Raw genomic sequence first — 144,179 nt, 5'->3', positions numbered from 1 at the left:
CAAGTAACTTGGGAACGTTTTGATAATAGAGTGTCCGATCATTCCGTTATTTGTATACAAGAGTATGAACGTATTATTTTCGTTACGGGATCGGGGAAACTGTAAGTTACCTCCTCATAATTTTGTCCCCATATCCATCGTGTACTTAAGTCGCGCTGCGTTGGTTTACACACCGTCCCTCAATGGAGGGACGGTGGTTTACATTAATACATGTGTAGTTTGAATTTTCAGCGGTCTATTATTTTCTTAGAATGTAATCTTTCGTATTCATAATTGCTATGCCTCTTCCTATATTGAAGGTTTTTTTGTTTTTCTTGTTTTTGTTGAATCTTCCATTAGCTTTTACGTGTTCCGTGTCGTTTAATACGTTGTTTAGGTTTTCTTTCATTCTTCGTTTGAGAAACTTCAGTTTTTTTCCTCTGTTGAAATTTTCTGTTTGTGTTGGTCTTTACGTCGTCTTGTGTGCGGTGATGGACAATGGGTTTATTCAACGGTAGTTCGCTTTTAATATGACGTGGTGGCCTTGGAAAAAGGCCGTCGGGTTTTGGTTTTATTCAGTTCAATTCAACTCAGTACAGCTTTATTCATCCTAAACATGGGCAATAAAAAAGTGCGAATAAAACACTATACAAAAAGTACATAGATACAGAGCGGTGACCAAAAACATACACATGAAACAGTTTACAAATCATTTAAAAGCCGCAAAGTAATGGAGGAAATGAATAAAAACTTGCGCCGGTTTAACCTGCAAGCAGGTTCCCGAGTGTAAAACGCCGACCGGAGGGTCGCTCCGAACAGAATATGATGAATATGACAGAATATTATTACTACAGTTAACAATTGATCGGGCTTTTCCTAAGTACTAGCTGATCATAAAGTGACAGACTTCTCTTGATATTCTAATTTTAAGGTAAGTGATAAAATTCTGTGAAGTTAATATGTCTTTGATTGTCAGATGAAGCCACCAGATGAGCGAGAATGAAACAACGCTTTCACTGTAATGGATAAGATTTATCTATCAAACATGAAGGAAAGCAGTTTCCTTAAAATAAATCGCTGTCGCCCTTCCTTCAGATAGCATCAGTGTTTAAATCCATTTAAATTTTTTAGAAAGTATTCAACCAAAGGTGGGTACACTTAGAGACAATTTCGATTTCTTTATCGCACACAAAGGTTGTCGGAGGGTTTCGTTCTTGCCTCCTCGGACATCGATAAGAAATATCACACACAACACCACTTAGGAAACAACAGATGACTTTATTTTTTTGCCTTTGAAAAGTAGCTTACCTTGTTCTTGGCAGCTTCCCTCACTTTTATGAAAACCTTGTTTGCTTTTCGTTTTCCGTCTGCTTTTGCTGTTTCGTCGATGCTGTCGTTTGTATTGTGGCTTTAATAGCATAATCATTTACAATCACTTTCATGAATAACATGCACGTACGTATTTACACATTATAACATTTCTCTGTAATTTTGTTCATAAAAAATTATCATATAATATCAATCGTCTTCATTTCGGAGTTCGGCCGGTCAGTAGTTATGAAAACTGAAAGAACCAGCGCAGCGCTGCAGCGTACACGTACAACGTAAATGTGTGCATTGTTATGCTAATAGATAGGAACGTGATGTGCGAGACTGTGACGTCATCCCTTTCAACATGGCGTCCCATTCAGTGAGTAACCCGCGATCGGCACACAAAACCTGCCGAACGGCAGTACTTTGGATAAATAGCGAGACATCCTTGAGCGGGTAGGTGCAAAATAGTATTAGAAGGTAAACCGGTAAGGAGAAGAACGCCGGATTCGCCGAATAACTTTGCAAGGCGCGCCGAACGTCCAGACGTTCGGCACCTGCACTCTCTTCTGCATGGTTGGATCTGTAGCTCTGGTTTTGCCGTCCGCGACCCAAATACCCAGGCAAAACCTCGAGCTACTGTACTGCAGCAAGGTAAGGCCGGGCGCGGGCTAGCTAACTGCAGTACAGTACGGCAAACCGTCCGACCCAGGTAAAACCTCGAGGTACTGAACTGCAGCTAGATCCGGGATAGTGTGCCTGTATCGCCGATGAAGTCAGTCATGGTTGTCTCGGAGACTCTGGGTCATCAAACTTGGGTGTTGCATGATGGGATACTTTAACTTCCGCCGCCGTTAAAATAAAGTTTTGCTCGTCGAAAAATGTTTTACTCTTCCCCAAAATATGTTTACTCTCGCTAGAAAGAGTTTGCTATGCATTATAGGTAATTGCGCCCTCACATGAAATATTTCTCCTCTCAGAAATAAATTTCGCTCTGAAGAAAAGTAAGTTTGACTTCATCCTTCCTTTTTCGTTCTTTCTAAGTTCAGTTTTACCAAATTCTTAAACAACACTCATATGTAGAAAATATATCTTGAATGAATTAGTTTTGTTGTCTTCAGAAGATAATTTCTTGCCATTGAGAAAAAAGTTTTATTCTCTGCATTTCAATTTGCTGCTCTGAGAAAATCTTTTTTCCATAAAGAAATTAATTTTACTCTTGGAAAAATAAAACTTTTCTTTAAGAATTTAAGTTTTCTGCTCTTAAGACATAAGGTTATGTCATTTAAGTAACTCAGTTCGCGCTTAGCAAAAATCTTCAACTCTTGCTGTGAACAATTTTTGCTTCTTTTCGAATAAAAAACGCTTTTGAGAATAAATATTTTGTTCAAAGTTAAAGTTGAAGTTAAATTTAAAAGTTAAAGTTTTTTTGTTTTAAGTTTTTAAAACAGTTTACCCCAAAATAAAGTTTCTCCGTTCAGAAATAAACATTTGCTGTGGAGAAATAAAATTTCTTACAAATATTAAATATATTGTTAAGAAATATGAGTTTATGTTCAAAAGTAATAAATTTCCATGACGTGTAGGGGAGTTTGTTATCTTGAAAAATTTTTACTTTTGTTTTACAAAATAAAAAATACTTTTGAGAAACATATTTTTTTATTGTTAAAACTAAAACTACTTTCGAGAAGTTAAAGTTAAGATAATGTTAAGATAAAGTTGCCCATACAAAATTAAAAGTTTGCGGTGGAGAAATAAAATCTCTTACAAATATTAAAGATATTGTCAAGAAAAATAAGAGTTTATATTCAAAAGTAATAGAGTTCCGTGGCGTGTAGGGGCCACCGTACAATTTACCTACTCTCTCATGATCGTCATTTTATGTGCTTTCCGGCAAGAGCAATTGACATGGCCAGATCTGGATTAACTCAAGTTCGCTTAGACTGGTAAATCCAAAAAGTCAGATGCCTTTAAAATGAATCAATTTAAGAACTTGCCTTAGGAATATCACTTTACAAAGTGCTAATAACAGGTAGTGTTGAACACCTGTGAGCGGAATAAGACAAACATCTTATGAAGAATATCTGCGGAGCTCTAACATCCAGCTGCCTTCCAGGAAACATTCTAGAAATATCTCGCCAATATGGCATTAAATAATCACTTTGGTGTTTTTAAATGTCACAAAATCAGATGTTACTACTTTCAGATTGCGAATTGTCTTAGAGTAGTCACTGACGGAGCTCAGTTTTGTACAAGTACATGTACATTTAGATAAAAATTCAGTTCGTGTAATTATTTAGAAACATCGCTAAGCTTATCAGCCAGTACATCTGCATTCTCGCTTCTACTTACTCAAAGTGAAAAACTGTTTTTCAAATTATTTGTCGTTCAGAACAGTAAATTTTCAAAAATTCCGTATGTTACACCCTAGGTTCCTAATTACACTTTAATTTTTTTAAAGTCTTGGTGGATGATGACTTTCGTGAAACCTTACGGAAGTCAACGATCATGCAGTAGGCCTAATTCTCGCTCGCTTGTTTCGTCTCCGAGTAGTTAAGGGCGATCGAGCCACTAAAATTTTTACCAACAATTTCGTTATTTTTCTCTAACAGTAAGACTTGTATCATGTGTATGTGAGAATGAGAATACGACAAAAAAGTCAAAATGTCACCAGATTAATTTGGCATCTAGAAGGGTTTGAAATACACACATATTATCCCATTCAAATGACAGAATTTATGAATCTCCCGTAAGCGTTGCCCAACCCGATATATTTACTTTCAGTCCCTTTCTTGAAATGCTGCACTTGTTTTATTTACATGTGAACCACATTGAATAATTAATGAAAGTTTTAGCTATTTTTCCGCTGAAAATGTGCATAAGAATTTAAATAATCACTTCTCAGACCTTCCGAAACAACAGTTAAAGCTGTTGCAAACTTAAAAGTAATGACCACGCCTATCCATACTTTGTAGAATTATTTAGATTTCCAATCCAACAATTTTGTTCATTTTAACATAAATTATTGTTCAGATATTGCACATTATATGCATCAAATAAAAATATGGGGTCACCAGCCTATTTACAATGCTACATCGCTTAACATCACCCCCTCCCCATATGTGAAATGGGAAAAATCACAATTTGATGAGAAATATGTCCTTTTCAAATTATTTTATCGGGATTTTTAAATACTTTGTAAATATATCGACATTCAAACATTTAAAACTTACAACTCGAAGATAATATAATGATCATTCAATCATCACAAACAACGTTCGCTTTCATACTAAAAGCTCTGACAATAAGTTGTATGAAGATAGGCTTCCATCAACAGTGAGTACGATCCTGTAGAGTGGACGCGCGCGTCGTCTAGTGCGCGTTCTATTGTTTGCAGCCATGATGACGTAGCAAGTGCGACTCGATCACCCTGGAGCGAGCGTCCTGATCTCGGCCGCAGTGATTCTACCGTTCCGAAATCTCGCTAAGCGGAAGAAGTTTGTGAGATGTTCTGTTGCTATGGGAGTCGATCGAACGAAAATAAACAGAGAATATTCTCTAGCTCCTGTCGGACTTGGCAGAAAGCGCTCCGTTTGAACAGTACATTTTTCGCAGTTGATATCGCAATTTCGATGCGAACATGCCTGAAGCAGACACAACAGTGTTGTCCTTATATTTAAAAGTAGCCGGGTAATTTAAGAAAGTAGACGGGTGTACTGCGAGGGAGCGAAGCGACCGAGCGGCAAGTGAGCGTAGCGAACGAGGGGGGGGGGGAGAGCGCGAGAGGGGGGTGTCCCCCCTCTCGCAAGGCGAAAAATGAAATTTTGGAGTGGAAATGGTGTTCTCTGGTGGCATCTGAGGTGACATTTAGCTGAGACTGAAACAGTACTTTTGTTGTGTGTCTTAGACGTGGCTCACATACAACAAAACAAACAAACATGATTTTGTTTTGTTTGTATTATTTATGACACACATATGGTTTTATTTGCAGTGAAGATTTAACATTTAATCTTAAATCACCTGCAGTCTGCTCATTTCATTGCTCATTTCCTATTCTTCATTACCACATAGTTTCTGAAACTTATGACACAAAGTGAGTGATTGACAGAAATGTTTCAACAAATTACTAATAAATGCCAACCGTGCACGATCATCGCGTCTCGCTGTCCCCAAATTTGATCAGATACGCAGTATGACGTCGGAAGGAAATTAAACAACTCTATTTTCTTTCAAACTTGCTCCACGAGTCCGTGAAAAAAATGATTCAGAGGGTCCATCGAAAGACACTATCGGGCAACCCAACATGGAGAACATGGAGAAGCGCAGTGAAATTGAACCCATGCCGGAATCCACGACGTATTGTCCTGTTGTCTTAAACAACGGGGGATCAGCGCCACGGTGAAGCCGTGAGCCGTGACGATGATGCGCCGGTCGGCAACGGTCGGCAACACACATGCCTGTGACCGTGGATTCTAGTGCGTAAAAGTAATCAATGAAAATAAAATACCCATTTAAATAAACAGTTGGTTCTAAAAAAATCAGTTCTAGCTCATTTTTTAAAAATTAATCAAGAAAATGCGTCGGTATTGCTCTGAGAATAACTTGATTTGTTGAGAAGATCATACTCGTGGTGACGTTGGCAGCCAGCGCGGCAGCGGAAAACTAGCTTGCCGGTCTCATGAACTTCGAACCGTCGATCAAAATCACATCTTTTCGGCGCCTTTCTCTCACAAATTCATCGAAATTGATGTTTTTCATACAGGAACTAAATGTATTGTTGGGCTTTCTTCGGGAAACAATATTCCATTGGCAAGGTGCCAGTGGCCGACGCCACATTTCGTTTTGACGCCATCGTTAAAAATCACCTAAGATGACCTTCATACTAGTCAAACCATTTCCACTGATCGTAATAAAGGCAACACCATAGGCGCGTCCATCAGCCAATCACACTATTTAACAAATAAAAGATCAGGCTCAAAAAGCCACAAATGGGTATTTAAAAACTGTTTTGTGTTTGTGCATGCAGTTCCATGCGGGGAAAGGGGTCGCGAAACTGCTAATCGTACGTGTGCCGTCTAACAGCTGGCAGTGCAATCCCGAATCTGATTACGTTAAAAGTAGCCGGGAAAAAATGCAAAACAGCCGGGTTATTTACCCGGCACCCGGCTTCTAAGGACAACACTGCACAATCTCAGTAAGTAAACGGTACACTGTCTTACTTTTACCGTTTGTCTTTATTTTCGGGAGACTTTTATTGCCGAAAGTTACCAGAACTTACATGTACGGAGCTTCAACCGGGCCGGACCATCTTGCACTATATATTCATGCACACGAGGCAATTTATTTTAGGCCTAGTTGGGGAAATCGAGAAGGCGTTCATGCAGTTTCAAATTGCAAGATTTTGCACTTTGATACGTGACATTAACACACATATCAGTTGTGTTCCTCCTCAGTGGTGATTTGAGTCATAGGATGTTACTTTCTTCACCACAGTAATTAAAGCAGATAATTTTTAACAAAGGGAAGCAACGTATTTCAAATGTAGCTGAGATACACCCGCTTGGTTCGTATGTCTGTTGTGATGTTCCTATTTAGTTGGGAATCCGAACCATAATCTAGGCTGTAGTCTTGCCAAAGTGGATAGGTTGTTGTCAAGGCGCAAGTGTCCAGAATCATGTTGTGTGTTTTTTTTGAGCGGTCCTATCCTTTCCACGTCAAAACATTGCATTTGTGGTCGATAGGAGAGTGCCTGCCTACTGGTACCTTTCAAACAGATGCTTTCTACATCTTTGATCAGTGATGATGATTACGTGTGACGACAAGAAACATTTCACTAATCCGGATGATTATACCATGATGGAACCCTGGACTCACACACGTAGATTATGTGCAGGAGCTGTACAGTACAAATGCCACCGACTGTCGCATATATCATTTGCACTTGTGTCAGTTCCAGGTTTTCCCGTCAGTCTTTTATTGTCTAAATGCAAGTAGGTAGTTTTAGTTTTAGTCGCATGTTCTTTTTTGATCCTTGCTAAGAATGTTGGCAACCCTGTGTGCCTTTGCGACTGAATGTATCGCCAGATTCGTCTATTGATATCGTAATTTTATTGCAACAATCAATCGCCGATCGGGCCACCGATTCCACCATTGCATTTTGTTCTCAGTCTGACTACGGTTAAACAAAATCTGGGACTAATATGAACGGTTTCATAGCACGTTCCATTATCGCACAAACAGCACGATACAAATCATATGTATGGGGGGTCACAAAGTGCCGGTCGCTCACTCTGTTTCGTCACAATCTCACCCAGCTGCCCGACGAGATGTGTCGTCTGCGCCGAGAACGGCGCGTATATGGTGGACGCAGTTGTAGTTGTTTTGATATGTTCTGTTTCTATGGGAGTCAATCGAATGAGTGTAAACAGAAGTGTGCTGACCGAAGTTAGTGTCGGATGTCGGAGAAATATCATTCAAAGGAAATTTGTTATTCCACAGTATTTTTGAAGATATCTTAATTTCGATACAAAGATGCAACGAAGTAGACAGCGTAAGTCGATGTGACACGTTTACGGATTTCATGGGTCAAATATTTGCACTTATCTTTTGGTGTAAAAGTTGTGCTTCAATCTACATGTCACTAAAGCGCACTTTCGTGTAAATCGGAACATTGCGAGATTGCGAGACCTATTTTACGAACAAAGTTTCCTATTTTGAATATATTGAACGTTTTGAAGGTATTGTCATTGTCTAGACTAACACCACAGTACGTATGCCATTTTTTGTCATTCCACTTTATCGGGTTTTTTTTCGGCTGTTCAAGCTTAACGATAACAGGTCTACATTATATACAGTAAACATTCTACATTAATGTAGAAAATCCTGTGCAGTTGTGATTTACATCACATAGCAAGTGAACCAAAAGTGAACCAACCGTGAAGCTTTACAATAATAATTCGTCTCTGTGTGTGTTCACAGTCTTTCCTGACAGCTGCTTTCACAGTTTGAGTAGATACTTTTTTCATACTTCCATATTTGTGCATACGACTGTCTTGGAAGTAAAATAAGCCAGTACAAAAAAGAGTTTGGGTTGATAACAAAATACACAATACTATGAGAGGACAAAACCAAACAATTTTCCTTCGTATTTTAATTGCAGAAGGACCCAAGGTCATGTTCCCTGTCATGACAACACCAAAGGCAGATGGTACCAATCCTAAAAAGACCAGTACTGACAACACAGATCAAGGTGCATCTGTGGACAGACCTGAGTTCAAGAAAGGAACCAAATGGTTCAATCGTTATGAAGTGGATAGCATTCTTGGTAGTGGAACTTTTGGAGTTGTAAGTATTGAAGAAAATAGTGCTCCCAGTTAATTCACGACAGTTTTATACAGATTTTTTTTAACTGCACTGTAAGATTTTTTAGCATCCCTGTATTCAAATCGTAGCGGACAAAAGTCACTTTAGTTTGGAGGAAGTTGTAAGAAGAGAAAGAATCATACTGCAGAAATTGTTGCAGCTCACTGTTTAGATGGCTTTGATTCAGCTCACTGTTTAGATGGCTAAACAGAGAGAGCTGCAACAATTTCTGTTTTAACATAATATTCTGATGATGTTCACCGTTTTTATTTGCGTTTTCTAAAATAGCTAAATTCTTGTTTATATCATGACAGAGCACATTTGTAAAGCCATAGAGACAATTAGAAATGGCAATAAAACAAGTAACATTTGCCATCCTTTGGGGTATTATTATTATTTATTTATAAATTTTTTTTGCATATTTTTTTCTTTTTGATAGGTGGTTCGTGTCTATGACCCAATTGAGAGACGCTACAGAGCCATTAAAGCAATCAAAGATGGCAGTGAGTATGGCAAACGTAATGCCAACGCTGAAGCTGAAATCCTCTACCATATCAAGGAACATGACATTAAGAGGAATTCAAATCTGAGTAAGTACAAGGTCTTTCATTAATTACATGTGATAAACATTGCCATCACACGCAGAGCTATTTTATTCCTGGATATGGAATTACTTGCAGACAGTTCAGATAACTGCTCTGCAAATTTTTCTTATCTGACTTAAATCTTTTCTTTTAATTATTCTGTTTCAGTCATGATCAACTCAACCTTTCAGTACAGGAACATGTACTGTATTGTGACCCCTCTGTACTCCTATGACCTCTGGACAATCTTGAAGGTCACTGGACTGACTGGATTGTCACTGACTCTGGTCAGGATCTTTGGTGAGCAGGTGCTCCAGGCACTTGACTTCCTGGCCAAGTTGAAGAGGCAGGTCATTCACTGTGACATCAAGCCTGATAACATTGTGTTGGTACATCCAACTTCAACTCAGGTCAAACTGATTGACTTTGGAGTTGCTCATAGGCCGTGTATTCAGGTACGCACACAAAGATGACATCTCAGATTTATTTACATTCCAATCAGAACAAAATTTTAACCTCAGTTCAACTTCAACCCAGATTTCTTATCAGCAGGTCCACAATTGCCATTGATGACAATTGTTCTGGCCGAAACCTGCTTCATTGAAAACGCTGGGTGTGGAACTTTTCATTTGTGACTCCCCATGAAATTATTGTGCTTGAAATAGTATCTTATTGTACATACCTTTAAAACAAAATTGTACTTTGAAGGGTAGTTGGCATTACCTCCAAGTTCCAAAACATCAAGTTCAAATGTTTGCTATTTAATGTCATAATGGACCAATCAACCTTATCAATATATAGAATATTACTGGTTCCTTGCTGTGACTGGTGTTTTTTACACATTTGTATCATTGACATAATTTTTAGAATTACTGCTGTACAGACAGCTTATATGTTCATTAGTATCATTTGTATGATCCATTGTACACAGAACACTGGCTTGTACTGTCAGACCCGTTGGTACAGGTCACCTGAGGTTGTCTTAGGACACAAATATGGTACACAGATTGACATGTGGAGTCTCGGTGCTGTCTTTGTGGAGTTATTTACAGGGAAATGTATCTTTCCGGCGTCATCTCAGGTATGTCTCTATAGTATTACAGTTGACATAGAGTAAATCAGTTTAGATTGAAGTATGTCTTAGTATCTCTTACCAGAAAATGATTCATAGCTTGAACCTCATGTTGAACATCAGAATATATATATCAAAGGCAGTTTTTTTTTTCACTTTCTTTTCTGTGTTTAATCAATTTCTCAACCGATTTGTCCAACGCTTCACTGTACATTTTGTATTCTGCATCTGATGGACAATTCAAATATCAGATTTGAAAGTATTCATTGAATTGTTCATGTACATGATATTTGCTTTATATTCACCAACCATATCTTTTCTATCTGATTGTTTCATAGCATGACCTGATGAAGAGGATGATCAGAGTGTTTGGTTTGCCTCCAAGAGATATGTTGGCAAATGGACAGAGTACTCACTATTTCTTTGACAAGCTGACCAATAACAAATACCAATTCAAGGATCCTGAGAGTCAAACAAAGGTCAGTGCTACATGTACAGATACTGTCTATTATAATCCCTTTTCTCAAAGTTCAAGGTGATTTTGACTGTTTGACCCATTACAAAATGATGTAAGTATAAGATAATTGCAGATTTGAAGGGAGCGATTTAGACAGTATGTCAAAAGTATGAACCAAATTATTTGTAGAATAGATTTGATGAGCATTGTTACTGTGAGGGTCGAGTTTTAATCAATGAAATAATTAAAATTTCATGAATATTCAGATCATTTGCTGATATTTACCCAGTTTGTTTATCACCATTGGAAACAATCAGATTCCACAATCATAGCATGAAAAATTGGTAATCAAGCATCAAGAGTATAACTACTATTGACCCAGTACTATATAGTTAGACTCATTGAGCAGACAAATGCATTGGTTTCAGGTGACGCCAATGGAGCGCCCTCTAGAGCAGAGTATCCGATTATTGAGAAAGAATCGTGGACCAGGAGGTACCAGACCTCAATACAAGACAAGCAAGAAGGAGATGGCCAAGTTCATTGACCTCCTGCAGCAGTAAGTTTTTACTTTTATAAACCAGCTTTATTTCAATCAATATTTTGTGTGCCTGATTTTATTTCTAATTTGTCAGTCACTGGACATGTAGGGCTTTTATAGAACTAGAAACTCAGTGATGTAGAAAATTTCAGAGCAGACACAAATATATCAATGGAAGGATGTTCTTATAACTAGTAATTGCCAATGTTCTGAATGTGTTGTCAGTTTTATTCGTATAACAATGATATAAATCACCAAGGTCAACATAGTTTTAGCCCAGCTTTCATTGATAATGTGTTCATGTTTCAGCATTTTCCCATATTGTCTGTACATTTATACATGTTTTTTTCAAAAACAATAATCCAGCAGGCAGACATTAATACAATTTATAAGGTTTATGATGGAATTTACTTGGCAAGGAGAACTATGAGAAGTTAGATTTTTGTTTTTTTTCCCTGTGTATGCATAATTATTGAATATGTTCATCGTCCAGTACATGGTCAGGTGACACTATTGAAGTTGATTTCCCAGTTATTCTGTTAGTTTTGTAATGTGGACAACACCAATAGTGACAGCTGACTATCATTGTATTAATCAATGTAAAATATTACAAATGTCCTATTCAACTGCTACAGAATGTTCCTGTTTGATCCAAGCAAGAGAATCAGGCCAAGTGAGGCACTGCGCCATCCTTTCATTGATACTAGTGTGGATATGCAAGAGTACCTTGCTTATCACAGACGAGGTGTCTGCCTTGCCAATGTTAAACCTAGTCAACAACACGGTGAGTTATGCTTTCATTTGGTTGAGACTTCTGTACACTGTTCAAGATTTCAATCATTCATGTCAAGTTGTTCCATACCTGTACAATTTTTGCCATGATTTTATCACATGTGACAAAACTGGGCATATTTGTGACTTAGAGAAATATGAATATCATGTATTTTTGTGAAATAATGAATAAGATAAGTGGTATGTTCATATACAGAAACAAACAGATTTTCAATAAGTATGTAGCTAGAACAACAATTTTTTAAAATGCAACTATACGTACTCCACATAGAGTAATCAGAACAAGCATTTTATTTAATGAAGTGAGGATTAGGAAAGCTCATTATTCAGTTGTCATACCTTTGACAAGGTAGTATTAATGTTTACACTTACAGTTCAAAATACACCCCATCCTGCCATCCTGCGTCTCAGAGGTGAAGACCCTGCTGACAAGAAAACAGATGTGAAAAACACTGCTGTTCCATCTGGGCAAGCATGCAGTGCAGCGAGTGCTGGCATTAATTCAACTGCAGCTCAGAGTGTTGAAGGTAAATATCTGTTGTCCAGCATATCAACATTTGCTCCATGTTTTTATGACTGGTATTTATATACATGTATATAACGTTGGTTGTGCTTGCCAGGTCAAGTTGAATTGTATTTCATTTAAATCTGATTCAATGCAATTGTTTATTGGGTTTTCCTTTTACTATGCTTACTTCATTTGAGTTTGACCAAAGAAATATTTTCACATTATAGGAAAAGCTGCTGGTGAAACACTCAAGCCTAAGAAGAAGAAACAAGAGGAAAAAGTTGAACTTCCTTGGGTTGCAATTCTTGGTGATCAAGATGCCTTCTTTAAAAGAGATGCTCAAGGTATACACATTTTGATCTCTTGACTGAAAGAAAAGTAAAAACATCCATTTTAATAAATCTTTCTCGAATATTTTACTTCAACTTAGTGCACCATATCATTGTTAGGTATCAAAGTTTTGTAACATTTATTACTCCAAGGTATAATTTCAGGTAATGACACTGTTTTGTACATGGACAGATGGATCGGTGATAAACAAATGTAGTGGTCTTCCTTCTTAAACTAAACTTTTTTCTCCATGGACTGATAGAGTTTGCCAATAGCCTGGCCTGAACAAATCAATATTTATAGTGTATTTATGATGTACATTGTCTACCTCATTGAAATTTAGAACTTTGCAAAAATTCTTCACTCTGATATTACAATCCATGCCTCAGTTCTCAGAACAATCTCACATACTTTCAAACTTAAAAAGTCATGGAAAAAACCAACTATTCAAAAGACTAAAAGCACTCCATACACTTGTGGTTTAACTCCCTCTGAAATCTGTCATGTTATAGGTGCAGCAGTAATTGCACAAGGGACAGTGACTGTGGACAAGAAGAGACCAGACACTCCCATTGTGAAGATAGGCAACTTGAAGAAAAAGAAAACAACCAAATATGGACGTCGTGTACACTTTTCTTCTGTAAATCAAGGTAAAGCACATTTTTTTGAACTGCTCTTGTTATTATAATATTATGTACATTCATGGTTCTAAACCAGACACTAACATTTCAAATAATATGACAATCTCTGTCTGGAGATTTGTCATCAATTTTTTTGACTAGCAATGGTTACCTATCTATTTCATTTCTTGTGCACTGTTTTGTTATAGTGTTATTATTGTTTAATTTAGGCTGATGTCCATATTTAGTGGGTTTCCTTTCTAGCATTGTAAATAATTCTATTTTTATTCCTGCCCAGATGAGCTGAATGTACAAAATGTTATTTTATTTCAGTTGTCAAAATACATTCATCTGGTACTCCACAAGTGAAGTTTGCTTCAGGTAACAGTGTAACAGGCACTGACAAAGAATCCCTACAAAGCCAAGAAAATGTTTCTCCAGGTAAGTCATTGAAATCTTCTACTCACTCTTCACACCATAACATAAGTGATACACCATCATTGTCAAAGTAGCGATAATATTAAAGGTATGCAAAACACAATTGTAGTCAAACTCTTTGTTCATTGTTTTGAATTCTAGTCTCAAGTACAAGTGCATCAGGAAGTGTAAAGTCATCCACTTCATTGTCAAGTACTTCACCTCGCTCTATACTGAAAGTTTCCAAAGTGAAGACCAATTTGGAGGAACCAAAGCAAAATGCCTTTGCTGATAACACTGAGGGTAGGTAACTGTAGGTGTGTATTCAAAGGCAGTGAAGGATTTCTGAGTAATATGTAGGGGACAAAGTATGGCAATCTGTTTATGTACATGCAAGAATGATAACTTAAAGCATCTGTTCAAAATATAGATTTGTCATTCTCAATTTTATATCTTTCTTTTTTCAGTGTTATTCATTAATTTGTCTGAGATTATCAATATTTGTTTATTTTAATTCTCTCTCTTCTTCCTACTCAAAGATCATGATACTCAAAAGAGGATTGCTTTGCATCTGGTGGTCACACCAAGTGGTGTCTCTGACCCAGCCATGCAGACTGTCACACTGAGTGGTGTCTCTGACCCAGCCATGCAGACTGTCACACCAAATGGTGTCTCTGACCCAGCCATGCAGACTGTCACACCAAATGGTGTCTCTGACCCAGCCATGCAGACTGTCACACTGAGTGGTGTCTCTGACTCAGCCATGGAGACTGTCACACCAAATGGTGCTTCTGACCCAACCATGCAGACTCTCACACTGAGTGGTGTCTCTGACTCAGCCATGCAGACTGTCACACTGAGTGGTGTCTCTGACTCAGCCATGCAGACTGTCACACTGAGTGGTGTCTCTGACTCAGCCATGGAGACTGTCACACCAAATGGTGTCTCTGACCCAGCCATGCAGACTGTCACACCAAATGGTATCTCTGACCCAGCCATGCAGACTGTCACACCAAATTGTGTCTCTGACCCAGCCATGCAGACTGTCACACCAAATGGTGTCTCTGACCCAGCCATGCAGACTGTCACGCAAAACAGTGTCTCTGACCCAACCATGCAGACTGTCCATGAACAGACAACTGCCAAGAAATTACTGATGGCTGGCAAAGGTATATGAATTTATACATGTTTATGAAATTACATTGATTTAAATATAATTTCTGTATACTTTTTCATAAAATGGAAGGGAAGGAGAGAATATTTCATACAGCTATCATATGAGGAGAGAATTTAATTTCTTTATTTAAAAAGTATACAGTGAAATCAGTGTATTGGAGATACAGTGAAACCTGTCTAAACCAAACCCTGTCTAAACTGGAAACCTGTCTATAATGAACACCTTTTCTAGTCTCTTCCACATAGAATGCCATATTTTAGGAATCTCTATAAATCAAACATCTCTGTAAACCAACCAGTTTTCTCAGCTCCTTTGGTGTTGGGTTTAGACAGGTTTTACTGTACTTCAAATAGTTAGATTCTCATCTTGCATTCATAATCATTTATGTATCCACAGCAGATATACTCTGCTAAAGTCAAGGCCATAACACCACTCACCACTTTTGATTGACTTGATGTTTCCTTATCTTCATGTAATAAATATTTCCAATTTGTTTGTAGGTAAACGTGAGAAGTCTCTCACTAAGGAGAAACCAGTTTCTCACTTAACCTGTTTTTCTGATAAGACATTGGAAAGCACCAGTGTGAAGGAAAGAGGAAGAAAGTCTTGTATCAGCTTTGATGAAAATGTTGAAGGTAAGAATATCTTGTTCACGGGTGAATAATTTTGTCACACATTTGATATTTTTCATTCATATATCTACTTTTGCATGTTCTTTGCTTTAGAAAATGAAATTTGACATAGAATAAGCTCATAGTGTTCTAGAGCTGTCACAAGGACTTGAGACACTATTTGGTGTGACAGTCTGCATGGTTGGGTCAGAGACACCACTTGGTGTGACTTGGTGTGACAAGGACTAAAAGTATGGGCTAGATTTAGACGGTTGAGATTCTTGATCTCTAGGTGGTATATGAATGATATAGCATTGAACAAAATTTCATCTACTGATTTTTGCCTGCATTCAGTTGTATTCAGTCATAATTTGTTTTGAGAAAGTGGAGGTGCCACAACTAAAGAAAAGTGACTTGTGTTGAGGAATGAATTATGCAGAGGATGATGATAGTCATTGCTAAAGGAACATTTTGAGTGTTGAATTTATGACCTGAAATGACACAGAAGCATTGAAAATTATAACGGTCCACAACGACAGTACTTAAAGGTCTATCCTGGCTATAGATGGCTTTGTGGAAACGTGTCAGAACTTTCCCTCGTTCAGTCTTTGCTTCGTCGTCATGTTGTTTTTTGTGAGCTATATTTATAACACTTGATCAGTTGAAAAATGATCAATTTTTCAAACCTAAGTTTATGACAATGACTTTCTGTCATATATTTTTGTTGGCACATGTCTTAGCTGTCATAAAAAACTGAGTGATGGCACAGCAAAATATACATGTACACTCAACAGGTAATCAGACCTACCAATTTTCCAAACCCATCCTGAAACTTTCACTCATTTTACAGGCTTTGATGTAATTCTACATAAACATTACTGTATTTTGTGAGATATATGCATTAAAAATTGAAAGTCTATCTTACATTTTTCTGAAATGCCCTGATATCCTACATAAATTCAGCAGAAAATAGAGGCAATAAACTAATAAATGGATTTTTATCAAGCTTGATAGCGTACTATTCATTCATAAGTGTTCCTGTTGTTAAAAAATAGTTTTATTTTTCTACTATTGAGATTAAAGTGTTATCTCTCAACTCTGTTGGAACATTTTGAATAGAAAACATACAATTACCATCATCCATATGTCATCATTCCAAAGCTTTTGAGCAGCAATGGATGAACACTATTGGCCTAGGCCTCACACTGGTGCAGCCTTTGATCGCATGTGACATGTTTATTTATTTCATGGGTTAAATATTTGGACTTATCTTTTGGTTTAAAATTTGTGCTTCAGCCTACATGTTACTAAAGCGCACTTCATGTAAATCGGAACATTGCCAGGTGGCGAGACCTACTTTATGAACAAAGTTTCCTATTTGAATATTTTCCTATTGAAAGTTCTCAAGGTTTTGTCATGGTCTAACAGACCATATGGCATTTTTTGTTTTGTCATTCTTTTTTGCCTTTTTTTTTCCAACTGTTCAAGCTTAACAATAACAGGTCTACAGGACAAACAGTAAACATTCTATATCAATGTAGAAAATCCTGTGCAGTATGTGATTTTCATTACAAAACAAATTTATTGGAAAGAGAACCAAACATGACGCTTTATAATAATAATTTGTCTCTGTGTGTGTTCACAGTCTTTGCTGACAGCTGCTTTCACTGTTTGAGTAGATACTTTTTCCATAGTTCCATATTTGTACATAGATTAATGAACGACTGCATGTCTTGGAAGTAAAATAATCGCAATCATACCAATACATAATCCAATGACAGTAGGTCGGAATTCGCAAGACAATAGTTGTAAACATAGACACAAAACAGCACAGAACAGACAGTAAATAGACGGTACACAAACAAAGTCATATTCATGAAAGAAAGATATATGGACCTCTGGCCAGAAGACCAAGAAGTGATGTCAGGTGTTTCGAAAATAGTAAGCGCATCCTGCCCCACATGTGGCACCCGCCATATATCAATGTATAAGTCAGATAGGTAGTGGTCACTAACTAAGGCCCAATGTCACCGATGCCATCAGTGATCATTTGTCGAAGAGAGATATTGTATTTATCTACCTGCTTGCGATACCTGCCAAAAAAGAACAAAATCTAAAATAAATAAAATAAAATAAAATCTAAAAATTTAATCTAAAATAAATCTAAAATAAGCCAGTACAAAAAAGAGTTTGGGTTGATAACAAAATACACAATACTATGAGAGGACAAAACAAACAATTTTCCTTTGTCTTTTAATTGCAGAAGGACTCAAGGTCATGTTCCCTGTCATGACAACACCAAAGGCAGATGGCACCAATCCTAAAAAGACCAGTACTGACAACACAGATCAAGGTGCATCTCTGGACAGACCTGAGTTCAAGAAAGGAACCAAATGGTTCGATCGATATGAAGTGGATAGCATTCTTGGTAGTGGAACTTTTGGAGTTGTAAGTATTGAAAAAAATCAATGCTAATTACATGTAGCTCCCAAGTTAGTTCACAACAATGTTATGCAGATTTTATTGAACTGCACTGTACGATGTTTTCACATCCCTGTATTCAAATCTTAGCAAACAAATGTCATTTTAGTTCAAATGAAGTTGTAAGAAGAGAAAGAATCATACTGCAGAAATTGTTGCAGCTCACTGTTTAGATCGTTTTGATTCAGCTCACTGTTCTAGATGGCTTTGATGCAGCTCACTGTTTAGATGGCTTTGATGCAGCTTACTGTTTAGATGGCTTTGATGCAGCTCACTGTTCTAGATGGCTTTGATTCAGCTCACTGTTTAGATGGCTTTGATACAGCTCACTGTTTAGATGGCTTTGATGCAGCTTACTGTTCAGATGGCTTTGACGTAGCTCACTGTTTAGATGGCTTTGATACAGCTCACTGTTTAGATAGCTTTGATGCAGCTCACTGTTTAGATGGCTTTGATGCAGCTCACTGTTTAGATGGCTTTGATGCAGCTCACTGTTTAGATGGCTTTGATGCAGCTCACTGTTTAGATGGCTTTGATGCAGCTCACTGTTTAGATGGCTTTGATACAGCTCACTGTATAGATAGCTTTGATACAGCTCACTGTTTAGATGGCTTTGATGCAGCTTACTGTTTAGATGGCTTTGATGCAGCTCACTGTTCTAGATGGCTTTGATTCAGCTCACTGTTTAGATGGCTTTGATTCAGCTCACTGTATAGATGGCTTTGATGCAGCTTACTGTTCAGATGGCTTTGATGCAGCTCACTGTTTAGATGGCTTTGATTCAGCTCACTGTTTAGATGGCTTTGATGCAGCTCACTGTTTAGATGGCTTTGATGCAGCTCACTGTTTAGATGGCTTTGATTCAGCTCACTGTTTAGATGGCTTTGATTCAGCTCACTGTTTAGATGGCTTTGATGCAGCTCACTGTTTAGATGGCTTTGATGCAGCTCACTGTTTAGATGGCTTTGATTCAGCTCACTGTTTGATGGCTTTGATGTAGCTCACTGTTTAGATGGCTTTGATGCAGCTCACTGTTTAGATGGCTTTGATGCAGCTCACTGTTTAGATGGCTTTGATGCAGCTCACTGTTTAGATGGCTTTGATGCAGCTCACTGTTCTAGATGGCTTTGATGCAGCTCACTGTTAAGATGGCTTTGATACAGTTCACTGTTTAGATGGCTTTGATGCAGCTCACTGTTTAGATGGCTTTGATGCAGCTCACTGTTCTAGATGGCTTTGATGCAGCTCACTGTTTAGATGGCTTTGATTCAGTTCACTGTTTAGATGGCTTTGATGTAGCTCACTGTTTAGATGGCTTTGATGCAGCTCACTGTTTAGATGGCTTTGATGCAGCTCACTGTTTTAGATGGCTTTGATTCAGCTCACTGTTTAGATGGCTTTGATTCAGCTCACTGTTTAGATGGCTTTGAGTCAGCTCACTGTTTAGATGGCTTTGAGTCAGCTCACTGTTTAGATGGCTTTGATGCAGCTCACTGTTTAGATGGCTTTGATTCAGCTCACTGTTTAGATGGCTTTGATGTTTTAAAGTATAGCATGTCAGTCCTCTAAACAGAGAGAGCTGCAATAATTTCTATTGTAAAATGATACTCCAATGATGTTTACTGCTTTTATTTGCTTTTTCTAAAATAACTTAATTCTTGTTTATGTCATGAAAGAGCACATTTGTAAAGCCATAGAGACAATTAACAATGGCAATGAAACAAGCAACATTTGCTATCCTTTGAGGTTGTATATTATTGTTTATTTATTTTGCATATTTTTTCTTTTTGATAGGTGGTTCGTGTCTATGACCCCATTGAGAGACGCTACAAAGCCATTAAGGCAATTAAATATGGCGGTGAGGAAGGCAAATGTAATGCCAATGCTGAAGCTGAAATCCTCTACTATATTAAGGAACATGACATAAAGAAGAATTCAAATCTGAGTAAGTACAAGTTCTTTTGTTAGTTTTGTACAGGAAAACAATTGGTAGAATTTGTATCTGTAGGCTCTGAAAATTCAGAAACATCTATCTTCAAAATTCATTACGCTAAAAACTGTGTTTTTTTTATAAAAATATTGCTTTGATATTCTTTTGTTGTATTGGTTGGATGAGGTGTACGTTATTTTAAAAGATCAGATAACATACAGAAGATATATTTTTCAAATGCATCAACTTGTATGATGCAGATGGTATAAGCCTGGTATCAGTAATGACTGTTATGTATTGATGACACATAGCTTTAAGCTGCTGCAAGATCATTTGATCCATCTGATAACAGATATACCATATATCATAACATGTGATAAACATTGCCATCACACGCAGAGCTATTTTATTCCTGGATATATAATTACTTGCAGACAGCTCAGATAACTGCCCTGCAATTTTTTCTTATCTGACTTAATCTTTTCTTTTTATTTATTCTGTTTCAGTCATGATCAACTCAACCTTTCAGTACAGGAACATGTACTGTATTGTGACCCCTCTGTACTCCTATGACCTCTTGACAATCTTGAAGGTCACTGGACTGACTGGATTGTCACTGACTCTGGTCAGGATCTTTGGTGAGCAGGTGCTCCAGGCACTTGACTTCCTGGCCAAGTTGAAGAGGCAGGTCATTCACTGTGACATCAAGCCTGATAACATTGTGTTGGTACATCCAACTTCAACCCAGGTCAAACTGATTGACTTTGGAATTGCTCAAAGGCCATGTATTCAGGTAAGCACACAAAGATGACATCTCAGATTTGTTTACATTACAACCAGAACAAAGTTCACCCCAGATTTCTTATCTACACATCCACAATTGCCATTGATGACAATTGGTCTGGCAAAAGTAAAAGGCTGAAAATAAAAATTGAAAACCCTGCGTGTGGAACTTTTCATTGGTGACTCCCCATGAATTTATTGTGCTTAAAATAGTATCTTATTGTACATACCTTTAAAACAAAATTGTACTTTGAAGGGTAGTCGGCATTTCCTCCAAGTTCCAAAATATCAATTTGAAATGTTTGCTTTTAAATGTCTTTAGCTGGCGTGTCACACACATGGGCTTATGGATTAGCGATGTCTGTGTGTGTCTGTCTTTGTCTGTCTGTATACACGATTTGTCAAGAAAGGCTCAATAGATTTCAACCAAATTCAGTACACAGGTTTAGATATCAAAGGGCAAGAACTGATTAGATTGTGGTGGGTGTGGCTTGCATATTAATGATGTTATCCCTGTTTTAATTTTTCTGCTACACTGTTGTCTATTGGAAGCATAATGACCATAGTGTCATATACCAAGATTAACATCACCAAATATCATAAAACTTACCATGTAAGCTATTTTCTCAATAATTAAAAAGTGTGACAAGCAACATGTCAGATGAATGCTAGTTTGCATTTTTAATGAACTTTTGTAATTAGTGAATAGTTTTTAAACTAATGCATGAGATTTGATGGAATGTTTTCTAGATATTGATCTGACAGAAATCTGACCATAGAGTGAGACATTTAGCAGTACCATGGTAATTAACAGCTAATTTGCATTTTTAATGAATTTAAGCAATTGGCACTCAGTCTGTTAATCAAGGACTCCTGCTCCAAACTCCATGACACTTGCTCGAGATATTAGTCGTGCACATATTAAGCTGTGTCAAGGGCTTCTCACAGTCCTTGATCAACAACCAGCTAATTTGCATATTAATCAAATTGAAACAATTAGCACTGTAAATCAAAGACCCCTGCTCCAAATGCTGTGAAACTTTCAGGAGATATTGTTTGCGCAAGTATTAAACTGTATCAAGAGACTTTTCACAGCTTTTAATCAAAAACCAACTAATTTGCATATTTATACAAATTTAAGCAATTTGCAATGAAAATCAAGAACAACTGCTCAAAGCTCCATGAAATTTGCTAGAGGTAAACTGTATCAAGACAGTGTATCAGTTTTTCATCAACAAATAGCATAGCTGCATGTCTATCAAATTTTTGTAATTAGTGTTATAGAAGTTGAACCACTGTACCAAAGATGATGTCCCGTGACAGAGATTTCAATCCTGCAGAAATGAGATCATATTGAGAGATATTCAGCTGTGCCATGTTAATGAGAAGCCAATTTGCATATGTAACAAATTTATACAATCAGCACTGTGAATTAAGTGGTACACAGTTCTTAACTCTGAAACTTGCTTGAGATGTTGGTTGTACATACTAGTATATATTAAACTGTTTGAGAAGACAGTTTGTTCTATCAACAAACAGCTAATTTGCATATTTAATGAACTTTTGCAATTAGTGTCACAGAAGTGAAACTACTGGTCCCAATTTGATGAAATGTGGTACAGATATTGACCTGACAGATACCTGACTGTAGAGTGGGATAATTATCTGTGCCATGTTAATTTACAGCAGATTTATTGATTATATGCAATTTATAGCACTGTCCACATTATTGTTTGTGTGCATATTAAACTGTATGAAGAGACTCTTCACAGTTTCTTACCAACAAAATGATAATTTCTATTTTGATAAACCACACACATGTGAGCATATTCAGTTCATATCTGGTTACACATTGATATCATTTACATAATTTTTAGAATCACTGCTGTACAGAGAGTTTATATGTTCATTATTGTACTGTTTGTATTCACTGTACTCAGAACACAGGCTCCTACTGTCAGACCCGTTGGTACAGGTCACCTGAGGTTGTCTTAGGACACAAGTATGGTACTCAGATTGACATGTGGAGTCTTGGTGCTGTCTTTGTGGAGTTATTCACAGGGAAATGTATCTTTCCAGCGTCATCTCAGGTATGTCTCTATAGTATTACAGTTGACATAGAGTAAATCAGTTTAGATTGAAGTATGTCTTAGTATCTCTTACCAGAAAATGATTCATAGCTTGAATCTCATGTTGAACATCAGAATATATATATCAAAGGTAGTTTTTTTTTTCACTTTCTTTTCCGTGTTTAATCAATTTCTCAACCGATTTGTCCAATGCTTCACTGTACATTTTGTATTCTGCATCTGATGGACAATTCAAATATCAGATTGGAAAGTATTCATTGAATTGTTCATGTACATGATATTTGCTTTATATTCACCAACCATATCTTTTCTATCTGATTGTTTCATAGCATGACCTGATGAAGAGGATGATCAGAGTGTTTGGTTTGCCTCCAAGAGATATGTTGGCAAATGGACAGAGTACTCACTATTTCTTTGACAAGCTGACCAATAACAAATACCAATTCAAGGATCCTGAGAGTCAAACAAAGGTCAGTGCTACATGTACAGATACTGTCTATTATAATCCCTTTTCTCAAAGTTCAAGGTGATTTTGACTGTTTGACCCATTACAAAATGATGTAAGTATAAGATAATTGCAGATTTGAAGGGAGCGATTTAGACAGTATGTCAAAAGTCTGAACTAAATTATTTGTAGAATAGATTTGATGAGCTGTTGTTATTGTGAGGGTCGAGTTTTAATCAATGAAATAATTAAAAATTCATGAATATTCAGATCATTTGCTGACATTTACGCGGTTTGTTTATCACCATTGGAAACAATCAGATTCCACAATCATAGCATGAAAAATTGGTAATCAAGCATCAAGAGTATAACTACTATTGACCCAGTACTATATAGTTAGACTCATTGAGCAGACAAATGCATTGGTTTCAGGTGATGCCAATGGAGCGCCCTCTAAAGCAGAGTATCCGATTATTGAGAAAGAATCGTGGACCAGGAGGTACCAGACCTCAATACAAGACAAGCAAGAAGGAGATGGCCAAGTTCATTGACCTCCTGCAGCAGTAAGTTTTTACTTTTATAAACCAGCTTTATTTCAATCAATATTTTGTGTGCCTGATTTTATTTCTGTCTATTATAATCCCTTTTCTCAAAGGTGACTTGTCAGTCACTTGACATCAAGGGTTTTTGTAGAACTAGAAACCCAGTGATGTAGAAATTTTCAAAGCACACACAAATATATCAATGAAAGAATGTTCTAATAATCATTGTCACTGTTCTGAATAGTGTGCTGAGTTTTATGCATATCACAATGATATAATGGACTTAGGCAGACATAGTATTAAACAAGCTTTCATTGATGATGATTTCACAATTCAACATTTTTACACATTGCTTGTACATTTTAATACGCGTTTTTAAAAAATAACAATCCAACAGGCCATCATTAACATGGTTTATAATTAAATTACAACACTAGTACAGAAATTTGCGAGAAATTTGTAAGAAATGGACACTTTCTCACTTTATTGCGAGAAGTAAGCGAGAATACATACTTTCTTGCAATCAAACTGCAAGAACTGTGCTTTCTTGCTCTGCATCTGCAAGAAATTGAATTCTCGCAATCAATCAGCCAGAACTGTTTCCTTGCTCTGCATCTGTGAGAAATTGTGAAATTTTTGTGAAATGCTTACACAGAAGAATACAATTTCTCACAGATGCAGAGCAAGAAAACTAATTTCTCGTAGATTGATTGTGAGAATTCATGTTCTCGCAGATGCTGAGCGAGAAAACACAGTTCTCGCCAGCTGATTGCGAGAAAATTAAATTCTCGCCAATTGATTGCGAGAAAGTATGTATTCTCACTTACTTCTCGCAAAAAAGCGAGAAAGTGTCCATTTCTCGCAAATTTCTCACAAATTTCTGTACTAGGTTTCTGATGAAATTTACTTGGCAAGGAGAACTGTGGGAAGTTAAATTTTTGGGTTTTTTTCTGTGTATGAATGATTATTGAATATGTTCATAGTCCATGGTCAGGTGACACTATTGAAGTTGATTTCCCAGTTATTCTGTTAGTTTTGTAATGTGGACAACACCAATAGTGACAGCTGACTATCATTGTATTAATCAAATATAATATTTTACAAATGTCCTATTCAACTGCTACAGAATGTTCCTGTTTGATCCAAGCAAGAGAATCAGGCCAAGTGAGGCACTGCGCCATCCTTTCATTGATACTAGTGTGGATATGCAAGAGTACCTTGCCTATCACAGACGAGGTGTCTGCCTTGCCAATGTTAACCCTAGTCAACAACACGGTGAGTTATGCTTTCATTTGGTTGAGACTTCTGTACACTGTTCAAGATTTCAATCATTCATGTCAAGTTGTTCCATACCTGTACAATTTTTGCCATGATTGTATCACATGTGACAAAACTGGGCATATTTGTGACTTTGAGAATATGAATATCATGTATTTTTGTGAAAAAAATGAGTTAGATAAGTGGTATGGTCATATTCAGGAAACAAACAGATTTCAAATAAGTATGTAGAACAACAATTTTTTTAAAACTAATATTCAATTAAGTACTCCCCATAGAGTAATCAGAACAAGCATTTTATTTAATGAAGTGAGGATTAGGAAAGCTCATTATTCAGTTGTCATACCTGTGACAAGGTAGTATCAATGTTTACACTTACAGTTCAAAATACACCCCATCCTGCTATCCTGTGTCTCAGAGGAGAAGCCCCTGAGTCTACCACTACAACTCAAAGTAATGCCATGGGTAAGTTGTTTTGTGTAATCATTGTCATGTCCTCCAGTTTGGGACAGAATTCTTAATTTATAAATCACTATGTTTTTTAAAACTTTTACTCGGTGTGAAATGAATACCACTTGGTACTATCGTATACTGAAGTGTGATGTTTGAAGTCTGAATTTCCATCTTAGCCTGACTTCATTAGTAAAGAATTACAATATTGACACCCATCTTCACTTCCAGGGACTCTAAACAAGCCCAGCATTACTAGCCAACCATCTGCTGACAAGAAAACAGATGTCAAAAGTACTGCTGTTCCATCTGGGCAAGCATGCAGTGCAGCGAGTGCTGGCATTAATTCAACTACAGCTCAGAGTGTTGAAGGTAAATATCTGTTGTCCAGCATATCAACATTTGCTCCATGCTTTTATGACTTGTATTTATATATAAATATAACGATGGTTGTGCTTGCCAGGTCAAGTTGAATTGTATTTCATTTAAATCTGATTCAATACAATTGTTTATTGGGTTTTCCTTGTACTATGCTTACTTCATTTTGAGTTTGACCAAAGAAATATTTTCACATTATAGGAAAAGCTGCTGGTGAAACACTCAAGCCTAAGAAGAAGAAACGAGAGGAAAAAGTTGAACTTCCTTGGGTTGCAATTCTTGGTGATCAAGATGCCTTCTTTAAAAGAGATGCTCAAGGTATACACATTTTGATCTCTTGATCTTTTGATTTGATTAAAACATGCATTTTAATAAACTTTTCTTGAATAGTTTACTTCAACTTTGTGTTTCATTTATTACTACAAGATATCATTTCTAGGTAGCAAAGTTATGTTTTGAACAACTCAAGTAATGTGCACATGGACAGCTGGATCAGTGGTAAAAAATGAAATGGTCTTTCTTGTGTATTATTTATAACACAAATGCATCATAAATATTGGTTAATTTTGGCCATGAAAATAGCAATCTCTATCAGTCTATGATAAAAATGAATGGTTTTAGGAGAAAGACCTATAAATAATGCACAACCCAGCAACATAGGCTTTCAGTATCATCGGAGTACATGTTTCTAGTCTATGATTATTTAATATCAAGTAAATTTTCTATCTCATTGAAATGTAGAACTTTGCAAAAATTCTTCACTCTGATATTACAATCCATGCCTCAGTTCTCAGAAAAATCTCACATACTTTCAAACTTAAAAAGTCATGGAAAAAACCAACTATTCAAAAGACTAAAAGCACTCCATACACTTGTGGTTTAACTCCCTCTGAAATCTGTCATGTTATAGGTGCAGCAGTAATTGCACAAGGGACAGTGACTGTGGACAAGAAGAGACCAGACACTCCCATTGTGAAGATAGGCAACTTGAAGAAAAAGAAGACAACCAAATACGGACGTCGTGTACACTTTTCTTCTGTAAATCAAGGTAAAGCACAATTTTTTGAACTGCTCTTGTTATTATAATATTATGTACATTCATGGTTCCAAACCAGACACTAACATTTCAAATAATATGACAATCTCTGTCTGGAGATTTGCCATCAATTTTGTTGACTAGCAATGGTAACCTATCTATTTCATTTCTTGTGCACTGTTTTGTTATAGTGTTATTATTGTTTAATTTAGGCTGATGTCCATATTTAGCGGGTTTCCTTTCTAGCATTGTAAATAATTCTATTTTTATTCCTGCCCAGATGAGCTGAATGTACAAAATGTTATTTTATTTCAGTTGTCAAAATACATTCATCTGGTACTCCACAAGTGAAGTTTGCTTCAGGTAACAGTGTAACAGGCACTGACAAAGAATCCCTACAAAGCCAAGAAAGTGTTTCTCCAGGTAAGTCATTGAAATCTTCTACTCACTGTTCACACCATAACATAAATGATACACCATCATTGTCAAACTTAGCAATAACATTAAAATATGAAAAACAATTGCAGTCAAACTCTGATTTTAATGTGCAGAATTCATTCTGAATCATTGTTTTGAATTCTAGCCTCAAGTACAAGTGCATCAGGAAGTGTAAAGTCATCCACTTCATTGTCAAGTACCTCACCTTGGCCTCGCTCCATACTGAAAGTTTCCAAAGTGAAGACCAATTTGGAGAAACCAAAGCAAAATGACTTTGCTGATAACACTCATGGTAGGTAACTGTATAGTTGTGTATTTAAGGGCAGTGAAGGATTCCAAAGTTCTATGTTGGGGACAAAGTATTGCAATCTGTTTTGTGTATATAAAAGAGTGATACAGGATTTTATTCAAAAATGCAGATTTGTCATTCACCATGTTTTCACCAATGTCTTTCTTTGCTAAAGTGTTATTCATTAATTTGTCTGAGATTATCAATATTTATTTATTTATTTTAATTTTCTCTCTTTTTCCTATGATCAAAGATCATGATACTCAAAAGAGGATTGCTGTGCAGCTGACTGTCACACCAAATGGTGACTCTGACCCAGCCATGCAGACTGTCACACCAAATAGTGTCTCTGACCCAGCCATGCAGACTGTCACACCAAATTGTGCCTCTGACCCAACCATGCAGACTGTCACACCAAATTGTGTCTCTGACCCAGCCATGCAGACTGTCACACCAAATGTCTCTGACCCAGCCATGCAGACTGTCACACCAAATTGTGTCTCTGACCCAGCCATGCAGACTGTCACACCAAATGTCTCTGACCCAGCCATGCAGACTGTCACACCAAATTGTGTCTCTGACCTAGCCATGCAGACTGTCACACCAAATTGTGTCTCTGACCCAACCATGCAGACTGTCACGCAAAACAGTGTCTCTGACCCAACCATGCAGACTGTCCATGAACAGACAACTGCCAAGAAATTAGTGATGGCTGGCAAAGGTATATGAATTTATACATGTTTATGAAATTACATTGATTAAAATATAATTTCTGTATACTTTTTTCATAAATGCCAGGAACGGAGAGAAAATTTCATACAGCTATCAAATGTGGAAAGAATTTAATTTCTTTGTTCAAAATATATATAGTGAAATCAACGTATCGGAGATACTGCATATAGTTAGATTCTCATCATGCTTTTCTAATCATTCATGTATCCATAGCAAATATACTCTGTCAAAGTCAAGGCCATAACACCACTCACCAATTTTGATTGGCTTGATGTTTTCTTTATCTTTATATAATAAATATTTCTGATTTGTTTGTAGGTAAACGTGAGAAGTCTCTCACTAAGGAGAAACCAGTTTCTCACTTAACCTGTTTTTCTGATAAGACACTGGCAAGCACCAGTGTGAAGAAAACAGGAAGAAAGTCTTGTGTCAGCTTTGATGAAAATGTTGAAGGTAAGAATATCTTGTTCACGGGTGAATAATTCTGTCACACATTCATACATCTACTTTTGCATGTTCTTTGCTTTACAACATGAAATTTGACATAGAATGAGCTCATAGTGTGCTAGAGCTGTCACAAGGACTAAAAATATGGTTTTACTTAATCTTGCATTGTATATGCTATTAGTGCAAGATGCGAGTTATAATGATATTCAGATTACCTTAATGAGCATTGTTTCGGTATTAATATTCTATGCTAATGACCCTTAATCAATGTGGAATATTCATGTACCTCGGATCTTGCATTGTACTAAATGTTTGTAGGTAGATGTAGGTTGAGATCACACTCAGAGCATACTTGCAAATCTCTGTTAACCAGCACTATGGAATGTTTTGACTTTGTAGGATATTGCTTGTTCTTGTGTTTGGACAGTGAACAAAATGATTTCAAAACTTTTGCAAAATGATTATCAGTTCACATATACTGGTGCAGGTTCAATCACATATTTTAATCATAAAGTTTGAGTAAACATCAATGGAGTGAAGCAACACAAAGACAAGTAATTATGAATTGTTGTTGTTGTTGTTGTAGTGGAACATTTTATTCACACAATTTTGATCTTTCAGAAATGCAAGGCCAAGGTAACAAAGCTCATGGAGATTCAGAGCCATCAGAACCAAAGGTTGCTATTCCAGATGGTTCTCTGTCTCCTGTCTTGATATACAGCCTTGAAAGTTATCAGAAAGTTGAAAAGAGATTTCTGTCTGGAGACATCTTCAAGGGTGATGAAGGTAATGTGTTGTTTGCTTTAATTTAGTATAACTTTGTATTGGAGTGACTTTGATACACATGCAGAGAAACTTGTTCACTAAATGGAAAGCTTGTCATAACACTTTCAGTTCTTTATTGCTCCAATATTATTGCTCATCTGTGTGTATAACATCTACTAATTTTTTTCTATTTTGAACTAGCAATTAGTCAATTCAACAGTGTTTTCAACTGACAAGTACATTGATGTACATGTATGATGGCGTTCATTACCTTGGATATATTAGTTTCTCAAAAATGGAAATCAAACCAAACCAATTATCCTTTTCCTTGCTATACCATCAGCATCATCCCTATGAACTGGTTATTCAATTACTTATTACTGAATGTGTATCAATTTCAGAAAACTCAACCAAAGAAAGTGATATGCTGAAGTATGCTGGCATTGTCACTGATGTAACTGTACCTATGCCAGTGAACCCAAGCCACATTGATGACCTGCCTGAATATGACACCCTGGTAAAGGATTCAACTGTATCCGTACAAATCCAGAGTAATGACAACATTGAAGCAAGCACCAAGTTTGCTACTGACATCAAAGGTAAGCGCCCTCTTTGTCAGTAAATTGGATCATTCTATTCCAGTGTATTCAACATGTGCTCTGTCTTGAAGTACATTCAAAGTACATCATGCTCAATAAGTGACAAACTTCCCTATATGGTAGCACAGATCAAACTATTATTCACCTTTTTTTGTCAGAGAAAGAAAACAAAGACATTGACTTATCTGAATGTGACAATGACAAGAAAGTCTCTGTGGAGAGACAGGAAACTGATGATAAAGATAAGAAGGAAAGCAGTGAGTTGTCCAATGATATCAAAGGTAATTATTTCATTGTTTCTTGTCACCATGTCAGTGTATTAAGTAATGCAGGGGTTATTGGGGTATATGTTTCTAGGTGAGCTAATTTTGAACTTTTTGAAACAAAAGGGTTATAATTCTTGTGTTTACTGTGATTTTAATTAGAATAGATTTTATCTTCCTCAGTTTATTTTGGTACAAGTGCATGTCTCCTGTAACTGTCACTATTATCATGTTTATAAAACACTATAAGACTGCTATATGGAATCCTATTCCTGTATATCTCCATCCACCAACCTGTGAAGCTTTGCTTTCTCAGTTTATTTGAACTGCATTGACCATTTTTAGTCACAAAAATGTAATTTTGACTCTTCAAAAATATCTCTCATAGTTACTCACCACTCATAGAATCATATCTTGTAAAGTGGTTGTCAGTGATAGTTATTCTGTGAAGGAACTGACAAGCTGAAACCATTGATATGCATGTTTCATCTTCATAGAATTGTTGGATGCCAGCAGAGATTCAGACTTGGACAGTGCCAGTGACAGAAGATGTTCATCATCAGTGTTGCTGGGTATGCCATCTGCTGGTAATGAACTCAGCTCTGCCACACTTGTCAAAGAAATCTCCAAATCTGGACTTGACAATAATGGTAATTATTCTATAATCAACTAAATTTTACAGATGATATGTTGGTTACAAAATCAGTTTATTACATGTCAAAGCCTAGATATTCTTTTTACCTGAAAAAGGAAATTCATCTGAATGAAAACACTGTGTGGAGTGCAGGTACAGCCAGTCAAAGCTGATACTGTGCTCTGTAATTTTGTATGCATGTAAACAGAGTCATACAACACTGGTTTTTACAACTTTTTACTATTTCATTTTATTATTACCCATTGTGGCTGGTTGCGTTCAAAACATCAAGATCAAAATATCAGTTTCCAAGATAAAGATGCATTTACCATTGAGACTGTGATTCCATGTTTACTTTTGCAAAACATGGATTTATCTAGTGGAAAGTGCAGTCACACAACTGAACATATGTGAACAGTACAGTCATACAATTAAAACCATGGGCGTTCAGAGTAGCTTTGGTGCATTGTGCAAACATGATGATTATCATCTTTCTAAATCTTATGACAATCCATTAACAGAATTTATATTTTAGGGAGATATTTGTTTCACAAATACTTACATTTATGTAATTCATTTGACAGGGTCTGTCAAGCTCAGTGACCAGTCTATTGATGGGAAAAGTGACACAAGTATTGATGTACCAAAACCATCATATATGCCAGTCTTTGATGCAAATCAAAAAAACAGCCTGTATATGCCTGACACCTTGTTACCCACACCTACCAGTATATCCAAACCAAGATCTATACATGGACTTGGTGAACTTGGTAAGTATCTATCAATGACTTTAAAGGGACATTATCGCTATCTTTTGACCCTTTTTTCACCAATATTATTGCAAACGAGCAGTTGCTGATGTTGTTTGACTTATTGAAAGATGTCAAAGGAAAACCTTGGGTCAGGTGTTTTAGGTGGGCTACCTAAAACCCCTAACCCAAGGTTTTTCTATACAGTGTAGGCAAGATAGGATGGAAGTTGTCTATGGTCGACCATTTTTAGACATCTTTCAATAAGTCAAACAACATCAGCAACTGCTCTTTGCAACAATATTGGCGAAAAAATGGTCAAAAGATAGCGATAATGTCCCTTTAATGCAAATTTGACTTCAAATATTTGCATATAATTGTTGAGCATCAAGTACTACAATTCACATCCTGTACCATTTCTATGGTGTGATTACTAATACTGGTCTTGTTTTCTCAACATTCTTGCCATTCAATTCATCAGAACTTTAATGTGTTGTCAGCCTAATTGTGCAAATGTAGATGACTAGTTGAGTAAATATTAATTGTTAATGTTTGTACCAAGCATGCCATGATTTTTGGAAGCTAAATCAATCTCTTTCTTGTGCTCTAACTTTTTCTCATGACAGGATCAAAGAAATCTGTTTCTGCTCTGGGCAGTATGAGTAGAGTAACCAGGGATGTGTCTCTGCCATCACATTTGATGAGGACACCGTCAACAAGTCCTAGTGCTGAGAAATATTCCTTGAACTATTACAAAAGCAACCTGTCTAAAGGTCTGTATTGTTGTATTTTAACTTTATTGTACACTCAATATAATTTGATTACTGTTACCTGTCATTAGGGCTTATGTTGAATGGTTGTCACATTGCACAAAAAATGATGTGCTGTTCCTTTTACAATGTGTTACAAAGCTGCACAAGATGGTGTAACTGTTACAAATCTTTAATATTCATTAATCATTATCACTTTCAATCATCAAGAAATACTGAGAAAGGGTAAGTTATATACTTTGCTTGAGAAAAATTTCAGTGCTCTTACAGTGTTGTATAGGAGGTGACTTGTGCACCAGGCTAGTGCTTACAAAGTTTTACAAGTATTTCAGTTTGTTTTTACTGTAAATACCATAAACTTTGTGATGATTTATAAATATTGGCTGTTCTTTCTGTGATAGGATCAATAAATGGAACAGCTTGCTCAAGTAGTGGAAGTCCTGAGATGATACCACCATATGTTCCACACTTCACAGGTTTCTCTGGCTGTTCTGTTCAACCTGACACACCAACACTTCCAGGTAAATACATGTATGGGTCTCTGCTAAATTTGAACTTTAAAATACTTTTGCAATTGAATATGTATTGGCTATTGTTGTTGATATTACTGTCATTTCAAAACTAAGATTTTCTACATGAAATGTTTCATTATAAGTCATGTTCATTGAAGTTTTACTGATTGTATATTTGTGAAAGTGAAGATTCTTCCTAGCAGTCAGTGTGTGTGTGTGACATCAATATTGAATGACCAAAAATCCTCAGTACCGGGTATACTGTGATTTGCAGCCATTTGAAACAACATGAGTGTGAACTTGCAATATGCTTGCACTATGTTTGCATTTTTTACAAGAAATTTTGACACAAAACAGTAGTATTGATAAGATTGATGTGTTTTTCAGCCCAAGGTGACATACACTTTGAGGCAAAAAATATACAAAAGGAAATTGAATGATTTACAATTCGTATTTCTTCTCATGTAATAGGTCTATGGACTGAAAGTGAGAATTCAAGTTCCAGTGGTTTAGAAATGTTACCAACATATATTCCATACTACACTAAGAAACCAAGCTGTATCCCCATTCATACCAATTTATCCTCATCTGATCATGGCAAAAGTGGTAAATATAATTTTTTGTGTGTGTACTATCTTCCAAATGTCATATGTGACTAGTGGTCGGTTAAGAGGAAATTTGACAAGCAAAATTTGTGACCTGCAGGTCTAATTTATCTTGTATCAATTATGAATACTTTCACCTGTGGACAAAGATTGGATTTGTTAGTTACATTTCAATAACTGCTTGCAATGCTTGTTCACTGCTCAGTAAATTAAATTACTCCTGGCTCAAGTAAAATAATTTAGCTTATTCATGCATTGTTTTGATGTTGTGAAAAACAACCTTGAATGAAGACAGCATGATTCTATTTAAAACCTGATATTATCCACATGGCAACAAAAAATGTCCTTTGTGATGTTAGTTACAGATAAAAATGAACAAGACAAGAAAAACCAAGATACACAACCACTCAATACCAACAAGCTAGAGTATTACATATCCCATCAGTCCAGTCAGAGCAGGGATGTTGATACCAAGAAACAAGACAATTCATCAATTGATTCCACAGGTTATTATGATACCTTCATTAAGTTACATTATATTGTGAATGGGGTCTTAATGTTGTAACTTAACACCATTTCTCTATGACATAGGTTCAGGCAGATTTCGTTACCATAGATACTCAGTGTTAGTAGCACATTAAATCTTCAACAACCTTGAATGCTAGAAATTTCTTGTGCCATAATGAATTATCATATACCATGATTATTGTTGTCATTGTGGCGTTTACCATGTTCATGCTCAAACTTTAACTTGATAGAACATTCCATCCATATAAAGTGTGTGCTAGAAATTGCAGTTGTAGACATATCACACTTGCAGACTTAGTAATTGTACATTTCTTATTATTAAAGGATCAGTTGTTGTCACAGATGTAAACAACTCCAAGAGTTCATCAGTTGTTGTCACAGATGTAAACAACTCCAAGAATTCATCTGAAAGATTCAGCATTCCATTTGTACCAAGATACCAGTCACTGTTTACTGAGAAGCCCAGTGACTCTACATGTGAGAAGAAAACATCTGGTTTTGGAGATCATGACACTGGTATGCATTCTATCATCTGTTTTCCCACACATTGATGATCTAATTAAACTCAGTTTGTTTTAGAGGCTAGCATTGGATGAGAATTCAGATTGCAGTATGCAGTATTTGTACTGAAACTATTGTTCATGGTTTGCTGTTATACAATAAATTTTATGTTTTATGTGTCTTCTGTGCTACCTTCAAATGAATTGAAAAGATTTCTATGGATGTACTCAGTGAATGCAGCTGTAAAATTGCCAAGAGTTCTAAGACTTAAGATGAGTGACAAAGAACTGACTTATTTTATCCATTTACAGGACTCTTGTCATCACCACTTATTAGTGTAATTACTGTTTTTAACTTTCTATTGTGGAATATTTGATTTAGTTGAATTTTACTTCATATGAATATCTGAATTGATGAACCGATTTGAGACACACAAAATAAGCCAAAATTTTATTCCTTATCACTGTAGGTTTGTCAGATGGTATGAAGACAGTAGACTTGGAGAGTGATGTTGAAAAGCCCACAGCCACTCCATGTCCATCTGATTTTTGGAAACAAATTCAGAAAGGACTGCAGAGGTTACATAACTTATTAGAATCATGTGGTAAGTATCCCTTTTTATTTTTTGTACACATCATATTTCAATGCCAATTTCCATCAACATAAATTTGGAACATGAAAATTGAGAAGAGAAGGACTATTTCTAGGAATCTGATGTGTTCAAGGCAGTGTTATCTAGAATATGACAATTTTGTTTACTGCAGAGGCTAACTTTTTATCAGATTCTTTCATTTCTGTCATTGTAGTTATCAGTCATTGATCAGTATGTGTGTATATATACCCTGCCTGGATTACCACACATGGATTATGAGTACTTTATAGCTTATTGCATTAGAGAATATCTGTACCAGATGTGTTCAGTTGACTGGAGACAACCACAATGGCTATCATGTCCAATTATTTATTGTATTCATCTCTGTATGTGTGGATAGTGTTCTATGAGAAAATACACTTGATACTTTCAGAAAAGCAAATTGGAGATGACGTATTCAACGCTGACAACTTTGGAAATGATAAACCCAAACATGACAACTCTGAACTTGATGTAACTGCCTCTTTGTCAAGACTGAGAAGTAATACTGAAACCTTGACAGAAAGTCTGTCTTCAAATTCATCTAATTCTTACAAAGGTAAATTTGCATGTCAGCTATGCCTTGCAACACTCTGTGTGTGTGTGTGTGTGTGTGTGTGTGTGTGTGTGTGTGTGTGTGTGACGTATACATATATATATATATACATATATATATATATATATATATATATATATATATATATATATATATATATATATATATATATATATATATATATATATATATATATATATATATATACACCTGTTGAATCCAGTATTGGATCAATCCTTAGGCTGAAAGGTTAGGTGATGAGTTAATTCAGCCATCTTACTCACTATCCACACATAACAGAATGAAGAGTTGCCCCATCTAAGAAACAGGATCGCCCACATTGAGCTGTCTGATCCATTAGCTCAGTTGGTAGAGCAACCGAAATGTGTATTCGGAGGTTGTGGGTTCGAGTACCGCATGGGTCACTTTCATTCGTCATGTATTTTATATAATATATATATATATATTTATATATATATATATATATATATATATATATATATATATATATATATATATATATAGTTATATATATAGTTATATATAGTTATATATATAGTTTTCTTGTTTTGGTCTTTCATGTACTTTTCCTCAAATTTACTTGATTCTTAATTTTCTCCTGAAATTACTATGATCATAAAAATCATTTGGTTTACTGGTATTGTTTTACATTTACAGAAAACTTACTTGATAGTATCATCCGTCCAGTCAAAAGACCTGGAAATGAATTATTGCCACCTGTGTCCTCTATTGGTGAGAGAACTCATGGCAGCACTCCCCAGACTGGTCATCATGTGTCCTCTATTGGTGAGAGAACTTATGAGCACACTCCCAGACTGTATCATGTGTCCTCTATTGGTGAGAGAACTCATGGCAGCACCCCCAGACTAGCATCGTGTGTCCTCTATTGGTGAGAGAACTTATGGCACTCCCCAGACTGGTCATCATGTGTCCTCTATTGGTGAGAGAACTCATAGCAGCACTCCCCAGACTGGTCATCGTGTGTCCTCTATTGGTGAGAGAACTTATGGCAGCACTCCCCAGACTAGTCATCATGTGTCCTCTATTGGTGAGAGAACTTATGGCAGCACTCCCCAGACTGGTCATCGTGTGTCCTCTATTGGTGAGAGAACTTATGGCAGCACTCCCCAGACTGGTCATCGTGTGTCCTCTATTGGTGAGAGAACTTATGGCACTCCCCAGACTGGTCATCGTGTGTCCTCTATTGGTGAGAGAACTTATGGCACTCCCCAGACTAGTCATCGTGTGTCCTCTATTGGTGAGAGAACTTATGGCAGCACTCCCCAGACTAGTCATCGTGTGTCCTCTATTGGTGAGAGAACTTATGGCAGCACTCCCCAGACTGGTCATCGTGTGTCCTCTATTGGTGAGAGAACTTATGGCAGCACTCCCCAGACTGGTCATCATGTGTCCTCTATTGGTGAGAGAACTTATTGCAGCACTCCCCAGACTGGTCATCGTGTGTCCTCTATTGGTGAGAGAACTTATAGCAGCACTCCCCAGACTGGTCATCGTGCTATTGGTGAGAGAACTCATGGCAGCACTCCCCAGACTGGTCATCGTGTGTCCTCTATTGGTGAGAGAACTTATGGCAGCACTCCCCAGACTGGTCATCATGTGTCCTCTATTGGTGAGAGAACTCATGGCAGCACTCCCCAGACTGGTCATCGTGTGTCCTCTATTGGTGAGAGAACTTATGGCAGCACTCCCCAGACTGGTCATCGTGTGTCCTCTATTGGTGAGAGAACTTATGGCAGCACTCTCCAGACTGTTCATCGTGTGTCCTCTATTGGTGAGAGAACTTATGGCAGCATCCCCAGACTAGTCATCGTGTGTCCTCTATTGGTGAGAGAACTTATGGCAGCACTCCCCAGACTGGTCATCGTGTGTCCTCTATTGGTGAGAGAACTCATGGCAGCACTCCCCAGACTGGTCATCATGTGTCCTCTATTGGTGAGAGAACTTATGGCAGCACTCCCCAGACTAGTCATCGTGTGTCCTCTATTGGTGAGAGAACTTATGGCAGCACTCCCCAGACTGGTCATCGTGTGTCCTCTATTGGTGAGAGAACTTATGGCACTCCCCAGACTGGTCATCGTGTGTCCTCTATTGGTGAGAGAACTCATGGCAGCACTCCCCAGACTGGTCATCATGTGTCCTCTATTGGTGAGAGAACTTATGGCAGCACTCCCCAGACTAGTCATCGTGTGTCCTCTATTGGTGAGAGAACTTATGGCAGCACTCCCCAGACTGGTCATCGTGTGTCCTCTATTGGTGAGAGAACTTATGGCAGCACTCCCCAGACTGGTCATCGTGTGTCCTCTATTGGTGAGAGAACTCATGGCAGCACTCCCCAGACTGGTCATCGTGTGTCCTCTATTGGTGAGAGAACTTATGGCAGCACTCCCCAGACTGGTCATCATGTGTCCTCTATTGGTGAGAGAACTCATGGCAGCACTCCCCAGACTGGTCATCGTGTGTCCTCTATTGGTGAGAGAACTTATGGCAGCACTCCCCAGACTGGTCATCGTGTGTCCTCTATTGGTGAGAGAACTTATAGCAGCACTCTCCAGACTGTTCATCGTGTGTCCTCTATTGTGAAGAACTTATGGCAGCAATCCCCAGACTAGTCATCGTGTGTCCTCTATTGGTGAGAGAACTTATGGCAGCACTCCCCAGACTGGTCATCGTGTGTCCTCTATTGGTGAGAGAACTCATGGCACTCCCCAGACTGGTCATCATGTGTCCTCTATTGGTGAGAGAACTTATGGCGCACTCCCCAGACTAGTCATCGTGTGTCCTCTATTGGTGAGAGAACTTATGGCAGCACTCCCCAGACTGGTCATCGTGTGTCCTCTATTGGTGAGAGAACTTATGGCACTCCCCAGACTGGTCATCGTGTGTCCTCTATTGGTGAGAGAACTTATGGCAGCACTCCCCAGACTGGTCATCGTGTGTCCTCTATTGGTGAGAGAACTTATGGCAGCACTCCCCAGACTAGTCATCGTGTGTCCTCTATTGGTGAGAGAACTTATGGCAGCACTCCCCAGACTGGTCATCGTGAAAGTAAGTAATTTGTTAAAGCTTAAAACATTTGTGAACTTAAGGAATATAAGAGCATATGATTTATTTTTCACTATTACACTTTGGTTTTCACAACTTGTTTTTTTTAAACATGGACAAGGAAAATTTTTACTGTGTGAACAGAACTGTGATTTTGTGAAAAGGAAAGTCATAAAAAGTTGCTAAACAGTTGATCAATCAATAGACTTTGAAATTTCATTTATTTTCAAAACTCATGGTTTCTACCCCATCTTTTGGTGCATGATAGGTCTACTAGATAGTGTAATCAATATTGGAAGACAGTCAGAAGTAGATTATTGGCACTACTGTCATCTGTTGGTGAGAGAAGATATAGAACTCCACTGAGAGAAACGCTATCTGATCATCATGATAGAGGTAATTATCAGTCATATAGTGTGCCAAGTTGCAGTTTTTCAAACACCTACAATCAAATATCAGTAGTTTGCAGTGGATGAATTACCGTACTTCACATAAAAGTTCTTGTCCAAAATTTGATTGTAACTCCATGTTTCACTAACTCAGAAGTAGGTTATCGTTACAAAAATTTGTCATTTATAATTCAAAGTGCAGTTTGATATAATTAGTCTCCACGGACGAAGTCCAGGGGACTGATTGTTGGGGCTCCATCCATCTGTCAACGCAGATGTCTCAGACATGTCTGAGCCAATTCCTTTTGAACTCGGTACAAGGATAGTACACTATGGTAAACATATGCACATAAATGTTTTTGGGTGAGGCATGTATAATTAGTGCTAATTTGCATAATTAGTAATTAAAAAAAAAGAGGTCTGTTTCTTAAGAGGCTATACCAAATTTGATGAAACTTTATACATGTGTTGGTCACACAAAGGTCTTAGAGCATACAAAGACATTTGTCAGTTCAGGTAATATGTCAAGAAATATCAACTCAAATTTGATGAAATGTGGTACAGATGTTGATATACCAGAGCTGTAATAATGTGCAAAGACATTTTGCAGGATCATGTATATTAATAGCTAATTTGCATATTTGATAACTTTTCATAATTAGGGCACTGTGTCAAATAATGTCAACTCAAATTTGATGAAATGTGGCACAGATGTTGACATACTACAGCTTTAACAGTGTGCAAACACAATAAGCAAGAATTAATTGTTAATTTGCATATTTGATGAATTGTAATAATTCTGATAATATGTCAAGAAATACTGACTCAAATTTGATGAAACTTGGTACAGATATTCATGTTCCAAAGCTGTAACTGTGTGTGAAATCATCTAACAGGATCATGTCATTTAACTGCAAATTTGCATATTTGATGAATTTCTGTAATTAGGGTAATATGTCTAGACATACTGCAGCAAATTTGATGAAACTTGGTACAGATGTTTTGCACACAGCGTTGTAGTAGTGAATAAAGACATTTAGCAGTATCATGTCAATTAATTGCGTATTTGCATATTTAATGAATTTTCGTAATTAGGCTGATATTATTTTTTAAGAAGACTCTTCTGTACTGAACATAGGGGCATTTTTGGTTCAAATCTGGCCTTCTGACTTTTTTATGTCAAGAGCCATTACTCTGACATGCCTGTTTCTTGTAGATTAGTTGAATTTTGACATTTCAAAAGCCAGGGTAGGACATACCTAATTCTGTCCAACTTGGTAAAATAGCATAACGCTTTATGCCATTCATACTATTACTGTTTCTTTTTTCATGCACATCATATCGACTTCTATTTTTAGTCACTTCCGTTTACTAATTCCCAACTACAAGCAGGGACTATGTGATTGTCAATGACTTGTTCAAAGTGCACTGTGATGATACTTATTTCCTGTAATGCTTAGGATTCACATGTCTTTCAAATTGCAGGAAACTATAGCAACAGAGTTGACATACTCAAACTTGACAGCCCCACCCAGGACAGTACTGCCTCTCCTGTCATGCCCAGCAGAGGGCCTACTTCCAGACGATCAGTGTTGGAGTCAGCAAGTTATACAAGTAAGAATAAGATTTCATGGATTAGGAAAACACATTTCCAGGGTAACCCTATGACCCTTATGATGTACCTATATTTATTTATAGATCACACCATTCAAATGGTAACCTTTTACTCAGTAGAAGAACTTGAAAGTCATTGCAGATGTTTTTGGAATTTTACTTTAATTCAATTTAGAAATTTCTTTCATTTGTTGTGCTCATGGGGTAGTGTTTATTTGGTCTAGTTTTGTTTCAACATACACATGTTTATCAGGCGAATCTTACAATTTTATATCGGTAATGTTTTTGTACTTTCTGTAAGTGAAGTACTATTTCCGCATGATAAAATTTGTATTTGGATTATAGATATTTCCATCTATGTTTAATTGATCTCTTTAGTACGTCATTTGTACACAAAGATCAAAGTACACCATCTAATTTATATAAACCTTGAGGGGATTTATCAGGCAACCCCTCCCTACAATGTTATTACATCTCAATTTGAGGTTATGCACCACCCTGGCGTTTACCCAACAGTAATTAAAGTTAACATAGCTGAAATAATGTCAAAATGAAATCAGTTACAGTTCAACCTTGCCAAAAATCTACACGCAGCAAGAATAGATTTGTGATGGTTAATAGGAGATGATGGAATCAACTTTTACATTTCATGAATTTCTGATGAATTTTCAGGACAAAGAAGCAGTAGGGACTTGTTTCGATACATCGACAATGAAGTGCGCTATCGCCTGTTTCAGATGGCCCGTGCCAGACTTGACAGAGAGAGAAAACAACAGGAAGCTGAAACCAACGGTACAGTCATCATTTATTGTCACTTGGACTTTGACTATGAACTATAAACTCTGTCTGATTAAAATTCAATTGTAAGCAGTTGAGAATAGTTTTCCCTACACTTTCTCTGAACTTTTTCTACTGACAATGCTTAGGATGTAAATTACATGTACTCTAATTTCAATCTTTCCTTGTGTAATCAAGTAGATTTAACTTCTCAATAACAATCCATTCTTATCCATTCCTCTGTATTGTAGCTTTGAGTGATGAAGTTAAGTCACACATTGATATGATAGATGAATACCAACGAAAAGTACAAGAGAGATCATACAAGCCACTCACTAATGAGAGATTACTTGCTGGACAGTCACAAAGGAAAACACCAACAGCACTTGAACAAGAGAACAAAGGTGAAAACACTCTCAATGACTTTTCAGTTTGCTGTACAAAATTATTCAGAATAAAAGCATAATAAAAACCATACAGCCAGCAACTATACATGGCTTATACCAGCAAATATGCATGGGTTATACCATACATGGCTTATACCAGCAACTATGCATGGCTTATACCGGCAACTTATAATGCATGGCTTATACCAGCAACTTATAATGCATGGTTTATACCAGCAACTATGCATGGCTTATACCAGCAACTTATAATGCATGGTTTATACCAGCAACTATGCATGGCTTATACCAGCAACTATACATAGCTTATACCAGCAACTTATAATGCATGGCTTATACCAGCAACTATGCATGACTTATAATTGTTGGGTTCTGTAATCAATAATGTTATCACCCAACATTAGGTTTAATGAATGGGGAATATATGTGCAGTCTCAAGATATTTGATTTTCAAAAAATTATTGGTGGTGATATCAAGATGAATTTATGAATGCAGTAATTGGAAAACATTCTGATTACCTGGTGGTCCTGTTAAAGGTAGGGGACTCAATCTCAGGGATCAAGTTTGTTCTAGTCTGTAAGTGTAAGTGTAAGAGGATTGTGGAGGTGACATTAGTCTATTGTTTTCCATTGAAATTGTAACCTAGTATGTAAATTTCCTTGCAAGACAATCTGACGCCTGACATTGGCCTTAACAAAAATTACCTTTATACATGAGTCAATAGAATTATACATTTCATTGTATTTTAATTATTGTTATTATTATCACCACTATTTAGGAATGATTGGAAATCAGGCTAACCAAGTTAAAGATGACATTGACTTTGAAACTATTCTGTTGAAACAAATCCATGACGCAGTCCTAAGGAATGAACGTTTGGCCCAAGAAAGAGGTAACTGCAAATACTTCCATGCTCAGGTCATTGTTTATCCCTGTCAGATATCATTGTTTATCCTCGTCAGATATCATTGTTTATCCTCGTCAGATATCATTGTTTATCCCTGTCAGATATCAAAAGTATTGTATTTCATATCATTGTGAACTACAGCACTTCAGTGCCAAATTTTAATCAGTGAGAATTAAATCTATTCCAAAATCATCTAGTAGCATAAAGTCTGAGTCAACCAGAAGGTGAGATGACAGCCTTAGAATCAAGATGACAGTATTAGAGTTTAGAGAACAATATTAGAAATAAGGGAACAGTATTAACATTGAGGTGACAGTATTAGAAAGGAGATGACAGTATTAAAATTAAGGTGACAGTATTAGAATTGAGATGACAGTATTAGAGTTTAGAGAACAGTATTAGAATTAAGGAACAGTATTAAATTGAGGTGACAGTGTTAGAATTGAGAGTGACAGTATTAGAATTGAGGTGACAGTATTAGAATTGAGGTGACAGTATTAGAATTGAGATGACAGTATTAGAATTGAGATGACAGTATTAGAATTAAGGTGACAGTATTAGAATTAATAACAGTATTAGAATTGAGGTGACAGTATTAGAATTGAGATGACAGTATTAGAATTGAGGTGACAGTATTAGAATTGAGGTGACAGTATTAAAATTGAGGTGACAGTATTAGAATTGAGATGACAGTATTAGAATTGAGGTGACAGTATTAGAATTGAGGTGACAGTATTAGAATTGAGATGAAAGTACTAGAGTTGGGGTGACAGTATTAGAATTGAGGTGACAGTATTAGAATTGAGATGACAGTATTAGAATTGAGATGACAGTATTAGAATTGAGGTGACAGTATTAGAATTGAGATGACAGTATTAGAATTGAGATGACAGTATTAGAGTTGAGATGACAGTATTAGAATTGAGGTGACAGTATTAGAATTGAGATGACAGTATTAGAATTGAGATGACAGTATTAGAGTTGAGATGACAGTATTAAAATCGAGGTGACGATATTAGAATTGAGATGACAGTATTAGAATTGAGATGACAGTATCAGAATTAATAACAGTATTAGAATTGAGATGACAGTATTAGAGTTGAGATGACAGTATTAGAATTGAGGTGACAGTATTAGAATTGAGATGAAAGTACTAGAGTTGAGGTGACAGTATTAGAATTGAGATGACAGTATTAGAATTGAGATGACAGTATTAGAATTGAATGACAGTGTTAGAATTGAGGTGACAATATTAGAATTTAGATGGCAGTATTAGAATTTAGATGGCAGTATTAGAATTGAGATGACAGTATTAGAATTGAGGTGACAGTATTAGAGTTGAGATGACAGTATCAGAATTAATAACAGTATTAGAATTGAGATGACAGTATTAGAGTTGAGATGACAGTATTATAATTTAGATGGCAGTATTAGAATTGAGATGACAGAATTAGAATTAAGGTGACAGTATCAGAATTAATAACAGTATTAGAATTGAGATGACAGTATTAGAGTTGAGATGACAGTATTAGAATTGAGATGACAGTATTAGAATTGAGATGACAGTATTAGAATTGAGATGACAGTATTAGAACTGAGATGGCAGTATTAGAGTTGAGATGACAGTATCAGAATTAATAACAGTATTAGAATTGAGATGACAGTATTAGAGTTGAGATGACAGTATTATAATTGAGATGAAAGTACTAGAATTGAGATGACAGTACCGTATTAGAAATGAGATGACAGTATTAGAACTGAGATGGCAGTATTAGAGTTGAGATGACAGTATTTGAATTGAGATGGCAGTATTAGAGTTGAGATGACAGTATCAGAAATAATAACAGTATCAGAATTAATAACAGTATTAGAATTGAGATGACAGTATTAGAATTGAGGTGACAGTATTAAAATTGAGGTGACAGTATTAGAATTGAGATGACAGTATTAGAATTGAGGTGACAGTATTAGAATTGAGATGACAGTATTAGAATTGAGATGACAGTATTAGAATTGAGATGACAGTATTAGAATTAAGGTGACAGTATTAGAATTAATAACAGTATTAGAATTAAGGTGACAGTATTAGAATTAATAACAGTATTAGAATTAAGGTGACAGTATTAGAATTGAGATGACAGTATTAAAATCGAGGTGAAATATTAGAATTGAGATGACAGTATTAGAATTGAGATGACAGTATCAGAATTAATAACAGTATTAGAATTGAGATGACAGTATTAGAGTTGAGATGACAGTATTAGAATTGAGATGACAGTATTAGAATTGAGATGAAAGTACTAGAGTTGAGGTGACAGTATTAGAATTGAGATGACAGTATTAGAATTGAGATGACAGTATTAGAATTGAGATGACAGTATTAGAATTGAGGTGACAGTATTAGAGTTGAGATGACAGTTTTAGAATTGAGATGACAGTATTAGAATTTAGATGACAGTATTAGAATTGAGATGACAGTATTAGAGTTGAGATGACAGTATTAGAGTTGAGATGACAGTATTAGAATTAAGATGAGATTGTTGAAGTTGAATCCAATTAGAGAAGTATTAGACGTTCATTTTACAAAGTCCAGCATTGTTGCCTTGTATCACCACATTTACTTGCATGTACACCCTACTGCTCTCCATATTAAACCTTTGACCTCTGAAATGGTATTTTTAGTGAAAGGTTTAAGTATTCAATGTCAACATGATTTTCATACTGGTCTGGGAAATTCCATTGTCCTGTCAACTAGAATAAATAAAACTGCAAAACTATACATCAATGAACATCATCTTTAACATTGATTGTGCTGTACGTGTCATATCATCTGATTTACAACTTTTGTTGGTTCTTCTATCAACTCAAAGGAATATGACATTGCTGAACTGTAAATTTCTGTATTTGCAGAAACAGAACGACGTATTCTGGCTGACAGATACCACAGAGATATAGCCATTGAGTGGTTGTCCCTTATTAGACAAAGCCTTAAGAGAAGCGACAAGAGACTGGGAGGATCTCCAGCAGGACAAGCTGGTAAACTTATTAGTTATATATGAAGTGAGCTGTTAGGTTAAAGATCAACATAGTAAGGGCCCATCGATAATAAAAGCTGACGCACAAGAAACGTAATTCCTTCGTTTTACTTGAAACCTCCTCCCTCCCCCCTCAAAACAAAAGTTCTTAATGCGAAGGTCCCTCAAAACTGCTGCCTTTGTTCTCCCTTAACTATGGTTGTACCAGTATGCATCAACAAATCGTTCATAGTCACCTGGATGTTTCGAGTAGATCTGGCGACTTGTACTTGGAACTTGAGTTTCAAACAGGGTAGTTTGTCCCCGCAGTTGTACATTTTTTCTTTGAACTCATAGCTATGCTATAAAGCGTGTTTTTTCTCTCACACGTGACGCACACTCAAAATGTCGGTTGACCGCAATGCTTACTGCACATGTCACAGCACTGCGCAGCTCTATACAAAAAAGTGCATCAATTTCAATTCAAAAATAAAATTGCGAGTGTTTCTACTGTAATTCATGTTAGAACTCTTTTTTTCACTCCACAATCCTGCAGTAAATTCAGCTCCGCATTTTTCCCACAGCGCAAGTGGTCATTGTTCAGAAAACAATAGAGGAAAATCCTTATGTGATTTTGACGCACACAAAACGAAATGAGCTTTTACCCCCTTGCCCCCCTAAACGAAAGAATTACGTTTGTCGTGCGTCAGCTTTTAATATCGACGACCCCTAAGAGAGAATCATCACTTTCATCTGAAGGGTGCTGTTAGGTAAAATGTTTTCATGGAAAGAAGAGTTCTGGATAAGTCTCAAGATATAAAGGATAGTTTCTCCGATAATATGTTGAGGAATGCATGGCATAGCTAGTTGGTTTCACATCACATCGAATTTACTCTTTCATCTTAAATTTTGTGATTTAAAATATATCTTTAATTCTGATAGGAACCCACTTCACAGCCATGGAAAGTCAAAGTACCCAATGCCAATCTGCAAGGAGTCTTGATATGCCAGCACCATCCCATGTACCCAACTTCACTGACAGACCTTGTTGTAGCTGTCTTCTGAGGGAATCATAAACTGTCTGAAAAGCAGTGTTTAAAGTTCCAGTTCCATGATAGATACAAGATAGTTTACAGACATGAATCATCTTGACCAGAAGAGAACTGGAAGTTGTTGCTTGCCGCATAAGTTGCTGGACTGCAAAGATTTTCCGAAAGCTTCATAGGCCATTGTGTACAGACTAAATGACTTTATACTGACAGATTTTAACTAGACTTATGTACCAGTGAGGTTTACATTGGTGGCATTGGGCCACTGACCTACCAGCAAGACAGTAGTTTTGCTGAAAAATGTGCAATTTTAAACGAAATTTAAGACTGAAAATGTGTAGATTTTTAAAAGCTGTTGAGTCTAAACTGGAATGTTTGCATTGTACTTTCACTTCAGCCTTTGGTTTTCCTCAACAAACTTAACCAAAATTCTCTGATGTATTTGTGCAAGTATCTCATACACTGCCATAAAGAAACCCAAGCATTTACTTTTACTGTTTGTGGAGTAATAACAGAAACACTTGTATGAAAGCAATGAAATGTACTGAACTGCTGGCTTGGATATTTGTACCAGTGTTGTATCAGTGACTGTGTTTCTACATAAACAACAAATCATGTGACATACTTAATTACAGGGTTCATAACCTCTTGGAAAGTCCTTAAAAAATCCCTGGATTTTAAATCCTTTTGAAAAGTCATTGACAAGTCTTTTAAAATGAAAGTGAGTCCCAGATATTCCTTAACAATTGTCTAGCCATTCATGATAGCTGAAAATCATAAAATGATTTTTAATGAAAGTGTATAAATGATATGAAAAATGATATATAGTGTATGAAAATGATAATTTGTACAGATCATGCCTGAAAAATCATGTTTTATACGTCAAAGTCTTTGAAAATACTGGAAAAATTTGTGAAAGTCTTGGAATTGTAAGCGACTTTAAGTTTATGGACCCTTTAATCATGATTTGAATCATCAAAGTAATACTATGTCAAAACAATTTACTGTTAGAATAAACAGAGGACAATTTCAAAATTTCTTACAAGACATTTCCATTTCATGTAGATGCTTTCAAGCATGGATACCTGATGTAATATTAAACTTCCTTTGATCCTGACATGGACAATTTTGCTGTCGGGTGTACTTCTGTATTTCATTGCTAGATATCTGTAGTTCATTGCTAGACACCTGTATTTCATTGCTAGACACCTGTATTTCATTGCTAGACATCACAATAAAACACTCCAGTAAAATCAGACTTACTGTCATGGAAAGGTTAATTTTTTAGCTAGCATATTCACGCATGTTAGCTTTTGTTGTACCTCTGTCTGTCTGTCGGTCTGTGTGTGTGTGTCTGTCAGTGCAATATCTCAAAATTAGACACTGTCATTTAAAGATCAAGTTTAGCTCATGTGTTCACACTCGTTAGCTATTGTTGTACCTCTGTCTGTCTGTCAGTCTGTGTGGCTGTTGGTGTGGATGGATGGATGGATGGATGGTGGGTGGGTGGATGGATGGATGGACGGGTGGATGGATGGATGGGTGGATGGATGGGTGGGTGGATGGATGGGTGGGTGGATAGGTGGATGGATGGATGGATGGATGGATGGAGGGTGGGTGGGTGGATGGCTGGATGGATGGGTTTGGTGGATGGATGGGTGGATGGGTGGGTGGGTGGGTGGATGGATGGGTTGATGGATGGGTGGATAAATGGATGGATGGGTGGGTGGGTGGATCAGTGAATGGATGGATGAATGGATAGATAGATAGAAACCCTGGACCCTGTGATCCTGCCGTACATAGGATAACCCATCATTCCTCATGGAGTCAGTCCTTATTAAAAATGTGTTTGTATGAAAAGAAACCACAGTTAAAAACCAAAAGTTAACCAAATAACTATTCAAAAAGTAAGAAGGTTAACTCTGTTGGTGACATGATTTGACATTCTTTATTCAAAGGAGGAAAGATAAGAAATGCATGATTTGTTGACATGATAATCATACATAGGATATTCAATTTTGTTTCCGGCAAGGGACCTAACTCCCAACTTCAGAAAACACGATTAGAACTAATTTGGGATAATTGGATGTTTAAGTAATGTCGATTTAATCTGCAAATGTAAGCTCATCTACTTTCTTTTCAAGTTATACACTTGTTTTATGAGTAATTTGCAATATTGCAACATTCAGCCACAGGGCACCTAATACTTTTGAGAAATTTGAAAAATATAAAGATTACAGTTCCAATCGTGTTAGAAATTTAAAGAACGTCTTATAAAGTATATTTCATCGCAAACCCGGAGGTAAAAGACAAGCCTAGTAAACATACAAACATCACCAACGACAAAGAAAAGTGGAGCTTGGCTAGAAATATAACTGATGGCTCTAGCAAGTAAGACGTTTTTTCAAGGTAGGATAAGTTATCCCATTTTATATAATGGTTTTCTCGTCCCAGTGGACAACAAGAGTGAACAAGGCTGAATACCAGAAATGTACACCATCATCATATTCTCATCGGTTTTGAAAAAATGTGAATAATGGATAAAAATCGTACTTGAGTTTTAGAAAAAAGCTTTTAAAATCCTGCTTCCTGTACTTCAAACGCCAACTGGTCCGTAAAACCCTCTGTTGGTCCTGCGAGTGTCCAGTATAAGTCGGTCAGTTCCTTTGAATTCGCCGCCCCTCTTAAACAGGTCGAAATCTATAAATGTTAATAGGGCCGCTCCCTGTACCTTGAATGTGGAGAGTGCGCCCTCAGCGGCAGTAAAGATTTTGACCAAATTTTGAAACAAACTGCCAAAATTTCGATACTTTTGTAGGCCAGAAGACAGTTACAAACATTCGTGAATCATAAGTCTTGTATCTTCTACTCAAAACAATTGAAACAATTCTTCTGCGGCCTTCCAGTCTCTATAGATGCGACGAAAAAAATGGCCCAAAATGCACATCTTATCAATCTTTCATGTAACCGTCAAAATTGGCGTTTTTCGGAGTGGTGAAAGGGGTTTTTGAGCAAAAGTTTGTGCAAGACACTTTTAAGGGCAATTCATTATTTTACAGAAGAAGTGAAAATTTGCCGAACGTGAAGTATCTGTGTGACTGTTGACAAGCCTCCCAAATTATTGTCAAAACGTGTCTCTGTTCGTCAAGCAGACCTTGAGAAGATTTTACCCTCCGTCTTTGATAAATTACACTGTATATCGCAATAATTAAATTAATAGAAGTTGGAGATGTTTGTGTTTGCTGGTATACGATTTAAAATTCTACGTGGTTAGCCATGTTAATGAGCTTGGTGTTATCACTTTATCGAATCGATGTCGTAAGATGTATATATGTAATTTTTCACAATATCTGTGATATCTAATTTAATATTTCAAAACTGTAAGAGAGTCGTCAAATAAATAACAATCATACAGTCAGGCTTTTCCATTAGATTTGTCTATCTGCAAACGGCACGCATAGTTCGTTCACTCAACAGCCATTTATCGTGACAACTGTCTAAAAACTATTGGAGGGTTATGTCACTCACTGATTCAGCGAGCGAAAATAACAAATTTAAACAAAATATATATTCTATTGTTTCAAACTCTCAACTCAAAAGCCCGGAGACACTCCCAGTATGCAGTAAAACAATGATTATGCAAATTTACTAGACAGGTGTTGACGTTGCTTAGCACTTTCCAAACTGTAAGGTGGTCGCCTCCATTGTCATTCATGCTTTCTGCAATTCTATTTTAGCGGTTTAGTAAATCATCGTCAGGCAATCGTTCCCATTATAATGAAAAGAAATTGAAGCATAAAAGATATGTAATGCGTTCATTATTGAAAAGGTTTAAATTTATTCAAAATTGGGATTGTTTTACCTAAACATATGCAGTTTTTTGTTTTCCATACGTCAATTGACAGTATATTGGTTGTCATGGAGATAAATCACAATCATGATGATAGACACGTCTGTAATCTGGTGTTACTCAGATTTGTCAGAGCTTTCTTCTTACATGAGTACACTATGAAATCTATATTTTCTTTCATCCCCCTTTTCTTGAGAAAGAAAAGCGATAGTGAAATCGTAAATTTACGAGGAAATTCTGTGTTTGTGTCTTCATGTAGCGTTTCTAACAACACATGTATATGTACCAAATGCAACGACATCCATTTCCAAGAGCAGATACGGGGCGTTGTTCAGCCCAAGGTTTTCTTACTACGGATTAAACGATGCATGGCGCGGTTCTTTATTCTATCATTGTTGAACTGGAACACATCTCCCATATATTGTAGGAGAAGATGACATTCTCGTCGTAAAACATATATACCATAGGGTAAAAATTAAAAAAAGGGTCATGGGTCATCCGCCTCGTCAGCACTGTTGGTAGTAACTCTCTGAATTCTTTTTCTTAGACAGACAGACAAACAGATAGATAGATAGATAGATAGATAGATAGATAGATAGATAGATAGATAGGTAGGTAGATAGATAGATAGATAGATAGATAGATAGATCTGTAAATCTTTGTTTTGGTTCTCTAGTACAAAAATTTTCAAGGTGACCCCGAATTTTTATTCTTAATTTTAAAAGAGAATTGCTTAAAGATTCATTAAGAAAAGTTTGAGCAAAAGCCTTTCACTTTCGAGGCGCACATTTCATTGAAGAACAATTTTGACAGAAAAAAAATTGTATTTATGGAGATTGGGGAGAAACATACTTATTTGATTTTCGTTGTTAAAGTTCCCTTGCTTAGGCTGTCCAAAACAAAATGATTATAACATTTTCAGATGTTTCTGTTGTTAAACATTGTCCAACTGGAAATATTGTAATTTTGATCATTTATAATTGCCTACAAATAAATCTACCAAATGCCTTTGTTCCAGAATTCACTTCTGTGTTACAAAATGACCGAATGTACTACACGAAGAACGCAAAATTCACTGGTTTGACTAAGCTGTAACACAATATAATTTTATTTCAAACCTTACAGCACATATGGTTTTTAGTAAAATAAAGAGAACCAGATATGAACTGAAAATGCTCACGGTTTCATTATATATTGCATTTTGTGCAAGTTTGAACCTTTGCTACATGCTTTGCTACATTTAAAGTGTTATGATCAACACAATGAATTTCACCACAGATCAATTCTAAAGGTCATTAAGTATTCAATATGTAATTAGCTGAAATAAAAATAATTAATTTCTTTGAGTACTGTCATTGTATCACAATATAGCATGTGTAATTACCTTTGGTCAAGTCCTTCAAGCTCTATATGCCAAACCGTGAAAGCTTGTTAGCTATTTATGCAAATTATGAATTAGCTGACATGAAATGCAAAATGACTTTCAATACTGTTATAACCTGGTATAATGATCAATGTACACAGCATGTTTCGCCAAATTTTATCAAGTAAATGCCAGTATATATCCCTAATTTGGAAGGTTCATTAAATATGCATATTGGGAATGGCTGAAAAAATGTCAAATGACTTTCAATAATCTTGTATCATAGTATCTTTAATGTACATAGCAAGTTTTGCCAACTTTGGTCAAGTCAAAACAGATAAATATCGCTAATAAATGCGGGATATCGGACCGCAGGCGGGCGAAGATTGCATTATAAGCGCGCCAACCCAAACTCACTGCATGGACATCACATTTACGAAATCGAAGTCCAAAGTCAACTACGTCATTGTTAGAATAAGAGAGGTTTTCCATCACACGGGAGCATACCACCACAAATTTTGCACAGATGGCGTTGCACTGGCATTGAAAAAGGGTGCATGGGAGCATGGGAACGCGGGCAGTTTCCCTCGCTATGGGTAGGAAATGCATTGAGCAAGACACACTTCCGGGTTCGCAAAAAAACGAGGATCCCATTTACGGGGCGCTCAAATATAACTATTTGCTGTGATACATAGCAGAGGCGTATATGTTTGTGATGCTGAGAATAACATCAGTAAATAAATGACGGGTTTTAAAAGTTGACGTTTTTTGCGATAAAACAGACTTCTGAGGTAGCTCGCTTGGGGAACAGGTCATCCTGACCCCCGTCCCCTTCGATCCCAGTAATTCACACTGGTTTTGGTCGGCCCCAGGTACCCAAGTCACTTCGACCCCGTCACACTTTTGCCTACATGTCCACGGAGACGATTCAACATGTTCCACAACAAAGCCAAGACAAAATTGAAAATATCAATAAAATGGCTTCACAAAGGCTGAAATACACGATACTCGATGAAGTATGAAGTTTATGAAATGAAATCAAAATTGACAACACAAGTGTTTGTCTCGGGTAATACCTCTACAGACTGTTTTTCCATACAGTGCAGTATTTGTCGTGACAAATTAATCTTTGCAATACATTTTTTGCGATGAGCTGGAAATTTGATTAATATCGAGTTAATGTACATAAATATTCCGTTATTTACTGGGACACGTTTATTTTCTCGATCCGCTATCTGCGGACTACGTGCTGAAGTACATTGACTGTTCATGTCAACGATCGTTTCTCCCTCTGCAGAGTTTCTGTATCCCGTTCAACAACGCTGTACCTCGATCACACGATAGTGACGCTATGTAGCTGTGCAGTATTGAAACTTATCATAAAATGGCCACCTCGTCTAACAGTAACACGTATTGTCGGGATTATCGTAATAATAATAATAATAATAATAATAATAATAATCTTTATTACCCTTAATCATAATAATATTACAATTCAATGATGAATGTACATCTGAGTTGTGCTGTGATAAAGGGTAAATGGAAACGGAAAATAGCAAATGCTAGTCTAGTCCGTTCCCAAAGCCATTTGATGTTAAAGCAAGGAAACGAAGAAGAAAAAAGAAAACTGAAGTATATCGAGGGTAGTGTACATGAAAGTAGTGGGATTGCAAAGTAACCTAATTGTAACAAAGTAACTAAGTGAATAAAAGAACAACTACATAAATAAATATATAACTAAATAGATACATGCGAGTAAGTAGAAATGCGTAAAAAAGAAAACGATAAGAGAGAAAAAAAAAAAACGTATATAAAATATATATATATTTAAATATGATATACATATAGTAAAGTTGAATATAACTCTTCATCACTTAAAAAAAAAACCCCAAAAAACAATCGTGTAAAAGTAGACTTGAAAGTGCTAAGTAACTAACTAAGTAAATAAGAACAACTACAAAAAATACATTACGAATAAGTAGAAAATATGTAAAATAAAAATAAAAAAAAAACAAACAAAAACAAAAAAAAACAAAAACAAAATGTATAGTGAAATATATATATTTATTATCTATGATATACATATTTGTAAAGTTGAATATAACTCTTCGTCATGTAAAACACTAACCGTGTATGAGGAGACTTGAAAGGGAGTGTCTGAACGAACTTCTAGTGGTTTTTGTTTTAATTTGTTTAGGTAATGTATTCCAATAGATGCAGCCTGTATATGATATCGAGAATTTACCCAAGGAAGTGTTGACACTTGGGACATAAAGGTTACCATTAATTTTATGACGAGTACTGTAGCAATGAAAAGGCAACTGACAGTATGTTGTAAGACTGTGTGGCAAGTTATTATTTATAAGATCATACATGAATGTACTGATATGTAATTTATGTAATTTGTATATATCGAGAATATTAAGTTGTTTGAAAAGAGTAGCTGAGTTTGCTGTGAAGTCACTGAAAGTTATAGCTCTGACTGCCATTTTTTGCGAAAGAAAGATACTATTGAGATGTGAGGAATATGTTGAACCCCAAACTTCAAGACCATAAGTGATGTGTGGTAGGATGAAAGTTTTGTATAGAAGAATAAGGATATTGCGTGGTAAAAACTGTCTCAATTTGAAAAGGATGCCAACCTTTTTTCTGATAGTAGAATTAATCATTTTAATGTGCTTTGACCATTTAAGATGTCTGTCCATGTGAATACCTACAAATGATGTCACTTCAACCTCATTGATAACTGTATTATTGATGTGTAGAGTACCATTCAAGAAAATGTTTGTTATGATTTCTGAAGACAATGTAATTTGTTTTGAGGTAGTTTACAGTAAGTTTGTTAGCCCTGCACCAGTCCACTACAGTATTGAGGTGAATGTCGACAGTATTTAAATTTATATTAACTTGGTTAGCAGGAAAGTATGAAATAGATTGGTATCGTCAGCAAACAATCTAAAATTGAAGTATGTGGAGGAACGGGCAATGTCATTGATAAATAGTAAGAATAGGGTAGGTCCAAGGACAGATCCTTGTGGTACTCCACAGTAACATTAAGGAATGATGAGGCATTATTATTGACAGAGACTAGTTGGGATCTATTGTGTAAGTAATTTCTGAACCAAAGTAAAGGAAGACCTCGAATACCATAGTGAGAAAGTTTAGAAAGAAGAATTTCATGATTGATTGTATCAAAGCTTTAGAGAAGTCAAGGAAAATACCGAGTGTTACTTTGCCATTATCAAGTTGTTTGATAAGATAATTGATTAGATTTACAATTGAAAGTTTTGTGCTGTATTTATGACGAAATCCATATTGATGCTCATATAAAATATTGTTTTTTTCTATGTACTGAATTAAGCGTGCATTGACAATTTTTTCTAGAATCTTACTTAACAGGGGCAATACTGATATAGGTCTATAATTTCCTGGATCATCTGTTGTGCCTTTTTTAAAGATTGGTGTGACTTTGGCTATTTTTAGAGATTGGGGAAAATTCCAGTCTGAAATGAAAGATTGAATATATATGCCAAGGGTTTTGATATTATAGCTGCCCCATCAATTATAAGTCTGGCTGGCATTTTGTCATGGCCACATGCCTTTTTTGGATTCAGGGTGCAGATGATGTTATGAACTTCAGATTGTGTAGTGGAGGACATAAAAAAGGAATGTGTTTTGGGTTCAGTGAGGTAACTATTAAAGTTTTTATGAGGAGAATCGATGTTGTTGGCAAGGTCAGGTCCAATGTTGACGAAATAATTATTGAATGCATTTACTATGTCAGGTTTTGCTGACAATGTATTATGCACTCCATTTGTCAGTACTCGTAGGCTGTCTGGCAAGGTATTTTTAGCCTTTTCCTCATGACTTCCGAGGACTTGCTTGATAGTTTTCCAAATTACATTGGTATTACCCTTGTTTTCCATAAAAATGCTGTTGTAATACATTTGTTTAGCTTTCCTGAGAACAGTAGACAACACATTTCTAAATTTCTTACATCTATCAACAACAATGACATCAAAGTTTGATTTGAGCACTTTACTATACAATTTGTGTTTTGTATTAATTGATTTTTTAATTGCATTAGTGACCCATGGTTTCCGGTTTTTCTTTGTACTGCGAATTTGTACATTAATGGGAGCATGTCTATTGCACAACTCATCGAAAACACTCTGAAAATTATTATATGCTTCATTTGCATCCTTACAGTTATAAACTCGATCCCACGGAGCATGAGTTAGATCTTCACAGAAGCGAGTAGAATTGTAGAATTTGTAATTTCTATATGAGACTTTATACTGTTTTGAGAGATTTGTTGTCATATTTTCTATGACAATAAAAACTGGAAAATGGTCAGAAATATCTGTAATTAAAGTACCGGCATGAATTGGATACTGTATAATATTAGTGTAGATATGGTCAATTAATGTTTCAGATGAGCTGGTCACTCTGGTAGGTGTAGAAATCAACTGGTGAAAACCAAGGCATTCAAGAGATGTAAAATAGGAACTAACATTAGTTGTATGTGTTCTGGCATCTATATTAAAATCTCCCATTAAAATACATTTAGTTTTATCAAGTTTGAACGTATTTAGCACATCAAGCAGACTAATCTGAAACTCAGAGATATCGGTATTTGGCTTTCTATAGATGATTCCTATTATTATTTTAGTATTATTGACTGATACCTCCAACCAAAGAGACTCTGAATGTATCACATTCTTTTAATCAATTTATAAACTAATGATGAGTGAATGTATGCCCCAACCCCACCACCCCTACCTGATTCTCGTGAACTGACTTCTAGTGTGTAGCCTTGTATACTATATAGACTTAGATTATCTGTGTCCCAAACCTCTGAAATGCCTGTTATTGCAAATTGAGAGTGAATGATGTCTTCATACAGTAGCTTTAAGCTGTCAACATTTTTTGTAGAGATCTGATATTGACATGGGATAAGCAGAATGACTTTTGAAATATTGAATTAAAACAATCATCAAAATCATGCGGTGGCATGGAGTGGTGGCTACATTTACTATTTCACTGTCATTTACATCAATATCTTCAAACATGGTTTAGAAAAGTAGTAGTTAGATGTTAGCCATACCAAATAGAGAAAAGGAGTAGATTTTTTGAATGGCTGTCTCTTAAGTGTCTTACTTGTACTAAATAATGCGGCTGAGGTCAGCTTCTCTTGATATGATGAGTGGTCTTGAATTGATGTCTTTCTTGATATAGATTTTCTCATTGTAAGTCCACATGAACTGGTATCTGGCTTCCTTTCTGGATATGTTTACTTTGTATAGTATACGGAAAAAAGACGGCAAAAGTAAGACTTATGAATCTTCATCAGAATTGAACACATCATGATTGTACACGAGTATCAACCGTGAATGCACGTTGAGCTCGGCAGTTACACAAGCATGGTACGCTACATGCATAGCCCTACGAGTATGGCGACAGTGTCCGGCTTTGGCTACGCCGCCTACTGGAGGTGGGAGGCGGCGTAGCCAAAGCCGGACACTCTCGTCATACTCTTAGGGCAAGCTACATGCACTGCCGCGATGCCGATCGTATGCATTCCAAGGCCTATCCCGGAATTTGTTTCACAAACAACCTCAAAGGAGAGCAACAAATACTTCTATGGACAATGACGAACACGTTTCTTGGCGAAGCAAAATCAAAACAGTGCAGAAGTACATGAAGTAGGTCATGGCCTTGGACTCTGTGCACGAACCTGATTGGACACTTCAATACCTTTGACCCAAGTTATTATTCATCAGCACTTCCATGCCATGAGGCTAGGTAGAGAACGTATGTACTCATTTCTGGCGATCGAGCAGCGAGGGAAACAATCAATTACCAAGGATAAAGCTAATTTGCTAAACGATATTTTATCTTGAATAGTGAGTTGAATGAGTAATAAAATATCATATTTTTAATGTTCAATACGAGGTTGAAACACGGAGGGACCGTGGTTGAAACCAGTGCTATCCAGCTGTAGCCAACCTGGACAAGCACATTTCACAGCGCCCTCAAACAGTCGATTGTTTTCACTTGTCATACGCGGCGTAACAGAAAAATTAAAACTTTCATAACTTCATTAATATCCAAGCCACGCCCACCAAAACCTTTTCAGTTCTAGCCATTTGAATTCTGAAGATGTCTACCAAATTTGACTGAAATACGTTCTGCCGTTTTTGAGAAAATGGACCAACAGACAGACAGACAGACAGACACACAGACAGACAGACATCGCTGCGACATATGCTCACGTGTTCACACGTGAGCAAAAAACGACACATTATGATACAAATAATGAACAAGCTTGATAGTGAATCGTTTCTATAAATAAGCTTCATTGAGTGCACTGTGAGTGCAACACTTTGAAATTTCTCGACAGTTCGTGAGCTGAGGGCCGAAGTTGTGGGTGTAAACATGTCGCTGAGTTGATCAACATACCAACTTGTTCTAGTATTGCTCCCTGTCCCTTGAAAACTATCAATTCAACATTAACCGCTCTTTTCTGACGAAATCCTGGTAATTCTTGATTATTCCGATGGAATAACTCGTAGTCACTGGTTGAAAACAGCTCAGGGTGATCGTAGTATGGTCGAAATCCCGTGAAAATCTCAGCAAGGACCATACCTACACTCCAGACATCTTCACGGCAAGTAATAACTCGGTTATCGAGCACGGACTCGGGTGATAGATATCTGCTTTCTCCTAGACCACGGAAACGACCGGCGTCATCGATGAGGGCAGCCGTACTGCTGGGAAGTAATGTAACTTTCATTGTTTGGAGATCGACCTGGAAAAATCAAATAAATTAACTGACAATTAAACTACATTATATAGTCAGAATATTCTAGTTTGAATCTATGATTGAAAATCTTAAATGATATTGCTTTCAAAACGTCAACCTTCATATATACAACAACTGTACATATATTCAATGGACGATGCTTTGATGACCAATACACTGCTAGGCTTGGAGATGGCAAGATAGAGACCGACCTAAGATTGTGACTTTCTGTCTCCCGTACCTCCTGTACATAGAAACGCTAGCTGCACGTCAGAGTCCCTCACAGGTATGAATTTACCAACTATCATGACAGCGATTTCGCGTGGGAAAGTCAACGTCTGATACAGCTCTTCTAGCCTTAGGAAGACATTTTGTGCGATTTCGAGAAAATGACATACTTACGATAATGTGTCCAGGATGGATGTTTTGATGGATGACGTCATGTTGATGGATATAAGCAACAACGTCACACAGCTGACACGCAATACTCAGTTTCTGTGACATTGTGAGTTTGTCCTGAAATAGAGAATTCAGAAAATATTTCAAAATTTCAAAACTTGAATAAACGCTGCTTTGAATTTTACGTTTCCTTTGTGCTTCCTCAGTTTTATTTCTCTGAAAATCTTTTGTTTAACATTAGTGATAGATTTTTAGAATCAACTACCGCAATGCTCACTACGTTAGCATGTCACCCAAGCCAGAAGGGAGTGAAACACCTTCACGGAGATTTAAACTCTTTTGGATATGAACAATCATTTTAATGCGGGAGGGTGTCAACCGTTTGACTTTTCATTCAATGATAACTTACCAAGTCACCATCAAATGACATCATCTCCAGTGTCTTGCCGGTAGCATACTCTTGCACAAGTCCATAACGTTCATCACCGATGTACGTCACACCATACAGATCTGGGATGTTTTTGTGTCCATTTAACCTTCTGTTAAACCCAAACAAATAATCGATATTAAGGCATTGCATGCTTATAATATTTAAAAGCTCCAATAAGGCAATGGCTCGTTCCATTTCTTCATAAAAAGTGATACTTTAGGTTGTAATCTGACAAGATCTCTATTATTTTTCGTTCAAACAATTATTTAATTGTTTTTTATCAAGAACACTACAAAAGAACAACATAGGTGTGGAGCCTGATGTACCTGTGAATAGCGCCCTCACGATTTACACGATCTCTATCCATGACTTTCACAACCAGTTTGTTACCTCCATAGGTCACCCTGTAGACGTGAGCTATTATTCCTTTGATGACACCGTCTGGCTTGAAATGTGTCTTGTCGAACACTTGGAGACCTGTAAATAATCAATCAATCAATCAATCAATCGATCGATCGTTGTTCAATGTAAACTCTGAAGTACTGTAAAATTATTTGACAGTACAAATATCTGTCTCCCAAGCGCATTCTTCCACTTGGAAAAATTAAACGAACGGATTTGTTTTTTCCTTGAATGATGCAATCAAAGTCATTGCGATAATTCAATGACAAAGATATCGTTGTAAATACTGTTCAGCCATTCATTCCCGAAACGTTTTGATAACATGTGTGTCTCAAGTCTATAATATACACCAGCATATACTTGAAAAAACTTCATCATCTAATGTAACACTTTAACGCGCAGATATTATTTTATCACCTAGTAAAGTGTGCTTTCTGCTGCTTGGCCCTCTCTTTGCATCGGAATTTCAACGGAGGAAATTTGAAGAAGTAAACAAATGTTTAATTACTATGTTTGTCGAACATTCTCAACAGTACACATCGTTAACACATTAGCTGCTCATTAAATTATTCAAAATATCAGAGAGATCTCTTATCGCACTACCCTCACCATTCTTCACAGTAGGCCTATAAGTCTTTCGTGACACGCTGACAAACACTTAAGATGGTACGTGGAAACTAAAACTAAACAAAACAAACTTACTATTATTGAAATAGATCATGATCTGCGCATCCATTTGTACAAATTGTTGTACTAATCTGTCTCGTGTAATCATTTTCTTAATCAGATAGCTAATGATGTTTACCTCTTTCAATCTTCAAAGATGATGAAGACACTTCACTGATATCCTTGTTGTTAACACCCAATGCCTCACTGTGACAGTTTCTCTCGCTTCCTAAACTCGATGTTTCCGACAGCAAACATTCAGTGTCAAACTGGGAACTGAGTGGACCAGAATTTGTCTGTAAGAGTACAATAACAAAAAATATCACCTACAAAACACGAAAACCGATGTCGTCTCAATATTGTGTCATCATTGTTAACTGTGACACGGTAAAGCTACTTTTTATGGCGCTATAATTATCATGGTTTACTAACCGGTACTTCATTGGTAGATGACGTCATTGATGAAGGCATCTTTTCTCTAAAAAATCGCTCATTGACTTCCGACATCGGCGTGCTGTCGCTCGGAGACGTCTGCGAAATGATGGCATTGTGAAATTTCTCAATGAAAATAGTGAAAACGCTGCTGAAATATTGTAAAGATGTGAAGATCATGTAAAGAATGCACAGGAGAGAGAAAGATATTCTACGCTTGTGATTGAACTTGAACGTATCTCAGAAATGACATCCTCGTCCAATGACACACTCGATTTATTCAACCAGGTAATCCATTCTCTAAATGTACTAGAGATAGCTTGCGATGAACGAGGTCGCGAATCTTGGAATGTTACTGACGTCAGAGAAACTTTTGCGACGCGATCGTCGATCTGCGATTCAAGTTCGAACAGTGTGGAGGCATACACGTGACCGCGGCTTAACGAATCAAAGGCCTTTACAGCAGCGGCAACACCAGGTTTTGTGACTTAACACATTAGCATCGCTGCTGAGGGTAGAAATTAGAACATTTTTATATTTTTTCCCATTTCACAGTACCTTAACGCGTTGTCGGGTCCTTCGGTATATGATTTTTGTAGTTGAACCGGAACAAGGTACCAATTTCACAATGCCTATGAGAAAGTCAATTCTACAAGAGATGTCTTCAGCTATGTGTAAAGACAAAACGGGTAGGCCTACTTTTCTTTAACTTTCATATGGAACATAAAAGGAAAAACAGATTTAGACTATTCTGTGATGCTAAAAAGAGTAGATTGGATAAGACAGATTTGTCAACGCTGACGATTTCTTTACTCATAGCGTGGATACGTAGATTATTGAGAAATAAATGACCAATGTAAAGAATGGTGCAATACATGTGAGAGCGCCGTTTTTTTACTGGACAGTGTCTCGCCCATTGCACTTCGAAACTGGTCTTTAACATGGTGTCTAAAATTTTTAACCAGAACCAATGCCGAAAAATAAGTAAATGCTTACAGCAAGGGCTAAATTAAAAAAACCAATGCAGTCATCTCATCAACGCGACAGTCTGCCAAACTAATCTGCTTCAATTTCGTGATTACCCCACCATCAACGCGACAGTCTGCCGAACTAATCTGCGTCAATTTCGTGATTACCCCACCATCAACACGACAGTCTGCCGAACTAATCTGCTTCAATTTCGTGATTACCCCACCATCAACACGACAGTCTGCCGAACTAATCTGCTTCAATTTCGTGATTACCCCACCATCAACGCGACAGTCTGCCGAACTAATCTGCTTCAATTTCGTGATTACCCCACCATCAACGCGACAGTCTGCCGAACTAATCTGCCTCAATTTCGTGATTACCCCACCATCAACACGACAGTCTGCCGAACTAATCTGCTTCAATTTCGTGATTACCCCACCATCAACACGACAGTCTGCCGAACTAATCTGCTTCAATTTCGTGATTACCCCACCATCAACGCGACAGTCTGCCGAACTAATCTGCTTCAATTTCGTGATTACCCCACCATCAACGCGACAGTCTGCTGAAGTTTATCACTGTTGAGATATTGATAAGCCTAAGGCTTGGGGCAAGTCGACAGGTATACAGATAAATGTTCAGTTCTTTAATGTGTAGATGGAAGGTGGTTTAAAATTTTTATGAATACGCTGTTAACTTTGGGGAGACGAAGAAATGCTTCTGCTGACAAAATGTTCTATTCACTTTACTTTTTACTCTCGACGATGTTATATTAACGTAGGAGACATGCTAGACTTCATTGAAAAATCTAAATGGACATGTATATATGTATATGGTGGTGAAAAATGTCTCATCGCACAGTGGTAGGGTCAAGTTTGAGAACATTGGACATAGAGGGCGGTCAAATTTTACAGAACAGATTGTCGAGTGAATCCTCTCTCCCCATGTAATCACGGAAGGCTCCCTCAAAAGAACGCAGAGATAACATGAAGCGTACTATCACTGTGGTAGTTTACGCGTTTTTCTTGTGTCTAACAACGGGAAACCAAGTACTTAGCTCATCCTGAAGATGTAGCAACTCAAGATAGATATATCTACACTAGTAAACTTGAACCATGGCGATATTGCAGTAATAGTAAGCATATGAGAAAATAACATATTTACCGTTACAATTTACATAGAGGTCAACTCATAAACGCAGAAATAAATGGCAAAGATAATCGGTACTGCAGATACGTACGTTGGTGACAATTTAAAAGTAACATGCACGTCGGCACAAGTAAATAATTTGACCAAAAGTACAACTGTGCAGTCTTTCAATGCTATTATTCCAATGAAATGTATGATAAATACCTATTACCTGATCATGAGGGCTGTGGTGCCCGTTCATTACCACTATCTGTTACCCACAATTGTACTTTGGAAACGATTTCGCCTCGTTGTGTGAGGACTTTGACACTCGGACAGAAAACGTGCTTTTGAAAGAGATGTTTTGATTAACCTTGCCTGACGATTGCACTATTAGGTGAAGACTTCACAAAAGGTTATGAGTCCTATATGTGTATAAAATTGAGTTTAAAATTTTCTTTCACTTAAGTTTTGTTTGATGATTTTATAAATGTTTGATAATATTTCTTATGAGAGATGGTTTATACTTTGAAAAGTCATGCGAATGTTCTATGTGGTTTTAATTTTAATAGCGTTATACATTTGACTCTACAAGTAAAGGCAAAACTGAACCCTTAAAACTATCCCCTGTCTATGCATTCTTGTGCTGCAGATTTAATTATTTTTCTTCTCACCACATTCTCATTTCAAAGCAGTGTTTTAGTATCAGATCTATTCCATATCCTTGCACAATTTGTGATCCTCACGCTGATTCATGCATGAAATGAAATAAAATGGCCCTTCCCAAACTGTTGCATGAAAAATGGTGACCCTCCTCCTAATAGCCTTGATCGCGATTTCAGGTTTGTTACTAAATAGGCTATAGCTGCACGCGACCAGCGTAAAGTTGGCGTCATCCTCATCCTCATCCTCAGCCTCAGGTGACCTTTCTAGCTGACGCTGAAAATGACGCTGCTCAGCGTCAGCTTCAGCGTCGTATCCGAAGATTGCCGAAGTTACGCTACACGATGACGGATAAATGATAAAATTCGCCCATAACTTAAGAAAATAACAACTCCATTCTTTCTCAACTTTCTTTTGAATGGTAAAACTGGTTCGCAGGTAATTTTTATATCATTAGAATATCTCATACAGGCTAGTTTTTGGAAATGTTCGTAATTTTCAGTCCATGGATCCGTGAATGTGTTTGTTGGTATCCTCTCAACTCTTGCGTTAAGATTTCCCAAAAATTGGTACAAAAAGGTATACATGGTCCGAAATTTGTAAAAATCACCACTATGAGAGGCGATATGAAAGCCCTAATTATTCAGAGGATATATAAAACAATTAACTTGTAGAACTATGACTTGAGGCCTGAAAAGTCAACGCCACCTTTGAACTTTAAGTTGAAATTAAGGGCTAAGAATGTTGCGTTGTAACTACATCGTGAGAAGCAAAGAGTTTACTAAATATTATAAATACAAACCCAACTGTGTTTTGATTAACATTTAAAGTGACATGAAACTTGGAGCACATTTTTAAAGTCGTTTTACACTTACTATTCCATCAGATGCATTCGGGAATAATCGGATCTGACGCCGGTGAAGCTGACGCTGTAGCGTCATCCTCATCCTATTTTCGCGTGACCCCTGAGGCTGAGGATGAGTATGAGTATGCGTTGTGGCTATCGACACGATGATCGTGTCGGTAAGCAAGAATAAAAAGCAACTTAGCGACAGGATCATGATAACTTGCGATCAAATGCAAATTTTACACTTATGTCACCATTTTGCTTTATCAAGTGGTCTCAAATGTACGGCTTTCGAGTTAAAATAAAGTTTCCTCGTGTGACAAAAAGTGTGTTCTCCATAATTTAGCCTTTAGGCCCACGTGTTCAATTGACAATATTGCTGACATCGCTTGCTAAAATCCACTCGCCCGTTTTATAATAAACCACCCATAAAATCTTGTTCGCGATCTCAATATTTCACGTTTTTGAGGCTCAAACTGCCAAAAAATTGAATTAGAGAGCATAACAAACAAAATCGCAGCTTGAAAGACACAACAATACTTCTTTTATTTATAATATACGTTTATTTTCTCCCTCATGGACATCGATAACGTAGTGGCACATGCTGAATGTAGAGTATTCTTACTGACGAAGGTATCCTCGCTCCAGACATTGCACGTTCGAATCCCGGGCGCTACCCCTAGTTTTTTTCCCCCCTTTTTATTTCCTGTCAGTTTCTTTGTAATTTTCCCCTTATCTCTCTTTTACTCTCTTTTCCCATTTTTTCTCTTTTTCTCGCTAAATTCATTGCATTTGACAATCTCCGCCGAGCCACTGCTAGCACCCCGCAAGCTGGGCGCACCATACTACGCAGCACTCAGCTGATGTATGGAACTCACCATCATACTCGTTTTATCATGAAAACTTGCGATTAAATGTAAATTGTACACTTATGTCAACATTTTGCTTTATGAAGTGGTCTCAAATGTACGGCTTTCGAGTTGAAATAAAGTTTATTCCTCGTTTGACAAAAAGTGCGTTCTCCATAGGCGGACCACATGTTCAATTGACTGTCATGCATCGCTTGCTGAAATCCAATCGCCTGTAAACCACCAATGAAATCCTGGTGTTCGCAATCTCAGTTTTAGAACATAACAAACAAAATTACGGCTTGAAAGAGACAACAATTTTCTTTTATTTATATTACTTAATTCCACCTCCTGAACACGTCGCTCGGTGGCGCATGGTGAACGCCGAGCTCCTATTAGATGAGGGAAGCCTCTCTCCAGTCAACATCTGTTCGAGTCTCGGGCGCTACTTCTAGATTTTTTCTCCCTTTTTATTTTCTGTCAGTTACTTTGTAATTTTCCTCTCCTCTCTCTTAAAATCCTTTCCCATTTTTTCTCCTTTTCTCGCTAAATTCATCGCATTTGACAATCTCCGCCGATCCACTGCCAGTAATTTGAGTCAAACTAACAAACCCGGCAAGCAAAGCGCCATACTAGTACACTCAGCCATGAGCCGATATATGGAACTCACCATTACTCGTTTGCGACATTTCCAAGACAAAAGGTGGCCGTCAAGTTTGAAATGTCATGCGTATTTATTTTGCATTTTAGATTATTTATGTGTATTTTAGGGGGTTGCAGGCTGTAGGGATAGAGTCGCCATTGAGTCGCGGACATCGTCACCCTAGTAAACCTTCCGAACTCCATGACCAGACCGCAAACTTCCATATCTTTTTTAAGAAACATATGTTCTCTATGTTTTTTGCCTTCTTCTTGTAAGTACTGGACATTTTGCTCAGACGATTTGCTATTGATGATGCATACTTTTAGGACTCTGATTAAAATTAGTTTGTTAATCAAATTACCCTTCTTAGATAGTGTGTAAATAAAATGATAACTATTTATGTATAAATTTTTGTTACAACCGATGACTTGTTTGGCAAAGACTTACCTAGTCGCAACTTCTATCATATATCAACAGCCATAAGGCATACATTAATAGGGCAGCATATTTATTTCATTTTAATGACGCAAACCCATGACATTTCATAAACTCAATCTTCATACCTATATTAGTAAGAAAGGAAACCCATGATGGCCTTTGATGGAGATTCACAACTTTAAAATTACAAAGCACCGTGCCTTTGGCTATAAGGACGACATTTCCGCCGATACAGATTGTCAAAATACATTTGCTTGCCCGATGAGGCATTAACATTACGGTTATTTGCTGTGTTTGGTTTGATGTTTTGATGATCGTGCAAATAAGCGGAAAATGCTTGTTATAGACACGATCATCGTGCAGATAAGCAGAAAATGCTTCTTATATACACGATCATCGTGCAAATAAGCAGAAAATGCTTCTTATAGACACGATGATCGTGCAAATAAGTAAGAAAAACCGCTTATTTGCACGATGATCGTGCAAATAAGTAAGAAAAACCGCTTATTTGCACGATGATCGTGCAAATAAGCGGAAAATGCTTCTTATAGACACGATCATCGTGTGGATTATCCGTTTGTTTTTCTTATCTACACGATGATCGTGTCAGTATGTGTTGTTCTTTATCAAAACGATGATCGTGTCTTTAAGAAGCATTTTCCGCTTATTTGCACGATCATCGTGTAAATAAGCGGAAAATGCGTCTTATAGACACGATCATCGTGCAAATAAGTAAGATAAACTGCGTATTTGCACGATCATCGTGCAAATAAGCGGAAAATGCGTCTTATAGACACGATCATCGTGCAAATAAGTAAGAAAACTGTATTTGCACGATCATCGTGCAAATAAGCAGAAAATGCGTCTTATAGACACGGTCATCGTGTCAATAAGTAAAAAGGACACCCTTATTGACACAACCATCGTGTGGATAAGTATGAAATACAACGTTACCCACATGATCATCATGTCGGTAAGCATTTTTTTCTATGGACACGATGATCGTGTCAATAGGCGCCACCATGAGCTGATGAGTATGACGCCAACTTTACGCTGGTCTGCACGCGGGCGACTTTCGGACAACGCTGCCTAAAGTTCGGACAAATGTTGTTGTTGTATGCGCTGCTGTTGTTGTAGCTTGTTGTTAAAACCATAAATTCACACAAATCAGTTTCACTTTTTGTACCCATTGTAACACTAGCAGGTTGTCCTTTCGTTGTTTATGCTGAAAATGCGGTCAAATATTAATTTTATGCATATTAATGAGAGAGAATGTGACGTCATTTGCGATCAGCCCTATTGCACTAGCCCTCTCCGTATATAGGCCTATGCTGTCCAGACCCTGAATTCAAAGCTATCAATGGTGGATGCAGGATTTCAAGGACAGGTCATTATTTGTGTACAAGCATCGGTTAATATTTAGTATTTTGAAACATCAATGTAACTAACAACGTAGGTGTTGTAAGACATATCAATCCATCTCTGAATAATTTCAATGTAGGCCTACCTATGTCTAGGCCTACATTACACTGTTCACAGCACAAGTTCCGTACCATCATATAACGACAAAGAAAATTGCTCACCAAACTTCGCATTAGCAATCATGATCTAGCAATTGAAAAAGGGAAACACACTGTTCCAAAAACCCCAATTACTGAAAGATACTGCAATCAGTGTAACATCAACAGTATTGAAGATGAAACACACTTTCTATTAGTCTGTCAGAAATACAAAGTCCAAAGAAAGTACTTTTTCAGTAAAATCAATTTCCCAAATGACGATACTGAAATCAGCTTATTTCTCTACCACAAAACAAGAGTTATCTTTTAATGAACAACTTGCAGATTATATTTTTACTTTATATAAACAAAGAAATACCTAGTTATATTTATTATTAGCTACTATTATTACACTGTATTACTTTATCTTTATTGAAGAAAAATTTGAACTTATTTTTGTATCACACTTTTATTGCCACAAATGTGATGTAAATCCTATATTTACAAGCAAGCAATAAAATATTATTATTATTATTATTATATTATTATTATTATTATTATTATTATTATTATTATTATTATTATTATTATAACGTGATTTGTGCTGTAAAAATATCATTATGTTAGATTAGAAGCGCATATTGATTTTGATTCAGTAAAATATTGAAAACAATGTGTTTTTCACCCGATAAATACACACAGTTCCTGTGTTGAGAGCCTGCGATTGGAATTACATACTGGGGCACAACTTTTGGATTTTATATGAACAAATCCGAGTCCGAATCTGTATCCGAAAATGAAATCGATGCAAACTCATAGTTTGTTCCGTGCAAAAGGTTGTCGTCTGCTCACTGACATGACATCGCATTTCAACCTTCGAGATATTCCAGATGACCGTGCAGGGATGCTTCAAAGGTAGACTGATTCTTTTCCCTCTCGTTTGTTTAAGTTGGAGATTACTATATTTTATCTGTGATGCAGATCCATTCTCAATCATCCGAAGAAATCTAGTGTTGACGATGTATATTATATGCTTCTTCAGTTCTTGTACAAAAATCAACAATCACCTGGAACTCGGAGAGTGACCCTTCATCTATATACCTGATGTACTCGTGATCTTGTCTCTGTAATCTTCAGATAAAATCACACAAATGTTGCAATATTATTCACTTACTGATTTTCAAGTTTTGCATTCCTCTCAATATCGGCAAAGGGTATAGCGTTGATAGCGATTTCAGGTTTGTTTACATGTAATATAGCTGCACTCGCGCGACATCGGACACTTCTGCTTGAAACTCGGACAAATTTTGTTGTTGTTGTATTCGTGGCTGTTGTTGCACCGTCAATGTAGTCTGAGCAATAAAATAATGTGATTATTTGTATCAATTGTATCATAAGCAGGTTATACTTTCGTCATCCTTGCGGAAAATGAGGACAACTATTCATTTTTGTGTATTCATCAAAGAAAAATGACGTCATTTGCGATAGATGTACAACGCTGTTTTTGCACGGTTTCTCACTTGAAAGTTTTAAGCTATTAAAGCTCCTTCAGAGTGTCTGCACAGCGAGAGGGGAGCTGAGCTGTGCGAACACTGTCCATTTTAATACTGAACATGATGAACTCAGATCGTGACACCAAAAACTCATAAGAGACTATTCTGTCTTAGTACTTTACTATAATGCTAAGACTAGGGCGGAATTCAGTCAGAAGTGCTTCAGCACAAAGTTGTTTGCATTCAGCACCGTGCGTATCAGTTTCTCGTTTCTCGAATCGACGATTGTAAACAAAAGAAACGATTTGCAGTAGCAATATTGAAACTGATCTCTGTACTATGTACCTAAGACAATTCATTGCCTCAGTTCATGTAGATGGCACTGTACCGACAAGTAGAATCACTCGTATATCTCAATTGTGGTTTCCATGTAAACCCTTAAGTGTCCCGATCTGTGCAGTTACGATATAAATCCAGTCTATGACTTTATTTTGCACAGGCCATGGATTCAACAGAACAGTTGGGACTCAAACAAGCAGCTCTGATGTATCTTGACAAAAGTGGAGCGCTCCAGAAACTGAGAGAGAAATGTCTCGTGTATGCAAACAGCAAGCAGGTAAAGATGATTGTGCACTGACTGTACAGTCGATGCATGAAACCAAATTACAGTCCAAGGAGTAGTAGCATCCATAACCATGAAAAGTTATCATTATTTTCAATTTAATGAGTTTATAGAATGATGGCAATAATATTTATGGGCCTTCATTTCCTTTCCACCTCCAAGGTACACACCGTCTACAATTTTGTTCTTACTTTGAATCCAATGGAACTGGCTGAAATTAATGGTATGTGATTTTTAATAATTTTTTTTAATTTCCTGGTCTTCATCTGTTTGTTCATATCATAGATGCCATCTTTTTTAAGTAAATATCAATAACAACTGGGTAATTTTAAGAAAATGTGTTACATTTGTACATTCTAGAGTAACTGGTTATTTGTTGGGTGATGTCTCCCAAATGGATGAAAATGATTCACAATTTTCTGTAACTTAACACCAGATGAAAATAAGCATCATGGAAGGAAATTGCCTTTGCAACAAAATTAAAATGACTTTAGCAGACTTTATTTTAGTCTTTTTATTTAATAAAGTTCAAATTGTATACTACATGTTTTCCTGTTTCTTTTCCTCAGCTGAATTCTGCAACCTTGTTCTCAATCAAGTCTCTTCAGCTGCCAACATTTTTCAAGAGGTACTTTTCAAATAGTTTCACTATCAGCATTACATTTATACAACTCTGTGAAATCAATTATGCAGCAGTAAATGAATCCTCTCAGGAAAAATGGGACAAATGTTGGAGATTAGACTGAGATTTGCTGTGAAATATAAACTGAGGGGATGGGCATTCACCTCATTTTGTATCCCTTTTCTCTTTCTCACTTATGGTAGCAGTGCACAGAGGATTTTCTCGACTGTCTTAGGGGCCGTCGATAATAAAAGCTGATGCTCGACAAACGTAATTTTCTTTTGTTTAGGGGGAGGGGTAAAAGCTCATTTCCTTTTGTGTGCGTCAAAATTGCACATGGATTTTCTATTGTTTTCGAAGTGCGGCTTTGCAGCAAAAATGCAATACTACCTTTGTGTTCATCGAGAACAGAATGACCACAAAATACAGACACAAAAAAGACAACAAAAAGACGTAAATGTGAAATAAAAACTTGTGGAGGTTTATTAATTAATGTGCACTTCCTGTATTTTTTTCATGGGCGTGCATGTGGGTTTGTCAGAAACGGCATCATAATACGAAATTGATTTTGCATAAGAACTTTCGTTTTGAGGGGGGGAGGGGTTTCAAATAAAACAAAGGAATTACGTTTCTTGTGCGTCAGCTTTTATTATCGACGGCCCCTTACCCAAAGGATGGAGCATTCGGCAAATTTCATAAGACTGATTTCAAATCCCCTTACATAACCCCATGGATTTCTGATTGCCTAAGTCCCCCTTTGGATGTCCAAGGTGGAGTGCTTTGGCGGTTACATTGATTGCTGCATTATTAATTGGTATGATGAACTTTGTTTTCCCAGACATGAATTAATGGATCTTGCTTATTGTCTGAACTTCTCTGCTGCCGATGACATAGAGCTCTTCAGACAGATGTCCAACATCAACTTTACATTTGTTCTCTGAAATTGCTGCTCAGAAATCTTTCATAGCTGGTCTACATTAAGTCACACAGTATGACCATTCTCATTCTTGGTCAAACTGACTCAAACAGCTGTTTCTCTGATACTACTGGACTGACAACTTTCAAATTTGATGTGCAGCTCTTTTTGGATGCCCTAAGTGCAGTGAAAATTAGCATAAATTAGCATATTTGGATTTTTGACATTATTTCCAAAATGTATTTGTCTGACATTGCCTGTCCAATAGCAATTAAATTTGGTTTGTAAGTTTGTAGAGATGATCTCACTCAGGTTTTTCAACCAATGACTAAATTTTGAATATGCAAATTAGACGGGCTTCTTTTCTCCCTGATAAATTACAATTATAATATTTCAAAATCTGAAATAGTTTTATGTCGTAATTCAAATATAATTACCTGGTTAGTGGTTAAAAATTGCTATTAAAAGGCACCTGCTTAGCTTTGGTAAGGTCATGTCCAAGTTCAATGTTGCGATAAATCTGCACATCAGTACTGTTTCCATCATAAATGTACCCTTATCAATGCACTTTAATCTCCTTTGATAGGTATGCTTTACAGCTATCCAGACACTTTCACTCTTGCCCACTGTGGAAAATTCAAGTCAAGTTCTAGTTCATCTTAGAGTTAATGACATACCAAATTTACCAAGGTTAGAATCATAGTGATTTCATTGTGAGTCCATCTATGTCGTTTGATATTTCTGAAGATAAATTTACATGTTAGATATTTAAGCAATAAATCACACCTAGCGACGGTATAACACGAGATTTTGACCAGTTCACTCCATATATGCATGAGCGATAGCGAGTGCATATATGGAGTGAACTGGTCAAAATCGAGTGCTATACCTTCGCTGGGTGTGATTTATTGATATATCATAACAGTATATTGAAATTCTGGCGTGGAACGTCAAAAATGGATTTGTGCTCAAGCTGAGAGCTCGCGCATATGCCAACCGTGGTATATCGCCAATATACCACGGTTCTATTCGCATCTCGACCAATCATATCACTGTATTTGCGTCATCAATATACTGGTATGATATAATAAATATTATTGCATGATCCTGGTATATTAATATTCTACATTAACAAAGACTTATTATAATTAGAGTTCCATATTTCAACTACTACTCATCAATATACTTTGCATTTAATAGTGAATACTAATATGTCATGCTCTAAAGGATGTGTTACAAGCCATTCTGGAGTGCTTTATTCACAACTTCACAAAAGAAATACTTGCCATGAACTTTTCAGATTTTTAAGTTGTAATGATACAATTCAAGGCAAAAGAAATGTCTTGGCATTTAAAAAAACCCAGATGTGTATAATGATATATAGAAATGTTCATATTTCTATCTGCAGTTACATATATGGTTTTCATTGTACTATTGTACATTTGGATACCGGTTTTCTCTTGTTTTATGTATTCAAATATAAAATATACAAAGTGTTAATAATGTAGGTTAGACGTCTTTCCAACATAAGTTAGTTTTTAGTTTTCCTAACTCAATCTTCTGTACTTTGATTTGTCTCTTGATGAAGTTATCAGCTTGATCCATATGATCTGTGGAGTTGCAAGGCAGACAAAAGATTCTACAAGTTTAGGGGTGTAGTTTGCAGTATGTCAACCATCACAAAGTACACGTAGGTATCAATTTATTAATCATTGGTATTAAATGACAGACTAATACAGTAGTTGTAAAAGATCAATCTGCAACACTTGCCTGGAAACTTCTGACAGAGAAGTATATTGTATAACGCTTGGCTATAAAAGTGCCTGAGATTTGTAGTTTCATTACTCTCCAATATAGATCAGAGAGTTGATTACTAGTCATTGAATTTGTATGGTACTCCAATATCAGATGTCTTGCATGCTGGTACCTCAGATGCATGAGCATGTGAAAACTTTATTCATTAAATTAACATATTTCTGTTGAAGTATTTTTGTCTTCATTTTCAGTTTATGTCCACAAAGCAATACTGTTTGTCCCCATCACCTAACAATACTTGTAATTGTTAAAATATTTTATTACAGTGTACTTATAGTGATTTCTTTTGCCTTGATAAAGACAAGCTGCCAGATACTACTGTCCAGTCTCATCGTGTGATGGGTCAAGTGGTCATCATTATATCAGAATACATACAACCGGAGCATCAGAATTTCAAACTATCAGGTAGAATACTCAGTCTTCAAATTTACAGTGAAATATTTGCTGTTTTCACTTTTTTTAACTGTAGTTTGCCATTTTGTAACTTAAGGCACTTTAATACAGTTTGACAATCTGAATGTATTCAGTGTAATGAAACACTGCAACACACAATCGTACATGTATGTCAGTTGATATGATCATGGGAGTTCAAGCACCAATATCTTGTCATTTCTAGTTTAAATACATAAACAGCCTCTAATTTTTGACTTGTTATTGTGATGATGTTCAAGGTTTTCTTTCCAGTTCATGAGTTTTTAGATTTCTATTCTGTATTTATGAGGAAGAGGACAGTTGTAATGAAAACTTCACAACAATTGTTTCTTTCATTACAGCCTGCTAATGGTACCAAAATGGAATGCATTGATGTGCTTTTAGTAATAACATACTTATCAATGTAGTAAAATATGCACTTTGCATTTGAATTTAAATGAAGTTGAAAGCACAATTACAAGAACTTAAGAGAATGTAACTCACAGAAATCCCTGTCTGTAATGATAATTTTAGAGTTGTGATAAAATACACAATGATGATTATTTCAGAAACGACTTTGTGTGTATGTTCTGTGGATCAACACTAGTAGAAGATGTAGCTTGCAGACTGCTAGCAGGTAAGTTGACAAGAATATCATTATCATAGAGAATTCCATGTTAATATCTAAGAATAATTAATGTTGCCAGTATTACTGTGCCTGGTCAAATAATTAATTCTGGCAATTTCTATTTGAGATAATATGTGTATAGCTTTAGTTTGTGAACATATTACATAAAAGTTGATTCCAGATACATGATGTTCAGACAAAATACTGTTATTTTGTACACCAGATAAGGTGGTTGTGCAGATGTTGGCAGACAAAGCTTTGAAATGTTGCTGGAAGATTTCATCAGAAAGAGTAAGACATCAATCTGTTACAGTGGTTTTGAGAGGTAATAAAACCCAAATGTTAATGAGCCAATGATTTATCACTACTTGACAATCGTTTTCTGTAGATTATAAAGCTAATACAGGAAAAGGGTATTGTCATTTCACTTCTTTCACTGTACATACTTTGATCCAAGTTATTCCTCCAATATGTGAACACACACATGTACCGGTACATACCAGTAAATGTCATGAGTAAAGTATCAATAAAATTACAGCTGTATATAAAGACATCAGAACATGTAATACAATGCTTTGTGAAAGGGACAGAGTCAGCCATTCTTTCATGAATTTTGTTTGATATGAGGAGATACTATTTTTATTGTTTGACATGTTGAAAGATAATGAATGGGTGACCATGGGTGTATTCAACCTAGGTTTCAGACACGATACATGAAACCATTGCAAAAGTGAATTAATGGTCATGACCATTAATTCCTTCTCGCAATGGTTTCATTTAATTTGTCTAAAACCGGGGTTGAATATATGCATGGTCACCCACTCATTCAGTATCTTTCAACATGTCAAACAATATAAATAGTATTTCATATAAAACAAAATTCATGAATAAATGGCAGACTTTGTCCCTTTAGGGCTGGTTACCCAGTCAATGTCACTAGGGTTCTCCTTGGAATATCAGTTCAATTATATTAGAGCATTGAATTAAGGTAACCAAGGTTTCGTCACCATTCACCTATCTTCCCAAATCTTAGCAAATACACTGCTTTAAAAATTTACAAAATGACACCGTCCAATCATAATATCATCCATGTTCACTGATATTTTAAAATAACTGAAAAATCAAGGAAATCAAAGTTGATTAATATAATGTCAGAATAATTGATTTCTTAATGCACAATGAATTATTTTCAGAAAGGCAAAATATACTGGAAAAAGAAAACAGCTGGAAATAATACCTTGTATGGTAAAAAACAATGCAATTTCTCCACAATGAACAATCTAATCTTTTGTATAGTGTGAAAATGTGTAGTTGGCTATTTAATGCAGATATTAGTTACATGAATTAGCTGTCACAAGGTTGAAGTGCAATTTGTTTGATCAAATTTTCCCTTGCAGGTGATCTTGCATCTGATGTAACAATTGGTGGAACATATTCTGTCATTGGAATTCCAATGTACATGTACCGTCAAGCTGATATTTCTGTTACATTTGAGGTGAGAAAATCATCCATTCTTGTTCAACGAAAAAAACATAAAGGCACAAGGTCTACATTTTTTTAGTTTGAAACAAAAGATATTTTCCATTATTGTGCTTACCAAATGATGCATAACAACCAGTTGCTGTATTTGTGTGGCATTTGTGTGTATGTTTCATACACATAAATCTTTTCAAAGTTGCAACCATGAAAATGATCCTGAGACCCTTCTTAGAATGCTATTAATTGTGCATGACGTGGTTTTGTACATAATTGTGCATGTGAAACCACATAAATTCAATGATTCTCACTTAACCCATGACTGAAGACTTAGTGTCAACTCAACCTTTTGTTATGTTGTAACTGCTCTGGCTGTGCTGACAGCATAACCAGCAAAAATCAGATTGCTAATTGTAATAAAAGTGTAGAAAGTCAAACTAGTATTGGCCAAAGTTCCTTATAACTTTCCTGTTTACAGCATATACTGTTTTGCGTTGAGGTACTGGAGCCCTACTGGTAGAGCTTTGGGAATTGCAATTAGCATAGACAAAGAAATCAATCAAGACAAAGAACTACCAACATCAAATCTGATCAAAACTTACAGATTTCCTCAATGAAAATACTCTCACATTAGAAGTATATTACTATTGCTGTTGGGCCAGGTGTAGCATTGTCATCTGCATAAGTAATGAGGTCACGCTGTTCCCCTGTGTGGTATTCATACATGGCGGTTATTTTGAATTGACCTCTCAAGGAAGAAACATGACTTGACTGAAATGACATCAAAAATGACATATATACAAGGCTATTTACAAGTAAAATTACTGAATGGGGAAATTGAAATGAACTTTGAGGAAAACTGGATGGTGTATTTGAGCTAAAAGTATACCTAAAAATGAAGAGCATGTTGCTTTCAGCCTTGCACAAAACCATTACAGGATACAAGAAAGGGCAGCAACTATCCTTCTTGAAATGTATTCCTGTTTAGACAACTACCAACTGAATACAAGCGTAAAATATTCACCCATATTTATCCTTTTTCTTTCAGGCAAATAATATCATTGAAGTCAACAATGAAAGTCAGGTCAGTTTTTCATTGCATTTCTGTTACATTTGTACAAATTTCCGCAATTGAAAAGGCAAACATCCTGCAATTCATCAAGGCCATCAAAATAAGGATTCAGTTACATTTGCTGCCCAATTAAGATGGAGCTGCACGTTACTAACACAGTTTTTTTCAAAAGGAATATTTCTCATCTAAGATGACAAAGGAACCCCCAACACTATAAAAGTAGAAACTCTAAAACTTATTAGGGTAGCAATAGTTTACTTGAAGGATGAAGGTGTATATTTGGCGTAAAAACGTCAATTTTGGTATTACTGATAGAAATCAATTTAAGTCAAAAACATGGCACTATTTTCTGAAATGTAATATTTCATTGAAAGAAGAGTATATGTAGAAAAAAATGAGTATTTTATTTTGCATTATCTGTCCTCATTCTAAACTGGCATGGGTTGAAAGACTGACACTGAAAAAAGTGATTAAAAACATGATTAGCAAAATTAAAATGCCTCATATTCAAAATGTAAGAACTTTCTGGCCAAACAAAACAGCAGTTTTTTTTTACACAGCATTTAAAGAACATAATGTGAAAATTTTGGAAAATTTGACCCAGCCAGAGTGGAGTTAAATTCTTTGGAAATCATGGAATTTTGAGAAAAGAGAAGCCAGGAAATCTGGTGATTTGCGTACATTTGCATGAATTAACACTTCTTTATCAAGCAACTTATGACTACTTGACAAGCTAAACAGTAAACCCAACCAATATTTGGGTTAACATATTAATTGAAATTGAATTTATATTTGCAAAAAGGTGATTTTTGAGCAAAATACGGTGTGTTGGGTACAGCGCCCTCTTAAGGAAAATAAAAAGTGCTGCTGTTGATGAATGATGAAAGAAAGAAATAAAATGTGGGACACCAGAAGTGCTTCTGTGAAAACTGATTGCCACTGTCATAGTGGATCTCAAATGATTACACTCATTCATCCTATTTCAGAGTGGATCTCAAATGATTACACTCATTCATCCTATTTCAGACTGGGCATCTTTGAACATCTTCTGTTGTATCATTACTTTCAACAAATTCATCTGTCCTACCCTTACAAAAATTGAGTGTATTTATAAACAATTTGCATATTAAAAGCATCAGTGATGTACCCAGTTTTTCAAACTTTCAACAGGAATTCCATCAAGATTACACCTGTGATCCGACTGCATGTATTCCTTCGTCAGTTCAGACATTATATAATGGTAAGTTATTATAGCAAACAATTATCTTCGTCTGATATACATACTGTTCTGTACCTTGAAAGTGTGAGATAAATAATGACTCTTAGACTATTGATTAATAGATAAAGTGTGTATTACATTTTGGCAGACAGAATGTCTTCATCGTGGAGTTTCGTTGCAAGTCTGGCATATATCTTTGGAAGTGACATAACACCAGCAGGATCTTACTTCAGACTGAAGTTGGGTATGCTACTTAGTCTCGTCCAAAAACCAGAAATATGCAAAAAGGTATGTCTTCAACTCATCTAAACCATTAAGTTGTCAGTGAGATTGTCATTTGAAATCTACCATGACTGTTGCAGTCAGTACTTCCATAGCTGAAGCACTTTCTGGTGTCACCCAATAAAAATAATGTTTTCAAAACTTGTAGGTGAGGAAAGTTCTAGAATACAAATGCTGAATTGATATTGTCCAGTGTCTATTAGACAATGTATGGAAGATTTCTCTTTTATGCAGGTTATGTATTTGGCTCTCAGTTAAACAAGTATGACTAGAAATATCAGTAAAATTGTCACAAATGGATTGCAATACCAACCAAATTTTCACCTTACAAATGAATATATCAACAAAAAAACAAAGGTAATGTTGTCAACAAAAATGTCAGTTATTGATAATTAACATTCTTTACTGCAATTTTAGTACTTCTACTTCTTGGATTGAAATGGTAAAAATAAATGCAATCATACACTAAAAGCAACCACACACCTTAGTTAACTTATGTCAACAAATATCACTATTTTCAAGTATGACTTGTGTGTGAAAAAGTTTATTTTTTTCCTGAAAATACAGAAAACGAGAGAGTCAAGAGGTCTGAATGTGCTTGCAGTGGGCAGTGATACAGTGATATTGAATAGATTGTTAATGCATGGTGCTTCCTTTGCTAGCTGTCACTTACATCACACTGGAAATGACTCATTGTTTGCAACTGTTACAAAGAATACTACTGGTACTGGAGCATGTACTATAGATGGTTAGTGATCACTTGTAGTCTTCATTCAAGGGACAAAGTCGGCCATTTTTCATGAATTTTGTTTGATACAAGATACTACTTACATTGTTTGACATGTTGAAAGATAATGAATGGGTGACCATGCATATATTCGACCCTGGTTTTAGACACTATACATGAAACCATCGCAAAAATGAATTAATGGTCATGACCATTAATTCACTTTTGAAATGGTTTCGTGTATCGTGTCTGAAACCTAGGTTGAATACACGCATGGTCACCCATTCATTATCTTTCAATATGTCAAACAATATAAGTAATATCTCATATCAAACAAAATTCATGAAAAAAAGGCTGACTTTGTCACTTTCAATAGCAACTTGAAACCATGTCTTCTTTTTACCGGTGTTTTACTGCAAAGGGACTCATTCATTGATAACTAGCCAGAAATGATCACTACACTCTATAGATTCACGGAGTTACCAAAAACTGTAGCTATAAATGTAAAAATTATGAATGTTTTCATGATCAGTAATCGTAGCTACATCTGATTGCCCTTGAAAAGATTGAGCAAAATTAGTACAAATACTGGCAACTAGAAAAGGGTCAAGGCTATTGATGATACAAACTTTTGTGTTTGATTCTGGACAGCCAAATATTTGCCATACAATACTTGAATATCCTGCAATCATAGAGCTCATTAAAATGGCAATGGTGATTACCCTGAATCCACTAGTCAGATCTCATGATACAAAGTCCAAAGCCATCAGTATGTTGCACAGACCATTTGCAGTAATTCATAGGTCCAATTGTATTCTATGCTAAAGAATGTATGCCAGAATACAAAACTGCTAAAGAGCCACTTAAACATCCTGTCCTAGGAACTGACTTATGAAATATTTGATTTCTTATCCCTGGGAGTGTTTGTAGACTAGCATCTTACATGTCAAAAAATCAAAAGAAAACTAGTCAGACTCTCTGTCAAATCACTACATTGTTCTCTCAAAGTTCTAGTAGATCAATAAAGTTTGTAAAAGCTGATATGTTGTGATTAGAAATAAGTTTACTGTAGAATTTAAGAAAGTGTCATACTCTGGATAAAAAATCTGAAGAATACTAAATTTTGATATTAAAGACCAGGCAACAATAGTTCAGTGAAAACATCAAACAGAAGTGGCTGTTTTAATTCTTTTTTGATTCTCAATAGAAGCTTCAGTAAAAAGTAAAAATGGCATTTTAAAATGTAGACTTTACGTCAATGTTTTGCAAGCTTTCACATACAGTTGGAAAAAGAAATACTGGTACCAAAAAAGTAATTATTGAGTAATTGAGTGATTTCCAATTATCTGTAGGCGGATCTTTGATGCTGTGTAGGGATGGTATTTGTACACTTGGAGATTTAACATATTATAAGAAAGATTGCAGAGACAGTCTTCTCTATGGTAAGTTGATTTTTGTTTTGCTCTGAAGTATTCTAAAGTTCAGCTTCTATGCTTAGACTGTTCTCTTTGAAAAGTGATATTTACAGTGATAACAGACTTTTTAGCCATAATGCTTTTGGTTAGCAAGAGCACTTGACATTTAAAAGATATGTGAATCATATTAGTGTGAATTACCAATTATATAGAGTATCAAAAAGTTGCAAGTTTTAATAGGAATGCGACATGCTTCTGTCAACTACTGCATGTTGCAGTTTGGCTGAATTCTGTAGAAAGCCAGTTTTTGCAAATTTAGTTGACAACTCTGGATGTAAAAATATTTATATTGGTGATGTAATCATGCTAATCAAGCAATGTTTTGTATTGCCAATATTTACAGTTTTATTTTGAAATCTGCAACACCTGGAATTTACGGTTCAAAAAACTGTTGCCATACTTTCCCTTGTAACAACTAAGATTGATGAAAATTGGAAATGAAATAATCTTTATGTTCATTTTACACATAGTGGAGTTTAATTCACATTAATTAATTGTGTTAGGCCAGAGTGTACCTACAAACAACCCCTACAAACAGTGCACACAGTGTAGATATGTACCAAAAGATTGGCAATGATTTCTTCTCTATTAGCAATGGAGCATAGTGCAATAACCATCAACATACCAAAGAAATACAGTGAACAGACCCTGCATCAACAGGTGTCTGTTCCAATTAGATGCAATATATGGGCCTATGTTGCTGCCAATTACAAAAGTAGTACAAACAACGACATATTCACACAACAAGTGAGTAACAAGTTTTAAGTTTATCACTGTAAAAATCATGCACAATTTAATTTAGAGTGCATTTTTCTGTATTGAATGCTGCATGTTTGATCATCCAATATGGTGACTTACATGAATGATTCTTATGTCTAGTAATAGAGTCATCTGACCCCAGCAAGTTGAGCCAGAGTGCCAGAAAATTCTGCTTAGATCCTATACACATTTACAGTATGTTTGGTAACAGCAATTTCACTACATCCAGTTGGACATTGTTTCTGTTTGTCATTTGAAATTTTCACCATTTGACATCTTATTTCACTAATATTACTCTGTAACAAAATTTTCATTGGATGTTGTCTCTCCTTTAGTATTTATGATGAGCAAATACAAAGAGCTGTGCTGTGCTTGCTTCTTGATAGTTTTCTCATAGTGTGTTTTTCTTCCTATTCGGGTAGGATTATGGTAATATTCCCAGGATCTTTGCTGAGTAAGTAGTTCTACTTCAGTCAAAAATATTATTCATCCATTCATTCACATAGACATATGTTTTGAAAGTCGATCAATACCCTATCCAGTAGTCAGTCTTCATGCAATTAAATGCTTGTCATTCATATCGTCATGTTTTAGAGACAAGTCAAATCAAAAGTTAACAATTCTTGAATTAACATGTATGCTACAATGTTTCTTTTCATTGATTGACTGAACTTTTACAGTGCTTATGTTATATTCCCTTTGCAAGTATGGAGTATTGGATGTTATCTTTGTGAAGTCATGTATATAAAAATTGAATGAATTTAGGCACATCTGAAAAATGCTGGACCCATTTGCCCAGTGTTGTTTATCAATGCTTGTTTGAGGATGCCTTTAATTTCAATGCAAATATACCTAACTCCAACAGTGTTCAATTGCACTGCAGGATAGCAAGAGCCAAGTGTTCTCCAGTCTTGCATAATTTTCCTTTAAACTACCGGTAAATATGGAGAGGTATGCAGTCCATGTTTTTGTCTTCACCCTGTCTTTACAGTCCCTTTGGAATGATGTACATCTGTGCAAGTCCTGATACTTGTTGGGATAATTATGTAGAAACCTGTCTCATGAATCAGATCCTCACAAATGCAGTGCTCGATGAGACACAACGATATACGATTCAGTCAGTTGTCTCAACAGAAGATTTACAAAAAGTAAGTAATGGCATTAAAGGCACTTCCATAAACTTCAAGATATTTGTACTTTTGTTGCTGAAAGAATCTCAAAATTTATAAATGGGAAGAATTTGCAGACAAAATGTGATGCCTCATGTGGATTTTGTCAAAAGTCATGATTATACCTGTGATTAGTTGATAAAATGTAAACTGCAGCATTTCAGGAGAAGAGATTTTTTCAAATCACTTATTATTGCAGTCATTGATATTTGAGATTCTGAGTTACTAACTCTGATTACATGTACATCAAAATGATAAATGGTACATATAAAGTGGAGAGTTTTATAAAAGGTACTTAACAGTGTGAAATGATGTAAACAAATGTGACCTCTGTTATAAATACAATTTTTAATTACTGTGGTTTGTAGTTTTTGGACCATGTTTCAACAAGAAGTGTAAAGTTCACAACAAGTGCTGAATATCTGATTAAAGGCTACTTTGTGGGAAGTCGGAGAGTAAGGTCCTCTGGTATCCATGGTACACCATTTCCACAGACAGCTATGACAACAATGTGAGTAACAGCTACCAGTACCGGTATGTTTCACAGCTCAGTAATGTACCCACTTATAGTGTGTAAGGCTGTGTTCAAAAATAATGATTAAGGGGTGTCTAGAGGCATTGGGGTGGGAGAGAGGGAAGAGGATTTGAAAGTTTTGACATCTTTTGGGGGTAGTAGAGGGGGATTTGAATGATTTGCACTTGGAACAGGGGAAGGATAAAAAAATATTGTGATTCCCTACTTCTTTACATTTTCAGATTCCACAGTTTGGTAGGTATAAATTCAATAAAAACATGGCTATGTCATCCAATCGCTCACTGACAAATGTTAACGATAATTAAACAAATTCTGGAATCATTTATGGCACTTCATGAAAACTTATTTTCATAGGAAAAACAACAAATAGACTTTGTAATGTCAGGAGACAGAAGCTGCAACTGTTGATATCTTCCAACCTTTGTTTTGTGCGTAAACCAGCTTCATGTTTAACTCCCTATATAGCATGTATTGAAACACCAATTTTAACAACTGAATTACTGAGTCCAGGCTAGTGCTGAGTGTATATGATATCAACTGTTGACAAGCCAAATACTTTTTCTTATGGAGTAAACCAAGCAATTGTTGATACACAAAATTCAGGTAAATATCAACAAAAATTGCAGTTATACTGTCCTATCCACATGTTACCAATGAAAATATACATTTTGTTCAGGTTCTGTTCAACAAGGTGAACACATAGACATTTATAAAACTTGGTTGTGAGTAGATTTCTGGAAGAACATGTAATTGTCCACAGAGATTAACCAGGAAATGAATGATCAGTAGTGTGGTTTTTCTCTCCACATTTTCATTGTGTGTATCAACATCATTTTCTAGTACTTTAACTTTTGTTAAATCATGTTGAACTGTTTAATCTTGTTGAAGGGCCAGCAATGCTAACTTTTGATGATATTTTCATTTATTTTTGTTTTGTATATCAATTGCAACTTCTTATTCTACTCCCCAAAGAATGTTGAAACACACACTTAGCTGGTCAACCTAACATCTATATATCTAAAATACATTGTTATTGTTTATATTTGAATTCTTAGTCTAGACCAGAAGTTATTTTCAACAATAACAATGTAGTTTACACCTGTACTAGCAAAGTTGACAAGCTGAAAACTGTGTATATCAGCATGCCTTGGAAAGTAGAACAAGGAATTATGATTGACATTCAAAACAAAAATAGTGAAAAAATAATATCAAAAGTTAGAATTACTAGCCCTTTAACATAGCTTGAGTATGAATATGCAGCAGTAATGTAATACTGAAATGTCAAATTATGGCTTAACTGAAATGTAACTGCCATCAATATAAATGTACATAACACTTATGCAGGCAGTGTTGGTTGGCCAAATACTGAATATTTCAACATATTATGGTATGTGTAAAATTAGATTGGCGTAACAAAGAACAAAAATACTGAAAAAAAAGCACTGAGCACAACAGTTAAGTTTTTGTTGGCTTAATAAATGCTTGGCCATATGATAGGGGGGATTTGAATATTTTTCATCATGTAGACAGCTTTTGAAATATTTTTGAGGATATTGAGGGGATATAAAATGAATTGAGATTTCAATGCAATCCCCAACAAACCTCGTCCCAAACAGTATATGTGAATGCAGCCTAATTGATTGATAATTTTACTTCTGGTATTATTACATGCCTCATATATCGAACGGTATTGCCCTCGGGCACATAGTCCCATGTTTGGGCTATAATATATAATATTGTACATGCAGTTTTCTTTTGTTATTACTGATTTCTTTTTTATTTCCTGAAATGATACAAGGAAATTTTTATTGCAGTGAGTTGATAATTGTTTCAGTTAGCAGTATGTGTTAATAGTTTAACAGAAGATTTGCGATGAGCCTGAGATGTCTGCAGCTAGTCGTTTGTATGGTTTTCCTTGCAGAGCTGGTATGGCCTCTGCACATGCCAAGCTGAGTTTGAGGGACCAGGTTACAGATGACGATGCTGTGATGGCTGTCATGATGTATGAAGAGTCAATCACTGCTAGATATGGTCAGTTTTCAAACTCATTTATCAATTTATCCACCGTACCATTTCAATACACTGTAACAATTATTAGTCTGATTGTTAGCATAGCTCATGTATTCATTTTAGAGATGTTACATGGCTATGGATATAAAGTCCCCCTGCAGGAATATCAGCTGTATATTTGGAAATTTGTTTAAGATAGCCTATCTTGGTTTGATACTACCTTTTAAATTACTTTGGACATTGAGAGAACATTAGCAAGAAAATATTCAATGATCTTAACCCAGGTAGTTAGTAATGAAACAAAGTTAGTAAACAGCATTTGATCAATGTATAGAGTGCTTGAGTTTATATTTGCATATTCCTGAATTATTCTTTCATTTTTCTTTTGACATGCAGGATATTCAGTATTAAGTGTACAGCCGACACCTCATTTCAGGGACAATAACCTTTCAATGTATATTGGCAAAGAGGTGAGCAAAGTCAGATTACTTTATCACCACACACATCACATTACCTTTGACAACAGAATGATCACTCTTTTACAGAGCCATTACATAAGTTATGCAGCCATACATTTATCTCCTTTAATCTGGTAATCATTTATTTATATCTTATACTAAATAGATTAAAAAAATTATATGGTAATAATAATCAAAGAGGGATGAAGCCACCTTATTGCTTTCAATCATCAGACTAGATAGTCCAAAGGGACAGCTCAGTCTTTGGTCAGAGGTAGGAATGTCATTAGGTTTTCAAAGTGTGTTTTTGTTTACTTAAAGGGCCAGTAATGCAAACTTTTGATGAGTTTTCACTAATTTTGTTTTTAATGTCAACTATAATTTCTTGTTCTACTCCCCAAAGCATGTTGAAATACATGTAGTGTTCAGATTGTTACGTCAACCTGTACATGTACAGACTGCATTATTATTGTTGACGAGTGAATTCTTGTGCAGACTAGAATTCAAGTGTAAACAATAATAGTGCACTTTACACATATAGACACTATGTTGACAAGCTAAATAGTTAAAGTGTTTCAAGATTCTTTGGGAGTAGAACAAGAACTTGCAATTGACATACAAAATAAAAATAATGAAAAATCATTAAAAGTTAAAGTTACTTGTCCTTTACATGTAAAGCTACGGTATGTGCAAGTTTAAACAGAAGATGGCTTCCTGACAGGATATGAAACCCTCCCCTATCAAGTCTAGCCAAAAACTTGAAAAAACATTATCATTTACCCAAGTTCACTCTTATTCAATTTATTCTTGGTGTATTTATTCAACCTCCAATTTAAATTTTGTCAATTTCCTGGATTGTGAGTCACCTTCACTGGAATCACTACAAAGTCATATTTCTAAAGGCACTGTGGAAGTGTGGTAATTTGATATTCTAACTTTAACATATTCTCCCAAATGCCTTGGGAACAGGTCCACAATTACCATTGATAACAATGGCTTTGGGCTAAACCATGGAAATGAAAGCATTAAAGAAATATTTACTCACATTTTTTTTTTGCTATGTGTAATATATCTAGCTTTCTGTAGAGGCCTTTGCTAAAATTTTATGAAATTAAACTTAAAATTGGTGCTTGTAAACTTTTGAAGATGTATTCTGTTTTTCTTTAGAGCCTTTCTAAGGTACCTGCATGCCCAATAGCTACCAAATATGGCATGTAGGTTTTTTGGCTTGTATGATAACCTGGTGAAACTTGCAAATGTGAACTTTTTGGTCAGGAGCTATGTATCAACTACTTAGTGTTTTCAGCTGAGCTACATCTGCCGCTACGTTGCATGTTGTTGGAAAATAATTATTAGTACTCATGATGCAAGCTTTAGAGAAAATTAAGTAGCATGAACAATTAAGGACAGTACTTTCATCAATAATGGTTTGTCAATTCAAAAAATACGGCCATTTAAATATGACTCTCCCTAAACTTTCATTTGTGGTTGATGGGTGGACAAGCAGAGTCAAAGTTTTTGATCTAGAAAGTTCAAATTATTGTGTTATAGTAAGACAGTAACCATCAAGACAATAATACAGAACAGAATGAAACATGTTAGTTTCCACTTCAAAACTGTAAAACAATGAAAACAACAAGCCAATGCACAACAACTGACATGTACCAGAACATAAACTGACTTTTAACTTTCTATATTTATTTACAGAATGACCTCAGAATGCAGCAATTCAAAGTTCAGCTGATTCGTTTTTGTTCTTCACATGCTAGTGAACTTGTATGTGGACTTTCTGAAGAATAAAGTGACCTTTGCTGGGATGTGTTCACAACACATCCTAACTAGCTAGTTATTGTCAACAACATATCCATGAAACCTTTAACTGTCCCAGCATGCCCTTTAATAACCATGCCATCTTATGCATATTCTTTCAGTACTGTGGAATCTTGAATGAATAATGAAGATAAACTCTTTCTAAACAGTCCAGCGATCTTGAATATGGCCATTATTCAATTTGAGAAAACCCTAAGAATTTTTAATACAATTTTAATGTACATATGTAGCCTTACCAACAATGACAGCAGTCCCTGATGTTACAAATGTCTAACACTGGTAACAGTAATGAATAGTCTGGCCAAGGCGTGAATGAAAAACTCAACAACACTAAAAAATGTGTCAAAAAGCTCTTCATTTGTCAACAAATGTACATTGCTATTTCAAATTTGATACCATTTCATCTACACTACCCCCTCAAAAAACAATTCACTTTCACTCTGTAGTATTGTTTACAGTTTCTGTATATTAAGGTAGTATGCATCTTGAAACTGAAAGACTTACAGTTTTGTCAAATACCCCGAAAGGAACATCAGATCATTTCCTTTCAGAGTCAAGAATAAAAATCTGGGGTCACCTTGCAAAATTCAGTCCAAGAAAAACAAATTACCCGGTATTTATACCATCACTTGAAATTCAAAATGGCCACCACCCCTGTGTTAACTCTATGGTGAAAAATAAAATGTGAAATTTTCACAAAAATAGCCCCCACAAATGTTAACCATAAAAGTATTGTAAAAATTTGAGAGACAGAATATCTTTCCCAGAGGTGCATTCTTCCATGAAGTCTACACAGTAAAGTTTGTACTTGGTAGACAAAAATAAAAGTTTTTTTTGATGTTTTATTGCTGTGACTCGATGACTTTCACACCCTAAAGTAACGCATAATTTGTAATCCCCAAATTCAACTTGTCAAGTCAGACATGTGTGTAGAGTACCAGTACTCATGTCATTGAGGAATAAAGGGTATCAATTCATTGTGATCAGTACTGTACAATTCATAGTTGACCTGTTTAAGTGCATCATTAGTCATCAAGTGCAGTAAAATTACAATGTCACAAGAATACTAAACAGCATATGGTTACAGAAAGAATCCATTTATATCAAAATTTGAAATTACATTTCATAAAATGATTTGCCAAATTTATGAACTGAAATGATTTAGCAAACTTTATAGAGTAATATATTATCTCTCCAAGCTTTATATTGCATATTTAAAGAGTAAGATTTTTATTAGTTGGTATATTTCTGAAGTTTGATTAAATATACTACGATGATATTTACAACTTTTATTCTGTGTCTATGTATTTTTTGTGTGTATGTGTGCTACTGACACAAAAGCCGAGGCTTAGTAGTGTACTAACACAATATAGCCATTTTACAAAGGGCATCTTTGTTTTGGAAAGACTATCCTTAAAGCATTGCAATTTGGACAGTAAACTTCTAGAATTTTGCACTACTGCAACATGACATGAAAGCAAAGGGGTACATTTGTATGTATGTGATGAAAATTTTACGATTTTCTATGGGTCAGTGTACACTATGTGGTCTCAGATTGTCTGTGCTTGTGAATGGACAAACTTGCTTTTATCACAAACCACACTAATACCATGGTTAGAAATTTAACAATCAAGGAAATAAATCCATTGAGAATGTTCAAATGTACATTTACAACTGAGCTGAAACTAATGTTGCCAAAAACAATTACTGACAGTTTGAAAGTATATCACTTCCGGTAAAATTTGAAAGCGGGATTTAGTTCAACTTAAATTACACCATTATCCACTCCATAGTTCAGAGACCTGTTGTTATTTTGGGAAAAGTTGATAGTATGTAAAGTGGGAACACATTGTAACATGCATTGACTTGGAACCATTGAACTATCAAACCTTGCATGTGTAGATGTGATCAATATATCTGCATTCATACCACCAGCTTTTTTCTTGATTTCAACATTAAAATCATATATTTGATGACTACATGTTCAATAACAAATCTAAAAGGTAACAAGCAGAGCATGATGCAAGGTTATCTCAAAATGCATATTACAACAGCAAGTATTTACTATTTGATGTCAGTGACAAACTTTGTACTTTTCTGTTGATGCCTTTAAAATATTTAAGATTGAAACTACCCGTAAATTTGTATTGTAGTGTTGTGGAATGAAAATGATATATCTTGGTACCAATTGGTATTGCCAGGTATTGCCTGATCTCTTTCTAATTGTCTCATTCTTTATGAAAATCATCTTCAAACCTTAAGTGAAATTTCTTTAAATTACACTAACAGTGATTGGGATGGATAAATAACAATGTCTCTTTTATGGAGGAGACATGAAAAATGTGAAATATGCTGCAGCAATGTACATTTTCAATTGATACGATGGAGTTTTCATTGAAATGCATTTGTTATAGCACAACTTGATTTCACGTCAAAACCAGCTTCCAAGAAGTTGTTAATCATTAGTACAAATTAGTACAACCAGCCAAGGAATGAGTAATTCAACATTTGTGTTTACCAGCCAACAAGAGGAAACTGTCTAGGATTAGGGGTGATGAAGGTGGATCTTTTCCATCAAACTTGACATTCAGTTCCATCCTTTTGGAATATTCCCCACAATGTGTACTCACAAAGCGTTCATCCTTGGCACACCACATTACCTTAACAGTCATATCATGAAACAACTTACCTAGAATTACTTCAGATATTGACTTGCAGCAAAGGACATTCTAGCATTTGCTAGTTGGCTACGATATGTAGAGTTTAGCCATTGCTCCCAGACCAACAATGTAATGAGATGTTTACTCATGAAATAAATATGAAATGTTGCTCTGGTCAACTTTAAATCCTCAATGTAATTTTAGTGAAGTATGAAATTTACAAAACAACGTCAACACTGCCTTGAGTGTTTGTCACATTTTAAAACAAGTATAGACAACAAAAGTGCTATTGATTATTTAGTCATGCACAAAAAGATTTTCATACCATCCTCTCATTTACTTCAAATACTTTTTTATTAGAAAATTTTAAAATCAGCACAAATCTGAAGTTCATATCAAATTCTTTGTACCTACATGTACTGGTAATAAAAGAATTTACTAAAGTAAATACAAGTTGGTGGTTGTAGCAATCATGTGAGAGATATGAAAATGTAAAATATAATAACAGGGATATTGTGTTACTGTGGTTGATAAAGTGCAGTAAACAGTTTTGTCAGTTTTACACAAGGCCTGTAGTGTTTGAATCAAGGAGTCTATGATAGCGCTGTTTGCTGTTAAAAGATTTGTTACTAAAGATTGCTGCAGGCACAGGACTTTGAACACTGCTAGAAATTCAAACAAATTTTGTCATTGTTGCATGTGTGGCTGTTGGTGCAGCTTGAAGTCTGAGTCGTTAATGTCTTTTCCAGCGTTCATTGTAACATGAGCAGTAATTTGTATTTTTGTATTTCTTGCATGCTTGACTTCCAAAAATACTATTCTAAATTGTAAACAAATATTTATTTTGCATATTAATGAGATAACAATGACATCATTTGTGAACAGCACTATTCACATTATAAAATGTGTTAGGGAAATTTCATCTTTTTTGTCTTCCTGTCTATATTTTGAGTCTGCATGTTTCTAGTAAACCAATACAAGATGTAACTTGGAACAAACTCTTACAAAATGAATGATGGGGAAAAATGTAACACAAATTGTTATCATTCCCTACAACTGTACCATCTCTGTACAAGACAAAATCAAGCATGTCCTCTGGGTCAACATGAGAGAAATCTAAGAAAAGAACCATAAGAATAGCTGGGTAAATAAAGACAACTTATTTTCTCACAAGATTGCTCCAACCAGCAGTTTGTTATTAATGACAAAGGTTACTGTTTTCTCTTCCCACTTTTAGGTTTTTCTTTCTTTTTTCCTGAGAACAACCATCCAGTCAGGACCTCTGATACATCTGGTAAATCTTGTTTTGGAGTCAGCATATTCATGGATGATTGCATTTCCTGTAGAAATGAAAAAGATAGTCATTGTACATCATTGTTTTCTGATCCAAACACTGTTATACTCATTAGCTACATTACTATGATGAACATGCAGACTGCATTTTGTTTTCTGCAATTTAACCAGAAAAGTACCAATTCAAATTATGACTCAATAGGCAGGCTCTAGACCAACTTATTGGATCCATAGAATACATTACTGTATCATAAAGAAACTAGAACTATTTCAAAGAAGATGGATATTTAAACAATAAAACACACCAAACGACAGTATACCACAAGATTTTGACCAGTTCACGACATATACGCACGAGTGATAGTGAGTGCATATATGAAGTGAACTGGTCAAAATTGAGTGGTATACTGTTGCTGGGTGTGATTTATTGCTATTACAGTATATCAGAACAGTATATTGAAATACTGGCATTGTCGATTGTTCGTGCGTGTGCCAACCGTGGTATATCGCGAATATACCATGGTTCTTTTCACGTCTCAACCAATCAGATCGCTGCATTTGCGCCATCAATATACTGGTATGATATAATCAGATACAATTGACATTTTTATATGACAGTATATAAAACATGCAGCATGACTGCTGTCATTCTCTATTTCTAAACAAACATCTGAACTCTTGGTTGCATTAAAAGGAACAAAGTTGACATGGCAACAATTTAGGACGATTAAAAGGTAATTTTTCCACTCACTTTTTGTACTTCAGGATCTTGGGTGTTCATCATTTTAGGCAGTACAAACAGCAACAGAAGGGGCAACACCATCATTAAAACCTTAAATCAATAATACAGAAATATTGCAATCAGTAATTTCACATACACTGTAAAATATGTAAGCAATCATACACATCCAGTCAAGTATTTGATTATCAATATCATGTTACTGTACATTGTGCTGTAAGTTTGCCAACTTGGGCAAATAAAAGACTTGACATGGTCATAAAACTATTGCATTTTTTGCCATATATCCATCACAATCAGCAACAATAAGGAAGGCCAAGAAAAACACCAATATTTCACCTTCAGCACCTCTGTCAATAAATTCAATGTTATTGTTTGGGTACTCCATAGTCCCCTGTAAGGGACCGTAGGTCACAAAATGTACATGCTCTAGATGCAAGCCCTGCACAAGCCATCATGCAGTGTGATAGCAACCCATTAATGCAATATCTGCACTCAGGCCTGAGCAAAAGTCAGCAGTCTGAGTATTATTTTCCCAACAACTTTGTGATATTCACGTGAGACAAAAAAGTTCAGTACTATTTTTGATCAGAATGGTTCGGTACACGTCATAGGTATATTCATGTTCATAGAACAGTGTTGCTGACAATCGTTGATGACTTGCATGCAACATGTCACTTTCCAAAAGTTGACATCCAGCAGTGGAGTAAGACCTCTTTGGTAAAAATCTGCACATCTCCCAGGAAATAATCACTGAGTTTAACAGGGTGATTACTTGCTCTAAATATGCTAATTTTCTCAGAGAGATCTACGTTTACTACAAATATTTGATCACATCATTCAGAACTCCATTTATCATATTATGAAATATAGTAACGGTTAAAGATTCTATTTCAATAGTGGAGCAAGGAATACATCATGCAAGTTCAGGGACTTGCATTTACGGCAAGGTCACAGATACACAACTGCTCACTGATGCACTGACACCCCCTCCCCTTTCAGGGGCCATGTTCTATTGCTATATTACTGCTTCATAAACTTTTGTTGACATGAATCAGAATTAACCGTAAGTTGTAATTGAACTCTTGGAATGTCAAAATCTGTGAGGGTAGACACCATTCTTTTCTAATGCTTGTTAGTACTCACCATCTAGGGCCCAAGTCTTCTAATTCAGAATATAAACCCTGGCTTTTGTTTCATGTATTTATATGGCTCAGTGGTATAAATGTGACAAATAGCAGGAGTGAATTTGTACAAAATAATCAAAGCAGGGCGTAAAACTGTTTTATCGTCCTTAAATAAGATGAGATTCGTTTGCTGTGCATGTTTATGTTTATCCTGATCTCCTAACACAGTCCAAGGAAGGAAAGAATACAGAGATGAGAATCTCATCCCAATATTGGTGGCACAAACTACCTGCAGTTTTTGTCACCAAACTGACTTTAAGAACTAAGGTAACCACTGGGTAAAATTTCTGAACAGACAGGTGGACATTAACAAGAAGCTGACAATTTACCGAGAAATCAGTATGAAACTTACCATTGGATTCATGAGGAAATCTGTCACTTTCCACTGCTCTCTCTTTTGAAAATACTTTATTTGACCTTTGGCTTTGAAGCGCAATGGATAATTCATGGATATGACTGATGTAATCTGCAGGAAATTGATTTTTCTTGCCCTTATTTTACCCTTTGATGTGATGTCCACTCTTGCTGGTTCAAATGCATAAGTTGGATTGGATACTTCCACAACATACGACCCTGAAGGCACATTATTGACTGTGAAACTACCATCAGACCTGTCAACAGAAAAAAAATTGAAAAATTCATTTTACAACAAAATTTGATATGAAATGAAGAAGAATGACATTATATAATGTCAAATCAACATATTCTGATATTTAAATTTACCTTCATTGAATCACAGTTTAGATTGGTCTCTTGATGGCCTTGTTCTTAGATCTTTCTGTCAGATCTCTTTTTGAATTCAAGAAAAGTTTTTATAAAGAAAATGATCATCAGTCTGATCAATTACTTCTATATCAAATACACATAAAAAAAACATTTACTGAAAAGAATATTTTTATATTAAAATTTTATGGGTATGCATTATCTTATCAAAACCAATGCATCGGTGATATAAGTGTATACATACAGAAATATCAAAATTGATGACCTTAGGTTTTAAGCTAGTTCAGTCCTAGCTATAGTATTTGTCTATCCTCTAGCTTGAAAATAAAAAGATAATATTTGTCTGTAAGTCTAGCAGTCCCACAGATAAAATTCTAGTCATACGTACTTTCAGACGTACCCTCTTTCTAATTTGAATTTCTTTACAAATGATAAAAGGTTTTGTGAAAAATGATAAGAAAGAATCTGAAGTAGTTTATCACTGTACTAGCAGTTCAGCCCCTTCATCATATCAGAAACTGGAATTACATGCAACATAGCCTGTCACTGAATGCATGTTACTTCAGCATTCCATAGATTCTTGCACAGAGCTTGACCTCTCTTGGTAAAAATACATCTTGAAAGCCCTTTGAGTTCCAGTATATAACTTGTAGCAAGATCTAAAGACTTCCATGGCATTATGCCCCCTCCCGCCTGCCGCTATTTTCAATACAACATAATCGATGGTTGTAATAAATGATAACCTTAAAACCATAAATGTAACAGCTCCCACTGCTACCGTCGAAACTAACTCTAGACTTAAACTCTTTCAATGGTTGTGTTTGATGTCATTGCTGGAAAGGATGACCCATAATTAAATTGATTAGTTTTGGGGGCCTGAAAGAAGTCTAACTCAAATTTTGAGATGAGGGATTATTCATTAACCTTTTCCTGCCAGACAGTAATAACTGTATCACTTCCCCATCAGCCAAGTCAGTAAAAAGCGGTATTGAGCCAAAACATGACGTATTTTCACCCACTTGGTTTGGTATGTTATAGCATCTTTTGTCCAAAAAAATCAACTTTACAGTATTGTTTTCAACAGCCTTCAAATGTATAGTATTATGTTAAAATACATCATATGGAATACGTTGTGTTTCATTAATTTTAACCATCTTGCCCTGGTGGTGAAATATGGACTTGGCAGAAAAAGGGTTATAAATAATGGTGGAAATAATTCACTGAAATCTACATAAGAATGTGTGATTTCTAAGGTAGTGAAACAGGATAAATCTCTTTATTGATGGCACAAGTAATTTTCCTTATTTTCACTTTAATTCAGTCTTTCAGGACCAGCTTCTTTTGAAAACAACAGAGGTAAAATCTGGCTTCTACCCCTATGTTAAAACATAAACAAGTCCTGGATTGTGTGTCACTATGCTAGTATGTGTACTCCACTATGTCATGGTTCTGTACTTAGATCTCACAGACCTTCCAGGTTCTTATATGAAACTTGAAAGCATGTTTCAAGATGCAATGCCTGGTGCATAATATTGTGGCATCCAGCTGGAAAAACAGATTGAGGTATAGTACTATCACCAGAAGCACGGCTCAGGAATCTTGTTTTAGCTCCTATTCAAATGTTTGTGTCCACTCATCTCATCATGACTTGGGCCAAGTAATGCTTCATTAAGGGGCATTTGATGTAATCCTGGAGAATTTGAAGTTCATCAATATCTACTGATCAATTTGCATATAAAAACCTCTGATTAAAATCAGATGTAGCAGTGACAACTTTTCCAGATTCACTTGTTCAATGCTGTTCTTGTTCTGTTGCTGATGTTGCTATCACCTGGTGAGAACAGCAAATTTACAGGCAAAGATGGAAAGGTAACCAACCTCTACATTTGATTTTCATAAGATTGCGTATCACCAATGAGATGGGGTAACATAGCCCTGTGTACAGTGCTGCGTGTTCCAGGCGTTATATGGCCTCCCACCACAGGCCCTCGCCGAGAACGCACAGCACAGTATTCAGGGCTATGGGTTGCTGCGGATCTGTAGCCCTACCACTCCCTTGCTGGTTGTGTTGGGGGAGTGGGTGAGTGGGTGAGTCCACTCCCCCAACACAGTGTGTTACCTCCATTTAGCATGGCATTATGGTAAGTGTTACCTCTATGGGCAATGTGAAGCGCTTTCCATTTACACCAATCTTTACTCTTGCCCATAAGTCGAGTCTTGTGTAGATTTCTGAGCTGTTGTCATAAGGTATGCCGGTACTGTAGTTCATTTCAGGATTAGTTGGGTCGATCAATGGCTCATGCCAATGGAGCTTTCGAAGTAGCACAACCAGTGCTACTACTATACCGTGGCGGTAAAAGGTGTACGTACATACATATGGGTTGGGGTAGGTCGTGATGTAATCCTGAAATGGACATTTTCAAATATGAGCCCGGTTCACATTTCCTAATGTGCGAAGGAAAAGACTTACTTCAGAAATCCTATGTACTGCCCTCCATCAACAAGAATCCTCGTGCCGGGAAGCCATTCTTGAGCTTTGGCTCCAGAGACGCTAACTCTGCCCTCTATTTTATATGTTTCTTCAGATTGTGGCTCATCTTCGGCAAATATCAGGTTTATATTTAAACCACACAACAATAAAACCAGCCTAGGTAACATTTTCCACAGATATATTCGTTTAAAGTTCTAGGCGGTCTCAAATTTTCAAGAAAAGATGATAGTACAATATCACACAGCAGTCCGAATAGCTTGGGTACACAGCACAGTGCGCCACGGGTTTGTTCGTCATTTAATTCACAACGAGGCTGGAGTTTACCATTCATAAATGGGTAAGTCAAAGGAGGGATTATGCATAAGCACACTTTCATTTGAGCACAGTTAACAAACAATGTACGCTGATGTTTATTTTGCATTCATTCCAATACCTTGATCGAATACATATAAAATTAAGACATATTTTTTTCCAGTATCGTAAAACTTTTACGACACTTTGAGAACAATTACTCTGAAAATTAATAAAAGCGTCCGCAAAGTAAATTAACATTAAAAACATGGCGGCCTCCATATAATTTATCTCGTTTATTCGTTTCACAGTAAATTTGCCGTAGAACCGTTAATATGCTGAGGTAAGTCATTCTTGTGTCTTCTGTAAGAAATCGTATGATTTTCGTTCATGAAAATCCGAGAGAGGCATTCAAAATGTAATATTACATTCGAGACGGCAGTTAGAAAGGGAAAGTGATCGAATATCAGAATAATAAACAAGCATCTAGTGAACAATGAATGAATACATGTACGGTTTGAATGAGATGTGTCGTCCGCGCCTTCTCAATGGTACACCGTAACTCTTTCACTATCGTCAGATTCTGTGCCAGTTGTGTCATAGCAGTTTCATCTAGATTTTCTTCGCTTTACCTCTTTAGTCACAATATCTAAGAATCGAAATTATAGGATTTTATTAAAATAACCTTCATGAGATTCCCACGCCCAAAATTATTCCTTGACTCAATGCCATTTCATAAATGAGTGTACACTCAGATCTACATCATGCATCATCATCATCATCATCATCATTATCATCTTTCTTCTTTGACAACAAAGTAAATGTCATCTTCCCATATCAATTTATATGAAATTCTTCATTATGTGTTTAATCGTGCCTGGTAACTCATATTTTGCGGTGTACTGTTAAGAATGACCATGGTGATGACCGCGGCATGGCTTTTAAATCAAACCAGTGATGACCATGGCTTGGCATCAATCAAACCAGAGATGACTAGGCTTGGCATCAATCAAACCAGTGATGTCCATGGCTTGGCATCAATCAAACCAGTGATGACCATGGCATGGCATCAATCAAACCAGTGATGACCATGGCATGGCATCAATCAAACCAGTGATGACCATGGCTTGGCGTCAATCAAACCAAGTGATGACCATGGCTTGGCATCAATCAAACCAGTGATGGCCATGGCTTGGCGTCAATCAAACCAAGTGATGACCATGGCTTGGCATCAATCAAACCAGTGATGGCCATGGCTTGGCGTCAATCAAACCAGTGATGGCCATGGCTTGCCATCAATCAAACCAGTGATGACCATGGCTTGGCATCAATCAAACCAGTGATGGCCATGGCTTGGCATCAATCAAACCAGTGATGGCCATGGCTTGGCATCAATCAAACCAGGGATGACGGTGGCATGGCGTCAATCAAACCAGTGATGACCGTGGCATGGCATCAATCAAACCAGCAATGACCGTGGCATGGCATCAATCAAACCAGCGATGACTGTGGCATGGCATCAATCAAACCAGAGATGACCGTGGCATGGCATCAATTGTACCAGTGATGACCGTGGCATGGCATCAATCAAACCAGCGATGACTGTGGCATGGTATCAATCGTACCAGTGATGACCATGGCATGGCATTAATCAAACCAGTGATGACCATGCCATATATGGCATCAATCGAACCAGTGATGACCAGAGCCCGGCATGGCATTCATTAACCCTTTCACCACCATGGTTTGGTCCAAACCCATTGTTATCAATGGTGATTTTGGACCTGTTTACAGGGAATTGGGGTGAACAGGTTAAACCAGTGATGACCATGGAATGGCATCAATCAAACCATTAACCATGAGATGAGTAAATAATATCTATGAGTGATCTGAACTTGCCATGCCACACAACATTGTATTTCAAGATGCAAAGTTTTGTTTTTCATGAGACTCATACTACAAATACATAACTAGTAGTCTCAATTTGCATATGATGTCATAATGTTGCTTTTCGATCGCTTGCACCAGTTCAAATGTGCCGTATAAGAAATGAGAATCAGTGGCCATAATGTTGTACAAGTAGTGCATTTGTGCACAAGGCAAGTTCTTTGGTGACTATGCTCAAATTTAACAATTCACAGTTTTATCCATATTTATTGATCTGTTGCAATAAATCCTCAAATAACATTTGTCGAATTATAATGTCAGCCTTGACCTGTTACCATATAATAAGTTTTGTAGAATTAAAACACTTAAAATTAGCTGAAAGCTGCCTGCTTATTTAGCATTTTTACGGTCTTTCTTTGCAATCAGCAGCTTTTTGATTTAGCTAGAAAGACATCCTAACCATATTAAATATAGGGAAAAGTTTAAATTAGAGGCATCTTAAATTAGCAAATTTAAAGACTTAGCTAAATTTGCTAATAAAGGATGCTGGCTAAAAAGACATGTTTTACAGTACTTACACCAACCTTATATGAAAGAATCTCTTGATGAATGGTATGATAAATATGGATATGTTATGAGTAAAGTACACTCTTGCCGCTAATCAATATAACAGCATAAATGGCCGCGAATTTAATGTTGCCACCAAATTTAATGCATCATTCTTTACTCACCAAGTGAGAAACATGTGATGCACTAAACAACAAAAAGCACTCGCTTTTCTATCGATTCATTCTGAAGAAGTATACATATGACCAAGTACCTTTCTTCAGAAGATCTATGTCATTTGTATAATTATTGAATGTTGTCGCTATTGATAACAGTATATACCATAATCAATTTTGAACTTAGCAAAGCTATAATCACTGAGTATTGCATTCATCGATTTCAAAACAGTTTTGAACACAGTTCTCCATTGGCAATCGACCAATCAGGTACAACCTTCCGAGCCAGCTGCACATCAGCAGTATATTTTAGTGGAATGATGTAAGTTTTATAGTGTGGCTAAATCATGGCAATTCACCTGGCAAATTCATTTAGTTCTTGTGGCTTTGTGCTTTAAGTTGGTGTTTATCACATGGACATGAAATGGTCGTTGTTTACCACAGAGACATGAAATGGTCAAGGGATTTCTGTCCAACCTCAAATACATACATTTTTTTGATAAGATGGTTTGAGATCAAATGCAACTTCTATAGAAATGCTTACCAAAGTATGACCATAGAAAGCTTTTCAAACATCGGCAATGAATGCACAACTAAGATTTTAACAACTTAATAATTTTTGAGTTGCAAATCATAAGTGGCTGGGTGCTGCAATTATACCGGTACACATAAGTGCCTGTATTTAATTAACCAAATCCATCACCAGGGATTGAAATAGTGACTTTTTCAAAGACAATATGACTTAATAATAAGAATCCAAAACATCTCTCCAAAGATTGGATAGTATTTTTTTGGTAAGAAAAATCAATCAATCAATCAAACATAATTTATATAGCGCCAGAATCCAAGAAAAAATATCTGTTCAATCATCAATGGCACTTAGATGAATTGGTCTGCACAGTAAGCTAGTTTGAAAAGATGTGTCTTCAATTTGTTTTTGAATGTTTCCAGACTTGATGATTGACAAATTTCCTTTGGTAAGTCATTCCGCAGTTTTGGAGCACAATTAGAGAAAATGCAACAAGAAACAGCTAATGGGGCTTTAAAAGCGGTAAATAGACAAATAATGATAATAAAAACAACAACAACTTCAACCTGTATCATCTATGAGTGGGTATATAAGTGACATTGCAAATGGCCAAGGCAGACACTACTTCAAGCTCAGCATGATCTGATCTTTTCACCTGATCGTTATAAGTATTCATGTATTGGATGTTAAAACTCATTTATATGAAATCCAGATGAAGCATAACCATAAGGTAACTAAGGTTGATCAATTGTTTGCTCCCTATCGATGTACATAGGTAAATTAAATGAATTCTGTCTAAAAATGTAAGTGAGTGGACTTCATCAATGTACATGGGTAAATTAAATGAATTCTGTCTAAAAATGTAAGTGAGTGGACTTCATCAATGTACATGGGTAAATTAAATGAATTCTGTCTAAAAATGTAAGTGAGTGGACTTCATCAATGTACATGGGTAAATTAAATGAATTCTGTCTAAAAATGTAAGTGAGTGGACTTCATCAATGTACATAGGTAAATTAAATGAATTCTGTCTAAAAATGTAAGTGAGTGGACTTCATCAATCATGTGTGAGTTCATCATTTTATCATTGTGGAATATTCATCAGTCATGAGAAATTCATCACAAGTGAGACTCAAATCTTATGCTACATGTATTTCTAACATGAGATTTACCCTTGATTTCATTTTCGATGCCGTCATTCAATAAGTTGAATGTTTATATGGTATTGGATGTGAAAGTGTATCAATATCAAAAAAGGAAATACTTTTCATCATTTCTCTGCAAGTAATTTAATCATGTCAAAACAATATATCTAAACCCAATCAGAGCATTGTGTCACATTTTATAAGGTGGAAGGTAGCTATATGCCATACTCCAATGTGATCGATTTGCCTACTCTGGTACCTTCCTCTCTTGCCTTAAAGGGACAAAGTCGGCCATTTTTCATAAATTTTGTTTGATGTGAGATACTACTTATATTGTTTGACATGTTGAAAGATACTGAATAAATGGGTGACCATGCATATATTCGAGCCCAGTTTTGGACAAATTAAATGAAACCATGGCAAAAATGAATTAATGGTCATGACCATTAATTCATTTTTGCCATGGTTTCATTGATCGTGTTTAAAACTGGGGTCGAATATATGCATGGTCACCCATTCATTCAGTATCTTTCAACATGTCAAACAATATAAGTAGTATCTTGCATCAAACAAAATTCATGAAAAATGGCCGACTTTGTCCCTTTAATCAATATACTGGTAATTGCCTTAACTGATGATGCATTTTTATTGGTTCTTCACAATATTTTTTCACATCTTGATCATGCCGGTAAATCTGTTCATGTTATGTTACATCTTTTAGTTCAGAAATTACTGAGAATGAAGGTCCCCACAAACATGATCGCCTGGATCTTTAATTATCTAACAAACAGGTCACCATATGTTCGATTAGGTGACATCAAATTAAACATTAGTTCTAACACAGGTGCACCCCAAGGTACTGTTCTAGCCCCATTTCTTTTTACTTTATACGACAGCGTATATCAAATTTGAGCGACACCGTATAATTGCGGTATTTTTATGTCTACCTGTCTTTCTTTCTGTCTGTATTTTTAGTGCTATGTTGCTATGTGGTTTTCAATTGTGGTGACTTGCTTCTGTTTTATCTATGTGGCGAGCAATCCAATTTCCCAACAAGGATTAATAAAGATAATAATAATATTAATAATAATAATTAGTATACTGGTAATTGATCTACACAATGTCATCTCGAGATGCCCCTACATGTATCATTCAGACATGGGCAACACATACCATTGTTGAACAATGGATGTGATAAAGAAGAAAACATTTTCTGGCTAACTTGTGAAAATCCCACATGATAATAGCGCTTCATTGCCATAAAGTTCATGTCCAAAAAGACAATTATAATTAAACCAATTCAATAGTGATTATCTTGGCATTGAATTTCATTCTTTGGTTCCACATGAGTAACACAGTCAAAATTCTGTGTTTTACCGGTATATAACAGGAAAGTCTACATTGATAACATCCAACTTAAATGTTTTTGTTCTGCAGCAGGCACTACACCATAGAAATGTAAGTGCAATTTGTAAAATAGCAATGACTTAGTGACACTAAATTACACAATACCAGTAGTGGTTTCACCTAATATGGAAATGAAGTACCGATACATAACACAATTTGGCATCTGCGCAATCCTCTTGTGGATGTGAAGTACTGCTTCAGAAAATAAAACGTCAATCAAGCTGTCTCCTTGCAGGGCTATATCCCTCTATTATGACAGGTATTAACTGCTCACATATTTGCCTGTCACATGTAATATGCAGATTCCATAGAGTGAGTTGTGTTCTTTTTATATCATCAACAGAGTTGCTGATTGAAAGCAGTGGCTACAATGTTGAAAGGCGTCAATTATTGTGACCCTGCACTCGACAGTTTAGGGTTTTTATGACAACAATTACAATGTTTAACAGATCAATTATCAGAATAGACTGGCAGATCAGTATCCAGTATGTCATTGCACGGTCTGGGTCATTGGTAGAACACATTAGATCATGGCTGATAATATCATGTGTCCATGACAATTGCCATGGAGGAACAATTCACAATGTTTTATTTTGAACGACTTCATGTCAAAATTGGAAAGCAACACAGATTACAAAATTTCACAATGTCAAGAAACTTCAAGTATAAGTTGAACATTACCGGTACAAATCTATTTTCTCAGCTTGAGCATCTTTCAGTACCCAGTACCAAGACAGAAAAATCACACCTGTAGATTCTGATTTTCATTCAATTGTCATACATCATTACATGGAATATATCATAATTCATACAACAAATTTCACAATCAATAGATTTCCAGTCAAGAATCTCCTATATGATGTCTCTACACAGAGCAAAACAATTATAGGCAGTGTTTGTTCTTTAAAACTTTGTTAGCCTAAACAATTCTTCTTCTATATGGGAAGGTGGTGCAAGTCAGTTAGTTTGGACTGTGAAAGCTTGTGAATTGGAAGGTTTAAGTTAAGATATACAAAAATTTGTAGGCAGGTTATCTGATGTGGTTCTCTTTTCCACAGTGACTTCATTACTTAAGTATTTTAAAGTATAATATATACAATGACAATGTGTCCAATATTCTGTAATTTAAATATAGAATTTAAGCATTCAACATATTGATAGTTGAATTTTCATTTCACAATTTTGTATCACATTATGCCACATACCAGCATAAACAGGGAAAAGATGTTTACATCAGGTTTTTGAAAAAAAAAGTGCTGATAAAAACAGAAAAACGAGGGAGTTCCTGGTGCAGATATTCCTAGGATTTCTGTTTCAATAGAAAGCAAAGACATTGAAAATTTAAAATTTCTAAATGACACGCAGCATACAGCAGTACTGGTATGCCTAGGGCATGAATGCTTGATAAGATGAAATCCATTTGTATAGTCTGCCTCAGGTTGGTTTTAATTTCATTGCCATTTCACACTCCAAAGAATCATACTGAATATCAGTATCTTATAGATTATTTGATCAGTATGATATGTGTCTGTCACTTGCTGGCTATAATAAACATCATATTCTTGAATTCAGAATGTCATTTAACATTAAGATATACTGAGATGACTAATCAGCCAAGTTTATGACTCATAATGTCTGGCAGTGGATGTGAAAAACAGGTGTTCTATAATGACTGGCTGTTGTAAAACAAACTAGACATATCAAAGTCTCTGTCTTTTGTTATTTTTGAACATTCCATAGTAGAATGTGAGTCAGTACATGTATTTGATTTTGAAAAAAAGGAATTTTACACTTACCCAGGTAATATATATTAACACGTCAGCACTAGGCACAATATACATGTTATATCGCTTTACATAGAGTATATAGATACATGTACCACTTTAATTAAATGTATGAATCATGTGACAATATCTTTTCAGAGGCTAGGAAAGATTGACATGGTATGCAATGTCATTCTCGCGAGCCAGAGCAATAATTTCCGCTCCGCTGACCTACGCAAAAAATCAAGTTTGTTGACTTATTTTATATCACCATTATGTTCATGATTATTATCAGCTTCGTATCAGCTTCAAATTCAAGCATTCATTTTCAGCAAGAAATTAATCTGTTATACAGATGATTAGCAGTTAGTCTTATTGATTTGTGAAATGATCATACATGAAGAGCATCTGATTTTAATGTGTATGATAAAGAGATAATAAGTTTGTAGATGCATGTTTACCTGATTTAGTTTGTGTACTGCAGGGTGCATGGTTAGTTTGTGCATTGCAGGGAGCATGGTTAGTTTGTGTACGGCAGGGTGCATGGTTAGTTTGTGTACGGCAGGGTGCATGGTTAGTTTGTGTACGGCAGGGTGCATGGTTAGTTTGTGTACGGCAGGGTGCATGGTTATTTTGTGTACGGCAGGGTGCATGGTTAGTTTGTACATGGCAGGGTGCATGGTTAGTTTGTGTACGGCAGGGTGCATGGTTAGTTTGTGTACTGCAGGGTGCATGGTTAGTTTGTGCATTGCAGGGAAGAAAGTATTTGATGTCAGAAAGCAAAACACACTTACAGGTACATCTGTAGTGACCTGATTTCAGAATGTGATCCCATTATTATAAAATCAGCATTCAAAGAATTCTCAGCTACATACTAGTATATGGCAATAGGTCAACTACAACTAAACAAGTTAAACATCTTTATTTCTTTCTACCGTAAATTATTATGTGATGCCACACTAGACTTTTCTGTATGTTTGCCCATTTATTGATGCTGTAACATTCTAGTATGTTTACATGATGTACAGTTTATTCAGACATACCTCTATCTACATGTATATGTGATGCCTGTTTTGGAAAGTAAGATTGTACTCAACTTTTCCATGTCAATGGTTACTTCCACTCGTTTTATTTGTTCCAGCTTTCCCAATAAAATAGTCAAGAAGCTTATGAATTCACAGAAATAGGATCTCATTTTTAAAGAATAACCATGGCAACTGTCTTCTTTGTGATTGCTTAATCTAACCAATTTCACATATTTTACTTCTGTAGCAATCATCAATATGGATCATTGATGTAAGAGTTCATCAGATTGCACCCTTGGACAAGTCTTACCCTGATACTACACTTTATTTAATCAGCTGACATCATGAAGTGCGAAGTAAACAAAGTGTTCCTTCCAGTGAAAGCAGTTTACTTCTTCTATCTTTCTGGTGAGATTCCATATTTTACTGCAAATATCCTTTCCTTAGATATGAATATACATGTATGAGTAAACAATGTTTCTTAGAGATGATCTGTATGGTTTCCAATCACAGGTCATTTGCAAAAAATACTGTGTTTAACAGTACTACATGTATTTGATACAGTAAAAACTTACAGCTGAAGAATTGGTCTTGAACACTGTCATTAGAGATGTAGTGTTGTATCATCTCTCAAGGCAAGCCTTTGTCTCCAGCTTTTCTAAGTAACAAGCTGAACATCAACACAATAATAGAATAATTGTGTGTTTCTCTGCTTTCATATTTCATAACAGTGGATTAAATTTGCTATTTGTATCATGATCTACAAGTAATTTATGAGAACCAGCTACTATGGGTTAGAGTAAACTGTACTATCAGTATGACATGAAAAATAACCAATCTGCATCAGATGTCATAAGGACTTTCCAGATATTGAAAGTATCTATGCAAATTATACTGATTACAGACCATCGGCAAATAATGTTATAACTATGTGTTTGATGTTGACATAATGGACAATAATATTATTTTGTTTGCAGAGCTTCAACCTGTTCACTCTCTTCCAGATTTCTATTACTGTAAACAGGTCCACAATCACCATTGATAACACTTGGTTTGTTTAAAGGGTTAAATTCAAAAGAATATTTTGAGCCAAACACTGAATAGATATTCTCACTCCAAATGTTGTAGTAAACTCAGCATGGGTCTTCTATGTCCACATTGCCATTCACTGCAGTATGGTTGAAACAATTTATTTGGCTTAATTTATTTTTAAAAACATTATACAGATTTTGAATTGGAGAGCATTTGATGTTTTGTCAAAGAGCAAGCCCTAGCGTCCGTTTGTATGTAGATTCATGTGTATGCAAGATCTATTTTTAACATTTGTCTCTTCTTTTTTCTATCACAGCCAAAGCAGTTTTGATTCCATACCTACCAGTGTACTTCAAGCAACTTGGTATATCCTCCGTACACATTGGCATCATATTTGGTTTGGAGCCATTCATTGGTTTTATATTCAAACCACTGTGGGGCATGCTTGCTGATAAATTCAGTAAACAAAGATTGATTCTGGTCTGTGGACTGATTACTTCCATGATTTTGACAATGTCATGCAGATTTGTGCCGGGATATTATCAGCATTCGGTGACCATCTCACAGTTTGATAATCAGTCTCTGTGCAATAAATCAGTCATGGAACCTATCGGAGAAGAGAATTCAGTGGAAATAGTTGTCAATGAATCACATTCAGAAAGAGATATCTCATGGATGGCTGTGAAAATACTGTGTTATTCTTGTTGTAGCACCAAGTCAGTCAGCCCACTACCTGATGGATATGCATACAACTATGAAACCATTCTTCATGAGTGTATAGATCTATCTTCATACTGGGACTGTGATACCTGCAATGAAACTTTCACCTTTACTTGTAACAGGACTAACAGTACATCAAATAACTCAACGGAAGCCAATGGTAACTGTACCAACAGTACTAAAGATGATGCACTAGTACGATTTGTGATAGCACCTTATTCCTCAGTGCCTAAGAATGTAACTCATGCAATGCAGGCAAGATCACTGTGTCCAGACAAGTGTACACTGAGAGTAAATGATGACAGCCCAGTGTGTGACTGTCCAAGGGAACCAGAGATTGAGACACCATCATCAAGTTATCCAGAAAAGAAAGTACCAATCATTTACAACATAGTTACTGAAGCCACTACAAAGTCAGCAAATATACCAAATGATAGCAGTATGTGTAATATGACAGCAACTCATGACATCATTTCCGGTGATGTATCCCTGACATTTTGGCTTTGTTTATTGCTTGTACAACTTTCAGCTGTTTTCAGCTGCCTGGTGCATCCACTCGTAGACATGACAGTTTACGAACTGCTTGGTGAAAACCGTGGTGACTACGGCAAACAAAGACTGTGGGGTGCAGTTGGTTGGGGATCATTCGCTGTCGTCTCAGGACTTATGATGGATGCTTTTAGTAAAGACTTCACGGCCGCTGACAAGAATTATGATTCATCTTTTGCAATGTTCATCATTTTGATGATCATCACAGCTGTGGTTGCATCTCAGCTTCATATTCCTACACAGACACCAACACAATCTATGTTTTCTAGCCTTGGTGTTCTGTTACGTCAAGCTGACATTATTGCATTCCTAATGTTAATCACTGTGATGGGAATGTGTTTTGGAACCATCATGACTTTTCTCTTTGTGTATCTTCAAGAGATGGGAGCCCCACAAGTCCTGATGGGCCTCAGTTTAACTGTGGCTTGCATCTCAGAAACTCCATTTCTGTTCTTTTCTGGTCATATCATCAAATATATCGGAAACAAAGGAGTTTTCTACCTAGTTCTACTGAGTTACATCATACGATTCTTGGGATATTCCTTCATAACAAACCCTTGGTTTGTATTGCCATTGGAGTTGTTACATGGCATCACATTTGGTGCTATGTATGCTGCCGTCACAAACTATGGAAGTATTATAGCACCACCTGGAATGGCAGCTACAGTGCAGTCACTGGTTGCTGCTTGTAACATGGGAGTAGGTAAGTGAAGCAACGCCCATTTCCAGCAAATAAAATCCAATGATGTATAAAAAAGACATAGTGAAAGCCTGATAGAAATTTGAAATATCAATGTGAGAGAGTAAGATAAAGGAAAAAGATGATGCGGTAATTATGTATCATGATTTTGTAAAGGTCATTTCTGTATTCTTTCACTCTCTAATTATAATGAGAAGGACCTGCAAAACAAGAACACTACTTTTGATCATAATTTTCACACATGTCATTATCTCATATTATTTCCTGGCAATACACTGCTTAACCTGGCTATTTCCTCCCTGATCTGATCTGTTTAGCATAATATTGTCAACTTTAATGTATCAGACAATCTTTTGCCTTAGATGAATTTACTCAATAAATGAAGAGCTCTGTTTAAAAAAATGATCTGAAACATTGATACATAGCTATGTTTCCTAATCCATTGATGATGAACATGGAAAAGCAATGGTCCTTAAGTCAGAAGGGTGGATTTGGAAGTTCACTTTTCTCGTGTCAAAAATTCAAGGATCATTGAAGATGGCATTGCAAAAATTATGTAATGTGCTGAAGTGAAATGGTCATGTGAATGACTGCAAGACATCATTGTACAAATACAATATTTCAGTTGCCAGAATCTCTGTCTTACAGTGTGATAAAACTCATTTGCTAATTGCTACATAGTTGCAAACACTGATGAAATGAAAAATAATTTAAAATTGCTGAGGAATTATCATGCCAACTCTATTATAAATGAGTTTTTGAAATATTGTAAATACACCTGCCATTTAATTTATGCAGTATCACACTGTCAGGACAACTAATTGTAACAATAATCATTGTCACATTATCATGAGATATAATCATATGATGGATCATTTGTGCATAATCACTGAGATATCATTATCATTTATCCTAATCACTTGCAGTACAAACATTAACACAATGACACCATTATTGGACAGTCATCAAGATACAAGTCTAAATGGCATGATATTTCTAATACCAAATAACTCTTACAGGTAAAGGCCTTGGAGGTTTGCTTGGTGGTATTGTGTACAAGGCATATGGTGGCAAAGTTCTATTCTGTAGCTTTGCAGTGCTGTGTTTTCTCACAGGATTACTCTATTGGATTGTACAATTCTGCATCGTACGTACAACACCATTTTATAGTAAATTTAGGACCAGGAATGAAAGTGTCTCACTGCAAGGTAAGGGGTCACTTAAGGTCAAGGTCATTTGTGTCCAGGGGTTACAAGAAGGCATGTTTGTGGATACTGATACATTGATCACCATTAAAAGGACGGTAGTTTTTCGAAAATTCTACCATCTCAGATGAGAAATTCCCTGGTATTTTAGTTTATTCCTTTAAGTTGGAGATAATTTTGTTTACAGTATCCAACATACTCTGTGTGCTTGTCAACTCGGAAATCTCCAGGCACTGAAAGTTTATTTGCATAATGCCGTGTTCACCTGGAAATCCAACCATATTAAAGTTTATTTTTACCATCTTGAAGGAAATGTCGGACAGTATTAAGACGTTCCAAGCAGAAAGAGTTTCAACTGCTTCTCCAGAAAGAAAACGTTTAAGCTATCTTGTACAAATGAAGTTCAGCAATCTACCAGTACATATACATAATGACAAGTCAAGACTTAGGGAGCGTTCAGTTTTTACGGCCTGGGGGGGCCGGCAAAATCTTGTCGCCGGTGTTCAAAACAATATAGACCCCCCCTGCATTTTTCGAGATGACCCCCCCTTTGTCAGACGAAAAAAAATTGATGACCCCCCCCCCCCCCCTCCTGAAAAATAACCAAAACCCATATGTCAAATTTACCCGCATGGTTTGGATTTGAACTACGGTACGCGGCGTACTTTATTCGTGTAGCAGAGATGCCAGTGCACAAACTTCTCAGCCACATCCATTGAAACGTATGTTATTTAGGACGACTGTAAGGCAATTTTTAACTTCAGTTCCATAGACAACTTATGTCCATGGACATTGTATAAAGTAAACGTTATTGTAGTGGTTCGCCAAATGCAGCCCTCCGGTTAAGAGGGTCATGGGCCATTACGTAAAGTCAACTGTATTCTAGTAGACCACCAAAGGTTGCCTGCCGGTAAAGAGGGTCGATCATGGCTATTACATTAAGTAAACTTTACTGGACATGGCTGCTGAAGGCGTGCGGCCATTAAGATTGCCATGGGGTATTACATTAAGTCAATTTATTGTAGTGGGCCGCCGCAGGCGGCCCGCCGGTAAAGAGGGTCGATCATGGCCATGGCATAAAGTGAACTTTATTGTTGGTATTATGTTTTTGAAAATGTGGTGACCCCCCCTTTCCTACCAGTGAAAAAGCGATGACCCCCCTTTGCGGATTCCAAAATTATGATGACCCCCCCCCCCCTCTATTTTGCCGCCCCCCCCCCCCCCCCCCGGCCGTAAAAATTGAACGGTCCCTTAATTACTTCAGATTGATCCTGTGACAATAAGTTACTTTGAAAATGATTGAGATGTGTCAACCACAGAATTGATACCTTACACAAAGGTGTGAAATGCTAAGAATAATTGTCATCTTTTAAAAATGTGACCTTCAGGGCCTATAGTCTGTAAAGGTTAATTAATGTACAGTAAGTTATCCTGACAACAGAGAAGAATCTTAAAGAATGATGACAACAAAGTGTTGTTTATGATTTCAAAACACTGATGTGTTGATATGATATCAAATGGAATGAGATAGCATTCTTCATTATTAACATTTATTGATCCAATAAATGCAGAAATGTGATTTGGTCATTTCACATTCCCGTCATTTAAATTACAAATAAATTCACTAAAAGTGCGGACTGAAAATGATCATTATGTAAATCACAATGAGAGCTATGGCCAGTAGATGGTAAAAATGCACGTTTCACATTGTTGAAGCTATCGTGCTATGGGGAGTTGTATGCCATTGTACATTATAGAACCCAAACGTGTAAGGCAAACGTGCATGACTAAACACTGTAAAAGTCTGCACGTTAGACATTTTAGACACGTTAGGTCCGTACACGTTGGGTTTGCACCATACACGATAGGTTTGCATGATTGGCATGATAGAAATTGGAGTCATGTGGAGAACCTAAAATGACGTACACGTTAGACATTTTAGACACGTTAGGTCCGTACACGTTAGGTTTGCACGATACACGATAGGTTTGCACGATTGGCATGATAGAAATTGGAGTCATGTGGAGAACCTAAAATGACGTACACGTTAGACATTTTAGACACGTTAGGTTCGTATACGTTAGGTTTGCACGATACACGATAGGTTTGCACGATTGGCATGATAGATTTTGACTCATGTGGAGAACTAAAATGACATGCACGTTAGACATTTTAGACACGTTAGGTCCGTACACGTTAGGTTTGTACGATACACGATAGGTTTGCACGATTGGCATGATAGATTTTGACTCATGTGGAGAACCTAAAATGACATGCACGTTAGACATTTTAGACACATTAGGTCCGTACACGTTAGGTTTGCACCATACACGATAGGTTTGCACGATTGGCATGATAGATTTTGACTCATGATGAAAACCTAAAATGACATGCACGTTAGACATTTTAGACACGTTATAGGTCCTACACGTTAGGTTTGCACGATACACGATAGGTTTGCACGATGGCATGATAGAGTTAGACCTTACCGTGTTTGTAGGCCATCACGTGAATCTTGAGACATATCGTAATATCGTATAACGTGCCGACCTAAGATTTACGGAGCTAACGTGTCTAAAATGTCTAACGTGTATGTCATTTTAGGTTGTCATGAGTCAAAGTCTATCATGCCAATCGTGCAAACTTATCGTGTATCGTACATATACCTAACGAGTACGTATCTAACGTGTCTAAAATGTCTAACGTGTATGTCATTTTAGGGTCTCCAGATAAGTTGAATGGTACAGTCATGATATACACGTTAGACATTTTAGACTCGTTAGGTCCGTACACGTTAGGTTTGCACCATACACGATAGGTTTGCACGATTGGCATGATAGATTTTGACTCATGATGAAACCTAAAATGACATGCACGTTAGACATTTTAGACACGTTAGGTCCCTACACGTTAGGTTTGCACGATACACGATAGGTTTGCACGATTGGCATGATAGAGTTAGACCTTACCGTGTTTGTAGGCCATCACGTGAATCTTGAGACATATCGTAATATCGTATAACGTGCCGACCTAAGATTTACGGAGCTAACGTGTCTAAAATGTCTAACGTGTATGTCATTTTAGGTTGTCATGAGTCAAAGTCTATCATGCCAATCGTGCAAACTTATCGTGTATCGTACATATACCTAACGAGTACGTATCTAACGTGTCTAAAATGTCTAACGTGTATGTCATTTTAGGGTCTCCAGATAAGTTGAATGGTACAGTCATGATATACACGTTAGACATTTTAGACACGTTAGGTCCGTACACGTTAGGTTTGCACCATACACGATAGGTTTGCACGATTGGCATGATAGATTTTGACTCATGATGAAAACCTAAAATGACATAGGCCTACACGTTAGACATTTTAGACACGTTAGGTCCCTACACGTTAGGTTTGCACGATACACGATAGGTTTGCACGATTGGCATGATAGATTTTGACTCATGATGAAAACCTAAAATGACATACACGTTAGACATTTTAGACACGTTAGGTCCGTACAGGTTAGGTCTGCACGATACAAGATAGGTTTGCACGATTGGCATGATAGAGTTAGAGACATATCGTATAACGTGCCGACCTAAGATTTACGGAGCTAACGTGTCTAAAATGTCTAACGTGTATGTCATTTTAGGTTGACCACGAGCCAAAGTCTATCATGCCAATCGTGCAAACTTATCGTGTATCGTACATATACCTAACGAGTACGTATCTAACGTGTCTAAAATGTCTAACGTGTATGTCATTTTAGGGTCTCCGGATAAGTTGAATGGTACAGTCATGATATACACGTTAGACATTTTAGACACGTTAGGTCCGTACACGTTAGGTTTGCACCATACACGATAGGTTTGCACGATTGGCATGATAGATTTTGACTCATGATGAAAACCTAAAATGACATGCACGTTAGACATTTTAGACACGTTAGGTCCGTACACGTTAGGCGTGCACGATACACGATAGGTTTGCACGATTGGCTTTTTTGGTCACGTTAGTTCCGACCTAACATGTCAAACATGCACTACTAAAATGTAAAAATGTCTAAAATGAAAAAATCCCGACTTCTGGCCATGGATGTAAATCACAATGACAATAGACTGCTCTTCTGTAACAGAGAATTATTATTATTACAGAGCCAGGTGATGATCCTACAGCTGATAGAGACATCCTTGAATTATTAGAAGATGATGATATCATGATGCCACACCACAAGATGTCCTCCCGTGTTATGAAACTCAATTTACGATCAATTCATCGACCACAGCAAATTGCCAAGTATGATCAAGATTCAGAGGCAGCTCGGGGTTTGATTCTTGACCTTTCACCTGTAGTCTCCGATATCTCACCACCGCGGGGTGCAACTGAATTATCACCAAGTGTCACAAGTGTGTCATCACGTGTTCCAATGTTAGAAACTGAGACGACGCGACAACCAGCAGTTGGAGAAGATTCCGATTCTGAACCACCGATAAGACTTCCAGCATTGGGCATGGAAACGTTTTACATCGATGACCAAATTGAAGATATTGCAATGGAGTATGATATGGGAAACGGTATGGGTGCTAGCACTGGTGATGGTGATGACCTTTAACATTTGACCTTCACCCTCAACAACCTTCTAGATAATGAACACTTCTAATCAGCTTATGACTTATTGAACTAAATGTGTATAAGTGTATACTTCAATAGACTTGTAAATTTTATAATTCTTGGAATTTCTGGCTTTGCTGAAAGTGCTTTTGTTTACTCATGATAAAAGATATTTCAATCTTAGCAATGAGTTATTGCATACTTCAAAAGATACCAGGAATTCAGCCTATATTAACAGTTGGTTGAACTTGGATTGCTTTGAACACCTTAACATGAAATGATCGATTATCTTATGAATTAGAATCTACAAATATTGATGGTACTTTCAGTTCCTAAACTTTCACATTTGCTTGCATGCATTGAATGCCAACTTTCAATACATGATAAGACAGTCAGTGAGGCTGTCATCTGAGGCTGATTTTTGAGTTATTCGTATCATGTAAAATTGAGTTTGCCAATATTTTACAAAACTTCACTGCCAATCGTCCTGTGTTGAATTTTAATCAATTTATGTGCAATATCGATGAATTTAAACAACACATAAAACTTATTTTCTTTGCACTCAATGTCACAAAATTTTTGTCTCACAGGTCAATTGTTCCTTCATTCGTAGGCTTGATGATGTAGTCATTTCATGTTTCAAAATGTATGTTTTGATGGTTTCTCAGATTTAAAATTTTAGGTTTTAAGTTTCATTCTCTTTGTAATGGTATGGCTGCCATTTTGATTGTTTGTTTGTTAATTCTCATACATTCCTGATATCACAGATAGAGTGAAAACACTAGGGTGTGGAGCAGACTGATGTAGTTTTCATTGAAAAAGCCATACACCTTAGAAAAAGGGTCATTTTCTAGCGTCCATGAAAACGCTATGCTTGCATTATTCTAGAAAAAGGCAAATGCCATAATGGTGTTTACATTACACTTTGAACAAAAACAGACATTGATTTCTTTGCTGTAACTTGCATAATCTTTATATACAGCCATATTCTTGTCAGCTCAATATATAAATAGTAATTTATTACTGACAAGATAGCCTGAATTCTTTGTATATTTTAGAAACTTTTAAAAAACTTTTAATACATGGCAAACATGAACAAAAAGTGGGATGTACATAATTATTCACAGTTGAAAGAGTTGTTTAAATTTATTTATTTAATACTATTAATTTATTCATTCAATGCTGCATGATTAAACTATGATGAAATTCTGGAAGAGTATCTATGGTTACCATGGAGAATACTGTTAAGAAACAGAACAATATTCAGTGGCATTATTTGAAAACCAGTGACATTGCAACAGGTTGAGCTATGTGTATCTGTAATTACATTCATCTGTGCACATGATGGTGCAGTCTCTGTGTCTTTGTTGTCACATGATGGAGGAACTCTATGATTTTTTGGATGCATTCAAGAGATAAAATTGTGTTATGCTGATGCAGTCATAGAAATATTTAATCATTGCAATAAATTTGCATTGGTTTTAGCTACTCTAAATTTGATCACTGTAGGTATGTTGTCTTTCTCCGCAGATTACTGAATACCATATGCAGATACTTTTGGATTTCTTGATAAAGGGATTCTGGCTTTGTAGTGGCATCTAGTTTCTCATTCAAAAATTAATTTTTCTGTGTTTTTTTTTGTTCATAGTGCTATAAAGATCATGCTTCAATCTCACTTCAGTAGCCAGTGTATGTGACTACTTTTTGGTTATCATGATTCTGACAAAATGACCATTTGTGTGTTCAAAGCCTTGAAATATTACCAGGTCATGGCTAAAAGAAATTTGGAATTTCAATAAAAGCCATGTCATCAAATCTATCATGGCAATAAAATTTATTATGTAAATCTGTGGGTAATCATCGTCTATCATTGGTCATTGAACTTTTCACGCAAACCAATTTTACAAATGCTTTCACTTTTTATTGATAATTCTCTGGGTATGACCACATTCAGATTTGTTGATCTTGTGACCAAATAAGTAATCTTTGTATTTTTCAGAACTCATGTCACATTGTGAGTAATGACATCTAAGATAATATTGCTTTCTTATTGTTTGGTTTGGCTCCCTGAGATAGCTTCATTAACATTGTTCAAATGATGAAAAAGGTTCGTTTTTAATAATATGTTTGTCACTTTCGGATTTTAAAATCTCATCTTTTTCTCTCTGGATAAATTTTAATTTATCATTTTTGTCTTTAAAAGTCTTTTGATTAAAAGTCTGTCGGAAAACCACAAATCTTATCACTATGATACTGCCTGTAGACTTTCCATGGTGGCCTGACTTAGATCATTAACAAGTTGACGAATTAGTATTATTTTATAAGATACTGTTTCATTTTCAGCATAGAAGTCTCCATGGAAACCATCTGGCTGTTTGTTCTTTACATTCCGTGTGTCAGTCCTTTTGGGTTGAAAGCATTTGCTCAGTTCCAGATGAAACTGATAAAGTTACAGGGTTAAGTTTGTCATCATTTCTTGTTGAAGCTTTTGCAAATGTGTTTTATCATTTACGCAAACATTGATGTATGTTTTAGAATAATTCCAGTGATTTACAATATGCTACATTGTGAAACTCTCTTGGCTGCTTAGTCAGAGATTCATTGTAGCTGACTCAATGTGCAACATGAATTTTTACAATTCTTGTAAAACTCTCAAAGTCCAGATAGTTCACTAAAACATACCATTGGCAAATGAAACCAGATACTTATGATATTTTTGAAGTTTTTATGTTTTGTTTTATACTTGCTGCATCAAAGGAAAGACTGATTTTCAATTTCCCTGTAACATTAATTCGTTGATTTATGCACATTAGGTTTCAAAATACAATTCTTTATCATTCATATTTTAGAATCCATGTGCATCAGGTACATGAAAAGAATGAAATTTCACGTGTTTTCTCACTTGATCCTTTGAAACTTTATGTAAGGATTGTGTGAAGTACAATTTTGTGTAATATTCTTGCCCACATATTCAAAGGTAAAATCAGAATACATTGAAGCTATTGCTGTTTATATGTGATCAGCAATATAAATCTTTTAAAAGTAAACTATTGAATTTACTTCTTCAGCGATTTTCCTTGTTTTGTTATAAAGATGACTGTAAGTTCTGTAACCACGAGATCTAACCTTAAAACCTGGCAATGAAAAAATTGACATTAGCCATGTTTCAAGTCAGTGTTGCCATGTAGAGTTCACGTTGAGATCAAATGAAGAGTTTTATCTTGTACATCGATCATAAAGTGTTTGGTGCAATGTAAAATATCAATGTAAAGAATTTTAGTTAATGCAGACTTGATTTATTTCATCCATTAATTTCAATGATGACATCAATGATACAACTATGATGTTTTGTCAGCTTCAACCGTTTGCTTTATTTTTATATTTCATTTTTTTCAAAACTTGTTCCCATCATTGAGCAAATGATGATAAAGGTTGAAGTTCAAAGGTACAACAATCCCTCTTCAGAATTTTTAAAAGTAAAGGCCAATATATATTGCATTTGCTTTGCCCAATTTCACTCAACAAGTAGAATATTTAATTTAAAGGCATCTAATTTTATCATTTTGCACAGTATGAACTGAGTGACATTGGAAACTGTTTATTTGTGATAAAGTACAATGTTATTGATGAAATTTATGAGAAAGTATTTACTCTATTTGTATTATCTATAGCAGGATATAACATCCAGTGTTTTATCATTGTTGTAAGGGTGTGTCAATAGGTAATTCAAATTGTTTATACCTACAGTGTTGTTCATAATTGATGCCATATTTACCATGTGCAATGTAATGTGACGTTTTCAATGTCATAGAATAAACTTACTGTCATTGACACAGGCAAATGTTCAGAGAGTATTGAGTGTTCTTGTACCGGTAGTAGGATATCAACATAGTGTTTTGATGGTTGCCTAATGCCACATTTATAAGTAGCATTTATTTTTATAATAACGTTTTTTGGACATAACAGTATTCATTCCTGCAGCTATAGACCATCTCTCATTGACATAGACTGTGCTATTTTGTTCCTTTCACACTGGTTCAGCACTGACATTAAAATTTTGACTGATTGTCATGTAAAAATTAGCAATGCTACTGAGATGTCTATCTTTCAGTAGACCCTAAAGAAACTCAGTGGCTTCAAGTTCATCTTTATATCAGCTCCATCTTTGAACAAATTTATCAACTGGACACAATTTTCTAGGGAGTAAAACGTTGGGTATACAGTATATTAACAAGCAGTAATGCAAGAACCTGGCATAGATGACTTCCTTTTTAAAAAACTACAGAAAATTTTTTTGAATTTTTGCAAAAATGTTATGTACTGGGCAAACAAGGCGGTCTCGTGTGCAAGCAAGACCCTTTCACAACTGTAACGTGTAAATGTGATGATGGCATAATTTCTGGTATATATTGTGTGGAATATTACCAGGTCTGAGAAAGCAGTCAGAGGACGAAGTCGTCTAGGAAACCGTTGTGGGTTTTTTTTGGGGGGGGGTCAAATTTAATGAAGGTTTGTATAGAGTTGTGGCAAAAAAATGAAATTTCGATTCACCATACATTGTACCGTAGTCTATGAGGAAACTGATTAATTATTTCCCAATACAAAACTAGCTAAATCTGTATATTTCTAGATGCTTGATTATTGATATTAGCGTTCTTGATTAGACTAGGGTGATTACAAGTCCATGTGTGTACAAGAAATATGATTTTGAAATTTCACTAAAATGTTGATTTGCTATACATTGTGGTCTGTGAGGAAACTATAAATAATTTTTTTACAGTGCAAAACTAGCTAAGTCTGTGCTTTTATAAATGTTTGACATTTGATATAAATATACGAGATGAGAATGTTATGTTTGAAAGAGCAGATGTGAACAACAAACATGATATTGGAATTTCACCTGAGTAATCATTTGTAAAGTTCAAAAAGGATTCTTTGAAAGTTCAAAGGTCAAGTGAGAAATTATGTCACCATTAAGATATTATTGATACAGACTGTGACATTGGGGGGACGCTCGCTGTTTTTTGTGCATGAATATTGAGGAGGGTCACTCTTTTTCTTGCAAACACTTTTGAAGGGCCCATTTTTTTCACCCCTGGTGGCATTAGGCTGCAAATCAAGTCTGATGAAAATCTTTCTGGGGCTGGGGGATTACATTTTACAATTGATGACTTTGGGGGTCACAATTTAAAAATTTGACTGAGGGAGTCGCTTTTTTGCATTTCATTTGTCGCTTAAGTTCCACCCACCCACCTCCTCCCTATGAAAAAAACAAATGCTTCTTAAGACCAGTGCCCCGGCCGCTTTATACCCGGGATCAGTATTTCCACATTGTCGACATGTCGTGTAATGCTGCCCTCCAGCCATACTCACCGTACTCCCCTAAAACGTTACACTTTGAACTTGGTTTCTCCTGTCCAATGAGAACAGCAGGCTTTCCTTCTACGCAACTCAGTCTACACATGGAGGCCGGCAGAGACAGGTGGCTGTGGAGCAACCGTGGCTGTGGAGGGACCGTGATAGGAAAGAGCAAACACCCTGAGCAACATTACGTAATTCGACAGGATAACTGCTTTAATTCGGTACCTCAATGTAGCGTGGTACTAGATTTCTGCAAATAGCGAGACAGATTCAGAGTGGTTCTTCCCCAGCCTCCAAGTTCCTTTCAGTAAGACTTACTAAGGTATACTTTCGTCGTCCACGCTAAGTTTAGGGAAAAGTAATCTGCTTTGGGGAACGTGCGAAGCCAACCCGGACGTCGCGACGAGCTATTTCTTCGACCTTTATCGAGGTAAGCTAAGGGGTTGACTATTAGATCATAAAGGGGTGTCAAAGCGTACAAATATGCAGCGCAAAATTGTTGAATTTTTTACATTCTGCCACCTTTAAAAGCAATTTTCACATGGTGTCGGTGTGGAACTGTAAAAGTACAATTCAGGGAAAGGGAAGTGTGTATGCCCTACCACTAAATATCGTAAATCTTTGAAAAAAAAGTACAGTACTCTTGTATGAACCCCTGAAAATCCACTTGTACATCCCTAAAATGAAGAATATTCAGTAGAGTCGTATTCACCTACTACACTAGTACTCGTTCTAGTTCTAGTTCTAGTTCATTTATATTTCAAACTCTTAGATCTGGCCTATTGCATTAAAGTACAGTCGCTCTACCAGGAAACCATATGATATATAAGAAACAAGCTCTGAGAAATGAAGTCTGAATGCGGCTGACTCGCAGCGTGTTTGCAAGGTTATATCTGATTGGTCGATTGTCACTATTCACAGCAACTTAGGGAGTTTATTTGTATTATTTCATTATAACGGTACGATTCTGCCAACCAGCGAGTCGGCCCTCTGAATGAGGTCTTTGTGGAGGAGGCATCACACACCTGACTGCTGTACACAGTAACTGCATGAATATGGAGGCGAAGCCGCCTAGTGTTAGGGGTGGTCAAAACTGAAAACATTTGATAATTTTTTTCACTATTTAAAGTTTTGTTTTCATGTCAACTATAGTATCTTGTTCAACTGCGTAAAGCGCATCAAGATACGGTTTTGAAGGTGAAAAAATTATGTATTTTCACTGTTTGATCACACCCTGCATGGAGGTAGAAGGAAAGAAAATACACTGCTCTTACTGAGCACCACCTCAAGTATTTATGTGCTGGACTATTTTTTGTTATAAATCCTGTCAAATTATACACGAAGCATTCTGTGCACAAAGATTCTTTTTCACAGCTTTTTGTAAGGTGTTTTGGTCTACCACTGAGGCACAAATTCAAATCAGATTTGACCCCATGCCCCATGCATTATTTACATGCGAGATTAATTTCCCCATTCTATCAGGAAGTCAATACAACAAGCTAACTCATCATTTAATGCTCAGAATACACATAGAAAGGGTTACCTTGAGATAAGAAATAGGTGTTTGCTTCATGTTGATAGCATGATTGAGGATGGCCTGACCAAAAATGGCAAAAGTAGCTGTAAAATTGCAAAATTGAAGATTTCATCGTAATTTGAACATATTGCATTAAGATCATCCCTAGGAACATGTCAACCAAAGCCATCAGATGAGTGTTTTTTGCCCCAAAATAACACAAATTACTCAAAAAAGACAAAACGCAGATTTCATCATAATTTAAGATAAATCCTAGAAACCTGTATACCAAATACCAAAGCTATCAAATGGTTTTAGTGAAAAAAATTTTTGACCAAAAATGACAAAAATTGCCTTAAAATACAAATTTGCATATTTTTGCACAATTTGAATAAATCTGAAATAGGTTTTCCCTGGGAGACCTAAATCTCAAATATCAAAGCTGTTTGATTTAGTTTTGAAGAAGATGATTTTTAAAGATTTTTTGACGAAAAATGACAAAAAAAATTGCCTTAAAACTTTAATTTGACATATTTCATCATTATTTAAAGAAATCTTAATAAGGTCTTTCCAAAGGACCTCTGTACAAAATATTAAAGCTATTAGATGAACCGTTAAAAGGGACATAACTTTAACTTGTGGCAAGTTTTTCAGTATTCTGCTTGTGTATATCAACTACCGTGTCTGACCCTAATCCGTTTGTCATGCTGAAATTTCGGGTGTTCTTTTTGTCAACACAGCTTGTATATGTGTAGTGATCATTGTTTATTGTTTACAAATAAATCCTAGTCCGGACTTGAATACAATTTTCAGCAATAAGAATCTAGATTATACTCATATAGGTTATGTTGATATGCTAAATACTTGGCATTAAATTACAGTTTAGGGATTCAATGCAGAAAGTGTAGGGAAATCACAAAACAACAGTTTTGAAAAAATAGCCAAAAGATTCAGCTTATGGAGCTTTAAGGAGAAGAAGATTTTTGCCCAAAAATAGCAAAATTAGCCGCAAAAATACAAATTTTGCATATTTCATTGCAATTTGAACAAATCTGATTGAGATAATCCCTGGTGACCTATACTCCAAACATTCAAGGAATCTTACTGGCTGTTTTGAAGAGGAAACTTTGAATGAAAAATACCGCAATTATACGTTGTCGCTCAAAATTGATCAGAATTGGTACATACCAGTATGGGTACCAAAGATCAACAATGAATGTTGTTTCTATCTGTTCAGTGCAGGAAAATTCTACGTTGATCTTATGGCAATGATTTCTGCACAGTACAACCAGAAAAACAACAAGAAATATTTAAACCAGAAAAACAAGAATGACAAAAGTAAATAAGGTCTGAAACGTTAGGTACTGGAGGTCAACTTTAGCAACATGCCTAGCAGAAACAGCTAGCCCCTCTTAGTTTGAGCATAGACAGTCTCCCCCCCCCCCCTACTGTCTATGGTTTGAGCAGGTCTGTTAATATGTGTCAGTTCATAAACAATGACAGGAGATGACTCAAGGTCAATGAAGTAGCCTGTTTCAGTCACTGGCATGCAACCACTCCTGCACACTTGCAGGATTTCCCTTTTTCTTACTCAAATTTACACATTTTTGACACTTGAACAACGTCACATCTCAACCCCTGCATCTACCTGTACACCAAATACTGAGATGGTAGCTTTGGTGGTATGGGAGCCTTTGTGTGTGACGGACATACATTTGCACATACATACCTACATACAGACATATACAGACGCCACCGACTCATCATATATGCTCTTTTTGGTATTTATATACATACCAAATATCAGCTAAAAAGTTAATGACGCTACCCATCCACCTATTAGGTAAGCTCCATGTTGCTGACAGCAGAGCTAAAAAATGAAAGATAGATTTGTTGGCCCTTCAAAGTGGGTCATTTCTCAATCAGCTAAAATGGCTCTCATTCACTTATCGAGGACTAATGTCAACTGCAATCATACAAATTCCCATTTTGTTTGTTTTTTTCTCGTCAATTAAACCAATAATTTATCCATCTCTTTAAAGGCGATCTTTGTACAAGCACGAGCACACATGTAATTACACTGTGTTCGTCTGTCAGTGACAAGTTTTAAAAGTGGTGAATAAATGTGAATAGTTGGTAACATCAGAGTTCCTCAATGTAGAAATTAGAGACAAAGGCTATTTTGCACATTGAAAACATTTCTAAAATACATCAGTTGTCTTTATTGTATCTCGTTTTTTTTCAGCTGAAATGACAAAGCAGAGATGATGCAACAAGTAGACACAACAACTGACAGAGCAAAAATACCTCAACAGAGAGTGCCTGCTGATCTTGACAAGCTAACTCCGTGGTGGAAAAGCAGGGCAAATTTATATACTTCTAGCTCAGATGAAGAACTCAGGGACAGCAATGGAGAGTATGTAGTTGATGATTCTGATTCTGACAGAGAGATTGATGAAGTCAGCGGAAAAAATGAAAACAGGAGCAGTAAAGAAGAAGATGAGCAGCAAATTCACTATCCTCAAGTAAAAGAAGAAATTGAAAATACTTGGGAGACAGAATCATATCATCTTAGTAATGATGTGAATTTTCCAAACAACAGTAATAAAATGTCAGTGGAAAATATGAGATTTGAAGAAAATAACCAATTATTTCAAGGATGTGAACATGCCATTCAACAAGTGAATAATGATAAAACTAGAGAAATTCAGAATAACAATGAGACAAAGTTGACCAATGACACTAGAGGAAAAAGAAAGGGAACAGTTTACTACAGTACTAGCTATGACATGTTTGATTCAAGTTCTGATGTACATGCAGCCAAGAAGAGTAAAGATAAGGATTTTGGTAGTAGAGATGAGACAGATACAAGTGACAACACAGAACCCAGGGATGGCACTAACAACATTGAAAAGGTGAATGGCATGAAAGACGAAGAAAAGGAAGCACTTGAAAAATTATTTAGATACAAAGGACATCTAGAAATAATTACTAGCATTTATAATAAGTGCACTTATAAATGCAAAATATGTCATCATTATTATGCCGTCACAGCCAGTAGGATTCTACATCACTTTATCTTGCATGATGAAGGCAAGCTAAAGTGTGAGCAGTGTCAGTTCAATGCCCCATCAGAGAAAACCTTACAACAACATAAGGAGGAACTGCACTCACAATCCAAACAAAAATGTGACATATGTGGGTACACCACTCACAAAGTGAATTTGTTGAAGATACATAAAGCAAAAGTACACACCAAAGAAGAAGACAAGAAGTACATCTGCCCTCATGAAGGATGTTGCAAACGATTTGCTCTAAAAAATGATTTGCAGTCACACATGATGATTCACAAGAAAATAGTCCTATGTGAGTATTGTGGGAAACAATATGCATTTGCGAAGTATCTCCGACAACATATTGCAAGAGAGCATGACAAAAACATGCAGAGAAGAACAATTCATTGTGACATTTGTGGAAAAGAGTATAGCGCAAATAGTAGGTACAATCTCAAACTACACAAGATGAAATATCACTTCAATGAGACACCACTCAAGTGCAAGTATTGTCCAAAGACATTTGTTAATCCAAGGCTTCAAATATATCACGAAAGGACTCATACTGGAGAAAAGCCATACAATTGTAAATTCTGTGATTTCCGGGCTGCCAAAGAATCACAAGTAGAAGCACATTCCAGAACACACACCGGAGAGAAACCATTTAAGTGCAAAGAGTGTAACTATGCTTGCACATGGAGAGTGCAAATGAAATCTCACATGAAAGCGCACAGTTCAGACACAGCCGTGACATGTGATATTTGCAATGTTGTTTTCATCAATGAAAAGTCACTTCAGCTTCATAACAAGAAGTTTGTAGTTATCCACGATGGACTTTCAAAGAAGTCTACTTCTCTCCGCCCTAGTGTGCAAATATGACAAGTTCTGCTTTGTGAAATGACCACTCTAAAACATACACCTATCTTATATTCTGTTGACTCCATTGCTACTTGATAAAATATAGTTTTCTTTCCCAGATTGCCAAAAATGTTTTTACACAATTGCAGAAAATGACTAAAGAAGCTTTTTCATGTGAGAGCAGGGGTTAGCAGTATCAGCTAGGGCAGGTATACACACGTTACCCTATGCTTATTCCTGCTGCAAACAACAATACCTACTACAGCGTAAATTAATTAATAAGGAAGTCTTTTAATTCCATCAGCATTCATGACAGAATACTGCTAACATCTTGATTCAATTTCAACACCAATTTGGAACTGTTTTACATTGACCCACAGATATTCATTCAGTGCTAAAGCAATACAATCTGCAGTTGGAAATTCTTTTTTTTATCATCTATATATATTAATACAAATTCACTTGAGTTTTTAGGAGAATTAGAGAGTTTTTTTGGATTTTCTGCATTATATTAATACAAATGTACTTGAGTTTGGATTGTCTGTATTATATTAATACAAATGCACTTGAGTTTTTAGGAGAATTAGAAAGTTCATTATCATTCAGAGAAGACAGTAATGACAAATTTCATTAATCCATTCTGGGCACTTCTTTATCATTAATCATGAAATCTTTACACAGTGAGCACTCCAACACAATGTAACAGAATTAATTTAGAAAATTGAAACAATGAATACAAGTTCACAAAGTAAGGATGAAGTCAATGGTTTTATCAATGAATGAAAAATGTATGTATCAAAGTAGAATATAGTTCATGATTCAGAATGCTTTTCTGTTGCTTGAACCATCAAGAACATGCAAACATGCAATTATTTCACCTATCTATCCTTACATCTGTGTCAATTCTTTATTAAATGATTTTTAAAGGAAACTGGGTTTTGTGTGTTGTGACATTGAGAATCAGCAGTGTCATGTAACAAATTTTGAATGTTAATTTTTGAACTTTTTGAATGTTTTATTGTCAATAAAAGAGATATAAATAGTTACAGAAACTTGAATGTGATGTATTTTGTGCTTTGAAATAAATTGCAACAAGAAAAGAGTTTTGAAAAATCTGTCTGAACTATGTCACATGAGCAGATGTGGTGTAGGCCAGTTAAAAATATGCCTGTGTGTGTCTTTGTGTGGCAAATTTGTACAAACAAGAATTTACTGGCAAAAGATAGTAAACAGAAGGGGTTTGCTGAAGACAGATGCCAGCCACAATCCCACAAACTCCCATTTGTGGAGGGACTGTGCGTAAACAAAGCAAGTTGGTTGGTTGGTTGGTTGGCAAGACAGTATCTGTTTACCATATACAGGTAGATATTCTCAAATAATAGAACATGGTGTTATTTCATGAAATCATGGTTTGAATTTTTACTTGAGGTAGTATGCGCCTCAAAAGTGAAAGACTTTAACTTTTGCTCAAACTTTCTGGAATGGAACTTTCAACCATTCTCTTACCAAATCAACAATAAAAATCGGGGGTCACCATGGAAAGTTTGGAACTAGCGAAACAAAGTGCCCAACATTTTGCAATATTTCAATTTCAAAATGGCCGCCATTCCTGTATTAATTCTATGGAAGAAAAATTAAATTTTCGATTTTTGAAAAACTAAACTGGTAAAAGTTTTTCTTTCTCCAGGAACTTCAAATGAGCCCCAAAAAGTGGTAGGATGAGAGTCTGACTATCTGTCCCTGAGGCGCGTTCTACCTTAAATATGTATCAGAGATACTAAATTTACACAGAAAGCTGAGAATGTTGATGCCCTCCCTGGTGCATTGACAGCATTTGTTTACGTGGGTTTTTTTAAGTTTTATGCAATTGATCGACTCATAAATTCTAAACTTACTCTGGTCTTATGACCGCTGTTTTCCAACCACTCTCAGTGATTGTTTATAAGGCCTGTATAATTACTCATGTTTGTTGACAGGCTACATGACTAGATGGCAGTCACCATGCTAGTGTATCAATATTCTGTCAAAAGTGGTCACTGTCATGTTGTTGTGAGTTTATAATTTCTATGGATCAAGTTCTTTGCAAAGCTCTGCAGTTCAGAAATGAAGGCAATCATAGCACACATCTGCACGGTGTTGTCGATGTAGATTCGTACCATAGTTTTTGTATCCCATGGTGGCATGAGTGCTCCAATGGTCATGTAGCGGTTTGCTTGGGCTGATTTCCATGCCTTATGAGACTCCCATCGTTTCTTACAGCATGACATCTGTTGGGAAAAAATCGATCATCAGCAATTTGTATTCATACCCTGATTTGTTGGTTAGTGGAGAAGTCACAAAAACATTAAATAGTTCACTGCTCTGTACACACGAAGTCCTCCCGACTGGAGCTTTAATAGATATGGTCCAAAGATTTGGTTATAGAGATAGAAACTGTCCAAAAATATGTTGAGAGTATAACTGTAGTTTCTACTCAGACTACATAGACTTCAGAGCACAGCAGTAACATTAAAATACACCATAAGGTACTGTGAACCAAAGTCATTAAAATCTACTCACATGACAAAAGCTGCAAGAACAGCAGGATTTGAAACAGCAGCAAATACTTTCCCAGAATTGTGAGCAGCATGATTTGATACCCGTCAGTTTTGAGATACTTTTGATTCCAGATGTTGTATGGAGTTCCAATCCAAGGATACCTTCTACTGGAATACTCTGAAAATGGAGAGTGTCGCCGCAAAACGTTGACAGCTTATAGTTTTGTGGTTTTCCCGATTTTGGATCAAGCATATCTCCTTCCAAAGAACAAACTGTGAAAAAGGAACGAGTGGTATTTGTAGAAAAAAGGAGGAAAACATATTACAAAAGTTTTTTTAAACCAAAACTTTAATAGCAAACATGTGTAGCTACCAGTCCAAAAATAAGTAACCAGGAAAAAGTATTAATACATCCCAGTTGTCGAAATGACTCACCAAAAGCCACACTTGCATGCAATTTGCGACAGAGCCCAGTTAAACCGCATTCCGGATTCCTGGCTTTCCTTCTAACCACTCCACCCGGCCAGTCGTTTTATGTATAGGATAAAGCCCAAGTACGAGGGCTCTTCTGGTATATAAAGTCCAACCCAACGATAAAATGTCGAGGCCGCAGGCCGAGACATTTTATCGTAGGGTTGGACTTTATATACCAGAAGAGCCCGAGTACGAGGGTTTTATCCGACTTAAAAACTATCGCCCCTAACTGATATATTTTCGTTTCAATGTGTTTACGTCAACCGTCCCCTTTGTCAATATAACATGTTTAGGATATGAATTAAAACTTTTATTTGTGAAATAGCCTTCCAATGTAATGGAACATCCTATAAATGCCCTAGGGCACATTATATAAATGCCCTTGGGCACAGCAGATTTTGTGTTGCAGCTGGTTTCCGCTGTGTTACCAAATTTGAATATTAAAACGTACCAGATGTCTACAGAATATGACATGTTCACTTTTGATTGGACAGTACTTTACTATGGCGCTGTCATTCGTTTCTGGAATTTGGTGACCAAGGCTTTATGAGTAAATAAAACACCCTGAATTGAGCACTCTGATTGGTCAATCAACAGTAGATAGTTTTTAATTCAATATACGATATTTTTTTTCAAATTTTCTTCACTCTGCTTAAACTGTGATGATGGTCACGTGTCTATTCATGGTCTATTTCATTCACAAGCCTTACTTTCCCAATCCTACTCTCGTATCTTGTTTGTATAAGGCTGTGTTCACAAAAAACGTTTAGGGGGCTGGAGGAATTCAGGGGGATTCGAAAATTTTTGGGGTAGTAGAGGGGGGACTTGAAAATTTTTCAGTTCCCTTTTGTGTTTTAGATTTTTCCAATTCCAAGTTTTTGTAGGTTATTCAATGAAATATGAATACCATTTTTATGTCGTCCAATTGTTGTAATGTTAGTAATAATTTAACAAAATCTAGAACCATTTTGTCACATTTCATGACTTTTATCTCGAAAAAATCTAAACGTGTGATTTGTCATAAAAAACCACACTTGAGCCTAGTAACTGTGGGCAGAAGCTGCAACTGTTGATGATTTTTGCAATATTTCTATGTAATACATGCAGTTTCTTGCTGTCTCCGTACAGCATGCTCAAAAACACAATCTACAGCACGCTCAAACACACAATATTCAGTTTGTCGACAAAGCCTGTATATATAAATGTGTATTAGGTGATAATTTAATTATAGTCCAGACTGACAATTACTTGTCAGTGATACAAATGCATGGTACACATACACAGGCTGTGATAGCAAGCTGAATACTCGACAATTCAACATGCTGTAGGGAGTAGAACAAGAACGCAGTTGTATAAACTGAACAAAAAAAATTGTCAAAATTATACATGGTAGTTGAAGAAGAGTTTGGGTCAAATGACGCTCATGACAGTGAAACATAAACTTGTACCCAAGATCATGCCAGAGAGTAACACATGAAATACCAGGAGACTTGAAAAGTTATCAGGGATTTTTGAATTCTGGCATATGAGAATAATCAAATATTAAAGAAAAAAGGGTCACCATGCTTGTTTTCTAAATTTTCAAATTCTCGTCATAAAATAATACATAAGTAAAATGTTGAACAATAAAGACTAAATGAAAGAATATGTGACAAAATGGAATGATTTTTTTCACCAAATTTGCCATTATTACACCCAACATTTATAAAGATTCATTTGATGGAATATTGTAACTTTCCAGTATTGTCAATTATGAGTAGCATCTAATTTATATTTGTCTTATACTTTTGAAACAAATTTTTGGTAGGTCACTGTGCTCAGTTTTTTACAATATGGCAGTTAGCCAGAATTCACAATTTGCCTACTCTCTCATGATTGTCATTTTGTGTGCTCTTCGGCAGGAGCAATTGATCTGGCCAGAGTTGAATTAACTCAAGTTGGCTTAGATTGATAAATCCAAAAAGTTCACTGATGCGTTTAAAAATGAATCAATTTCAGAACTTGCCTTAGGAATATGACTTTACAAAGTGCTAATAACAGGTAGTCTTGAACACCTGTGAGCGGAACGGCGCATACGTGTTATTTTTTTCTGCGTACACATCCTTTACAAATATGTGGGCTTGTGACAGTTGGGGGGGAGGACTTGAAAAGTTTTGATCATATTGAGGGGGGCATTTGAAAATTTTTTAGGGTATTGAGAGGGGATCTGAAAAAAAAGATTTCAATCGCGATTCCTCCACGCCCACCCAATCGTTATTTGTGAACGCAGCCTAAATGCCGTTAATTAGATGTGAATATTGTTTTTCACTTCCCATCCCATCCATCAGCCTTTTTCGGGAGCTGGTGACTCTAAATACTTTTCTTTTGAAAAAGTAAAGTCTTAATAAGGGGGGAAATCTTAGCAAAATTCATTTGTACTTTCCCTTCGGTCTAACACCTCTAAAATAAAACAAAATGGCTCCTGCCTTCTCTCCCACTTACAGAAGTCATGTAAAACATAATATTTCTATAAATTAGTTCTCGGTTTTTAATGCATCTCTTTCGATACATTTTAGTTTTGTCTCTGAGGCATTTGAACGTTTACGTCAGTACATGACAAAATAGAACTGCAGTTTTTCGTCACCATGGAGTCGGAACTGCTCCTAAGTTTGATCTACATGCATTTCGAGAGCCTCTTTACTTATTTCATTCATTGTCTAAAACAGCTTGCAAAACAGTCTAAAATTATTCCGAAAAATGCTCTAACAAAGGAAACGTGTATATGTTTGTTTGTTTGTTGTTTTTTAAAAACAGTTATTTGAAAATGGTCGGTAGAAGTATTCTAAGAGAGCCTATCCTTCCACTGAAATCAAGTTTCAACTTGAGACGTTTTATAATTGGATTTATTTCAGCCAGACTTTGTAAACTCTTGATCTGAGATGGCGAATAATTGAATAATTCACAACAAACACAGTATTATGGAAGTACTGAAGTCGTATTTTCACAAACCTGATGCTTCTTCTGCTGATAGTAAGAGGAGTCTTTTATCGGTCAAGTAAGCTCTCCCTTTTGTCATAGACCGTTTTCCAGGAAGTAAATTTCCATCCTCATCCATAAAAGATACACCAGTGTAGTGTAAATATACATCGTTTGAAATCAAAGTTTCTTCCATAGTCACCAACTCTGAAAACAAAAAGGGAAATCACAAACAAATATGCTGAATTAATAAAGTGTTTATCTTTCCGTTCTGTTGCACATATTGATCACGGTAAGCTAATTCACACCATGCTGTGTCAATAGTCATCAAGTCTCTATTATGCAAATTCCGCCTCTTATCCCCCCCCCCACCCCCCCCCCCCCCGGCCCCGATCACAGGTGCTCGCAGCGTTGCTTGGACAGTCAATCGAAGGTCCGGGATCTAAATGTGAGGCCGAAAGCCGAACCCCGGCGGTGGTAGTACAGAGGATGGTTCGGCCTTCGGCCTCAAACTTCGATCGACTATCCAAGCAACGCTGCGAGCACCTGTGTCCCTGATTGTCTCACAGTCTTTTTACGGAATCACTCTGTCATCACTATATCTGAAGACGATAAGGCAAACAGAGAGAAAGAGAAGAGGCCAGGAAGTTGGGAAGGAAAGAAGGAGTTAGTCGTGCTATCATGGTGATGTCAGCAATAATGTCATATAAAAGTGTTGATCTTTTTCAACGGAACAATAAATTATTGCGTTGGGCGAAAATGGCATGAACCATTCATTACTGTACAAAGAGTCATTCGTTACTTCTCTGGAAGTTTGCTGTAACTGTGATGTAATTGGATGTTCTTCATAACTGTGATGTAATTGGATGTTCTTCATAACTGTGATGTAATTGGATGTTCTTCATAACTGTGATGTAATTGGATGTTCTTCATAACTGTGATGTAATTGGATGTTCTTCATAACTGTGATGTAATTGGATGTTCTTCATAACTGTGATGTAATTGGATGTTCTTCATAACTGTGATGTAATTGGATGTTCTTCATAACTGTGATGTAATTGGATGTTTTTCATAACTGTGATGTAATTGGATGTTCTTCATAACTGTGATGTAATTGGATGTTCTTCATAACTGTGATGTAATTGGATGTTCTTCATAACTGTGATGTAATTGGATGTTCTTCATAACTGTGATGTAATTGGATGTTCTTCATAACTGTGATGTAATTGGATGTTCTTCATAACTGTGATGTATTTGGATGTTATTCATAACTGTGATGTAATTGGATGTTCTTCATAACTGTGATGTAATTGGATGTTTTTCATAACTGTGATGTAATTGGATGTTCTTCATACTGTGATGTAATTGGATGTTCTTCATAACTGTGATGTAATTGGATGTTCTTCATAACTGTGATGTAATTGGATGTTCTTCATAACTGTGATGTAATTGGATGTTCTTCATAACTGTGATGTAATTGGATGTTCTTCATAACTGTGATGTAATTGGATGTTCTTCATAACTGTGATGTAATTGGATGTTCTTCATCTCCGGAATTTCAAGTGGGAGGAACCAAGTGCAGCAAGCACATGAAGAAAAAATGTCTGCAAAGCATTCATTAAACTCCACTTACATTGAGATTATATAAACAAAATGAAAATATGTCTGCTTTATAGTACATTAGACTTTCCGTTATTATAAACAGCAGCAATCTTAGGCGCTACATACCCTAGCATTATACAAAAGAGAAATATTGCCAAGTAAAGAAGATACCCATTTTAATTTAAAGTGGGTATTCTTTACTCACTGAACGCTCACCGACGTAAATCGTTAAGTAAAATAAAAAGTTGATTACAGAGTGAGAGAAAATGGATCTAGTAATTCAGAACACATCAAACGTGTTGACACAACACAACGTGTACTATATCTAGTATTTCAGAACACATCAAACATGTTGACACAACACAACGTGTACTATATCTAGTATTTCAGAACACATCAAACGTGTTGACACAACACAACGTGTACTATATCTAGTATTTCAGAACACATCAAACGTGTTGACACAACACAACGTGTACTTTATCCGGCCTTACTGTTAACCATGTCTTCGTACGGGATGCTATTCAGATCTCTAAAGAACTGACTTGCAGTATCTCTATACATATCACAGGCAGTGGTTTTGATCACACTCTCCAAAGCTGGATGACTTTTGTGAAGACGAGTCATAGTGGAAAACACTTCATTAGATACGTCATCAAACATGTCCAAGGTGAACAACCTGGGAACATCGGGCAGCTCACGGGACGGCTGTGACGTCACTGCGTCGTTTGATTTCATCTCTTGTGTTTTGTCAGGTCTGTATTTTCTTGGATCTGTCGCTTCCTGGAGATTTGTTTCTGTCATTTCTACATGTTGACCCTGAACTTCAGTCGTCGAACTTTTCCGTTTCTGATACGAAAAAAACGAATCAAATGTTGAACTTTCAGGCCAAAATAAAAAATACGAATTTTTCCGGTAACCGACCTAACCTTTTAAAAGCCTTCCGACCCTAACTCCTTTTTTCGCATTCATTAAAATCAGCTCAGGCACCAGTTTGCAGTATCCCGTTAAATATAAAAATAAAGAAAGTTCCGAGCGACCCACCCTGTAATTAACTGAAAAGTCATGATGTGAGGGACCGATACTGGTATTGAATATTGCATGAAATTGACACAATCAACAAATCTCGTGTATGCAATTGTATTTCGTGTTAGGTTTTAGTTTGTTCAATTCAGCCAGCTGTATTTCCTTCTAAATTTGGCCAATCAATGATTGTGACTTCTAACTTTTAAAGATCCATTAGCTGTAACTTTGGTTATTTTTAAAATTTTATTTGTTCTGTGTATCATCTGCAGTTTCTGGTTTGAATCCCTGAAGCATGGAGAAATTCCTAATATTTAGCTTATAAATATACCCTATATGAGTATAATCTGCATTGTTATTGTTTAAATTTTGTATTCAGGTCCGGACTAGAATACATTTATCAACAATAACAATGGTCATTTCACATTCACGGGCTGTGTTGGCAACCAGGACACCGAGCATGGGTCATGATGATCGCATTACAGTAAAATTCTGTAGTTGATACATTGAAACAGAGTAGTGAAAAATTAGTCAAAAGTTACAACTAATGTCCCTTTAAATAATACACATGACGTCCTTGTGGATCAAAAACTTTCATATGGTCCTAAACAAACTTCATAAGAAACATAAACGACGCTGTGTTTTACACGAAGTTCAATATTTTAATCCAATGGCGTTTTTATCCTTATTTATCGTTGCCAATGTCACCTTATGCTCGAAGTGCGACAGTTAAAGGGATACAGTCGTGGGAACTGCCCTCAAAGGTCGTATAGGACCCATACGACCAATGTATACAGTGTATCCAAGGTACGATGGTGATTGATGAAAGTTAAAACATGTCTGTCATAATCTACATCGTAATTTAAATGCTGCAGCTATGATGATGAAGTTCATTTTGTGCACTTTTCGTGCACAAAATACAGTGTTTGCAAATAAGAAACTCGCACAGGCGCAGTTGCGAAGACTGTTATTACCCTTTAAGTGTTCATATATGTATCAGTGTGTGTGTTTATGACAAACGTTTCATCATGCTCATTCAGAGACAATGAGTCATTGTATATGGACAACATTTATATACCTGCATTGTTTACTATTAGCCTTCAAGTTGGTAACCGTTTGATTTTAAGTATATGATGTGATATAATAATTATGAAATAAAGCAAATATCACTCCGTTGATTATTTCATTTAATCTCGATTTGTGGTAGGTTGACAAAATCGTATCTCGTGAAGGACAACTGACACGTCATAGCTGTTATTAACAAACTTTAAACCATTAAATTTTGACAAGCTACTCTCCAGAGGAAAACTAATGAATCTAACTGTCTGTATGTATTTCCATAGTACGTTTTGTTTTCCGATATTCGAGTAGGTCGTTAAATAGTTAATTTTACTCCCTGGCAACCCAATTGAAGAAATTGAAACGTTTCGAGTTAGAGACTATTAAAGTCAGTAAAACGGCTGACATTGTTCATATTTGTAGCTAAATAAGGTGACACAAACGACACACTTTGAAGCTGAATGTCATTGAGGATTATCCTTGCTACGACAACTATCCACCAAAGCCCAGAATCCCTCGCTGGGACACTCGTCCGCCACGGAATCGTCTCTTACTGAAATCTGTCTGCCACAGCATGGAGGTGACACCAGTGACTGGCTGAATTAAGCACTGCATTTACCTCGAGAAGGTAAGACGTGAAATGACCAATGTACATTAAACAATCTACAACATTTTATATTGTACAAACGGGAAACTGGAAAATAGGAGGGCGATACCATGCAGTTTTGGCCCACAGGTAAATGGGTTGCTATTAAATTGCATGTATTGTTTGTATTAGTGTATTTGCATGGTTCGGATTCGGAAAAATGTCAAACACAATTTTATTTCAAAGTAGACTTTCTACCGTTGACAAAATGATCGCAGACCGACAACGGTCTTCTTTTTTTCTTTGGCAAGTTTACAAAGAATTGTGTCTTTCTCTTCTGTTAAAAGTGATTGCATTATCAAAATGAAAAATTCACGCAGCGATACACTGAACCATAGTCCCTCCATACAACGCTCTTGAAAGGGTATAACGATCCTATATCTTATACCTTCCCCTCCCCCAAAAGAAACACTGAGAATTATGTGGCGATTGAAGATAATAATTCAGCGTTATGGATGTGTACATGTTACAACATCCAACTTTTCCTAGGATGTCAGCTGCCCTCAATAGCATTACGGTGAGTTATGTCGCTTTTCTTTATTGCTTTACGTAAGTCTCTGTCAGTGTTTTCAAAAAAAAATTAAATTTAAATTATAAAATCGTTTTATGTCTTTGCTAAAATATATTAGAGAAGTGATAACCATGGACCTGCTGTCAATACTATTAAACTGACATTGCTGACTCTTGGGTCTGCTTAGACAATGATAGTTAGACTTAATATCGAATATTCCACAAAGTAAGTTATGGAAAAGAAACCCGAGTGTAAGGTTTATTAAAAGAAAATAGTGAATATAGTCAAATTCTTCTTTGTAATTAAGAGCAAGAGAAGATCACATTACGGCCAGGCTTTTGTGAAATTTAAAATCACGAGACAACGATCTGCAATTGTCATGGATGAACTTTACTTTGTCACACAGAGACTACTCAAAGCCAGAAAGATAGTTCCGTTGATAGGCCTTTTTATGAATAATTGGATGGAGCGCCCTACCTGAACAATCTGGTAATAGTTGGTGACACTCTGCAGAATCATAAAGTTTGAAAGTATGCAATGATGCCAGCAGGACGTTACAAGCACGTCAACTTTAGAAAAATGTTTCCGTACAGGATATCGGTGTTTCAGAGATGTTGAGGTCTTACCTCTTTCTCATTGACTTGTACATATCCTGGCATGGCACTCTTTTGATCAGATGCATCTCTGTCATCGTCAACCGTAGTGCCTTCCTTTGTCTCCACAAAGTGTTCAGGTGTTGGCGGTTCTTCCATAGTCATAAAACTTGGAAGTTTATCTCTATGTACCACTTCAATTGCTGTTGAACTCAGAGAACTGTGCCTTTCTGGAATATACTGTGGTATGCGAAATTAGAAAGGGTTGAAAACAACATGCATTACAGCATAGAAGGTGGCGCTGGCATCAAAGTCTCCTCAATCACAGCAAATGGATGGGAATTTGAACGTGCCGGATGAAATCGGTAAACTTGACATACATGTAATACGATATTTCAGACTGCAGCTTACCATTTAACCGATTGCATCTTACTTGTTGGAGCTCTGCTGATCGGATGACCTGAAAGCCTTTCCTTTTGTCATTTATCTCAAGTTTCGTGATATGGTCACAATGGTTAAGTTAACAAGGAACTACCATATCAGAATATTAACGATATCTGTTAAAAGCGACATTTGAAACTTTGGATTTATGTTGATCTACCATTGTTTATTATTCCAGGATAGCAGGTAATACTATGTCACTAAAGATGGAATACTCCTGTCAAGTGTGAAATTCTCTTGCAATTCCTTTACAATCTGTTTTAAACTCTTAAGTGTAACGTCCCAAGCACATCCAATCCATCTATCAACCATTTCGATCGGCTATTGCATGTTGACATGATAGCTGCCTAGCAGATTTGTAACGCTTCATTTCACTAATTTTTCACTGAAATATCTGGTATCACATTACCATACCGCATATTCATTTTAATTCGTTGATTGCTGCATAGACCCAGGCTGTTTCTCGAGGGTCTATGATTTGTGCTGCAGTATTCCTGAACTTATTCGTTGATAATTAAGATTGTGTAAGGAACATATATAGAAGTAGCCTATTTAAGTCAGGTTTCTTGTAGTGATATTGACATCAGTTCAAGGTCTATGACTTGTGTTCGAACAATACCGTATGCATCAATGTAAGCAATTTACGACACAGTAGGAACGATCACAGGAACAGCGCCCTCGCGGAAAGTCTAATCTCTCTGAAATTAAAAGTCGGCGAATGTTTCTGTTTTATGTAGTTAGATTACTATTAAAGACTATGACTGCAGTTAGATTACTATTAAAGACTATGACTTATACCCGTCAGGATTTTCTGATGTAGAAGTAGCTGCTGTAATTGCATAGTATGACTGATTGACATGGTAGGTAGAGGGATCGGTTGCACTACGGACAGCGTGATGGACCTTTTCTCAGCAGTGACTCAGAAAAGGAGCACAACTGCTGGCAAGGTGGCTGGCTCGTGAACAATATTTGAACATGTCTGTCATCAGCGTCAGAGAATATCTCCCCCCACCCCACCCGGTAGTTCAAATGCGACGGATCTTTCATTATGCAAATGCGGCATGACAAAGTAGAAGAATAGGTTCAAACGCAGTCCTGTGGTCCAACACATGTTTCAACCAATCATAGATGCACACTAAACTTGAAATCACGGAGGAAGGATAAATGAGGTGGCTTGACAGTGCTGATAAACTTTATCAAGTTTATCGTCACTGGTCGAGCCGCGTCATCTGTCCTACCCTATGAGGAGATCCAAACGAGCACTTTGTTGTGTAACGGTGGACCAGCATCGTCACGATATGGAATGTTACTAACTTCTTGTACACTAACTCACTAGTTTCTCCATATTAGTCTTGTCATACTGACTACCACCTTCCTCTTTTATTAAACCTTTAGTAATCTGCATGTCTTTCCATACATACACTCATACATACATACATACATACATACATACATACATACATACATACATACATACATACATACATACATACATACATACATACATACATACATACATACATACATACATACATACATACATACATACATACATACATACATACATACATACATACATACATACATACATACATACAGCATGTAATTACTTCTACCTCAGCACTTCCAATCTACATTCAGTCTGTGGATTCTCATGACAATAGAATAAGAGAGACTATTTTACTGATGCTATTCATTCCTATTCTTTGTCATTTAGTTTGACTCCTTTTTACACGTGCACTGATTGTCACTCAGCAGTCCGTCACTATCCAGGCGATAAGGTGAGTTGAATTGCATAGCAAGGAACTTGGCCTTTTATTCCAGAATGCAACAAACAAATTGTGTTGTCAACTGACCTAGCAACACGTTTTTTGGAGAATTAAACAATAATTAATATGTGCACCGATGAAGGGACAGAGAAAAACCGCAGACACATACATACCGGTCTGTAATCTTCTTTGGCCGATGGCGGTTTTGAGTTCTTGTCCATGTGATTGGTCACGCAGTCAAATCGACCCTTCGTTGTTCCGAGTCTGTTGACTGTCAGGAATCGGGTCTTATTTTTAGTAGTCTTGGTCTCGTTTTTAGTGGTCTTGGAGTTCATTTTACGCTGACACTATTCAGAAAAATGCGAGTGTAATACAACCCTGAACGTGAAGCACTGTCCTGAACATGCACTGTTTGTGGTAAGATAGCACTGAATGTGGTAGCGTTATCAGGATACGACCTTAAAACACTCACGTATTGTAGAAATGAGCAATAATAGCATTGAACTGATCAATAATACGCGACGTCATGATTGTCTATCATAATGGAAGACCAGGGGACCCCTTTGGAGATCGACTCCGACCATTTCTCTTTTCCCTTCGCCAAAAGTAAAAGTAATCCAAACAATATTTTTCGATATCGTATAATATCTGAAACCATTTCACTTGCTTCTCATTGATTCAATTCTCTACATTATCTGTGTATCGTATCGGGTGTGTTTATTTTCTTGTTACTGTATAACGCCACGTACACAGAAGACTTTAATGAGAATATAAAATCGATGAAAGAATGGTGAATTTTATCGGCTCCCATAAAAACCTTGGCAGACAGCGTCGTCAAAAGATAATGCATAAATTGTTACCATTAGATCGGACCAAGACCATATAGCTCAACTCGTCCATTTGGGTTGAGAGAGAGAGAGAGAGAGAGAGAGAGAGAGAGGGAGGCGTAAAAAGAGAGACATTCAAAGTCACAGACAGACAGAGATAGAGGACGTTACAATTACTCGATGTTGTCTATTCCGTTGTTTCGTCACAGCCTCGATTCCGTCGATGGCTGCTTTCATAGTACACAAAGTGACTAATCTTTGCAAATATCACAATAGAAACGACTTTAAAACATATTCGCTAACGGTAGTGAATAAAATAATAAATTAAAGAGGCAAACTGCAAACAGCAACTAGCGAACTGAAAAATCAGGGGATACCATCATAAGACGATAATTTAACTAGATTGACAGAAAAGTCCCGATATGGGATAATGACACTCTCTCTTTCAACAAGATGAAAATCGGATCATAATTTGATATCAAATCATAAATGATGACCGTAAGATTGCGCTTGGTGATCGATCTGTTAGTAGAAGATGACTCACTCAATGGCTTGATATTTGGATAGTTTACGGACTTTCTTTTCTTCAGTTGCGAAGGTTCCATGACTCAGCCGGATGATCTGACATGATTTTTCTGAAGGAGCAACCAATCTATTTCTGAGAACGTGGAATTAAACTCCAACGACTATGCCTGGCACAAGGAGAACAAAGTAATGAAATAAACGTTTACGATATTTTGTTAATCTGCCCTGTGGTGATGACAAAAGTGTAGTAATGATTATCGCTCTTAGGTGTAGTCATGGCTACCTGAACAAAAGATAAATAAATACGGTACAGAGTTAGTCTGCTCTGTATAAATTAAAACATAGATATCTCGATTTTGACTCGCATTGTTTCCTTTCTACGGCCAGACAGAAAGACAACAGTAGACAAATACAACTGTTACAGGAATTAACCATTAGGGCTTGGTGGGTGTTCAAAATGATGGAAAATCTGCAAAGAAAAATTGCTGATTTTTTTATTACATTTAGATACATATTTCAGTATAATTAAAATATATGAATAAGAATAAAAATTTGCTTTCTGCACAAAGTCCGAAAAACCATTTGTCAAATTTTGGGACGTTAAAAATGCAGTCTGACCATCCAACTTCCCGAGATTTTATATCTCATAATCCGCGCGCAGTCGCCACGTCAAAATCAACCGTTGGCATTAAAAATGTGTTTTAAAAATGTTACCAAGTGCATGGGAGTGCCACTATAAATGTAGAATGCGACATTCGGACTCTCCAAGTTTTACAATACTTTATAGGTCTACCTCTTGTACGGACACATTTTGTAGCTTGTAAAGTGGATAAAGTTTTCACCTGCTAAGTTTTTTGAAAAATCGAAGATGACGACTTTTAATTTCAAGTGTCGATTAATAGGCGTGTTTGCTTCTCCAGTATCAAATGTTACGCGGTTACCCCTGACTTACACTTGATTTTGTAACGCGATATTTAACGAGGGTGACATTTTATATGATGTAGCATCCCGGATTTCCTCTGTGCTACCCCTCATAACAACTGAACGATCCCTTTAATACCACATTTGTCGAGAACTTCTCCTAAAATTGTAGACTGCCCTCACCCCCACCCCAGGTCGCCTGGCTTTTCTCGACAGCCAAGGCGTTCACCTCATGATCTGCGCAACAGCCTACCACTTTAGTGCGACGGTCTGCTGTTGTGTTCCATTTATTATATGTTTTGATATTTATTGTTTTATATGCACACAGACTTGTAGCAAGTCTACGTAAGTTGATATGATACCCAAAACTTATGTTATGTAAGCTCTCGGTATCATACCAAACATGCCAAACTACCGAAAGGTTCCAAACAATTACCATGTTTACGATCGCAGCAGGTTAGCCCTACGAGTATGGCGAGAGTGTCAGGCTTTGGCTACGCCGCCGAGGTGGGAGGCGGCGTAGCCAAAGCGGACACTCTCGCCATGCATACTCGTAGGGCTTGCAGCAGGTATGCCCTTCGTCATCCTACCTAACAGTAGCGTTGTCGTTTGTTCGAATGTACGGTATGAACACAGTCGCTCGAGAGCTATTCAGCTCTGGGACTATTCGCCCCATAGACGAGTATACAGAAGCGAGAAAGGGTATTTCTCGCTTCTGTATACTCGTCTATGGGGCGAATAGTCCCAGAGCTGAATAGCTCTCGAGCGACTGTGTAACTACTGTAAAGTATGTAGGAAAGCCGCAGAGGACATGATTTCATCTGTTCACTTGACCATTTACATTAAAATTGGACCAAATTTAGATCAAGAATTTGCTCTGTTAGCATTATATTTCTGAATTGAGAATGACAAGTTCAGCGCGGTATCTTTTGCGGCCAACCTTATTTGTAATCAATAATGCAGATGGAAATTACGAATTGGGTGAAATACTAAATTGTAATTGGTTTTCCTGCTAGTTGTGCAATGTTAACTGCAAATTGAAATTCGAAATTGGCACCACGTGACCAATTTAGGGAGCCTCCGTATTTTACACAGATGTCGGCGGAAATCAAGGGGTTTAGTTTTACGACACGGCTGGAGTCAGACATTACAAAACACTGTTTGTGAGGTTATTCTACATAAGCTTTTTGTAGAACTATGGCAACAACAACAAAATTGAGCGAAATGTAAAACCAACCATGTAATTTAAAAACTTAAGATAGGAAATGAGTACATGGATGTAACTACACGCAGTTGTCTGTAAAACTGTGGCAGTTTACGAAATTTATTTAAATAGAACTACAGTTTTGAAACTAACACGAACAGTAAAATGGTATATTCACTTCTGGATACGACACTTTAGCCTATATACGATTAATCGTTTGATTTTGACGAGCTACTTTGAAAACCAAGTTCGTGGATGCCAAATTTACCATTATTAAACCAAAAATTACAGAGATTAAAAGTATCATTTGATATTTCAATTTTCCAGTATCGTCAATTTTTTTAAATCTTTATCAGTAGCATCTATGTCACCGTTCTCAGATTTTCACTACTTTGCAAAATGTAGCCAGCGAATCATCACGATATCCTCAGTCTTATGATCATCATTCTGTGTGCTCTTCAGAGGGTGTCATTGACCCGGCCAGGTTTGGACAGGTTTGGATTAACTCAAGTTGGCTTATACTAATAATTCAACATGGTCTACTGATGCATTTACAGTAAAAATGAATCAATTTAAGAAACCTGCAATTGAATATATATATGGCTCTACAAACTGCTGACCACATTTCTGTAACCACTAGCCAACAGAATATTTCTGTGTGAGTCATAAAAAGTAGGCCGAGTATCGAACATCTGCGCGGTTGAAGAACTGCGCATGTTCTGGGCGAAACATTTTGTTACGTGATAGTTGGGAGGGGGACGTGAAAACTTCTGATCATATAGATAAGGGAAATTGAAATTTTTGTCAGCGTATTGAGGGGAATCTGAAAAAAAAAGCAAAAAAAACCAAAAAAACAAAAACACGCCAAAGATTTCAATCGCGATCGCCCGCCCCTCACCAGTGTTAATTAATGAAGTCTAAAGTGCGCTTTCTCACATGTTTATTAGGACCTCTTTTTCTATGGACCGCGAGATCTCGTTCACTAAATAAACCATGCATATGACTAGCGGTGTAATTTTTTAAGTTCCATTTTTCCTAGCTTAAACCTCTACTGTGTAAAGTAAAGTAAAGTAAAGTAAGCCTTTATTGAAATCGTATCCCAGTTGGGATCTTGATCATAAAGTACAATAAAGGTTTTGCAAAAAACAACAATGAAAGAGTATATATAATATATATATAAAATATAAATATCTATACATGAAGTCAACATATTAAAGGTTCATAAATAGTTTACTTTGTCTTTTTCATTTTGTCTTGTCTGAGTGTATGATCAAACAACGTAATGAGGTGTCAACTT

General features: G+C 36.3%; 9 protein-coding genes across 12 annotated transcripts; 7 read left to right on the top strand and 2 right to left on the bottom strand.

Annotated features, from left to right (window-relative positions):
* The first annotated feature begins 7,821 nt into the window (after positions 1–7,821).
* LOC139130569 (uncharacterized) lies at positions 7,822–39,643 on the top strand. The gene is made up of 32 exons (XM_070696316.1): positions 7,822–7,840; positions 8,450–8,634; positions 9,092–9,242; positions 9,405–9,691; positions 10,168–10,317; positions 10,647–10,787; positions 11,194–11,324; positions 11,942–12,090; positions 25,692–25,775; positions 25,992–26,132; positions 26,340–26,456; positions 27,049–27,186; positions 27,490–27,597; positions 27,758–27,904; positions 28,155–28,622; positions 28,952–29,086; positions 29,702–29,866; positions 30,247–30,444; positions 30,603–30,725; positions 31,205–31,357; positions 31,926–32,111; positions 32,717–32,863; positions 33,262–33,381; positions 33,844–33,978; positions 34,337–34,483; positions 34,830–35,021; positions 35,476–35,610; positions 36,032–36,196; positions 36,872–37,038; positions 37,130–38,758; positions 38,998–39,280; positions 39,546–39,643. Exons 1-32 carry the CDS (start codon positions 7,822–7,824, stop codon positions 39,641–39,643), a joined length of 6,594 nt encoding a protein of 2,197 aa, XP_070552417.1.
* On the top strand, positions 12,457–18,535 carry LOC139132326 (serine-rich adhesin for platelets-like). The gene is made up of 9 exons (XM_070698717.1): positions 12,457–12,625; positions 12,834–12,950; positions 13,449–13,586; positions 13,890–13,997; positions 14,136–14,276; positions 14,513–15,142; positions 15,651–15,785; positions 18,025–18,209; positions 18,431–18,535. Exons 1-9 carry the CDS (start codon positions 12,457–12,459, stop codon positions 18,533–18,535), a joined length of 1,728 nt encoding a protein of 575 aa, XP_070554818.1.
* LOC139130399 (uncharacterized) lies at positions 39,191–48,657 on the top strand. The gene is made up of 8 exons (XM_070696203.1): positions 39,191–39,280; positions 39,546–39,673; positions 41,152–41,280; positions 41,953–42,072; positions 42,309–42,461; positions 43,241–43,354; positions 46,280–46,405; positions 47,326–48,657. Exons 3-8 carry the CDS (start codon positions 41,223–41,225, stop codon positions 47,457–47,459), a joined length of 705 nt encoding a protein of 234 aa, XP_070552304.1. The 5' UTR covers positions 39,191–39,280; positions 39,546–39,673; positions 41,152–41,222; the 3' UTR covers positions 47,460–48,657.
* Positions 48,658–69,652: 20,995 nt separating this feature from the next.
* LOC139130567 (minichromosome maintenance domain-containing protein 2-like) lies at positions 69,653–83,622 on the top strand. Its single transcript, XM_070696315.1, has 18 exons — positions 69,653–69,732; positions 70,810–70,926; positions 71,095–71,155; positions 71,502–71,560; positions 73,057–73,160; positions 74,059–74,160; positions 74,586–74,690; positions 75,266–75,333; positions 75,548–75,649; positions 76,722–76,819; positions 77,849–77,884; positions 79,043–79,112; positions 79,240–79,379; positions 79,941–80,121; positions 81,453–81,542; positions 82,168–82,322; positions 82,757–82,788; positions 83,326–83,622. Exons 2-18 carry the CDS (start codon positions 70,813–70,815, stop codon positions 83,561–83,563), a joined length of 1,755 nt encoding a protein of 584 aa, XP_070552416.1. The 5' UTR covers positions 69,653–69,732; positions 70,810–70,812; the 3' UTR covers positions 83,564–83,622.
* A 233-nt stretch (positions 83,623–83,855) lies between these two features.
* On the top strand, positions 83,856–88,337 carry LOC139130706 (minichromosome maintenance domain-containing protein 2-like). Of its 2 annotated transcripts, XM_070696463.1 has the most exons (4): positions 83,856–84,014; positions 85,960–86,069; positions 86,445–86,518; positions 88,214–88,337. In XM_070696463.1, exons 1-4 carry the CDS (start codon positions 84,004–84,006, stop codon positions 88,304–88,306), a joined length of 288 nt encoding a protein of 95 aa, XP_070552564.1. In that variant the 5' UTR covers positions 83,856–84,003; the 3' UTR covers positions 88,307–88,337. The 2 variants fall into 2 exon arrangements, with proteins under 2 accessions (XP_070552564.1, XP_070552563.1); XM_070696462.1 differs by lacking the exon at positions 83,856–84,014 and having other exon boundaries at positions 85,900–86,069.
* Positions 88,338–91,328: 2,991 nt separating this feature from the next.
* LOC139130705 (endoplasmic reticulum membrane protein complex subunit 7-like) lies at positions 91,329–97,596 on the bottom strand. The gene is made up of 4 exons (XM_070696460.1): positions 97,409–97,596; positions 94,568–94,826; positions 93,041–93,121; positions 91,329–92,336 (listed from the first exon to the last, which is right to left on the bottom strand). Exons 1-4 carry the CDS (start codon positions 97,594–97,596, stop codon positions 92,208–92,210), a joined length of 657 nt encoding a protein of 218 aa, XP_070552561.1. The 3' UTR covers positions 91,329–92,207.
* A 91-nt stretch (positions 97,597–97,687) lies between these two features.
* LOC139130704 (major facilitator superfamily domain-containing protein 6-like) lies at positions 97,688–118,848 on the top strand. The gene is made up of 6 exons (XM_070696459.1): positions 97,688–97,766; positions 98,032–98,063; positions 106,446–106,606; positions 107,547–109,202; positions 110,219–110,407; positions 114,551–118,848. The coding sequence occupies exons 3-6, from the start codon at positions 106,543–106,545 to the stop codon at positions 115,006–115,008; spliced, it is 2,367 nt and encodes a 788-aa protein (XP_070552560.1). The 5' UTR covers positions 97,688–97,766; positions 98,032–98,063; positions 106,446–106,542; the 3' UTR covers positions 115,009–118,848.
* Positions 118,849–120,504: 1,656 nt separating this feature from the next.
* LOC139130719 (zinc finger protein 878-like) lies at positions 120,505–126,322 on the top strand. Its single transcript, XM_070696492.1, has 2 exons — positions 120,505–120,798; positions 124,130–126,322. Exon 2 carries the CDS (start codon positions 124,149–124,151, stop codon positions 125,814–125,816), a length of 1,668 nt encoding a protein of 555 aa, XP_070552593.1. The 5' UTR covers positions 120,505–120,798; positions 124,130–124,148; the 3' UTR covers positions 125,817–126,322.
* Positions 126,323–126,776: 454 nt separating this feature from the next.
* LOC139130720 (uncharacterized) lies at positions 126,777–140,924 on the bottom strand. 3 transcript variants are annotated; one of them, XM_070696493.1, is made up of 6 exons: positions 139,579–140,924; positions 137,229–137,435; positions 133,858–134,212; positions 131,795–131,968; positions 128,355–128,605; positions 126,777–128,062 (listed from the first exon to the last, which is right to left on the bottom strand). In XM_070696493.1, the coding sequence occupies exons 1-6, from the start codon at positions 139,738–139,740 to the stop codon at positions 127,835–127,837; spliced, it is 1,377 nt and encodes a 458-aa protein (XP_070552594.1). In that variant the 5' UTR covers positions 139,741–140,924; the 3' UTR covers positions 126,777–127,834. The 3 variants fall into 3 exon arrangements, with proteins under 3 accessions (XP_070552594.1, XP_070552595.1, XP_070552596.1); XM_070696495.1 differs by having other exon boundaries at positions 127,910–128,062; positions 128,355–128,510; positions 139,579–140,098; XM_070696494.1 differs by lacking the exon at positions 137,229–137,435 and having other exon boundaries at positions 139,579–140,098.
* Positions 140,925–144,179: the final 3,255 nt, after the last annotated feature.

This window comes from Ptychodera flava, chromosome 4, assembly GCF_041260155.1.
Source record: "Ptychodera flava strain L36383 chromosome 4, AS_Pfla_20210202, whole genome shotgun sequence".
Lineage (NCBI taxonomy): Eukaryota > Metazoa > Hemichordata > Enteropneusta > Ptychoderidae > Ptychodera > Ptychodera flava.
This window is presented reverse-complemented; position numbering and strand designations above follow the sequence as displayed.

Excerpts from the sequence above, each read along its gene's own strand:
- LOC139130706 (XM_070696462.1), top strand. The coding sequence starts at position 85,922 with ATGTCTGCAGCTAGTCGTTTGTATGGTTTTCCTTGCAGAGCTGGTATG. Across the intron at positions 86,070-86,444 it reads GTCAATCACTGCTAGATATG|GATATTCAGTATTAAGTGTA; the intron begins GTCAGTTTTCAA and ends TTTGACATGCAG. Across the intron at positions 86,519-88,213 it reads CAATGTATATTGGCAAAGAG|AATGACCTCAGAATGCAGCA; the intron begins GTGAGCAAAGTC and ends ATTTATTTACAG.
- LOC139130705 (XM_070696460.1), bottom strand. The coding sequence starts at position 97,596 with ATGTTACCTAGGCTGGTTTTATTGTTGTGTGGTTTAAATATAAACCTG. Across the intron at positions 93,122-94,567 it reads ATTTCCTCATGAATCCAATG|GTTTTAATGATGGTGTTGCC; the intron begins GTAAGTTTCATA and ends TATTGATTTAAG. Across the intron at positions 92,337-93,040 it reads AAGATCCTGAAGTACAAAAA|GAAATGCAATCATCCATGAA; the intron begins GTGAGTGGAAAA and ends TCATTTCTACAG.
- LOC139130720 (XM_070696493.1), bottom strand. The coding sequence starts at position 139,740 with ATGAACTCCAAGACCACTAAAAACGAGACCAAGACTACTAAAAATAAG. Across the intron at positions 134,213-137,228 it reads TACAAGTCAATGAGAAAGAG|AAACGGAAAAGTTCGACGAC; the intron begins GTAAGACCTCAA and ends TTTTCGTATCAG. Across the intron at positions 128,063-128,354 it reads GTTCTTGCAGCTTTTGTCAT|ATGTCATGCTGTAAGAAACG; the intron begins GTGAGTAGATTT and ends TTTTCCCAACAG.
- LOC139132326 (XM_070698717.1), top strand. The coding sequence starts at position 12,457 with ATGTTTACACTTACAGTTCAAAATACACCCCATCCTGCCATCCTGCGT. Across the intron at positions 13,587-13,889 it reads CTTTTCTTCTGTAAATCAAG|TTGTCAAAATACATTCATCT; the intron begins GTAAAGCACATT and ends ATTTTATTTCAG. Across the intron at positions 18,210-18,430 it reads GTAGTGGAACTTTTGGAGTT|CTCACTGTTCTAGATGGCTT; the intron begins GTAAGTATTGAA and ends GTTTTGATTCAG.
- LOC139130719 (XM_070696492.1), top strand. The coding sequence starts at position 124,149 with ATGATGCAACAAGTAGACACAACAACTGACAGAGCAAAAATACCTCAA.
- LOC139130569 (XM_070696316.1), top strand. Across the intron at positions 10,318-10,646 it reads TCTTTCCGGCGTCATCTCAG|CATGACCTGATGAAGAGGAT; the intron begins GTATGTCTCTAT and ends ATTGTTTCATAG. Across the intron at positions 36,197-36,871 it reads TTCATCTAATTCTTACAAAG|AAAACTTACTTGATAGTATC; the intron begins GTAAATTTGCAT and ends TTACATTTACAG.
- LOC139130567 (XM_070696315.1), top strand. The coding sequence starts at position 70,813 with ATGGATTCAACAGAACAGTTGGGACTCAAACAAGCAGCTCTGATGTAT. Across the intron at positions 74,161-74,585 it reads TCAACCATCACAAAGTACAC|ACAAGCTGCCAGATACTACT; the intron begins GTAGGTATCAAT and ends GCCTTGATAAAG. Across the intron at positions 82,789-83,325 it reads ATTCCCAGGATCTTTGCTGA|TCCCTTTGGAATGATGTACA; the intron begins GTAAGTAGTTCT and ends CTGTCTTTACAG.
- LOC139130399 (XM_070696203.1), top strand. The coding sequence starts at position 41,223 with ATGCCCAGCAGAGGGCCTACTTCCAGACGATCAGTGTTGGAGTCAGCA. Across the intron at positions 41,281-41,952 it reads GGAGTCAGCAAGTTATACAA|GACAAAGAAGCAGTAGGGAC; the intron begins GTAAGAATAAGA and ends ATGAATTTTCAG. Across the intron at positions 43,355-46,279 it reads ACGTTTGGCCCAAGAAAGAG|AAACAGAACGACGTATTCTG; the intron begins GTAACTGCAAAT and ends CTGTATTTGCAG.
- LOC139130704 (XM_070696459.1), top strand. The coding sequence starts at position 106,543 with ATGAAGTGCGAAGTAAACAAAGTGTTCCTTCCAGTGAAAGCAGTTTAC. Across the intron at positions 106,607-107,546 it reads TTACTTCTTCTATCTTTCTG|CCAAAGCAGTTTTGATTCCA; the intron begins GTGAGATTCCAT and ends TTTCTATCACAG. Across the intron at positions 110,408-114,550 it reads TGAAAGTGTCTCACTGCAAG|AGCCAGGTGATGATCCTACA; the intron begins GTAAGGGGTCAC and ends TTATTATTACAG.